Genomic DNA, 144,179 nt, shown 5'->3' with positions numbered 1-144,179 from the left:
TGTTGACTTTGCACTGGGAAATAAATTGTCCATCATAAACAGTCGGTGCTGCTCTTAGCCCACCCACATTAATTAAAATTTCATTGCGCTGAAACTCCCTCATGTCCCCCTCCTCTGCCCAACAACCAATGAGGTGCCGGGTTATTCCCTCATCTGTTTATAGAATTAGTCGCTTGATAAGTCTGCCCACCCAGGTTGAATCAAGCTGTGTTTATTTGGAAAAATTTCCGGGCACCCAATACATAAACGCACTGATGTGCTGTTTGAAATATCACGTCCACCCCTGACGCTCAGAGTTGCTCACACAGAGAGAACAAGCAAACATTGCCGAGTCCTTTCTGGGAGTTGCTGTGAGTTCACTCGAATGAAAACAAAGTGTATAAAAGGGAAAATAACTTAAACAATTTCTCTTCACTCGTGTCAGACTCTCGTTTTGCTTCCAGTCCAACACAAATGACGCAGAGGGAACATTTCTGCAGCAAACTTCATTTCAAAGAATATCTGAGCGCATAAATCAGGCATGGCTGACAATATAATAATAATGATCAGCTTAACAGGAATATAAGTACTTCAGGCTGACAGCTGCTCTAAAACGATTGACTGGGTTTTGTAGGTGGTGGCGTTAAAAAAAAACAATTATATGATTAGCTCAAAATTTGCAACTTATTGCGATCAGCTAATGTTGAGATTATTTTTATTAAAACATTTCTTGATACCAAGCAGTAAGGTACAAAGACAATATTATTTTTATTTTTTTATTGATTGAAAGATGACACAAGAACATGCGGGCATGCTTACACAAACAATGCATAAACCTAGGGACCTTAATATATTACAAGATTAACTTATTACACAAATATACAAATCGCATTTCCCAAAAAGAAAAGGAACAAATTATTTTAATTTGCCTTTGTAATGTGTTCAGTTTTCAGTCCACTGTCGATTCTTCCAGTTCATGTCTGTCTTGTATAAAACCAGGGGCGATTCTAGAACCAAACTTTTAGGGGGCTCAGCCCCGGTCATATTGTCATGCATGCAGTGCCTCGCAGTTAATATAAACAGCACATGATGATTGCAAATGTAGTCAGCTTTTTTCACATTTGCAAGCTTCATTTCAACGAATCGTGACAATGTTACCATCAAAACAAGCATAATTACTTAGATCTGGGTCTAAAACTAATTCAGTATGAATAATCGCACATTTCAAAATTATACACCAGTTTTATCTCGTACCCTTTATTTACCAAACCTGAGGCAAAGACTCAATCATGCTGACCAGAGCTTTCTAAAGTAAGTTAAAGCTGCTGTTGAACATTGACAGATCACATCCTCTGACTTACTCTCACCTGCACTTGGAGCTGTAAACGAACACTGAAGCTCAATTCGACCAAAATAGGAATAAAAATCGTTAACAGACTAAAATTATGAAGTACACCAGCTCCTTGGGTGGTAACTAGTGATGTGTCAGCAAACTAATGGCCCTAAAGAAACATTATAAGAGTTTGTGAAATGACCTTTTCATTTTCTTTCTGCCACAGCAACAAAAACCTCCCCCCAAAAAGTCGTATTTATTCCTGACAAACCTGCTGTTGAAGCAGCAGCACCTGTGTGTGAGTGCACTGTAACATCATTACAGCAGCAACACCGGACATTTAAACCTGTTTTTATTGGATCCTGTCTCCAGTAGACCAGCTGCCAAAATATAATATCAGAAGACATATAAGATACATTGTTATTATTGCTACTCCTTCTATTCTATTTTAATGGGTGGTATGATCAAATGTAGGGGTGCCTGAGTGTCCCAAAAAACATCTAAACTCACCTAAGGTAAAACTAAATTTAAAGCTCCGTGTTTGGTGAAGCCGCAAAACTCCAACGCTCGATAAAGTGTTAATAGCTACAGAAGTTAGCAAAACACGATAAACATCTGGCAGGCTAAAAGATGGGCGTGGCTTCGGGATCTGACGTTATAGAATGACCAGCAGGGGGCGACCCCCACCACCACCTCCAGTGCCAACCTCCCCACGTCAAGACTTTGTTATGTTAAATAATAATTTTAAATAAATGTGATGTTGAAAGATGATTTTGTACCAATAAATAGAATAGAATTCAACTTTATTGTCATTGCACATGCACAGGTACAGGGCAACGAAATGCAGTTGGTTTTGAAACATGTTAACATATTATGAATATTTTTACAGGTATTTGATCCATGTCAGGTCGCAGAAAAGCCGGTGCCGACCCCTGGAAAGATCAATGGTGCATCTCAGGGGCAACACAGAGACAGGCATCACACTCTGACATGATCCGACACTTGTTTGTCTTTCCTGAACAACTTTGCTTTTAAACTGAACTCCTTCCTGGGAGAATGGATCTTAATTTGCTTCTGCTAACAATCGTCAACTTTAATAGCAGGAAATGAACTCGGCATATCATTCTTTTCCGTCTCTGTGTTTTTGCCACATTTTCCAAGTAACTCATGTATTTAAGAACAGCATAATAAAACTGGAAATTCTGCTTTTCGTGTGCCACTCCAATATTTTTAGTGGCCCTCATATGGCCACCCCAATGAAAAAATTCCGGAGGCGCCCCCGATTCTGTTTCACATTTCTGATTATTTAAGTTCATCACTGTATTTTCAGCCTTATCATTAATATTCTTTTTTACATTCAGGTACATGTATTTCCTTTAAAATTCTAAATTTTGTAGCTAAGTGATAATTTTAACAAGTGAGTCTCTTTTTGACGTGAAGTAAAATGTAAATTTTGTAGTTCATCTTCTGGAAATTATCATTTCAACGTGTCAGACATCCGTCATCAGTTTAAGGAGGCCGGTGTAGGAGAACCACGGCTCGCTGTTCTCAGTCATTATGAGGTCTCCTTCACACCTTCCTCTGACCTCATAGGGTTTTCCATCAAGGAAACACTGATTAGGAAAAGGATGTGGGAAGATTTTTGTATCTTCTTTTCTTATTTCATTTCTTTCTTTCTTTTGTTTTGTTTTGTTTTTGAGTATCTGACTATGACCCAAGACCCACGTGAAAGTCAGCCTTCAAAGTAAAACAGGAAGTAACCAAACGCTCACACTAAACATGAAGATAAGGGGAGGTGAACACAACGCTCAATGAAAATTTCTAATTATATAATAATGGATAAAGAGTGTATTAATTTAAAAAAATCTGAAGGGCTCAGAGAATTAAAATAGCAACGTATAATCATATAAAACAATTGTGTAAGTACTGAAATGTCTCCTACAGATGTGACCAAATCAACTCTCTGCTCTGTGGAAAAGTTCTGAATGAATATTTGTTTTCACATCGACTGCAGCTTCTTCAGGTTCTTTTCTGACCGTGTCCGTATGAAAGTGGAACAAAATGAAACCCGACTTTAATTGTCCTTGGAGAAGCTTCGTGGAGCCACTCGGGACTGTATTGCCTTACAAGGACAACATGGACAGTGTATTATTTGTAGATGTGAGCATGATGCTTTATATTATGTATTTTCCTGTTTATAGGTCAGAGGAGGATTATAACAACTTTACAAGTGCGCACAGCTGGCTCCTGCTTACATTAAGGCCTTGGAGCTTTCAGTGGATAAACTCAGAAGTTGGTCTTTTCTCTGTTTCTCTCTGAGCAGACGGTGATTCATTAGCAAATTAAACTAAACTAACATGAAAGTATGAGACGAGTGCGGGCCACGGCGAGCGGGATTCAGGATCTGACATTTTAGTGGAAATTCTGCAGGACGCATTTTGATATCTACAACTTTATGTTCGAGCAGCAGCTGCACGAGCATGATGTTTTATTGACAGTGATGTCACCCAGTCGCCCAGCTGTTACAACCTTTATTTGAGAGTTCACAAAAACAGCACTGTGTGTCCAAAGATCAGGAGCATTGACTCCCCAAACTCAGTGTTGTAGGGTCGCTTTATTAGAAACAGATTATTAGACGTGAGGTGCCAGAGCGCTGACTTGTTTTTCCTTTCTGATTGCTTTCTGCTTTCTTTACGATCTTTTCCATGTCAGGATTGTCCATGACACAGTTTCAGCCAGTCTCCCAGACCTGGATTAAGCCTAGTCCCAGACCAAAAAGAGATTCCAGTGATGATCTCAGACTGAGATTAGCTTTAATCTGTATTTATTTGGGTTTTTGTAAAGATTTATTCTAGTGCATTTTATCCTTCATTGCTGGAGAGAACAAGGGGAACAACATGCAGGAAATGGCTTGTGTTGCTATGTAGTTGCATGTTCATCTTTGCTATAATATTGGGTGTCTTTGCAGACTGTTGTTTTTACACATAAAAAAAAATCGAAAGCTTTTAAAACTTCAAAATGAGAAAATGAAGCAAAGCTAATACAGGAAGCACCCAGAGAGGAGGCGCTGTCTCTTGCAGTATTTGCTTTGAAGGCTAGCACGGTGGCACGGTGGTCAGCACTGCTGCACAGCAAGAAGGTCCTGAGTTCAATTCCACCATCAGGCCGGGGCTTTCTGTGTGGAGTTTGCATGTTCTCCCCGTGTTTGCATGGGTTCCTCCCACTGTCCACAGACATGCAGTTTGTGGGGGTAGGTTAATTGATTAATCCAGATTGCCCATAGGTGGGAATGTGAATGGTTGTCTGTCTCTATATGTTAGCCCTGCAACAGACTGTCCAGGATGTAACCTGCCTCTCGCCCTATGACAGCTGGGATAGGCTCCAGCAACCCTGAAAAGGACAAGTGGATGGAAAAGTAAGTTTACATTTTTCTTTTTAAACGTACTTTAAGAAGTTGTACTTTGTAGAGAGGGGGAGGAGAGGTCAGAGTTCAGATGTTACATAATATTTGGGCTTTTTGCCCATTGTTGACCAATAAATCATTAAGTTGACCTTGAAGACCTCAGTGGAGTTAAGCCACATTTTAAAGCACAGGTAGTGAACTCCAGTCCCCAAGAGCCGAAACTTTTAAATGTCTCCCTGCAACAACACACCTGGATAAAATTAGTAGGTCATTAGTAAGACCTGACTGCATGCTGAGGTGGCAGTTCAGCCATTTGATTCATGTTACAGCAGCTCATGAATGAATGAATATGATGCAATAAAAGTACTTTTAGAAGTGCATTTTTCCAAAAACTTACATTTATGTAAATTTACTTGAGCAAGGTTAGGGGTTGCCACCTCAGCATGCAGCCCAGTCTTGCTAATGACCTCCTAATTTTATTCAGGTGTGTTGCTGCAGGGAGACATTTAAAAGTGTCAGGACATCGGCCCTCGACGACTGGAGTTTGACATCTGTGTTTTAAAGGATTGTTAACACGCCCCCATTCTAAAAGGTCATTCGTTCAAAACACAATGACGCAAACACAAATGCTACCAAATACATAACCTCCTCGGTGGAGCTAATAAATACCAGGATGTGTTGTGTGTCTTTTCTAGTTACTTTGCATCTATTTGCAGTGTTGCATTTGTGTCATTTTCCTCACTTTAGACATTTTTGTGTTTTTGAAAAGAAAACGTGACCATTCTTTACACAGTGGTTATACAGAAACTGCTGTTAATCTTCCTTTTGTTCTTTCTTTCTTTCACAAATTGCTGTAAACCAAAATAAATTGTTTCTTTTCTCACCTCTTATTTGCTTATACGAGCAAAATGAGCTTTTTATGTCGTCTTCAGATAATTAAAAACAATCTAGAACACTCAGTAAAGTTTAAAAAAAGGTGTTGATAAAATGCAGTTTACTGAATGGTTGTGTGCATAGCCCTCTCACAGTTACAGCCTCTGGTTGTTTGTAGACACCAGGGGGAGACAGTTATCTCTTTTTCATCATTTCAGTCTCTTGGGGGTCACATTGCACCTTTTTCTGATCATTTTTACTCTGTTTACACTCATTGGTGCATCAGCTTCTGTTAATATTTCTCCTCACTTTGGTCATTTTGAGGCTTTTTGTGCACATCTCTTTTCAGTTTTCTCTGTACCAGGGCTCCTTGACTTCTTGTGCCTCTGGGTCTGTATCCTGTTCAGTCATCCTTTCCTCTGTTGAAACATCCCATCATCTGATTTATTTGGCACCTGTTAAAATGAACAAAAACTAACCTCTACTGTTTCCTGCCAAGTTGGTCCTCATGCACAGTGCGATGTTTGGAGAAAGTCAAACACAGCTTATCAGCACAAACATATACCGACTGTCAGCACGGTGGTGGCGAGCTGATGATTTGGGCACCTTGATGTCACTGAGTCGACCACAAACTCCTCTGTATGCCAAAGTATTCTAGAGGCTGATGTGAGCCCGTCTGTCCCACAGCTAAAGCTTAGACCAGAAGAATCGACCTGCTGTAAGGGCCCAGAGTCCAGACCTCAGCCTGACTGAGATGCTGTGGTGGGCCTTCAGATGGCTGAAGCCACGATGTAAAGAACAGTGGACCAAAATTCCTCCACGATGATGTGAGCTGTGGTCGTGCAAAAAATGATTGCTTCAGATTATTACTGTCAAAGGTGGTTCTACAAGCTGCTGAATTGTGGTGCTTACTTACTTAGTTGTGTATGTTATTTATTTATTGGTTGTTCTCATTTCCTTATTATCATAAACTGTTCAGTTCCTAAAACTTCCATACAATGGCAACATTGTTTTCTTCTTTGCCTTTTCTTTTAGTGACAGTAAATACTCACGTATAGGAGGCACAGCTCTGCAAAAACTCAGGTTTAGTCTCGACTGAGAGAAATGTGAACTCCCTCCTCTGCCTACCAGCATCACTTTGTGAGGTTTTGATTAGTTCACTTCACATTTTTTGCTTTGACGTGCGCATTACTGAACCGCTGCATCAGCTCGACTTTAACAAGCACGGTCTTCAGCGACACCTCCTGGACAAATAAAGAACAACTCTTTTACCTTTAACCAGGAAATCAGAATATTTGATCAGAAATAAACACGGAGTCTGATTTTCAGGATTATGAGCCTTCATACTGATGAAGAACATGAAATATGGCTGCATGAGAGCCTGGATCGATACTGAAAAGCTGCCAAGTTTAAAAGAAAGAAAAATATCTACTAATGCAGCTTTACTAGTTTTTTGTTTTCTACAAATATGATGACTTTGACTGAGGTTTGGGTCCAAGAATTCTACTGCAGGTGAGATAATAAAGCTGCTAACTGAGCTTCTACTGTTAATACTGCTCCAATCATCTCCACACTGAACAATGAAAAAACACAAAAGCACAGCTCCAACGATGCTCTGAGACATGAGGCGGTTCTATGGAGAAAACTACAAACATCCTTTTCATTCATCTGCCAAGTTTTATTTTTCTTTTATCAATTTTGTCTGAAAAACAGAAAACTGGGGGGGGGGGGGAGAGTTTAAAACGCAGATTTTTACTCAACTGTCACAAATATTCATTTATCAAAATGTGGAACAATCAAATATTTTACATTTTTGCTTTCATGGATAATCAAACAGCTGCTGATGACTTCTGACATCAAACTAATGTCAGCTGAATATTGCAGCGTGTGACATTTCCATTAATCACAGACAGGAAAGGTCTGAAATCACAAAAGAGAGCAAAGCCACAACCTCTGCACTTACAGAACATTTAACAGCAAATGATTGAAACGAGACTCCAAACGTGTTTTATTTGGACATTTTAGCATCTAGAGGCTGAGAAAATATTCATTTTTAACCCGTGACAGCGTCACACAGCATGAAACACAAGCATGGTTTCACAGTGTGTGACGAGTTTGTGCATCGGTGTAAGCACGGCGTTCCTGCTCAGGTGTAAAGAAAACTGCCGTTTGGCTTTATTTCGGTCAGTAATTGTATTTATTGATGATTTAACATTGTTATTTGTGTAGAGCTCACCAAAAATTGTTAAACAAACATCGACCGTGTGTGCAAAACATTTTCGGTGCGGTGTCTTTGGCATTGCTGTCATGTGCTTTTGTGAAATGCAAACCTCTTCTGTTTGCAAATTTTTATACAAAATATCAGGAAAAAAATAAATCAAATTAAGTTTTAACTTCCTACAAGCCAAGGTGATGTCTTATATGCTCAATAAACCAAAATCAGATCAGTTTCTCATTAAATTAGGAAGCTCTGACTGAAACGCCAGCACTTTGTTTTTATTTTGTTCTTGGAAAATGAGGAAATCTTCATAAAAGCTAAATAAATAACAGCTGTAAATTCCCTCATCAGCTGATGTGGACCTTCGTTTGATAAACCAAACCATCCCAAACAGAAATGGCCATCAGAGCGGCCTGAGGACACCATCATAACCGACAAACTGAAGCAATACCAGAACAGAACTAAAGACAGACGAGAGGTAAACTAGGCCCGCTCACGCTACGTTTGCAGGATTGTCTGTCTGCTTTGGAGTCACGAGATACTTCACAGCCCAGTGCAGCAGAGATTCAGTCATTCTGAAGCGACTGAAGTCCTGCAGATTCTGTCCACACACGCGGTACGAGTAAGAGAACGGCCTGCCGTCGCGATGAACCTTTGGAATTTTTCTCGGGACACTCCCTGAAGCCCGTTTAGGACTGCTGCCGTCTTCGGCACTGGAGCCTCCTACCGAAGTGTCAAAGAGCCACGATGGAGGACTGCTGCTCAGCTCCGCCTCCTTGTCCTCCGCCAAGGTGGAGGTGTCGAGGGCTTCTGGTGTGGACTCGCTTTGCTTTCTCTTAACTTTTCCGTGTCTTGTCAAAGTTGTCTCCTCCCTTTCTCGGTCCACAGGTGGGAGGCTCTGCTGTGCTGTCCAGGTGCGATGATTTTCCATTTCTGGAGCAATCATGGAGCCTGAAGCTGAACAAGAGGAAGTGGCAGTGGTGGGGAGGGCAGTCAGCTGTTTCTGGTAGGGTGGGAAGTAGCTGGACTCCACCAGGTGGGCAGGAAGCTGCGTGCTGGTGGCGGGATCAGGCTTGGATTCTGCAGCAGAGGCGGGGTGGGGCGAGATGCTTGGTGTAGCTTCTGGAGATGCATCCGAAGAAGATGAGGAGATACAAGGAGGAGAAAATATGTTCCACGGGTTGGACAAAGGCTCGTCAGTCCCACCTGTGATCACATCCTCGTGGAGCAGGCTGTCCTCCATTGGAAGAGATGAGCTGTCACTGGATGCACAAACTCCTTGTACAGCTGCTGGTTGAACTATCTGCCAGTGTGTATCATCAACAGAGGGCTGCGTGGTCTCTGGAGGGTTGCAGACTTGCAGTATATTCTCCTCCTCCATCCTCTCTGTGCTGCTTTCAGCATTTTTTAGAGTCTGGACCTGCTGAGAGTCTTCTTCTGGGATAAGGAGATATTTCACAGGGACACTGAAACACTTCTCTCCCTTATATCTGATCCTGTCCACATCCCAGCGTGTGCTAGAGCAGGTCTGCGTGGAGTGACAGGTGGAGGTGGAGGGCTGCAGGCTCGCGGCGCGTCCCCTTGTCAGCTTCTCCCTGACGTCCTCCAGCACAGCCTGCAGACAGTCGTGCTGCCACTCTCCCAGCAGCTGGGATAGGTCAAATTCACACTGGCTCTTCTGAGAGTCCTCCTGACCCAGCAGAGCTCTCCACGTTTTACAGATCTTCATCCTGACAGAGGACAGGGTGGTGCAGCAGGGAGTGTTGTCTTTAACTGGACCTGCTGCGGTTGTAGCTAGTTCTCCGACTGATAGGAAGAACCTGCATTTAGTCTGTTCTGAGGCCATGTGGAACTGCAGCCGGTAGTCCTGGATGCAAACCGTGCTGTTGAGTAGGCTGCTGAAGCACTCACGGTCCTCCTGCTCCTGCAGATGCTCCCAGGCTGACGCCGTGAGGACGGCTGGGATCTGGAGTACCCCATCAGACAGGAAGAGCAACCCGGTGGGGCCCTCGGTGTTCCCCGCCTGGGACTGGGACATCTGACCCACACCGATGACATGAGCCTTCAACCTGCTGCCCACCTCCTCCTGCTGCTCTTCCTGGCTGCCGTAGCTCAAGATGAGCCGCTCTATCCATGGAGACAGTCTGTTCCGCGGAAGCCGAGGCATGTCCGGAGTTTTAAACCGTACCGCAGAACAGTTACGAGACTCAGTCAGAAGAACACTCCCACCACATCCTCACTGTAGTGACAACTTTAGCAGGGACTCGGTGAAGTCCACACACTCGTCTCTCGCAATGTCGCCATTTATATTTTAGCCACGTTAGCTGGACACTCGCTTAGCTTAAATATTTGATCAGCGTTGTAACCTCTGTGCACTTCCGCTCTGCGCGTGTCTGCAGTCATGGCGGCGACAGTCAAGTTACCGACAGAGAACAACAGCTCCTTCAACATAAAAGCGCAAAAGTTAATCGTTTTATTTTTATTTCGAACGATAACAAGAAGATGAATTATATATATTAATCATTAGTCATATTAGTTATATTAAATTATATTAAACCGTCGAAGCCAAATACTCGGGTAAAATAGTGAGTTTATGCCTTTAATAATATGTATAGAAACTTTGACTGACATCATTCTGTCGGGGATAGTTTTTTTTTTTTTCGACCATGAGCCACGTTTTACGACATCCGCCATTATGCTTTCAGGCATGAATCCAATAGCTGCAAAGAATTTCCAGCATTACCCTCCTGGTTTCGGGTCGCCTTCGAGCATTAAAACTAGCCGGCCGTTTTACACAAACTGAAGTTTTTTGTGCTTCAAACTCGTAGTTATTGTGTGGAAACACGTGACAATAAGGGAATGGGTGTGGTCGTAAATTCTAAACCGACCAATCAGCGTCCATTACGAAAGTCAGAAAAAATAAAAGACATTGCGAAAACTAAAATAAAATACATAATGAAATGTAACATGTTTTTTGTCTTTAGAAACCAAATGTACATATTTATATCGGTTGTTTGATTCACAGCTGTTCTGTTGCTGCACACATTTTAAACTGCACGCGTTCCGCCCTGATGCTCCGTTCAGGTGGTGTCGCCAAAATACATTGCAAGCGGCTGTGTTAACTTTTTTTTTATCTGTTTAAAGCAACCGAGGTGGTTTCTTCTTTATTATGAAAGCTTTCAAAACATAGTGGCTTGAAATATAAATAGATATGTTCTCCGTTGTACGTTCTCCATTATCGTCACATATATTCGAGATGGATGTCATATTTACCACATTTTCCCAAGATTTGAATGTAGCACAACACATGCCTTGACGTCTACTTCCAAAATTTTCGTCCTGAGTGATCAGAGAGGGTGGATGAGTAATTCATGTAGTGTAGGTACGCCCTGTGCCCAGAAGAGAAAGGTGCATTTTTCAGTCTTAAGGTGAGATACTTAAATTTGTAATCAGTAAAAGGAAAGGATGACACCTCAGGTTTTGCATGCACTGTAAACAGTCCATGTCGGAACCCCATGTAAACATAGCTCCACAGTTTTCATTTACAAAAACATTTTGCTAAAATCATGTAACGATGTTACTTAAAAAAAACGTTAATGGCGGCGTTGTCCTTCCTTTATCACGGGAAATCTTTATCGACATGTCGGTTGTTTTGGTGCTATGCTAGCATTTACTGGCCAAACCTCATTTAGGAATATCAGTTCAAGTTTAGACTCGATACAGTCAAGATCGCTAACATATATAAATGTAAATCATTGGGTCCCATGGGTCCTCGGGTGTTTCCGTAATATTCGGCATTAAATTGATTCACTGAAAGCATGATATGTTTGCTACGTTTGGGTTTTGCTAACGCGGCCCGTTTACACTCGCTGTACTGGCAGAGGACTAGCCACTCCAGAGAAGTCCTTTATTTAAAAAAAAAAAAAGGTTTCGCAATGAAGAGTTTATGTTGAGACTTTTAAAACTCGATTTTAAGAATGGACCACTTTTCTTTTACTTAGTGCCGTAAACTGTGCATTACTGTCATCGTATGTTCGACAACATTAGGTGGTACTGTTTGAAGAAGCTCAGTTTGACACTATGTTGGCAGGAGTGTGCTGTGCGTCCTCGGGCTGTCGCAAGCCTAGACATGCCCGATACTGCCTCCAATGAGCCCGGTTCGAAGGTTTCGGATCCACAACATTCCCAGAGACTCCTGAGAGTCCTTCGCACCTTTTGGCAGGAGCAAAGTTTCCACGATGCGCTGCTGGTGGTGGACGGAGAGGAGCTTCCTGTCCAGAAAAATATCCTGGCTGCTGCCAGCCCCTACATCAGGTCAGTCAGTCACAGCACATATCGAACTGTTTGTAAACACCAGCTAGGGACAACAAGGGCGTGTCCAGTTTTATTTAGTGGCAGTGCTATAACTCAGATGATTCTTGCTTTACTTCCTGTTAGGACCAAGCTGAACTACAACCCTCCAAAGGAAGATGGGTCTACTTACAGAATCGAGCTGCAGGGGGTCTCTATGGCCATCATGAAACAAATCCTGGACTATATCTTCAGCGGTGAAGTGAGTGGGGATGCTTTAAAAAGCAGAGTGACCTGCTGATATCCTAATAGCGTGTGGCTTTCATTGACTGTTCATATGTACCTCACACACAGATCACCTTGAGAGAAGAGACCATCCAGGACATGGTGCAGGCATCCGACCTTCTCCTCATGACCGACCTCAAGTCAATGTGCTGCAAGTTCTTGGAGAGCTGCATCACTGCAGAGAACTGCATCGGTATCCGCCTCTTCTCTCTGCACTATTGCCTCTACCACGTGCACTACGTCGCCACAGAGTTCCTGCAAACGCACTTCCGTGACGTGGCGCTGACTGAGGAGTTCAGGGAGCTACCACCGGACCGGCTCTGCGAGGTGCTGTCCATGGAGAAGCTGAATGTGGGCAACGAGAAGCATGTGCTGGAGGCCGTGGTGCGGTGGTTCGCACACGACCCGGATGATCGCAGGGTGGGTAGCACTGGAAAATGTTCTCTTTTTTTGCAGAGATACCTGCAGCATTCAGAGGCGAGTCTCATTGTCCAGCTTTAGTTTCATATCAACAAAATACTGATGAGTGGTTTTTCTTATTAAATTCTAAACTACCTAACTATAAACACTTTTCTTTTTTATGCATATAAAACTGTGAAGGGCTGGCTCAAACTGAATAAAAAAAAAACTGTTATCCCATATGAATTTGCAGGTACACATGAAGGAAGTGATGTCTGCCGTGTGGCTGCAGGGTTTGGATCTCAGCTACCTGAGAGAGCAGGTAAACAGTCTAAATACTTCTTACCAGCTGCTACTGGCAGGCACAGGGAGACCGTGTTTGGATGTGAATGTTACACTGAAAACTGTTGTGTCAATTAGAGCAGGGCGATATGGCCAAAAATATTTATCACGATATATATTTGAAAATTTGCGATAACGATATAACTGACGATATAATTGATGCGAGACAAAATACAACTCCACAACATTACTAGCGCAAAAAGACAACCTTCCATTTATTTTCACTTAAACAAGAAGCTGGTTTTTATGTACATTAAAGCTTTATAAAAATGTAACAGTGCAAATGCAAATTCCTTGCTGAAAGTTTAACCAAAAGGCATTTCCAGTAGAAATGGGCTGACATATCCTGAGCATAACCATGTATAATATCCACTGAAGTTAAAAAGAGGTGCTTTGCAACATTAAACTGCAGTGTGCAGTACGCATTTTTCGGACCATAAGGTGCACAGGATTATAAGGCACATTAAGCGAAACAAAGCAGTCAGATAAATCAAACTTTATTAAACTCATTCTTCTTGCTTCCTCCACTTTTGTACCATTGATTCATTAATGTTGAATTCTCTGGCAGCTGCTCTATTCCCATGTTGTTGCAGTATATTAATGACTAACCTCATATTGTGGATGGATTATCTCAGTTGTTCTTCTGACTGAAGTTTGGTCCGTTTACAGCATCCTGCCATGCGATTGCATTTGTCTCTAACTATCAGAAACCTTAACGTTAACTTTTTTAAGTGGAAAAGTGTTAGTGTTCGTCCTCCAGCTTCACTATGTTATGCTAACATAGCTGTGTCGCTAGCGATCACGTAGCACATCATTAAATACCAGCTAGCCCAACTTCAGTAACCCTACAAACGTCACTGCTGTTTAGTTTTCTGTCTTCATTTATGTTGGAAGTGATAGCAGAGCTGTACGTTTGATTTTTTTCAGAAATCTCTCAGTCAGAACATGCTAGCGAAACTAGCGAGCTAACTTCCGCTAGCTTCCTGCTAACTTCTAACTCCGTTAAATGTAATAAATTTTGTTTTCATGGATGCCTGGAAGTTAAACTTCATAGTTACACCTGGTAAAGCAGCAATGCTGATCGTTTTATTAAAGATGAAAGAATTTAGACAGTTTTTAACTCTCAGTGATGCTGCAGTGTTCGTTTGACCTGAAGCATACGGAGTTTAGGACCCAGATTACTCCCAGATTTAAGAGCATCTTAGTCCGACAAATACGACAATAACAACGGCCGCTTGCATGTTCTGCAAAAAAAGGTGCTTTGTCATGTATCTGACGGACAAACACCAAACCAGTTCCACATCACGGAAGTTGCACCATTTTTACAAACCAATTCTGGTTCATTTGTTTCACTCAACAATCGGCCATGTGCGTATGAAAACAAAGCCACTGCGCATGCGCGTTTTACTCATATTCTATCGCGATATTTCATTTTCCTATCGTTGCCTAACATTATACCGGTATTACCGTGAACGGTATAATATGGCCCAGCCCTAGTGTCAATGTAAATGTATGTCATGAAAACTTTAACAAGAATCAGGAAGTATATTCGATTTTATGAGCTAGGATTCTGATCCCAGCTTATCGTTTGGCTATAATGACAGCGTCACAGCTCAGGTTAAAGGCTGTAACAGCTGAAATGCAGGCTGAGGCTGCCTTTCTTCAACATTAAGTGTGAATACAATGAGTCTCTTTCTCCCCGTGTTAGCAAGGCTAACTGACAAATGAACCATGGTTTTAAATCTGAGAAAACATCAAATGGCAGCAGAGAATTTCAGAACAAAGTGGCTCCTGTTTTCAACATCTAACAACACTGAGCATTGATAACTGAGTATACTGATGAGTGCTGTGTGTGTAGTGGCTAAAACACACACACTTTGTCTCCTTCAGCCTCACCTGGTACATCTCCTCCACCTGCAGACATGGACAGTTTAGCTGTGTGTGAGCCAGTGATCCTCACACGCAGTCATTCACCATGAAAACTCTCCTGAAAAGCTTTTAGTGACATCCCAGTGCGGGAGGAACTGCTGATTACCACCTTTATGTGGGAAAGCTGTGGCTTACTCAGTCTGCTGTAAACATACAAATGCAATATAAGTTTTGAGCTAACCTCGCTGTGTGCTACCGTTGTATCCCATCAGGCCATGGGGGAGCCTCTGATGAGGGAGGTGATCAGAGAGTACTGTCAGCCGGTGCTGACGCAGGGTCAGCTGCAGGGGGAGGCTATGCTCGCTGCCTTCAAACCCAGAGGGTATTCTGAGTGTATCGTCATCGCTGGAGGTGAGGATCGCAAGTAAGTCGCACTCGCCAACTTTGTTTTGTTCTGTTTGGGCTTCATGCAAAGAAACAGAAGTTTATTTCATACATTTATTTTGGCTGCAAATACATTACCATTTATATGCTTTATTTATTGTACTGTATTCTTCAGTGTCGGCTGATGACATCAAAACTGAAGTAACCTTAACTAACCGGCCTGAACTCGAGTGTAAATTGTGTAATTTTGTGCCATTCTGGAAGAATGACTCACGTGAAATAACCATGACGGTATTTTTGCCTGTGACTATGAAATGTTGGTTCCATGTGTCACAGTGTTCAACAAAGATAGCCTGGGACAAAATTCCGACACAGTCAGAATGAATGGATGACCATTTCACAGCTACAACCTGCGTCTACTGAGCGAAGAAAGGAAAGGTGGGGGTGGGAGGTATATCAGCACTTGTTGGAAGGAAATAAAAAACAGCTGACGGAGGGAAAAAAAGATTGAAGCAGTAAAACTGAGCTGAGCGCTGCAGCAGAAGCTTGTTTGTGTGCTGTGTCCTTCAGATGCTATCATGACTGACGCAGCATGGAAACAAAGCAGATAGCGTAGACTTTGAGATTCAGTTATCACCTTTGAACTTTGAATGCCTCTGAAATCTCACAGTGTGCTTCACTCTGTCCTGTAACCAAACCATCTCAGCTGAGATTAGTTCAGGTCATGGTGGAGGTGCGGTGGGTTGATGCAGTGTTTTTGTTTAATTACGTAAAAGCTCAGATACTTAAGGAAGCTAATAAATCTGATAAGACAATTTTATTGTGACTTTTTTTCTTTTTTCCTAAAAAACCCTGATCTGTACGACATCAGTGCTACTGCAGTGATTGATATGATGGCTGTATGAGTACAGACTCTGCGTGAGCGTTGATCAGAGTGAATGTGGGAATAAAAACTGTACAGATGTCTGCTTGATTTTGCATGCAGCGCTCTGCAGCGCCTACTAGAGGGAAGGAGTTGGAACAGGTTGTGTCTGGGGTGTGATGAGTGCGATGGCGTTGAAGGTGAAATAAACACTCCAGCTTCAAAAAGACTTTTCTGGCAGTTATTTCATGGTTCAGGCTTTGCAGGGTTAACCCCTCCTTAATATTTTGTGTGTGGCTCTATAGTGTACTGCAGGGGTGCCCAATCCCGGTCCTCGAGAGCTACCGTCCTGCAGCTTTTAGATGCATCTAGGGCTGCTCGATTATGGCAAAAATGATAATCACGATTATTTTCACTGAAATTGAGATCACGATTATTTGACGATATTTATTTCGTCCGCCAGAGCTTATATATTTTTTTTTTACATGCTGTAGTGCCATTTGTGGGAGCATTTCAAGTTGCTATACATCAATACAACTGTTATAGCCCATATTTTAAAAATGTGTATGCATTAAGTCCATAGTAACTACATTAATTGCAAAAAAGTGCAATAAACTACAAAAAAATTGAAAATCGTTTTTGTTTTTACATATATTTCTACTTGGAGAAATTTAAGAGGTTTATCCCTCAAAACTTTAAATACAAAAAAGTTGCAAAAAATAGTTTACAACAACAGGAAATTTATTTTGAGTGTCTTCATAGTTTTATTTTTGGAGATACAGCAATTTTTATATACTGCAGGAAAAACAAAAAAACAATCCTATGATGCAAATTTGCAAAGAATGTGCATCAAAATAAACTATTTCCAGCAGTGCAATATGAGTTCTAAGGCCTACAAGTAAAAAACTACATTTTCTGCAAAAATGACGTCACTTGCGATAGTTTGCGTTGACGTCTTTTTCAATGTGGGAAGTGTTAAGAACAGCTGATCGGATCGGCAAAGCGTGTTTCTGGAATATTATGTTTTTGTTCCTGCAAGCTCTTTTTATGCAATTTTTGCAAAGCTATATGTGGAAGGAAACCGTGACCGAGGACAAGCTGATGGCATAAGATGTAAGTACAACTCCTCTGGTTTCATATGGAGAAAAATTTATTGTGCTAGCTTAGCGTTCAGGTTCTACAGGGATTTAAAAATAGTTACACAAAACGAGCATGCTGCTCTGACCGGCTTTAAAGGTTTAACAATAACAATGTATTGAATAATGACTTTAAAAAATAATATAAAATAGTGTGCAAATACTGATAACAGTGCAAATGTTTGCAATATAAGAAATAAATGAAAAATGTGAACTTTGCAGTGTTGCTCTGTGGTGCAGCTACGACACCATAGCAAAGTTTACACACTGTGTCTACTTGATCCACGTCTGACTCCGCGAAGCCATAATGTTTCCACACCACTTAAGTTTTTTTTTTTTTACCTCTCTTTTCAACCAACGGCAGTCCACTCCTCTCCAAATAACTTCTGCTTAGCTTTCCGAGCTTCCCTCGGGTCCTCTTAATTGTTGTGACGCGTGTTCGAAATGCAGAGCAGTGCGCTTGATTTGCCACATGGAGCAGCGCGAGAGTAAAGCATGAGGGAGGGGCTAATAATCGGCTCAGTCATTTTTAATGATCGTTGAAAGCCCAGATCGTAATCGTGATTAAAATTCGATTAATTGAGCAGCCCTAGATGCATCCCTACTCCAACACAGCTGAATCAAATGGTTTGATCTCTTCAGCATGCCATCATGTTTGGCAAGGGCCTGATAACAAGCCATTCATTTGATTCAGGTGTGTGGGAACAAGGATGCATCTAAAAGCTGCAGGACGGTAGCTCTCGAGGACCAGGATTGGGCACCCCTGGTGTACTGGTTAGCACATTCAAATGGTTGATGGTTCGATTCCATCTGCATCTGACACACGGCCCTTTGGGGTTGTGTCCGGAAGGGGATCTGATGTAAAACCTTCCCAAATCCAGCGTGAGGTTTAGGGAGATTTATATCTACTTGTATTTATATAAGTAGATATAAATACTTACTTTTTGTCTGGTTTCCTGAAAACTGTCAGAGATTTAATGAAAGTAAATACAGATTACTGTAACTTGTACAGGGAGAAGGAAATGATTTTCAGGCAATTCTTTTTTTCTAGTACTGGAGCTACAATTACTCTGCAACAGATCTTTCTGGCTTCAAACAAGAAGATCTAGTGTGTTCTTGTTAGTTGATTTCTAAAGGCTTTGTCCTAAGCACCCATTTAAAAGCTATATTGTTTTGTAGTTTTCACTTTGTTGGCCTACTTTTAAGATTAGGCTTCAAACTTTCCTTTTTGCTAAAGCATATAGTTAGGGCTGGACCAGGTGACCCTGAATCCTCCCTTAGTTATGCTGCAATAGACGTAGGCTGCTGGGGATTCCCATGATGCATTGAGTTTTTCCTTTCCAGTCACCTTTCTCACTCACTATGTATTAATAGACCTCTCTGCATTGAATCATATCTGTTACTAACCTCTGTCTCTCTTCCACAGCATGTCTTTATCCTGTCTTCCTTCTCTCACCCCAACCAATCACAGCAGATGGCCCCGCCCCTCCCTGAGCCTGGTTCTGCCGGAGGTTTCTTCCTGTTAAAAGGGAGTTTTTCCTTCCCACTGTCGCCAAAGTGCTTGCTCATAGGGGGTCATATGATTGTTGGGTTTTTCTCTGTATCTATGAAGCGCCTTGAGGCGACTTTTGTTGTGATTTGGCGCTATATAAATAAAATTGAATTGAATTGAACTTATGCAACACAATCAATTGTTTGCAGAGAAATCATACTTTGACTGTAGCTCAGGAGGTAGAGCAGGTCATCTACTGATCGGAAGGTTGGTGGTTCGATCCCTGGCTCCTCCAGTCTGCAAGATACTAAAGTTGCCAAGTTGCTCTCCAATGCATCCATCGGGGTATGAATGTGTGTGAATGTACTTAGAAAGCACTAAGTATAGAGAGAGTGCTTGTGAGAATGGGTGTGATTGGGTGAATGTGGCATGTTGTATAGAGCGCTTTGAGTACTCCAGTAGAGTAGAAAAGCGCTCTACAAGTATCAGTTCATTTACCATTTAAAAATATGCAGTCTGAACAGGTCTGAACAGGCAGCCTGTTCTCGGTCTCCTGTGTGCACTTGGTCTTCAGTAAAAGTACCGGGAAGGCCGACTCACATCCTGTCTGAACAGAGTGAGGGGAAAACCTTTTGTCTGATCTGATGCGTTCACTCTGTGCAGAACCAGGAAGCCGACAGCTGCGTCGCGCTGCATGTGTCCTCTGTATGACGCCAACAGGCAGGCTTGGATAGAGTTGGAGCCAATGAGCGTCGCCCGCCTCGGCCATGGGTTGGTTGCTGCCGGTCAGTGCAGTCCACCGCACCTACATGTCTGTAATAAAACGCTTTGTGTTCAGTAAAAGACATTAGCAGGTGTGTCATTAGCAAGGCTGTCTCTGTTGGTCAGGGGGGTTTCTGTTCGTGGTGGGTGGAACAGATGAACACAACGCAGTCCTGGCCAGTGGAGAGAAATATGACCCCGACTCCAACACCTGGAGCCCGATTCCCCCAATGCTACAGGTAGGATCACGTTTCTGAAACAGTTACTCATGGAAACCCATAAACAGATAAACGGCAGAAGTAAACTCCTGTGTGAGTGTGCAGAAAAAGTGCAAAATAGGGATGCTGTATTAAAAACAGCAGAATGCAGTGTTTTGCAAATGTCATATGATACACTCTCTCCTTCTGCTCAGTGCTTTTCTGTCAGATAGACACTAAACAGGTATGAAAACCATCATTCGTGCTGCTTGGCTACATAAATATTCAGTATATACCAGACGTAGAGCAGATATGTTTCTGCCATATTGTTTTATATTTGACTTCATGGCCATCAGGTGTCAGCAGTGCTGCAAAAATTCCCTGACAGCTGAAGGGTTAAAGGCAGATGATACACAAAGCGCACGATCGTTCTCCAGAAAAGTGATGTCATTCACTAATAAAAGTTTGCTGTCATTAGTAAGTTCCTGATATGAAGTAGCTGGCGGAAACATGCTGGAAGGTGAAGTTAGGGGAAGGGCCCCGACAGCTCCACCAGCAGATCATCAGCTTATTAAAGCTGCTGCACCGAGATGAATTTGGCACAGGAGCACTGCACACAGTCTGAAAACAATATAATAAATAATACACTTCAAGCCAGTCATGGGGTCTGATCCCACTGCTGCGTTTGTGTTGACACAGACAAACAGCTGTGTGAAAAACTGACGTCACCAGCGGTACTCTTCGTGGCTTTGGTATGCTCTAATAGCGTATCTGATTTAAGCTCAAGTCCCCCTTTGCAAACAAACCGGGCCACAGATCGCCCAGCTGTGCCCAGTTGTGCTTTGCACTTATGAAACATCTGAACTTAGAACTCAGACGTGGGAACACCCAGAGACCCCAGGAGGGTGTTTGTTTGTGGCTGAGCGCACAGCTGAGCTTGGGGGATGTTGTTGGCGGTGGTGGTTGATTATATTAACATCCGCTGACGTTCTCAGGCTCGTCAGAACTTCGGTGTGGTGGAGCTGGATGGTCTGATCTATGTTCTTGGTGGAGAGAGTGAAGAGCTGGGGCTGATCACCGTCGAGGTGTTCGACCCCTACTTCAATACCTGGAAAATGCAGACCAGTATGACCATGATCCGCAAGGTAACCCCCTCACCTATGCGCGCGCGCACACACGCACGCACGCACACACACACACACACCTCTACCTCGGGTATTCATATCATCTAATTGACATAATGCTTTCCCTAGCCCCTTACCCTAACCATATAAAACAAATGCCTAAACCTAACCACAACCTAACTATAACCCTGAAAAATGCCTTTAGATATATAAAATATCTAAATGGTATCAAATAAAATAAAAACAGACATTAAAATAAATAAATGTTGACGTAAGTGTTGAACAATTAATTAAACATAAAATTAACATGACAGAAATGCCCAAAAAGAAAATGTTAAAAGTGCAGAAATTGCATAAATAGAAGCAGGACAAATACTAAATGTTGTGCAAGCAAAGGAATAAAGTAAATACAGAAACAAATAAGGGTCTAAGGTGCTGCCCATGTAACTGCCAGGCTCAGGTTCTACTGTGGATTTTTGCTGCGTGTCATCCCGCCATTAAAACGATCAAAATAACACCATGAAATAATTGTAGACCACTTGGTGGAAAAAATGTCTAAATGTGGGTTTGCTGAAGTGGTGCGACAGATCGAATCGATGCTTTTAGTGAGTTGGGTGTGGGTCTGGGTTATCAGTAGTTAGTTTTTTAGCATTTCTACAGCTTTTCCGTCTGAGCTCATCTGTTCTGCAGAACCGGAAGCTAACTGGCTGCTGAGTGTTAATGATGGGTGACAACGTCAGCAATTTGTCATCTTACACGAGAGTCTGAAACCACCAATCAGAGAGCTGCATGAGGTCAGCTTCTTGTTAAATTTGAAGGAAGGACCAGAAAAAGAGAACAGATGATGACAGTCTCACATTTAGCTTGGATGGGTTGTGAATGTTTCCAGTAACGTCAGCACTAGAATTCCCAGTACAATGCCCCTATCTATGTGTATTGGACTCGGTGTTTAGCTATTTTTGGAATAGGCTGGAATTTGACCCGTATTCCAGTTGGGAATGCTGTACCACCCGGAGCGCTTGGAACTACGGTTGTCGTCACTTGTGTACGCCAACGATTTATTGCTCAAGCTGGAATTCAACTCAAACTGATGGATGTCACTTTGATGACTGAATGTAAAACTCTGAGTAACAGGATTTGTCTATAAACTGTATATAAAAGATGACCTGCAGTTATGTCACGCAGCGATTCTGGACAAATTTATTTATATTTTTAAAGTGTGTGTTTGGGATTTGGTTTGGCAGCTGTATCCATACATGGGTTCAACACAAAGATCTCCTTCGATTCTCCTTAGATTAATGACTGGATGTTGGTGGTCTGTTATGACCCCGTCTTCAGCAGTAACTTCAGCAGAACAGCTCTCATTGTTCTGAAATGTTAAAAACAACAACAACATAAAATCAGTGACAGAAATATTTGGTTAGCTCGACGGCTGGACGACGCTTTGACCTCGTCTGATTTGAACGATCGTCTCCGTCTTCTCCTTCAGGTCGGCTGCTATGCCTCCATGAATAAGAAGGTCTACGCCATCGGTGGGGGCTCCTACGGGAAGCTGTTTGACTCTGTTGAATGCTTTGACCCCAAAACCCAGCAGTGGACGGGGCTGTGTCCTCTGAAAGAGAGAAGGTAAGCACAGCCTCTGCTGTCTGTGATCTTAAAACGTTAAAGTCGGTGTTTTCTCACAGTCCTGACGTTTTTGTTTTCTTTGCAGTCAGCTTGTTTTTTTTGGGGGGGGGGTTCTCTCACTGCATGCACACTTGCTGTGCAACACTTAACATTTAACTTCAGTGTTGTTGCTTTAATTTGGACTAGTTTATGTTGCACAACAGGAAATGAAACATAGCTCTATAAGTCACTGTCATTCTTCCCAATCTGGAAGTTTTATTTTCAGTTTGACTAACTTTATCTAACATCACAGCTTCACTGACTTGCTCAGCAAGTGTAGCTGTTGAGTCAGAACATTCAACACTGTGGTTTTTATTGTGCGTATTGCTGAATCCACACCAAGCATGCTAGACCCGTCTGTGCTACTCATGTGGATTTCATCCATCCACAGGTTTTGGTTTCATTATGCGCTGTTATGAGGGGTTTTTTTCTTCTCTGTGGGCGTCTGCAGAATTTCCTTATTGGTTTTTCTGTACTTTTTAAGCACCGCTGCTGCAACTGCGCTTTTGCCCACAGTATGTTCAGAATCTGCTGAGGATCCAACCCTCTCACAGCCGTGGCATTGTACTGAAATTCAACTAAAAAATGCTAAAAGGCAAAGGAATAAATTAAATAAATGTATTTCAAGAGCTGGACCAGGCCTCTGCAATGTGACCCATGAGTTTACGGATTTTGGATCCTCAAACTTTTACCTGCCACCCTTTGGTTCCAGAAATGATTCTATGTAAGACAAAATGACATAAATATTTATTCATCCCAAAGTTGAGTGAGGGTCGAGTAATAAGCTGTCACTTAATGATAGCAAGCTGCTCGAGGCAAGCCAGGTTATTTGTCTCATTAAAAATGCTCCAAAAGGCAGCGATGGCACGAACCCAGTGTCACTGCGCTGAAACCACATTGGTCTCCCACCTTCCTCAGAACGTCAGTAAAGTTAACCACTGAATAAGTTCTGTAGTTAAAAACAGACGACCATAAATCCTCGAGTTGTGGAGAGAAGCAGTGTTTCTGTATTCTTGAACAGAGGTCCTCGAGGCTTCACGGGGTGTACGTGGTCACATGCATCCTTTTTATAGCGTTAATTATTCAATTCAGATCAATTCAGTTTTATTTATATAGTGAAATATCAGCGCTTTACGTTTGTAAAGTAAAGACCAGCAATAAGATGACGCTCTGAGCCGGCACTTGGCGAGAGTGGGAAGGAAAAACTCCCATTTAAGGGAAGAGATCTCTCCCGTATGACCCTAATTTACTCGTTACTTATTATCTTTAAATGAATTGTTAAACTCATTGCATAGCGAGGAGCCCGCTTTACTGTCAACCCTCAAAATGTCTGTGCTGCTCAGGTTTGGCTCGGTGGCGTGCGGCATCGGTCAGGAGCTTTACGTGTTCGGTGGAGTCAGAAGCCAAGAGAACGACAACCCCGAGCAAAGACAAATGACGACCTGCAAGTCTGAGTTCTACCATGACGAGATGAGGAGGTGAGTCGTTAAACGTTAAAACCACAGACGCAGCCACAGTGACGTAAACTGTGCTGGCGCAATAAAGTGCTGTCATATTTCAGCGCTTTCCCAAGTGCTGTTAAACAGGGCAAGGAATTGTTAACCGTTTTATTTTGAATGCTTCCATTATTTAATTTGCACACAGAACTGAAAAGATTTCACAGAATTCTGGTTCATGGTTTCATTCAACGATCCGCTTTCGCCCTTCTCATTCTCCGCCATGTGCGTATGAAAACAAAGGCACTTGCGCGTTTCACCCATATTCTGTCGCCATATTTCATTTTCTAATCGTTGCCCAACATTATAGCGGTGTTACCGTGAACGGTATGATATGGCCCAGCCCTAGTTCTGTTGACCCCACAGATTTCTGATCGGGTCTTTGTGTGAGTCAATAACGTTCCCTTGTTGAGTCAGAATGACCCAGACCCAGTTTTCCTTCAAAATCTTCACGTCTTTCCTTCCGTCATGAGTCCACCTTGAGGAAATCCCCACTTCCACTGAAGCATCCCCACAGCATAATACTCCCATGACTACTACCGTGTTTCACTATGGGGACAGTGTTCTTTTTTTTCTTTGGCCTCTCCCTTTGGCTCTAGGTTCATCTCATAATCGTGCTTAATCGTTCTCCAGGTTGTCTTCAGCGCACTTCGTTCTGGTTTGAAGGCGTCTCTTCTGTTTTTCTTGCAGTCTATTCCTGTCCAGGAAACGCTGTGATAACTTTATATATCCATTTCCTGCTTTGTGAGCATCAACAATTATTTTCCTCAAGTCTAAATTGATTTCTTTTATTTTTGGCATCATGCTTTCTCCAGTGACAGCTGAAAGTCTTGTTGAAGCTTTTATTTTGTGTGTATTTGGACGATAGCGCTCCATTTGAACCTCACTTTTTAAACTTGCAGCACATCGTTGCACAGATGAGCAGAGCTGACCTTACAGTTTGCACGTGTGGCTAATCTTACGATTGCATTATTAAAAGAAAAGAAACATGTTCTGCTGCAGGTGGATGTTCCTGGATGACCAGAACCTGTGCATCCAGACCAGCTCCTCCTTCGTCTACGGCGCCGTGCCCATTGGAGCCAGTATCTACGTGGTGGGGGACCTGGACACAGGTCGGTGAAAACATTAAATACAGCTCTGCTGGGCTTTCAGGATGTTCAGTGTTTGATCCTGTTACCCTCTCGCTTCCTTTGGTTGCAGGCACAAACTTTGACTACATCCGGGAGTTCCGGCGCACCACCGGGACGTGGCATCGCACCAAGCAGATGTTACCCAGCGACCTTTCCAAAACGGCCTGTGCCAACTTGCGCATCGCCAATTGTCGACTGTTCCGCCTTCAGCTGAGTCAGGGCATGTTCCGGATCAGAATCTGAGCCGAGACGGCAGCCGGCAGCTCTGTCCCGGCTCCATGTGTCTCCACTTTTGCACACTGGTACGCTCTATCTGCTGTAGGTCTGAGTTTATATACAAACACTAAAGCGCTGTAGTCGCTACGCTTTGAAGATCTCGACTCCAGTCATTGGTTTATACTCACGACCCTTTTGATGTATATTTATTGTTGACCAAATGGGATGGACACATTTTTAGCTTTATGGGTTTTATGACATTTTTCTTATCTAAATCTATTTTCTTTGAAGTGTGGGATCCTTTTTTTACAACTTTCTTTTAAAGGACATTGCTCATTTTGAATGCTTTCTGGTTCTCGGTTACTTGGCGAGGGATTCATTATACACCAGTCACTACCCCTTTGTTACACTAGAAATCACGCGGCACAGTTTTTGCAGAGGCAGCGAGGCCCGCTGTGGTGCCGCTTTATTAAAGGATCACTCTAGATCATTTCAAGGCTGCAAATATCCCATTATTATCTCCGTTATGACGTTCCAGTTCATGATAACTTTGCACACGTCACCTTGTGGTAGAGATACGAGGGAAGGATGAGTCACACATGAAAGCAAAGTGAAAAGTTGCAGCAGGAATCAGCTGCCTTTTTGGTAAACGCATTAGACACTTGCCAGCTGACTCAGTCACATGCATATTAAGCCTCACACGCTGGTTTGTTTTACGTGTGTGTGGATGGATAATGTTCTGTTTGGCATGTGCTGGTCACAGCAAAAACTGTGACCAGCACAGTTTGACAGTTTAGAAGAAGGAAGTAAAATGATTTTGTACAGGAAGCTGTAGGAGCACAGTTCTGAATCCACAACCAAAGATTTCACAAATGTCTCTTAAACTCCAGGAAACTGTCGACGTTACTGGAGGCCCTCGCAGTGCAGTTGTGTCCTTTAAAAACTATGGCGTGCAGCTCAGACGGTGTAGAAAAGCCACGTGGAATTCTCCAAACTATGCACGAACACGGGTGACTTGCTTTTGGCGACGGCACCTGATTTCCGTATATTCACAGAAACGTTCCCACGTGCTGATTTCAGCGTTTGCCTCTTGGAGCACAAACTCTTTAATGGATTATCACTTTTTATCTGAGCTGGTCCGGGCCGGTCCATTCTAAAACAGAGCACGTTACACTGGTGATTTACTGGAAGTGCTGCAGCTTTGCTGACCTCTGACCTGGCTTTACAGTCAGGACAGTTTTGGCATCTCTTGACCCCGTTTGTTCTGTGCGAGTTACAGCTGCTGGTGTCTGTCCTGCACTCAGCGGCTGCGCTTACAAAATGCCCCGTTCATGCAGCGCAGTGTGCGTTAGGGCCGATCGCCCCGGGCCAAAACACAACTCTTTCAATTTGAAGCGACGCGAGAATGTCAGGTTTTAAAGACTTGTGCAAAAACTTGCATTAGACTGCAGTTGGAATCACGTCTGTTTTATTTTGTAAGCTTATTATTTATCATAACATAAATATTTAATACTTCAACACCATAAATATAGCAACAGCATCAGTTCAAGCGGTAATTTGGTATAAACTGATATGTTGCAGCTGGTCGCCTTTATTTGCTGCACTGTTACTGGTTGGTTTGCTACACAAGCATTTGTAGCTCACCTAACAAAAACACTCCTGTTTTTTTTATTGTTATTTATTCCAAAATATATGCAAAATGTCATCTCATTTTTATTTTTGTTTGTTTTTTTGCTCTCTATTATTACCAAGCAGCAACCTCCAGGGCTGGAAAATGAAGCCAGTCCATCAGTATTACGAGCTGTGGTCTGAGGAGCTTGGAAGACTGAAGAAGCTTCTTGGAGGTGAAACATCTTCAGGAAACTTAAAGAAGTCCAAGCTCCTCAGACTACCGTGACCTGGATGACTGAGAACCTACACAGACATTAAGATCTGTGGTTCCTCGGATCAGTTCCTGTCAGTATCCAGACTCGCAGGTTAAACTGTCCCCATGCACAGCAGAAATAAATACGTTTACAGCCTCCTACACAAAGACAGTGTCTGTTTTCTATACAGGCGCGACTTCTCTGGCCCCCACACAGACCGACCTACCTGCTAGCTGTCTGCAAGGCTCCCCTCACCTGGAGCGGTCATGTTCCATGAATTGAAGCCGGACCTCTCGATGGAGGTTGCGGTGCCCATATCTAGACGTTCAGTTACCATTTATTTGCTCTCCATGTTACAAAAGTCTTCAGAGTCTGGGGGGAACGCTCTAGTCGCCTTCGTTAACACCTCTACACGTTTTTCTAATAATAAATTGTCAAACACAAGAGTTGATTGTTTCAATATGACAGTGATTCCAAGGGCCTAAATATTACATTTCGATAATGATCAACTATATGTAACAGTTGGCTAAAAATAGTTATTGGCTCAACAATAACGGATTAAATATCGAAATAATTTGCTACAAACTAATAAATAATGCATAAATATTCTGTCAATTCAAAGGGTTTACGTGTGAGGACGTCATAAAAATCACATTAAAAGGATTTAAACAGCCACAGATGAACAACCACACAGGGCACATTACATCGTGACATTATTTAACTAAATCTAAGCCAAAAAGCAGAAGCAGTGTGTGAAATCCTAAAGACGCCGTGATTCAGCAGCTTCTAGAACCACCTTTATGTCCCACCGCAACACCTCCGTCCGGTTGAGGTCTGGACTTTGATTGAATCTGCTTTCTGTGGCTGTAAAACAAGACCAAATCTTTATATGTAGAATTTTTGGACTTCAAATTGTGAAAAGTGAGAATGAAAATTTCCAAGAGAGACCTGCACAAAGGTTACAACAACTACAACACATAAGAAGTAAAAAACAAATACAATATTCCACACAGACAAGTGAGCAACAGCAGATCATTAAGAGCTACATTTCTGACAATGTCAGCTCTTTCTGTAGATTATTCCAGATTAAACGGGAATAATGCCTTTTTTCTCCGCTCTGTCCTGATTCTCAGGACGATCCTTTGTATGACGCTGTGAGAGCGAACGCTCTATTGGTTGTGGCTTTTGCACATATAAACACACAAATAAGAGGAAACCAGCACAGGCAGAGTCTGACCTCACAACCCAGGTCACTGCTGATGTCTTTCCTCCTTGGTATTGCGTTAACAGACCAGCAAACTGCCAAAGTTTGCACACTTGCAGATGATCAGTTAATCGAGTGCATCTGACTCTCAGTACCAGGCTGCTCAACCGCTTATTTCCCATGGAAGCAGTGAGGGTGCATCTAGTGTTTCACACGCTGCTTCTGCCTCAGGGTTTATTTTCGGTGAAAGAAACAACGACTCATTGTCACAACGTCGTGTATTGTAGTTTATCAGAGTTGGATTCATCAAATTTTAGGACCCGATAAGGAGCAAATGACTTTTATCTCCTGATATTTAAAACTTAAGAAGTGATAGAGGGTGTGCTTTCTCGTTACCATGACTAATTGCAAAATCGCTAAAAGAAATGGCAGGAAATGTGCAAACCTAAACACAGCTGGTGCAACAGGCTGTGAGGCACACAGACGAATATGAAGCAACAACTACAATGAAACGGTTTGTGTTTTGTGCTGTAAACGGATTGTTGACATCAGTGGTGTTAAAGAAAGAACGCGGGTTTATTTCGACCCGGACGTAAATGGGTCTGTTGTGGCCGCGTTTCTGCCCGTATAGACGTGAGGAAAGACGGAGCTGACAGAGGTTTTTAAACCGTCTGATTTTCATCATCTGACACATTTGTTTTGTTTTTTCACACTATCTGAAATTCATAAAAAGGCCATAATTGGACAGAAAGCTCTGATATGACAGCCCAGCTGTAACATTCCAGGGTGTCTTAACATTTAAAGTAAGTCATATGGTTTCCAAGCTGCTCCGTGTACGAAACAGCACTTGCTCTCGTGTGTTCGCACCTCATGACTGTCTTTGTTGTGATGTGCTGGAAAACATAAGGGAAAATAATGGCCGTCTAACCTGAAAATAACCAAAGCTGTGTTGTGAAAGAAAGAGGGAGTCTTGTTTCACTTTGTACTTTTGTAACTGGTGCATGAGGAAGTTTTGTAAGATGTTTCCCATGAGTGTCGTTCATTTACGTCAGAGGAATTAAAACTGTTGGTGGTCAAGCTGTATGTTTTTGTCTCATTTGCTTCTCTATTTCATTTCAGCCTCCAGAGAGAGCGACATGCTTAGTCACTTTCCTGCTGCTCATTTTGTATCGTGCAAAGAGATGCTGAAAGCTCCTTAATAACACCTTTTATTGCTTAGGTTGACTGCATTGCTCAATAGCACATTCGGAGTATTTGCATTGGTATTATAAGGCTGGTGTTTTTTCCTGTTCTGCATCCGATCTGTGCCTGACCAGGTTTTCTTACTCGAGATGTACGCGATGCACTAAAGTTCATTTCTAAAACACAGACGTGTGCGACGTGCTCGAATTTGCACAAAGTTGTCCGCATTCCGTTCGTGAGAGTTCTCAGTACAAACAAGCACCAAGGAGGACGGGAGGGTGAATTATGCCTGTAAATGTGCTGATTCAGCTGAGAAATGCTGGGAAATATTATTTGAAAGCAGCACAGAGAATCTGCAGAGCCTCGCTGCTTTGCTTACCAGCATTCTGTTCAGTTGCTACTCGGGGAAGCTCTCTGTCGGCAGCTTCGCTCAGAATCGCAGCCAAAGAGCGGAAGGTCTCATAATGTGGATGCTGCACCAAGAGCTGAGCATGAAAGCGAAGCTGTTGATTTACTGCTTGACCGATGGCCACGAGCTGTGATTAATGACCGAAGAAGATCGTGGGTAAAAGTGTTGGAAATGAGCTCAAAGTAGGCCCGCTACATCTGACCGCGATGCCTTCACGGGCACCTACAAGGTGAGCTGTTTCAGGCATGTCCACCTGGGAGGAGACCCCTGGGTAGACCAGGACACACTGGGGGGCTCGTGCCTCTTGGGGATGGCCTGATGTCCCCCAAGAAGAGCTGGAGGAAGTGGCTGAGGAGAGGCAGGTTTGGTATCTCTGCTTAGACTGCTGCCTCCACAACTTACACCTGGATGCTAATGAAGGTAGAAGTTGATGCACAAAAATATGCAGGAAATGACATGTATGAGCTCAGAGCCTCTGTTTAATGTGCTTCAGCAAAACCTACACGCAACTGCATTTTATAGTAAACTCCCCAACTTTACATTGTTATTTATCTTCAGGCCACTGAATCTCAACTATTGGTACCTGCAGGGCTAGTTTAATTTAGGAGGGTAAAAATTACGTTTTCATTGTTTTGTTTTTACTTTTTCACAATCTGTAATAACTGTGAATTTCCAGAGAAATGGGATAGTCTTACACGGCCAAGCGAGTAACCTGATCTCAGCCCAGTAAGAACATCTTTGTCAGGCATTGGGGAAAAAACGATCCTGAATGCAGTGAGAGCACAGAATGGCTGTAATTCCTGAAACAGTTCATGCGATATCAGTGGAAACGGTCGTCAGATATTATTTCAAGATTATTTTCATTATTGCCGAGACAAACTCCATCCTTGATGGAACTTGCATCATTTCCTTTGTATTTTGTTTGAATTGATTTGATATACCTTTATTAGTCCCACAAGGGGAAATTATTTCCAATAAGACTACAGTAGACTCTGCCTGTTATAACTCGTCTCCTGAACAACACTCACCGGAGGGCCCGAGGTGTTGCAACAGGATGAGCTTTCCTTTTGAGGCACTGTTGGCAGTATGGTAGGGGTGGGGTCTCTACAAGAAAGGTGAGATGACCCAGGGGAAGCATGTGTAAACCTCAGAGGTGATACTGAGGTAGGCGTTGTGGTTTGGGACCTTTGGGAAGAGATTTTAAGCTCCTGCTCTCTCTTTTAACAGCCTTTCTCCTTCATAAGGACTCACTCGCTGCTTTGTTAGGTACACCATGCAATTATCTAATCAGCCAATCACATGGCAACAACTCGTATTTCAAGATTAAACCTCCTATCAGAATAGAGAAGTAATCTCAGTGACTCTTAACCTGACATGATTGTTGGTGCTAGATGGGCTGAGTGGTTCAGAAACTGCTGATCTAATTAATCATGTGTAGAGTTACCTGAGAATAATCTGAGAAATATACAGTAAGCGATAATTCTGGGTGAAAACCCTGCAAAATGCCCACTCGGGGTATGAACAGACCCCACTATGGCCCAGTACAGGTGTGAAATCTGTTTAGTGTGGACAGCCCACACTAAACAGAGAGAGGCTCACAGTGAGGGCCCGTGGCGTACCCACAGTATGCCCACATTATAGATGTGAGCTGCCCTACATTTTACACAGGTACGGAGGCCCAGACAAGATAACCCACACACAGCACAACTGTGGTTCAGATTAGTGGGGATATTTTTTTGGCATGCTTTGGGCCCCTCAGAAATAAATGAGCATAATTTAAATGCAGCAGCATGCCTGAGTATTATTGCTCACCGTGTCAGTCCCTTTATGACCACACTGTACCCATCTTCTGATGGGTGCGTCCAGCACACAGCGTCTCAAAGCATCTCAAAACTGGTTTCTTGAACCAGTTCTCTGCACTCCAATGGCCTCCACAGTCACCAGATCTCAAACTAGCGCAGCGCCTTTGGGATGTGGTGGAACGTGAGATTCCTGTCGTGGATGTGCAGCCGACAAATCTACAGCAACTGTGTGATGTCAACACGGACCAGAATCTCTGAGGATTCACCACCTTGAATCTGTGCTGTGAAGAAGGGCGTCCAGCCCGGCACTAGCAATGTGTTCATAATAAAGTATCTGTGGAGTGCATGTTCCAATCCTAATAAGGTTTTCTCATGCCCAAACCTTTTTTTTGTTCCCTGTGTATATATGAAGATGTGATCCCCCTTTGAAGTGTTTGAGGGATGAAAAAATGGTTATTTCCCACATTTTTAGGACATCTAACATCTTTTTTTTCCAGGTACAGGCTTGCACAGCCTATAGCTTGTTCAGTAAAATCAAACTTATGTCGGCAGAGTTTAAACGCTCTCTGAACCTTTGCTCTCACTGACACTTACATGTTTGTAAAAACACAGAAGCGACTGGTGTCGCTTTGTCTGTAATAACTTTCTGTCTCTTTGTGGTTTTTTGTAGCTCCTTTTAGTATCTTTGTGTCTCTTTGTGGTCACATTGCATCTCTGTGGGGTCGTTTTCTCTTTTGTCTTTGTTGTTATTTTAACTTTATGTTTTTTACGTGTCTGTTTGCATCATATTGCATCTCGATAGGCTGATGTTTTCTCTTTAAATTCCATCTATTTGTATTTCTCAATGCTGAAACTGAGTTCTGTCACTGTCCAGTAACAAATGCGTAGTTACTCTTACTTTGGAGCCTCATGATGTCATTAAGTACACAGAACACAATCGGGCTTGGCACTCTCTATTTTTTATGCCTTTTTTCTCATCATTTTCATCAGTGATATGTTCAGGATGTTGAATGTAATACTTAAGAAAAACCACAGAGATCACACTTAATCAAAGGGAGATTACCCATGATGGATAAATATCGCCACCCCCTCATCACCTGTGCATTTGTCATTCAAATACATGTTTGTATTTCTGCTGATTTGTATGATGCACAGATAAACGGCCTCTGTGGGTAGAAGTTCTGCCATGAATGTGACTAAACAGGTAACAGAGCTGAAATGCACAGAGGGTTAGGAAAATCAGCCATTGCCTTAATGTAAAGCATCTACCTGGGAAGCATTTTTTATGACCCACCTGTGTATGTGAGTAAGTGGAAACATGAGTCACGGTGACTGTCAGCAGTGGCTGGGAAGGCATGACTCCGGGGCTCGTATTGTTCAACATCCGCTTGGATGAGACATCTATGACGGACATTAGCAAGTTGTGGCAAGTTGATCTTTGCGATCCAAAATAAACCTGTCGGGGTCCAAAGCTGCTCTGGTGGCTTTTTTGATGGACGAGAGTAAAACCAAAGATATACAATATCCTCTGACGGCTGCAGCATTCATTACATTCCTTCGGATGTGGACATAATCCTGTTGGTTAGTCATTCTGCTGGGGCAAAAATATATTTAGTATTTTCATGACTAAATACATTTTTGAATGATAAAAATCATTATTTACTAATTTTCAAATATTAATATATTAATGTAAACACAGTAAAATAGCAATAAAATGTTTGGGTTTTGTTCTTAAAAAATTATGTGGAAATTCCGAACACAAAGCTTCCGGGAAAGAAAATGCAGCTTTGGGAAGCTGAAATAGGCACAATGCTACTTAAACCCTATTGGCTGGCATTTGCAAAGTGTTTTTAGGATGATACCTTAAGGTATATCTTCTGTTTGACCTGTTAAAACAGGCAGTTTCTAGCATTTTTAGACAGGTCTCACGTGTTCACGGTTTTAGTCCCTAACCCCTGCGAATACCAGGGGTCAACTTTAATTTGAGAAAGTCTATTTATTCTAGGCTTCTCAAAAAAACTAAGGGAAAACTTGATAAACAACAATAACTGGAAGCTGTCTTTTTGCAAACAATCAAGATGGATGATTGGATGACTGAGAACCGACACAGACACATGTGTGCACTGAAGAAGCAACAATAAAACAACATCCAACGAGTGATAGTTTTGCAAGTGCTCTCCACGTACCATTGCTCTCATCTTGTCCCACCTCACTCATGTTTCTCTAGTTTTACCTTTTTGTCTGTGTCTTTGTCATATCGTAGCCAGTAGACTTTTATAAGATCATGCAAAGTTTGCTATGTCTTGCAGAACAGCCTCATATGGAAATTTCAAGTTATTTTCCGCCATGTGATTCAGCTAATAACAGAAGGATTTCATCATTTGTGAAGCCATGCTGAAAATACTCAGCAATTTGTGCATTCATGACCTGGTAGGTTAGTTGTAACATTTGTAGCTGAGGGCTTTAGCTTCCAGGTAACAAGGAAATGACATAATTCACGTAGATTACTGATTGGCAGCGCTAAGTCAAAATTTCGAGTTATGGATACTTTTTTTTTAGTGGAGGCAACAGGCTTCCAAAGCCTCAAGAGTCTGGGAGAGATAATGGGAGATGGGCCGTAGAAGGCCATCAACCCAGCAGCAGGACTGGTATCTGCTCCTTTGGGAGAGGAGGAGCAGCGAGACCGCTGCCACAGCCCTATAAAATGACCTTGAGTGGGCTACTTGGATGCAGGTTTCTGACCAAATTGTCAGAATAAGACTCCACGAGCACAGGATGACGTCCAAACGTCCAAATGCCAGTCACACAGCACATGTGACAGATGTTATGGCACCTATGTAAATGTACATGCTTTTTGTAGCAGTTGGGTTTTTCAGTTCTCCTTTGTGGTGGCTTGTCACATTCTTGCTGATGAGACTCTTCGTCTGTCTTCGTCTGTCTTGCATGCTTTTGAGGCTATGCACAGATTTTAGATGAGGTTTCAGTTCAGGGACTCTTAGGGCCACAGGAAAGCCTTCAGCTTGCACCTGCTGACATATATAAATTCCCCTCTTGCCCCTGCAGGCAGTCTTTTATCCGTCAAGCTCGGGTCCTACCGGAGGCCTGGGAGCTTGAGGGTCCTGCGCAGTATCTTAGCTGTTCCTAGAACAGAGATCTCGGATGTTGTTCCCGCGCTCCGATTACCACTGGGACCACTGTTACTTTCACCCTCCACATCTTCTCCAGCTTCTCGTTTCCCTTCTTTCTGATGTTGCTGTCATCTGGTATCGCTACATCTATCACTACGGCCATCTTTCTCTGCTTGTCTACCACCACTATGTACGGTTGGTTAGCCATCACCAGTTTCTCCGCTCGATCACTCGAGAATGACTTCCATGTCATGGCGTTCCATGTATGCCCTGCCTGCTAGCATCTTGCACCCTGCTGTTATGTATACTTATTTTATGTTATGGAGCTTGTGCTCAGAGCTTGTTCCTGTGCTGCCATGATTAGTCCCTCTGTGCTGTCTTTCAGTTCAACTTTGTTCAGCCACTGGTAGGTTTTCTCAATTATTAGCCACTTTAGTCACTTCTTCTATCAGATATGCTGTGCTCCCCTTTCTCAGGTTGCTGCTGCCTGAGGTATTCACTAAGCACACTATCAGTTGTGGCCATCTTCCAGATGTAGGCTACTCATGGATCTGTTGTTTCCTCCTGGACAGCGGCTCTGACACTCACTAGTCCTCAGCCACCTTTCTTCCACGTAGCACACAGTTTCAGGGTGCTGGATCTGGGGAGAAAGCCCCCATGTCAGTCAGAGTCAGTGGCTCCTATCTCCTCCTTTGGTCAGCTTATTATCCCAGCGGGGTACCTGATCACCGGCAGGGCTTAGGTGTTCATTGCCCAGATCTTGTTCTTCCCATGCAGCTGACTCTTCAGGACTTATCTGACCCTCTGCAGGTGTTTGGTGGTTGCAGCTTTCATAGCAGCCTCTTCATGATACTGATTCATTTTTGCAAAAGATTCAGGTTCAACACATACTGGAATATAATGCAGTGAAGCTCTCAGGCTTTATGTTCTGCTTTCAAATAATCATTCCCAGCTGCTGTCATATTATCATAACTGCTGAGTCTATACACTTAAAGGGATCATTTACTTTTCTGTCCGATCTGGTTTCAGAATTTATAACAAATGATATCCAACATATAGGCCTGTAAATACAAATTTCTTCATTTTATGTACATAATGTATATTACTTTAAAAAAAATCAATCCCTTTCCTTTCTGTTCCCCATTTCTGTTCACAAAGTTGTCTCTGAGAGCCACAGAAAACGAACCTCTGCCTTTGCAAATGGCAGATGCATCTAATCTGGCTGTGGGGGCAGATTTCGATCAGCAGCTCGGAGCTGTGTAAACTGCCCGTCGCCTGCACGCATCAGCCCGCCAGCGATCGTCTTTTCCTTCCCTGGAAAGTGACGACGCTGCATCATTTCCTCAGAACTGGGAAAAGAAAATGAGGATTCGCCTGAAGTCGCTGCGCCCTCCTCCATTTTTCTGCGCGCACGGGGGAGGAGGGTGAGCGAAGCTCGAGCGTGCGCCCTCGGCAGACACTCAAGCGCAAAAGACACACGGCTCATCCGCTCACCTCCCCATTGACGTCAGTCCGGTGTCACATGAACGAGCGAGGACCAATCGGCTCGGCGCTGCCGGAGAGTGCTGGCTGCTTTACACCAAGATAGGGGGAAAAGACTGAATAAAAGGAAACCGTGCCAGTTAGCTTGTAATGACCACAAAATCCCACGGAGGAGCCCACGGTCGCCGCCATTGGATACTCGTCCCGTTTCCTCGTGAATCCCGCACGTTTCTCGCTGTGGATTATTGCGTTTGGAGCCAGGGCGGACGGAATGGATAAGGCCATGGCCCTAACATATTGAGTAGCTCGTTGGTGGCGGTGGTGGAGGGGGAGGCGAGACGCGCACCGTGGAGACAATTTATGGGGCATTGTGCGGGGAGGAAAATGGTGGATTATTTGCAGTGTTTCACGAAAATCTCCCCACATCTGGATCTCCTGCCTTGAGACACTGATCGGTGGCGTTTCTGCGCCTGTCTACAGTAACCGAGGTCGTGTTGTAGCAGTTGGTTGGTAGGTAGGTACCCCCCTCACCCCCCACCCCCAAGCTCGATCTGAACGACCTCATTTTTAAAAAAAAATTATTATTATTAATATTGGTTTTTTACATATTCATGTCGGATTGTCGTGTCGTGGCGACGCGCTCACTCTCCCCTCCTTGAGAGCAGAAACTGTTGGATTACAGACAACTATGGATTTCACCAGCGGCGGCGGCGTTGAAGGCAGCGAGCCGCACAACAATCAGTTCTACCAGTGCGAGGAGAACAAGCCTCTGCTGGCGGACATGTCGGAGAGCAATAACAACACGAAGCTGGGCGCGGGGCCGTGCAAGAGGTCCCTGCATCACTGCAGCAGCAGCGGGATGCGATACAAGCTGCTCCATGAGGGGGACATCCAGGTGTGCGTGGTCAAACACCCCCGCACCTTCCTCAGCAAGATCCTCACCTCCAAGTTCCTGCGGAGATGGGAGCCGCATCACCTCACGCTCGCGGACAGCAGCCTGACTTCGGCCACGGTAAGGAACCTTCCGGCTCTCACACACACACACACACACACACACACACACACACACACACACACACACACACACACACACACACACACACACACACACACACACACACACACACACACTTTCCTCATAATATGCTGCGTTTCACATTCCAGTTTTGCTGTTTGCCTTTTCGTGTCTGAACGCGCACCCAGATTAAGCACAGTCTGCTGTTGACGCAGTTGGAAGAAGGCAGCCTGTCACTGCTTTCCCTCCTGCTCCTAATCTGGAACCCCTCCCCGCCACGCCTCCATCACTTCTCCTCACCTTCCCGGGACCCTGCCGGCTTCCCAGGTGCCTCTCTCTCGCTTTGAGCTCGTCCTTTGACTCCGGGAGGGGTTGTTGCGTTTGGGTTTTAAATATTAACAGCTAAGATCTTCTTCCTTTAATGTGTTGGAATAAAAGCCATCTGTGGGGGAGGGGGGTTTAGGCTTTAGGTGTGTAACATGAAACCAGCTGAAGGTCTACTCCAGCAACCTGACCAAACAAAGCGCTGCTGCTTCCTGCCTGTCAGAGGGAGGCCAAGAGAAAGAGGATGCTCTGACGGGGTGACGTCTCTTTGGTCATGTGATCACATGGAGGCTCTTTCCTCTGCGGATGTGCAGGCCTATAGGTCCTGGTAATCAGCTGATTGAGCCAATGAAAACAGACCTGGATGGGATCTAATGGGATTGTTTAACCAGTAGACATAAAGGAGGAAATCCAGCAGCTTCCCCCTTTCAAAAGAAACAACATGGCCATTATTTTAGGAGCTGAAGAGCCTGGAGGAATCACACACTCTGTAATTACAGCATTAACTGCAACAGGACCCGCGTCAGTAGGGATCAGTTGTAATTGTTAGCAGAACAATTAAACCCTGTGATTTCCCCCTTCTGTTGTTATCATCTCGTGACATTTTCCTCAAAGCGTGTTTTATCAGCACACCTTGTTAAAGGCCCTTTGGACGTCTGCCTATCACACCCACGCTGGAGGAGTTTGCAGAACTGCTTGCTGCAGTGTGCAACACCTTGGCAGCTGTTATTATTTCAGAAAAGACTTTCCGATATAGTTGATGACTTTCTGAATTCATGCAAAATATCACATTCGAGAAATCGTAGAGCTTTCAGGGAAAATGGATATATATATATACGTCACGGCTCAACTTTTGCCTTACACTGATTGTTGGTCGCCTTTTTGCATTATCTCATGGGCGTAACACAGCAAGTCCGTGACACCCTGAGATATGTGCGAGGAATCAGGGGTTATATGCAAGTGTTTTCATTTACAGGATGAGGTATCATGAAACTAGCTGATTAATAGAAAAATAACGTGCAGCTCTTTTGATAACGACTCCGTAGTTATTTGTGTAACCAGCCTCTGCAAAAGCAATTATTGCGGTTAATTCAAAGTTACCACGTTACTGTTAACATCAGAGTTGCCCCTTTCCAGGGCACCAATATGAATATGTCCTTAACGGTGTGCCAGGTTAAATACCCAGTGCCATCTTGTGGTTCAAAGTGGGATTACACAAAAATACAGCCCATATTTTTTTTGTAATTATCATTATTTATTCATTGTAGCCTCAAATACAAGATTTGTAAGAACGGTACTGATGTATGATGATGAAATGATACGTTGTCCTTTTCTTTTCTTTGCAAGACACAAATCGCGAACACATTTTCCCAACGTTTGTTATGTGCAGATATTTACCAGTAATTAAGATATTTTGATCAATGCAGTTAAAAAAATAATTTTACTGTCACATAAACTTCCCTCTGTTCCTGACAGGGAAGTTGCAGAGTGCCCCCTGGTGGGCAAAAGATGTAACATCAACACTTACAACATGGCTGAAGGGTGTTTCTTTCATCTCTTCTTTACTTTTTACATTTTCATTTATCAGCTGTTATAAATGCAGATACTGATAGAGCGCTGCTATATTGGCCCCACTTGAATTATTTTAATTTAAATTGATATTTTGTTGGTATTTTGGATGTAAAGCCATAGCAGATGTTTCTTTAAAATCTGCTGATAACTTCAGAAAATGTTTGCAGTTTGAAGTAATTGTATAAACTATAATTTAGTAGCTGGGAGGTGTGTGGGGGGGATTTCTTCGGTTTTTGACTTTGCAAATTGTAAAGTTCCAACAACCCTGGGGTGCCTCTGTCAGTGCGCCCCAGGCTGGCTGTGGCTACAACGTAGCTGCCATCACCAGTGTGTGAATGTGTGTGTGGATGGGTGGATGACTGGATGTGTAAAGCGCTTTGGGGTGCTTAGGGACCAGTAAAGCGCTATATAAATACAGGCCATTTACCATATTATCCAATATCTTGTATATATTAATTTAAAGATAACAAAGACATTTAAACAACACTTGAAATCAAAAAATATTTGAAAATGAAAAACTAACGGTTTTTATAAATGTGTAGTACACTCTGTACTGGGCTCAGCCTTAGAGATGGGGTGAGGAGCTCGGCCTTTCAGGTGCTCCATAATGGGCTGGCTGTGGCTCAGCAGGTAGAGCAGGCCATCTACTAATCGCAGGATTGGTGAGCCAATTCCTTGGTTGCTCTAGTGTACGTGGCAAAGTATCCCTGGGCAAGAAACTGAACCCCGAGTTGCCCTTGATGCATTGATTGGAGTCTGAATGTTAGACAGTAAGCAGCTAGATGGAGAAAAGAAGTGCCTATATGAATGTGCGTAAATGGGTTCAGTCCATGTATCGTTATCATATCGAAGGGATCAAGCAGAGGCATCAGACTAAGATGCCTCCTGGAGGCCTCGTAGGTGAGGTGTTGTGGGCACCTGTAGCTGGGAGGAGACCCGGGACACGCTGGACAGGTGTCCCTCAGCTGGCTTGGGAACACCTCAGTGTCCACCCCAGAGGAGCTGGAGGAGGTCTGGGCATCTCTGCTTGGGTGGGTCTGGATATGCGTCAGAATACTGATTAAAAATAACCACACTGAGGGGTCATTGTCATTGTCTGTGACCCTCGTGCTTTGTGAACACTAGTCGTGAAACTATTGCAGCTGAGAATGCAAAAACAACCTGCAGGTATCAGTTAAGCCTCCACCTTTTCATGCAATCTTTTTAGTTTTATTTTCAAAAGCATTAAAAAACAATAATTTTCTGATTGAATCTTTTAAAACTGCAAACTAGAAGTCAGTTCATTTTGGACATTTCTGTCCTGCTCTGACAAACCTCCTGACTGCATGCTGTGTCGTCTGTTTTAATATGACATATTAGAAGCTTATTGGCTGATGTCTCATATGTTATCCTGTAAATCGCTCAGCAACAAACAGCCCTTCACTCAGCACCGCATATTTTCTTACCATACTGCAAATACCAAGTGGTGTCATTTATCACAAAATGTCTGTTAGCCTGCTTCGTTTCAGGAAATCTACCGTGTGACGTTAATGCTGCTTTGAATTATGTCACATGTGGCGTTTATTCAGAAATCCTCATGCAGCAGCGGTGCGCCTGCGAGCCGTCTCCTATTCTTTGCCCCCGTAGAGGCTGAAATCTGAGCAAACAGGGTTTTATTCAGGCCGGGAGCGTGAATGTGCACGTCCTCAGTGGAGTTTTTGTGCCCAGCGTCAAGCGGAGCCGGTATGTGGGCCGACGAACAATGCTGACCCATTTGCTCTGCGCTCTTCCAGCAGGGCTGCTTCCACAGAGCGTCGACTCTGCGTCTCCAACAACATCCCCACGCTCTGCAAATAACCGAGATGATTGTGAGGACAAAAAGCTCTGTGAAACTGAGCGCCGCTGCCAAGAGGGTTTCACCTGAATTAAATTAAAGTGGTTGCCATTTTTCTAAAATCCTTCTCATGCGTACACAAGTGTAGACAGTTGCAGTCGCTTAGGCTTTCACTCATCTGTTAAATGCTTTTTCTGTCTCTCGCTGAGTAGCAGGAGGGAGGGTTGTGACTCACTTTTCATTCCTTGCTTCGACAGACCTTCCTGCCACGGCTGTGCTCAGAAGCATAACCTACATCACATTTATGTAAGAAGGCTGCAAAGTGCAGGAAAGCACTTCCTATATCACGTCTCGCTCACAAAAGGCGAGAGATGAAAGGAACCTGATTATTTTGGGTTCATTTTAGATGGTGAGGTTGAACTTGGCATTTAAGAATCGCTATCTCGCATGTCCTTATAGGTGAAATATTTAGCAAGAAGCAACATCGCTGATCTATCTTGGTGTGCGTTGGTGTGACCCATGATGTCACTTTTAGAACAGATAAACTGGTTACATGGAACTTTATTTTTTCCACAGCATTGTGCTGGACTGATTGAGTCGGAGCGTTGGAGACCATGTTTCCTTGATGGAACGAGAAAAAACAACAACAAAAGATGGAAAATGAACACAAATGCGCTCAAAATGACTGCACGAACACGCGACAAAAGAGCAAAAAGGACCGTCAAAGATGAAAAATGACCACAGCCTCAAAAAGACTGCAAAAGATGACCAAAAATGTTGTAAATGACATTTTTAGTCATTTTTAAGTGTCTGAAGAACAAACAAAAGGACAGAGGCAGACCTGAGGGACGTCCTGTTTCTCTAAGAGAAAACTAGTCTTGTAGGTGGTTTCAGGTGATTTGCTGTGTGGCGAATCCTAAAGTGTGAGCGGCTGAAGTCGCACAAACAGGTTTCACATTAATGAAAACACGTGCCTGTTATTCTCAGTCACTGTGTGGATGAGCCCGTGTGTTATTGTCACCTTGCTGAACGTGTTACACTTCGGATTAACTTTGAGTTGTAACACCTAACTCCTTCACGCCGAGGTGTCCAGCAGTGTCACGTGTGGGACGAGTGGGAGGCGTGGAAGTTTCACACTTGAGGGAGCACAGAAGAAACGGCGCAGAGCTGCATCTTTAAAGAAGACGTAGATCAAACTGATCCTCGACGACACAACTGCACTGCACGGAGCTGTGGGTGTGCAGCTCAGCAGCTGTTAGTGAGATGCTAACAGAGCTCTTAACACAGAGTCAGGCTCACAGTAAAGAAGTATTAGGACCTGCTGTAGCTTTACACTGACAATATAAATGATTCACTTCCATGAGTGAAGCAAGCCCAATTCCAAAACTCCTAAAGAGGACCTATTCTGCTGCACTCAGATCCATTTTACAGTGTAAAAGTTTAAAGGTAAACATGATTACATTTCACTAATTAGAAAACAGCAATTAGCTGCTGATTATACATTGAGAAAATATGCGTTCATAGTATTCTAGTTTTCATTTTCAGGACAGAAATTGTTTTTAAAAGTGTCACATCACTGATGCTTTTAGTTTCAGCCCAGCTGTTAGAACTCCCCTAGTTTCTTTAAAAAAAGGAAAGAAAAGTCAGCTAGACTTCCTGATGTGGTTGCTTAATGCGTCATTCAACTTCATAGAGCAGGCCTCAACGCCAAGCCACCTATCTCCACCATCTCTAAAGTAGGTCTAAGCAGCAGCTGATTGGTTATGATTTGTACAAAGACAGGAAACTCTGCTCTAGCCTCAAAAGTGATATCTTGAACCATTTTAAATGTGCCCCTGTTTTCAGAGATGCTTCTGCAGCGATAGATTTGATTACATCCAGACGCAGTCTTGAACTGCAGGACTGAAAATCCTGAACTTTTAATTGGATTTTTCCTTAAAAGTTTAAAAGTTTTGCACTCCTTTTCACGCAGCAACATATCGTACCGTCTTTAAGCTCTACACCTGGCTTGCATCCACAGCTGTGTCCAATTTAGAATCGGCGATTAACCTAAGAAGTCCGTGTTTGGTCTGTGGCAGGAAGCTGGAGTACTTTTAGAGAAGCCACCGAGGCACTGGGACATGCTAACTCCACACAGCAAGGCCTCCAGCTGGCTGGCAGTTTTGGGCCCAGATCCTTTTTGCTGTGCGGTGACGCTGCTAACCACGTGACCGCTGCCAATCCTGAAGCTTTTACTCTGAAGGTGGTGAAGAAAGCTTGTGCAGGAGAGTAGAGGATAAAAGTATACATCCAGATCAGCTGGTCACATGTTTTGCTCCCAAAAGCAGAAGGATCTTGTTTTTGCAGTTCTGATAATACAAAATGGCAAGAGAGTCCCAAACAGGTCTGAGCAGACCTCCCTGACAGGCCACCATACGTGTTCATACTTTAAAAAACGGATCCTCCCAGTCTGTGTTTGAACAATGCAGCCATTAGGCAAAGATCTGACTTGGAGTCAGGAATGATGGTGCTCCCTGCCATATTGATTTATAATATTTAGAATGGATTGGAATTGGACTCGTTCCCCTTATTCTGCCTTGTTATGTGTGTCAGCGAGTGATGGATAAAGTGAAGGAAAACAGAGAAAACCAAACGACAGAGTTTGTCAGGAGGGAGAAAAAAGAATGTAGACTGCAGCCAAGCAGCAGTTATTCTCTATTGTTTTTAGTCGTGTCTTTCAGGAAAACTGTGGGCTGTTTTTAAGGCAGCTGGGGAAGAAAAAAAAGAAGAAGCTGTAGTCAGTTCGGGCAGTGGGAAGTTGCACACAGTGCTTTTCTGTAGCCAAACGCTGTGAAACTTGTTTTCCACCTCAACTGAAATTTACATCCCCCCCCCCGCCCGTTTGCATTTTAAGCTTTCTCTGATGTCACACAGCAGCGCATTGTCTAATCGTTTGCATGATTTAGTGGCTGATGCACAAATGTGTCACAAGATAACAAGCAAGAGCTAATGGATTGTTCATGTTATACTGTTATTCTTTCCGTACTAGCATAGCTTTGTGTAGCAGCTGTCTTTAAGTTAACTCACTGAGCTGTCAACATTTTAGTCAAGTTTTCCTCAGCCTAAGTTTGTCATTAACACGTTTCCATCACACTTTTCACCGTAGCGCTGTTTGAGTAGTTTACCCAAGTTTACAACCAGACCATGAGTGCTGCTGGTGGCCAAAACCATTGTGAGGAGGTTCTCAGTGCAGCATCAGTTGCTAGCAATAAGGAAAATCACTATTGGCTGTCCTAAAAGTCGCTAGAAGTTGCTAAATGACCTCATCGCCTAATTTGCATAATTGGTGACCCGAAATAGGCACTGGCGGAGTTTCTTTTTTGAGTGCCACCTCACTGGCGCTCCTTACCATTGCCACTGGATGTGCGGAAGCAACGCAGGAGAATTATTCCTCTATGAATAAAACATCAAGAATTGCTCCTGGTGCTAGCTTCAGCTAGCTGTTTATTATTCCCTCTACCACGATCACTTCTTCTTCTATTCTGTATATCTTATTGATTCCAGAGCGCCCCCTGTGGGTAGCTTCAACAATAGCAACTATCATTATAGCCTTGTCAAACTGAGACTCAGGATCTCTTGTTTTCCTCATGAGCTTTGCTCAATTTGTCGATCCTGCCCGCTACTCTTGGTGCCGTTGCGTGCTTTGGACCCGGTGGACTCCTGCTTGGTTCCTGTTGTGGGATCTCTCGAGAAGGGTTCTGCAAAACCCTCTCCTCTCCGACATCTGCGTTGGCGTGGAGTGGACCAAACAAACCTCCGACCTGTGGATCTGGTTGTTGCTGCCTCGGAAGCTCCCGAGCCAATTCCTCTCAGGTTGGGATTAATTAACGCCAGATCGGTGGCAAATAAGACATTCATTTTGAAGGAATTTTTCGCTTCCCATGCACTGGATTTTCTTTGCTTGACTGAAACTTGGATTCCACCCGGTGAGTTAAGTGCCTTTTCTGAATTACTGCCGGCTGGTTGTGCCTTTTTTAGTGTTCCGAGAGTTTCTGGTCGCGGAGGAGGGCTAGCTGTTGTTTTTAAGGCACATCTTGACTTTAAGCAGCTATCCCCATCAACACGCCACACCAGTTTTGAACTCTGTTTGTGTGAACTGGTCCACTCGTCTTCGCTGTTGTGTGCGATTGTTTATCGGCCCCCAAAATATAACAAGAAGTTTTTATCCGAGTTCTCAGAGTTTCTTGCTGACTGTGCATCACGGTATGACCAGATCCTTTTACTTGGTGATTTTAATATACACGTCTGCTGCCCGGGGAAGCCCCTGGCTAAGGACTTTCTGGACTTAGTGAACTCTTTTAACTTTATTCAGTCTGTTAAAGGTGCCACTCAAGAACGTGGTCACACACTGGACTTGGTTTTATCACATGGTTTATCTGTCCAAAACGTACTTGTCGAGGATGCGGTGTTCTCTGACCATATGCCTATTTTATGTGATATTGTTCTTTTTAATCCTGTTCTTAAGCGTGCTGTACCTGCTCGATGTTATCGTGCTTTTGGCTCAGATACTGCCGAGCGGTTTTCCATATTGTTTGACCAATTTATTTCTTATCCTCCTGAGTTGTCCATCTCAGATGGATTAGTTTCTTGTTTGGATTCTGCTTGTAAATCTGTCCTCGACGCTGTCGCTCCTTTTATATTCAGACAATGCAAGCCAAAGGCTAGTCCTTGGCTAACTGATTTTACCAGAGCCGCTAGAAAAGAATGTAGAAGATGTGAAAGACGGTGGAAAAAAGATAGGCTGTGCGTCTCTATGGAAGCTCTTAAGACTAGCTGGAAAGTCTATCAGAGAGCAGTAAAGGCTGCCAAGCACTCCTATTTTTCTCAACTTATTGCTGCCAGCTCGCAATACCCTCGTGTTCTATATAACACCATAAATTCTGTACTTAATCCGGAAGGCTATATTCTTTTGCACTCTTCTGCGGTTATGTGCAATAAGTTTCTTAATTATTTTGTGGAAAAGGTTGCTAGTTTGAGACCTCCGACTCTACCTATTGCTGACCCAGCCATGCATGGTTCTTGCTCAAGTCTGTTCTCTGCTTTTCTACCAATTGTTTTATCTGATTTAGAGAAACTTGTGTTGAATGCTAAACCGTGTGGCTCTCCAAATGACGTTGTTCCTCCCCGTTTTCTTAAAAAGGTATTTCCTATCATCGGACCACATATTCTGAACATTATTAATACTAGTCTTTTGTCTGGTCAAGTACCTAGGGAATTTAAGCAGTCATACATCCTTTACTTAAGAAACCAGGCTTAGATAGTTCAGTCATATCAAATTTTAGACCGATCTCTAAGCTTCCCTTTCTTAGTAAGATTCTGGAAAGGATTGTTTATACTCAGTTGATGGACTACTTGAATGACTCTAAATTGTCAGAAATCTTTCAGTCCGGCTTTAAGCCATTCCACAGCACGGAGACAGCCCTCGTAAAAGTTATGAATGACATCCTGATAACGACAGACCGTGGTAAATATGCAGTGCTGGTCTTGTTGGACATGACAGCTGCATTTGACACTGTGGATCACGATTTGCTGATCTCCCGCTTACAGCACGGTGTGGGAATTACTGGTTCGGCACTTTTGTGGTTAAAGTCCTATCTTTTAAATAGGACATTTTGTGTTAAGTTGGGGTCGGCTTCATCCTCTGTGGCCCCTCTGCTTTGGGGTGTTCCACAGGGATCTATTCTTGGGCCGTTATTGTTTTCATTGTACCTCTTGCCCCTTGGCGCGATTTTCCGAAAGCATAAAGTGCCATTCCATCTATATGCAGATGACTGCCAGCTCTACTTACCTCTTAGTCATTCTGATAGTCTCCCAACTGGACCTCTGCTTGACTGCCTTACTGATGTCAAAGCATGGATGGCAAACAACTTTTTAAATTTTAATGATCGGAAGACAGAAGCAATTTTATTTGGCCCAAATCGTTCTTCTCATACTCTGGATGTTGATCTTGCAGCTTTGACTTCCCAACTAAAGAGTTCGATCACAAATCTCGGAGTTAAAATTGATTCTGCACTCACCTTTGATGACCATGTAAACGGGGTGGTAAAATCAGCATTTTATCACCTCAGACGTTTATCAAAGGTTAAGCCCTTTCTTTCCAAGCGTGACTTGGAAAGTGTTATTCATGCCTTTATTACCTCACGTTTAGATTATTGTAATTCTCTTTTAACAGGGGTTGGGCAGGGCACTTTGTCACGCTTGCAATTAGTGCAAAATTCTGCGGCACGATTTTTAACTGGTAGAAGAAAATTTGATCACATCACTCCGATTTTGACCTCTTTACACTGGCTTCCAATTGAATTCAGGATCCGTTTTAAAGTCCTTTTATTGGCTTTTAAATCTCTAAATGGTCTGGCACCTGTTTATTTGTCTGATTTGTTGAAGCCCCACGTCCCCACTCGTTCCCTTCGGTCAGCTGAGCAGTTGCTGCTTTCGGTCCCAAAGTCACGGCTGAAACTTAGAGGAGACCGAGCGTTCTCTGTTGCCGCGCCGATGCTTTGGAATAACCTTCCTCTCCATATTAGACAGGCTGCATCAGTGCCAGTTAAGTCTTTATTAAAAACCTATTTTTATTCCCTGGCTTTTAACTCTGTGGGTAACTGACATTTTTATTTAATTTTATTTATTTTTTTATTTATTTTTTTATTTTTTTATTGTTTTTTAACTTTATTGCTATGTCTATTACTATGTGCATATTAGTATTGTACAGCACTTTGGTCTACCAGGTGTGTTTTTAAAGTGCTATATAAATAAATAAATGATGATGATGATGATGAAGTAGTTTTAAAACTTTTGATCCACAAAAAGTAACAGTGAAAGAAGACTATTTTTAACCATAGCGTTGTTAACAAACTACATTAACAATCAAAATGGTCATAGCAAACCTCACCAGAACAGCGTTAGTCGAAATCGGATGTACAAGATGGAGTTGATTTATTTTAGACAAAGAAAACTGTACATTTACTGCTGCTCCCACCCTGCATTACAATCAGCGCGGGAGCAGCGGCTTCGCTAATGCACCGTTCATTAGCGGTTTGAACGTGTAGGGGTGAACTCTGATGGCAGCTGGGGGGGGACTGCTGCCTGAGGACTATCTGCTGCCTTTGGTAAGGGCGAGGTGCCCACGGCAGCACCCGTGCTTGTTGAGTGTGAGAGCGATACTTGCTTTCACGTCAGAAAGTCGTTATAAGTCTCCAGTAACACCAGCAAAAGTCGCCAGATTTGTCGCTAGTCGCTTTTTAGAAAATTTTTGCTAAGGGGGTCTGAAAACTCACTAAATGTAGTCGCTAAGTTGGCAACACTGGTTGCTAGCGACCTCTAGCAACCACTCCCCAACCGGATAGGGAATGTGCATTTTTCCAACAGGGGGCAGATCCCTGCGTGACTGAGGACTAATGTAACACTGAAGAGGCTAACACCAAAGAGTCAGCAGGTTGGAGCTGTTTCTGCTACCCCGGCAGTGTTTTTTCTTTTCATTTGCGGCAGTTTTTGACTGAACTGCCCAAAGTTTGAAAAAGAAAAGTTCAGATGACATTTTCATCGACTTCATCCTCTCTTAAACGGTCGTGTGATTTAATGCACGTGTTGTTTTTTAACTTTATTCGTCCGTCTCCAGCTTCACGTGTGTGTGGAACATAGTAACAGCAGGGAAAAGTGGATTCAATGTGACGGTAAATGACAGGAGCATGCAGTAAAGACTCCCACACTGAGATGAAAGGAAACGAGTGCAAATAAATCAGCCAACGTATCCGTGCATCGTGTGAAGGTGCTGATGCAGAGTTTGTGCTTTGTAGCCTGGATTCCTTGTGCTGTATCTAATAAAACAAGACAGTAAAACGGCTAAATGTAGGCAGATTGATAGACTAACCAGAGACAAGCCAGTCATTTCTTTGATTAATAAACTGCCTCTGAGTTTACTCTCTGCATCTCTTTACCTCGCTCGTACAGTGTTCTCTGGCTAAATTAAAAAAAAAAAAAGAATAATGTAAAAATAAGCATGTGTTTTTAATGAGGGGGAAAAAAAACTCTGGAGGTGCATTAAGATTGCAGTATTTTACCGTCAGCAGTGACCCTAGCTATTTGGAGCCAACATCAGATGAAATGACTGGTGAGAAGTCTGGTTAAAAGCCCAGGAAAAGGAAAAAAATCAGTTTTTCCATTCTAAACAGCTGTTGCTTCTTTGTGTTGTTTTTGGCTGCAGAAACCAGAACAGTAAGAAAAGCACGCATGCATACAGAATGACGACCAAACAAGCATTTGTTCGTCGAGTTGTAGGTCACGTGACCTCATGAACAAGTTTGTGTCAAACTCATAGAAGCGATGAGTGTCGTCTGCAGATGTGGAGGACGAGCTGGCAAAGAGGAGGCTGACGAAAACAATACTGGGGCTACGGTGCCGTGTGGGAAGCAGGAGTCACACGTGACGCCTTTAAAATGAACACACTGCCCTCCTCTCATTGGTGCCTTTTGACCTCATCTGCCATTACTTTACATTATGCTCCGCTGTGGACGTGAACAGCTGGAGTGACAAAAAGCTGCCCATCCAGAGCCTCACGCTCGCCGTCTAATGACAAAATTTGCAGACCTCGGTTCAAAGTTTCAACCGAGACGTGGAAACGTGACGCACATTTAGAAAACATTTAAAGTAGCGTTCAAGATTTATTTAACCTCCTTTTTATTTGTGAATGGCAGGAGGCAAGAAATCCCATTATTGTGCTGTCAACGCCAAATGCTTAGAATACGCAGGATCAAGTAGTTCACGTGGTGGTCTTGGAGCATCTTCAGCAGAAATAAATGAGTGACTAAGCAAAAGAAAACCTCGGTAGTGTTTGTTGCATTGATGGTGCTGTGTACTGTACGTATTTCTGAATTAATAATACATTAATTACAAAGCTTCAACCAAGCATGTTCCTGTTGTTGAATCATCTGCACTGATATGAAAGATTTTTATTCATATAAGAAAAAAATCAGCCCTGAAACCTGATGAGTCAGAAAAACAAATCACAGGCTACACTTTCACAATATATGGCAACTTGATTTGAAAAAGCATATATTTAAACAAAAAAGTGGAGGGACGAATGCGTTTCAACACTGCTTTTATTCAGGAAGTGACTGCAGCAGTTTGGTTTAGTGTTTGGGGGGGTCAGAACCGGTGCCCGATGCCCCTGATGTATTGTCTGGCCTTCTTGCTGGTGACGTCTTGAGCTCATTCATCACCAGACCACAATGAGCAGTGAAGCCATGGCCTCAACGTCAGGGGCAGTATCGCAATCTAATCTTAAAACACAAAAACACCACCAAGGGAACAAAACCTTGAAGGCTAAAGTGAATTTGAGTGTTGGTTCAGAACAGACTGTCAGGCAGTTAAATCGCTGCGTATTTATATACGAAATGACGTTACTCCTCAGTTTGTCTGCACGTCTTCAGATGCCATTAAAAGGTCATAAAAGAAGCTTCGAATCCTGTGTGTTAGGATATTTACAGATAAGTGTTAGGCTGGAATTCTAATGTGTTTGATCAGTGTTTAAGTTGTTGTCGTCATTAATGATATTACATTACTTGCCATGTTAGATTAGAGCCATAAAAAGGGATTCGGTTACACTGCTGCTTTACCTGCAGAGACGGAGAAGTCATCAGAGCACTTCTGCGCTGCCAAAGATAAACAGCCCTCTGAGTTCGGCATCCACATGCTGGTTTTGTTCATAGGGTGTGTAGCCTGCTGCACATTTACCTCAGTGTATTGACTTTACAGAGATCACTGTAGCATCTCCTCCACAACGTAACCAGCAACAAACTCATTAGTCTCTCTGGGTGACGGTTGAAGCTGCTGCAGTTTCGGAGCTTTAGCACTGACATTCAGCCAGAAATCAAAGTCGCTACAGGACAGTTTCAGTGCCACGTGAAGCCCTGTGCATTCATACAGATGGCATTATGTGAAAAGCGGCCCTGTACAAGAGTGCACCCTGCCTCCTGCGCCACAGCGGCTGGGATAGGCTCCAGCTGACCATGACTTGAGTAGGCGGAAGAAAGTGGATGAAAAGTATTTAGACTCTTTAGTGTGAGGAATAGCTGCTACATCCAGCAGGTAACGAGGTGCAATGATAGAAAGTTTGCAGTTTGTCGCAGGGATGCTGTGTGTGCAGTTAAGCAGGTCTTACATGTTACCTGCTAAACAACTTGTCAGTGAACCGTGCTGCGATCATATCTGCATTCTGACGTATCGCTCGCTCTGCTGCTCCAGTATTTCCATTAAATACCTGAACAGGAGAAGGATATTCAGCCACGCTTTTCACACTGTCTGATGTAACTGCGTGTCTGCGCTCAGGTCTGTTGTGTGTCACAACACCGAGCGTCGACCTGCTGCGGCGGGGAATAACGACAGCTCACGGCAGGCCTGTTTTCCACAGCAACCTTCCTCCACAGTCACAGCAACGTGTGCGTGTGCATGTGAGCTTCTCGAGTGTGATTTACAGTTTTGTTTGGGTTAACGTTCCGTTTGGAGCCGGAGTCGAGCCGCTCACGGAACCGCTGCCAGGAACCGCTACACCCATTATTATTGTGCTGTTTGTTTAGTTGTTGCTGCTTTTTGGTCAGTATATCCTGATGTCTCGCTGGTGTTAAACACACTCCCTAATACCGCTTTAGTTTTCAAATTAAAGGCTAATCATATCATTTGTGTGCTGAGCACATTCCACATACTGTTAGCGCAGGAATGAGGGTGAGGAATAAATCAGAAACAGCTTTCCAGGATCTATTTTTATCTGCTTGTATTTGAAAATGTGGCAACAGATGATGTTCTGGTCGCTGTCCCGTCCTAAAATGAACGGCTTGTAAAACTTCTAAACATATGCTCCAAACTTAAAGTGACACTAACCCGTTCCTGTTCTTGTAAACTTAAATATTACTGAAGAAAAAGAAGAGAATGTGCTCGTTTTTCTCTCTTTTTCTAAGAAAACTTGTGGTTTGTGGAGAATGTTTACACCCATTTTGTGCTTTTAGCCGAGCCTCAGGGGCACAAATGTGACAGTAAAAACCGGTGTAGTTGTTTTGGAAAACTGACATTCCTCCTTTGACTTTTTGGTCTTCGAAATTATTTAAACTAGCAATTTATTATTTTTGTATATTGTATACTGAGAGGATATCAAAGACCTGTAAGACTGCAAATATATATCTAATGTAATACCAGGATTTGTTGCTATATAAATAAAACAATTAACATAAATGATGAAGATTTATGACGACTTGAATCAGTCATGTTTGTTAAATGCGATTCATCTTGATGCTGGAAGCAGGAAGTGGACGTCCCTCTGTCTCCGTCCTCAGTCCTGCACATGCAAAGCTCTGCTCTTCTTTCTGCTGCAACACTGCGAGTTGCATTAATCAAGTGCAGCGTTAAGCTACACGTGTAAATATTAACACCTTCAGTGAGTTTGGTGCTGCTGTGTGCACACACTGTTCCCCCACATGCACCGTCCCGCGTTAAGTCTTTGCTGGAGGGGTTCCTCATTTCCTGCTGTAGCGAGGCCGAAGCGCTCCTTGACTCTAAACGTTTCTTGGAACCGTGTCAAGCCGCAGCGCACCAAACGCTGGGGCGGCCCGGCCGGCCGGCTTGTTGACAGTGCGCCGCGGGTGTGTTTACGAGCTGCGGTTTGCTCGTTCCTTCGCAAATGGAGAAGTGCAGCGGCTTATCGTTGAGGGAAGTGACTCTAATGCTTTGAGTCGAGCAGCTTTGCACGAGTTCTGCTGTGTGACTAAGCCCTTAAACAGAACACGTGACATGTTTATGTTAGCGTGTGATCAACCTGCTGGTCACGCTGAGCGGGGGTCTCTCCGTTACCGTAGCCGCCCCTCAAATCTGGGTCGCCGCTGAACGTCCATCTGCTCGGGAAAGGCTGTTATTGGTAAATAAGAGCACGCAGGAACACAGGATGTGAAAGGGTAATGTTTGCACGATGACAGGAACAGGAAGAAATGTGCAGCCCTCCAAAGCCTGCTTTTCCTCTTGCTATCTGTCTCCAGCAGGAGGGCTGCGGTTGTCAGTGTGTGTAGTGCACCAAATGGTGTTGACTGCAAGACGCCAATAAAGTTTCTCCAACCAGACTTCTCTCAGTTTCCTCAGTGTTTCTAGATACGGTGACATATCTGACATCCTGCGTCATTATATCCTCTGTTTGTCCTCATCTGTTGTCAGTACGCTCAGTGATATGACTTACGTGGAACAGCAGAAACATGAAGTGAAAAGAGGAAGGTGTGAGGGAGAGGGAGGAGAAGGTAAAGGAGTCAAAAGGAGGTGGTGAAAGTAGGTGAAATGGTTCCAATCCAGTGAAGAGAAAAAGTAAGAGGAAGCAGAGGAAGGAAAAGGAAGAAGGATTAGAAAGTAAATGAATAACCGATGAGAATGAAATCTGGAAAAAATGTATTGTGTCGTAAATGAAGGCAGAGAGAAAGGAGCAGTGGAGGATGTTGAAGGAGAGTTGTAAAAGAAAAAGGTGGTCGAGGTAAAAGGAAGTGGACAAAAGTATTCAGTCCGGGAGGAGAAATTAAAGATGGATGAAGTTGGAAAGAAAAGAAAGCAAAGAGAAAGTAAAGAATGAGATGTTAAGTGAAGGAAGTGTAGGAAGAGGGCTTTGTGAAGGAACTAAGAGACGGGGAAGGCTTTAGGAAATGAAAACAAGGAAAGGGGAAACAAGTTGGGAAACAAGACACAAGAGAAGGAAGTAAATTGGGGAAATGGTGAGAGGATGGGGGCATGAATAGGAAATATGTCAAATGAAAAACATGAGGATTTGTGGACTAAAAGGGGAGGAAAATACCAAAAGGTGAGGAGAACTGAAAAAAGAGTTGAAGGACGGAAGCGAGAAATAAGCTTAAGGAAGTAGGAGAAGCATGAGAAGGAAGGGGGGAAAGGAAGGAAGGAAGTATCGCTGGATGAGGAAGTAAAAGGAGTAAAACAGGAAGTAGATGTGTGGAAAAATAATGTTAGTCGACGTTAAATTTGCATCTGAGGTTTTTATCTAGAATTTTTCCTTTGAGAAGAGCAAATAATTTCCATTTTTAAAATAAATGGTTACATATAAAGTTACGTATTAATATCCTGTTGAGTTGTGGATTTAATTTGCTCAGGCTGACGACTCACATTAGCTTTCATAGTTCTTCCAGGGGTGAATGTGCTACAGTGCTCTGGCCTTTGTCATTGGCCTGTGAAACACCTGCCAGGTGACTCCTCACACCCGTTCAGTCAGCTGTTTGAGTCGCCCGCAACTTCCTCTGTCACCCTCCTCCGGTTTCTCTTTCTTTGTCTTTCTCTCTGGCTGCTGATGCGCTTCCTGCTTTGACTCATCATTCACGCCGTTTAAAAAAAACAGAAAACTCCTCCTTCATGCGGCGCTTTGCAAACTCTACTCAGTGTATCGACGAGCTGTCAGGGCTGTAGAGGACTGAGTCAGGGTTTACAAATGCTGACACAAGGTCACACCACACCTGAAAGGTAAAGGAGGAGGCACGCCCCACACCCTGTGCTTATGTATACTGTTGCATGCACAGAAAAGCCAACGCTTCCATGCTAACTCGAGCCTTTACTTGAGCTGGCACGGATACTTGCAGAGGAGAAACTGAGATCATGTGTTATTTAATGACGTCGTCATATAAGAGAGCAAAGCACCTCCTTACCTGGTACTCGCATGCATGTACCCACGCCTCGCTACCGAAATGTGGGAAAGAGATGTGGTTCTTCACATGAGCGAGCATCATTTCATATCCACAGTGTTACATTTTTACGGATGTAAAAATGTGGCCGATAGCCAGCTGTTACAGCAGAGCTTGTACCTGACGTTGCCGCACTCCTGAACAGTGCCACATGGCAAAAGTGACGCCACATCCGCCGTCACAAGCCACACTGTGGTCTCCTTTGAGCCACGCAGTCGTGCACCGCCTTGGTTTTGTAACCTCGAGCGGGTGCCGTGGATTGAAATGCAAAAGTATGATCGTTCTGGTTTTCGATGATACATCGAATGCACAGAAGACTTTCTGGAAAAATCTTTGGAGAGAAAAACGATCTTTGTTCCCGGTTTTAACTTCTCCTCCACCTCCTTTCCCAGTGCTGATGGGGAGGTTTCGACTGTTGTCTTTTTGTCTTGTTTGGAGCGACACTTCAAACATCCCTTTCTGCTCGTTCTCGGCCCCAAACACCCGTTTGCTCCAGTTCCCGTTCAAATTGTTTTTCGTGATCAGGAGTCTTTTTAAATGAGGACAGATTCAACATCGCCAACTCAAGGAACTGGATGCCAAAACCGATGGGAGACAACAGATCAACATCGACCGCTGCCACGGTGATGTCATCTTGTTTACTTATTTGTTGATGGCTGTAAACAAGACAAAAGCAGATACCAATGGTCAGCCAATAAACGGGCGCATCGCTACAAATGGTGTTTAAAGTCTACTGATTTACATTTTGGTGGTTTTGAATGGAAATCTGTCCATAATCCTGCCAGTGATGCAGAGGTGATCAGCACAGATGAGCCGAACGTTTTACTGTAAAATATAGTTCATGCGTCACGCTCTCTTTCTTTGTGTCTTATTTCCTCCGTTCTCCTTCCATCACTGCTCGCTGTCTGCTTCTCCCTGGAAACAAAAAAACATAACATACATCTCCATCCTCTTGTTTCTATAGCAACGCAGCAGAGAGGAGAGGAGATGAGGAGCCGTAGCCTCCTCCAGCCCTTCTCCGTGATGAGAAGCACAACAGAAAGAGACAGAATAAGCCAAAAAAAAGAAAAGGAGAGGTTTGGGAATAAGATGTAAAAAAGAAAGAGGAGGACTGAAAGAGGAGGAGAGGGAGAGGAAAGGGTAGAGAGAGGCAATCAGTGCTCGCTCTTGTGCAGGAAGGAGTATCTATGGTAACCTCGGCCGGTTATCAGAAAATTGAAGTCTCCTCTGTTTGTCTCCGTTCTGCTCTCCCTCTGCCTATTCAGAAATGCATTTATCGTCTCCTTTAGCTCCCGGCTTCATATTCTCCTCTTAATGTTGCAGTTCATCTTGTTAGTGTGTCATGTGCGTGCAAAAAACCACCGCAAACACTATTTGGCAGCTTTGAGACATGCAGACGGAGAGGCGGAGGGATGGACAGAGGCAGGGGCTGAGGTTTACTCTTCCGAGGAAATGAGACATCTTGCCCAGAACCAATATTTGCCGTGGACGTCGTCTGTAATGAAAATCCCGCACGGGTGCAGGCGCACAACAGGTATCCTGTGTGCGGGGAGGCGGGGTTACACCGAGAAGCCAGCTCACCCATCGGTCGTGGAGGGAGGTGTAAATAAAGGAATAGCATGTACGTTCTTCACCGAGGGTGGGGTTGGCGGAGCTGTTTGTTTGCTCTATAGAGAGAGATGGACGAGAACCACCTGTCTGCCCGAGCGGGCTGCAGAGGGACGCCAGGCGTCTGCTGCTGCTGCTCTCGTGTAGCTGCTCAGATGTGTTTGTGTTTACTGGAGCTGCAGACGTGCTGTTTATCTGTGTGGAAGCACACGCAGGGAAGAAGATGCAGTGGAGTCATGGAAGGATGGGCCTTGTATACTTTTAAAGTCACTGTTAACAAATGTCTCTGGAACACTAAAAAAAGAGAGCGAGAGGCCCCACGTACAGAAAGAGTGAAAACACAGCTGCAAAGGCAAACGCCACAAAGCTACACATGTTCAGCTCATTCAGTCCGTTTTATTTAGACTGTGCCTGTTCACTGCAGCGCTCGTCCTTAGGTGCTTTAAAGACTTCAACTGGAGACAGAACCCAAATGAACAGGCGGGAAGATCCTGTACTGGAACCAAAGCAGGAAAGAGAACAGAGGAGCCAGACGACGGCACGCAGTAGTGCTTTGTAAAAGAACGAGGGGCGGATTGAAAGCGCTCAGAGCATCATGGGAGGTCTCACAGTGGCCTGGGCGTATGGTTCAAATTCACCTGAAAATCAAAGGACGACAAAAAAAGGCCTAAAGATGACTACAGGGAGGTTGATGACATCCGGAAAAGGCTTCTTTGTCACAAGTTGTTACGAGCACACTGATACCAAAGCATGTGTTATTGTAATCAGATAAGAGCAGATTTTCCTGGGATTTCATCAGAAACATTATCTGAGGGGCAGATGTGGCGCTCGCAGAGGCCTGAACTGAAACGTGTAGATTTACTCTTCCAGTGAGCGCTGAAATGAAATGAATATAAATAATGCTTCTGCTGCCCACCAACGATGTCTGTTTATGTGGCGTTTCTCAGTTATGGTTGAATAGTTTAACTGCTGCATTATTTGTGCTTTAAAAGAAGAAAAGGTGGCTCGAGTTAAGCTTCCTGTATCTGCCCGCCTGCACTTTTATGTTATTAATACAATAAACAGGAAAAAAAGGAGGGGGTGTCCTTAACTTTAGCCCGTCTCAGTCAGGTGGGCAGCTACATGTGTGCTACTATATTTACATTGTTACTACTGATACATAGACCTGGTTACTGCATTATTAAACCTACGTCTGACGGAGCAGATCAGCTGTGGTTCTTTCCCAGTTTCATTCTCAGTCAGCAACACGCCAAATAAAGCAGGTCAGCTACCACACTTTAGTCACTTCTCTCTTTAGATGCCAAACTTCATGACGTTTTTGCAAACCCGGTGTTTTGCAATCAAGTCACCGCGAGAAAGCCAAAATGGAAGTTGTAATGTGTTATCTGTGTTTAACCACTGGCATAAAAACTCAATCTGTACAGTTTCACAGATTACAGAAATGGCTTTCAGAGCGGGACGTCCTGTATGTGTGACGAAGTTGCTCCCAGTGAAACTTTTCACACTCGCTCTGCCGCCCTGAGAGAAAATGTTGCCTCTCCACTCTGTGTTTTCCAAAGTTTCTGAAGGGAAATGGCCTCAGAAAAATGAAAAGCAAAATAAGGACGATAATTCCAGCAGAGCTATGCAGAGAAAGCCACTACAGATGACGTCCACTCGGGCCATTTGTGTGGATATACAGTTAATCTTGCCATCGACAATAATTGGTCGAAAATCACGCAGTGAGGCCGGCGTCTGGGAAATCAGCTGATGATTCATTTGCTGCTGTTTCTGCAGTGCTGGCCGACACTCGTCTTATTTTAGAGTGGCATTAAACATTTCTCTTCAAGCTCCTCCTGCGGGTTAGAAGATATACAGGCTCGGTTTCCTTGTGGCTTTCTCTCAGCCTCGTTATTTTTATCTGCTTGGCTCCCCCCGCCTCCCTTTCTCTGAAGACTCTTCTGTTCCTGAGTCCGGAAACTTGTGGTCATTTGTCAGCGTTTCTGTAATCATTTTGAGACTAGCAAACGGGTTGTGGCGTGTTACTCGTGTGCACTGCGATGAGACTGCGATCAGAGCTCTGCCATCGCACCAAAGGGCCTTTTCCTGCATGCGCGTTGAGTTAAAGCTCCGCCGTCATGTCTTTCTGGCTGATGTTTGTGTATTTGCGTGATTAATGGCTTTTGCTAAATTGATTTTCCACTTTGCTCTTGCATTCGGTGAATGTTTACTTGGAACTAAATCAAATGTCACCACAGCTGATAAAGATTACTCTGTGTACTGTTTTCACAGCATTTACCACTCGGCTGTATTTGGAGGTTTTGTTTGGCCTCGTGTTTACCCAGGGCAGGTTAGCCTGGGATATGTTTCTTTTTGTCTTTCCAGCTGACTGCCAGTAAAAAATAAATGCCTTTTTCTCCTCCTGCTTTGTTTAAATATACAATATGTACTGTAAATGTTAGACAGTGGCAGACTAATATCCTCTTGCTCTTTCCCTCTCTCCTCCCCAGCCCACCGGTTACATGGAGACATCATTGCCCTACAGCTCCATAGAGGACCTGCAGCTCCTCTCTTGGGACAATGCCCCAAAGTACTGCGTGCAGCTCAGCTTCCCTGGTGGCACCGTCCTGCTGCAGGTAATTCATTATCATTATTACGACTATTTTCGCCTCCGCCAGGGAGGTTATGTTTTTGGTAGCATGTGTGAGCTGTGAGCAGGGTCGTGTTAACAATCCGTCACACCGAGGGCTTCGAGGTCGGCCGAACGATTTGTTGGTCAAAAAGTGAGAAAAAGACTTAACATTTGGAAACAAGGTTGATGTTGTCAGCATGTAGATATACACTTCATATTTCTAACTAAACATTTAACCAGACTTAACAACAAGTTACCGACCTGACATGTCTTAAAAACGTACAGAGTGTATATTTAAATAGGTTTCAAACAGCAAAAGCGCTGCAAACTTTATAAATACTTTAAAAACAAAGACAACAGAATGAAAATGTAGAAAACTGTTCTCACAAATGTTAATGCTGTCCAGAGAGGTTAGTGGATGTTTTCAGTGTTGCACTGATTGTTGCTCTAATAATTTTAACCTCTTGTGTTCAGCACAATTAGTAAATTACTAAGAGCAAAGTCCTCCGTGCAGCTGAAGTCTCATGAAAACGTAACTCTTTGTCTCCTTCGGAGCGTATCTGTAACTAGGCAGTTTCTGAAACTAGATCAAAACATTGTGGTTGATTTGCACATTCCAGGAACTCACGGTCAAAACACACTTTCCACATCTGGTTGCGTCAGCTTGTCAAATCTGATCTGCCCTATCCTACTACAGATCCTTATTTAAAGGTTAAGTTTAAACTTGATCACAGTTGTACATCAATACAACGCTTACTTCACTAAATGACTACAAAGCGACACCGGTGACTCCAGACCAGCTACAGTGGAACAAACCTGGGAGCCGACACCTCTGTGGGCAGCAGCCACATTTAGAGGTGGCTTATGTGGCGTCCAGTGGATAATTGGATCAAGACTCTCTGCTCTGTGCTCTGGTCACTGTTGTTGTTACACAACAGAACGGTAAAAATTATCATCAGGTCATTGATCCTTCTTCTTATTAGGCGGCCATGTTTAAAGCTGGAATAGCATCACTCTGTTTGCGCCCGTCACATTGATTTTCATTTATTTAGTTTCATTATTAGCAAGTATTTCTATGAACAGCTGGAATGTGACAAAAGGTTAAATAATTGCAGATAATTGTGTAAATGCTGTTTTGTTTGTAGCATTGTTAAATGAGTATTTTTACGGTTTTACGCAGTCTGAATTTACCTCGATCTTTAACTTATTAAAGCTTGTCTGTCTGCTTTGGCTTGGGACAACACAAGGTCCTGTCTTTGGCCTGTCGCTCCATGTACCTGCTGAACTCTGAGAAAATTTCATTTCAGCATTAACCAGAGCCGCTCAGGGGGCACATTTAGTACCGTTACCCATTAGCCCAATTACCTTGGATACACAGCTCGGCCTATGATTGGTGCTGGGGGTCAACAGTGAATGTCAGCCTCTTCAGCTGTGTTTGCTTGTGCCTGCTGGCCTTCTTTGGACCACCGCCCGATGCTCCCACTTTGAAGCTTTGCTGGTCGTGGAACGCTGGCAAACCTGGAATAAATCTTCAGCTATGTAAAGAACACTGACGTGCATTTAGTGTTTAGTGGATGGATGGTAGATTTGAAGGTCAAGTTGATGACTAGAAACCCCAACCTGACGCTATATTGTAGGTTAAGCTGAAGCAGGCAGGTACTCATGAGCACCAAAGGCTGTAATTGTACTGTACTTTACTATATTTAAGTACTCTAGTACTTGACTTGCCCCAACATCTGCTTTTAATACAAAATCAACAAACTGAAAGCCTAGCTGTTTCACTGCACAGAAACTGTTCCTTTAACTGTTGTTTAGCATCTCTTTGTGGTCATGTTGCGCTGCATGCAGTGTTTCTGTGCGTGATCTTTTTGATTTCTGGTTGTGTGTGCGGTTGTATGTTTGTCTAAACATACAACCGCACACACGGTTGTATGTGGTTGTGGTTGTTCCTGGTACGTACTGTACCAGGAACAACCACAAAGGCAGTTTGTGTAGCACACAGCATGATAGCGCTGCGCAAATTAACAAAGTAGTTTGAAGTAATAATGTCGTAACAGTCGCTCATGGGTTGGGTCGGCACATTGTGTAAGTCGAATACCTAAAAAAGGTTTGAACTCTTTCTAAACGCGTAGAGATGAATCCAACGCCGGAGCTCATCCGCGTTCACGTTAAGCTGCTGCAAGCACGGCGGCGTTTCAACGTTTCGTGATATCCTGAGTATTTATCACCTTTTTTTCCTTTGACTTTTTTGTCAATATCTATTTTATCCAATAAGATAAAGTTATCTCACTGCAGTTATGTATTTCCTGTTAAATGAGATTGTCAGGCTGTCAACACTGTTGCTAAAACCTGCCATAAGTGTTGCCATAAGACAGAGTCAATATATCAATCTGTGATATCAGACTGCGATGGAATGGGGTTGGAAATAACATGCAATCAGTTTCTGATAATACAGCAATTAATGACCATCAGGGATGACAGCTTAGGCGACGATTCTTTGTGTCGTATTTGTTGGAGGTTTGTCAGTTGAGCTGGTTTAATGTGAGTTTGTGCGATGTGTCACGATGGGGGTGCAGGAGATGAGAGTATTTTAATTTATTTAATAAAACATCCATATTTGGTGTCCTTCCACTGAGACGATATCACCAAGCAAAATATTTGCGATTTGAAGCCACGGCTCTGTTTCTAAAGACACGAGTGGAACGGTCTCACTGTGGACGCCATCAACTTTATCAGGAAGTCCGACATGTCCAGTTATTACATTTTTATTCTAGTTAAAAGACTTTAAATTAGACTAGATTACTAAGATTACAATTACTTTGATTACTTAGAGATTTCTTGGCAGATGCACAGAGTGGTTGTTATTATTAACTGTGCATCTGACAGTTGCAGCACTGCAAGTTTTTGATATTGTTTTAGCAGCTCTCTGACCATCAGGTTTGCTTTCATGGGTGCATTAAATCTGTTTCTCTTCTTCACAGCGCAGGAGTCTTTAATAAAACTGTAGATCTGGTCATTTAATGCTGGCTAAAAGGTGAACTTGTGACTTTTTGCACAGCAGCAAAAGTTTGTCTCAGGATATACTCGAAATCATTTGACATTTTGCGTGTGTGTGTGTGTGTGTGTGTGTGTGTGTGTGTGTGTGTGTGTGTGTGTGTGTGTGTTGCTGCAGGCTGCAAACAGCTACTTGAGGGACCAGTGGTTTCACTCCCTGCAGTGGAAGGTAAGGTCACTGTTTTTTCTTTCTTTAACTATGAATTCAATCATTTCTTCAGCCTCATTAAAGCTGCAGCCTTCACCCTGTCCTCCACTTTGTAAAGATTACCACACACGGTGACATTTACTGCAGAATTATCATCTCAAAACATCAGAAATGGATGTTTATTATTGCACACCTTTCCCCAACCCCACACAGCATTTTATAGCACTTCATGGACCTTTATGAGGACCAGACCTCTAAACCTGTCAGGTCTGAATCCATGCTGTGCTCACAGAGCTAAATAAAGCTGTACAAGGAAGTATGCCTTAGTACTTGCAATGACTTCTGCACTGTACAAATGTTTCAGGTTAGTGTGTGACACACACGTTTCCTGGGACACCTTTAAAATAAAAGTCCAACACAAACACGGAGGAAACTGTGACAAAGGAGGACCAACGAGACAAAAACCACTTTTATATTATTTCCTAATGATTTGTGTCTGCTTTGCTTATCATTGTCATACGTTTATTTGGCTTTTTTTTAGGTGTTTTGTACATTTTTTCCTTTTTTTCTTGGCTCCATCCAACTATGAGGAACTTTTTGTCTCTTTGTAGCTGTTCTGTCTCTCTTTGCGGTCTGTGTCTTTCCACAGTTGTTTTCTTTCTGTGTATTTTTTGTGTGTGAGCTTAGTTTTTTTCTTTCTTTGCATATCTTTGCAGTTCCTTTTGTCTAAAGGTGGATTTACGGTCTTGGATTTGTATCCATTTGCATAAGTATTTGCCTGCGGACAGCCTCGCGCACCTTCGCCAACATGTAGTAGCTGTTTGTTGTCACCAACAGTGGCACAAACAACCATCTGTGGGTTGGTGTTGCTTGTGCTTTAGTGGGTCAATAAGTTGCAGAAGAGCGAAGTTCAAATGTAGAAAAAGCTGAAGTTAAACTGAACATTAAAAACGATAAAAAGCATTCGCTGCTCTGTTGTCTGTGCTAAACTCAGCTGTCACTCAGCTACATCATCGAGCTATGTGGCTGTTTTTTCTTTGTTGGAGCATTGTACACAAGCAGTTTTCCTGGGCCCTCCAAAGGCAAATACCTGTGCAAACAGACACAAACGCAGCACCCTGATGTGTCATGTGCAGTCCTGCGGCCTTTGGGCCGGTGCTCAGCTGTTCATCGCATCGTTTCTCCTGCAGAAAAAGATCTACAAGTATCGCAAGGTCCTAAACAACCCGAGTCGCTGGGACGTGGCGCTAAAGGAGATCAGAGCGCTGGTGGACATGGCTCTGACCTCACCGCTGCAGGATGAATCCATCCACCAAGCTCCACTGCACATCATCTCCACCCTGCTGGCTGAGGTAGCACACTCACTCGTGTTGCGTGACATTGCTGTGATGATGTCGTTTCCTTTAAGGTGGAGAGCTTCCATCGTTAGACGTATTGTTAACTCCGTACTCATAATTAGTTCTTCCTTATTTTTGATTTTTTCCTTTGCAGAACTCAAACCTCAGTCCTCAGGATCATGAAAACATCATCGTGGTAAGTTTGCTGTCACTGTGCACTAAACTGATATTTAACAAGTTTATTAATCGTTAACAAGCTTCAGTTGCTTTGCTCGTTAGACTGAAGAATATAGATTGTCCCCGTGTCTCTCTTTATGCTAGATTTTTTTTATTTGTGTGTTTTCGACCGTGGCGGTCGATACCCACGCGGTGGTAACTGGGCAGAGCAGGGGGAGCTTGATGCTTAGGGAAATTGCAATGTTTGTGTAGCTCACCTGTGGCCTGTTTTCACACAGCTCCTTCACCTGACAGCATGCTGGCTCTGGGCCTGTGTAAATAAGAGATATGATATGGAAATAGTCACCTGTATGTGTGCGTTTGTGTGTGTACATGTGTGTTTGTGCAGGCCATCGCTCCTCTTCTGGAAAACAACCACCCTCCACCTGATCTGTGCGAGTTCTTCTGTAAGGTGAGCTCTTGTGCATCGGATGCTGAACACGTTTCTTCTGTCGTAAATATTGCAAATAATTAAAAGCGCTTCCTTGTTGACGCCCGTCGATCTCGTGTGTTGCAGCACTGTCGGGAGCGACCGCGGTCGAGCGTTGTGATCGAAGTGTTCACTCCTGTGGTTCAGAGAATCCTCAAACACAACATGGTGAGATCGGCTGAGTCCAGTACCGCTTTTCTGCACAGCGCCGTTTTTATCTTCTTCTTATTTTAGAATTCTTAAAGTAATTTTTTAGGAAGCAGAAGATTTTGCAAGACCAGTGATTCCCAGCAACGATAGATCTGCTGTAAAAATCTTTACTGGTTCCACGTAGCCCACCTCCCCTTTTGATGACTGTTTATTGCAGGCAGTTTTGTGTTTTTGGCTGCAAATGCCACATTCCTGTGGCGTCTTAACCCTGGGAGCTTTCTGTTAGCTGTTTGGTGCTGTGTTGTAATTTAACGTCGTATCACCCACCAGATCATCTGTGACCCATCTAAGGTTAGGGTTGGACTGTGTTTTGACGTCATGCTAAATTGGTAAATATTGAGAAATCCCTCAGAGACCGTTAGCTTTCAAATTAAGGGTTTCTGCAGAAGCATTTCCATGCAGGCAGAAATATATTTCAGACTTTGTAAATGTTAAAAGGTTAAAGTACTTTGTTCTCTGTGGTTTTCTCTGTTTACACTGGAAAAATCTGATCTCAGTGGATGACGACGCGCATTTTGCTCAATGAGAGAGTTTAAATCCGTCTGCTGTCTTCAGTTCTGTGAGAATTTAAAAAGCATGAATGAATGAATTGCCATGTAAAGTTCCCACAAGTGTCCATAAAGTCCTGTACAAGCCCTTGGTTCATGAGCAGCAACTTAATAGTAGCTAATGAGAATAAGAAAAGTTTTTATTTCTGCATATCCTTTATTCATCATTCAATTTTGTATTTTGGATGATATATTCCTAACTCTGCTTTTGGCTGTTGCTGACAGGATTTCGGGAAGTGTCCTCGTCTGCGTCTCTTCACTCAGGAGTACATCCTGGCTCTTAATGAGCTCAACGGTGGAATGGAGGTGGTCAAGAAGTTTATTCACAGGTGAGCATGTGCTGCTATAAATCTGTAATCCGTGACTCAATAACTTCAGACTACAGCCTCTATTTAAAGATGCAGTGAGGTGGGATTTAATTGCTCTGGAGGCCACAGCTGTAGCTCGCGGTTAGGATGGCAGGATGTTTAAAAAGGGGGAAAAACGTTTTTGGGGCATTGCCTTCAATACTGGGTAAACATGCTGCGCAGACCAAAGCCAGACCAGTCTACTGGAAACCAGAAATAAGGCTACGGCGAGCCTGAGAGAGGCCGTGTGTTCAGCTGAGCTTTATTGAGATGAAAGTTTTAAGAAAAAGAGAAAAATGTTGCCAAACCATCAGATTGTAATTTGCCTGAACACTTGGACAGTTATTTATTTATTATTATTTATTTTATCAATAATATAACATCGAGTTTGATGACACTGAGTGTGTGTGAGGTGTGTGTTTCTTGTCCACTTGTCCTCGTGGTAGGAACTGGGCACCAACTCTACAAGCTCTTTGAAATCTCATAATAGACAATATAATAACACATAAGTAGCACATTAGTTTTTTATTTGAATGATTCACAATCCAAGAGGAAGTGAATATAATTTGAAGCCAAAGGCTGTTGGATAAAATGCAGCACACTGCAGATATTTCCCGTACGCAAGGAGGAACTGAATCTGTGTGAAAACCAAAGAGCGGTAGGCCAGCAGTTCAAAGTAACAGGCCAGCATGACCTTTCTCCTCACTGCGTGAGACAAGCCACTCACTTTTACCAACCTCTACACTTCCTGGAACTGCCGACTAGTATTTTGAGCCAAATCGGTAGCATTTCTGAGCTAACACCGTCATTGTCTTGTCCTTATCATCTCCAGCGTGACAGGTGTAGCCCGCTACACTCATAGTAGAATCACTAGCATTCCTAGCTATCCTTTACAGGTCACTAGTGACTGGCATTCCTAAAGAATTCAAGTATACAGTGTTTTGTTTAAGTGCAGGTGAGGCTGTACCCCCAGAAAGCTCGTACACAGTTACCATGTACAGGGAGTGCAGAATTATTAGGCAAATGAGTATTTTGTCCACATCATCCTCTTCATGCATGTTGTCTTACTCCAAGCTGTATAGGCTCGAAAGCCTACTACCAATTAAGCATATTAGGTGATGTGCATCTCTGTAATGAGAAGGGGTGTGGTCTAATGACATCAACACCCTATATCAGGTGTGCATAATTATTAGGCAACGTCCTTTCCTTTGGCAAAATGGGTCAAAAGAAGGACTTGACAGGCTCAGAAAAGTCAAAAATAGTGAGATATCTTGCAGAGGGATGCAGCAGTCTCAAAATTGCAAAGCTTCTGAAGCGTGATCATCGAACAATCAAGCGTTTCATTCAAAATAGTCAACAGGGTCGCAAGAAGCGTGTGGAAAAACCAAGGCGCAAAATAACTGCCCATGAACTGAGAAAAGTCAAGCGTGCAGCTGCCAAGATGCCACTTGCCACCAGTTTGGCCATATTTCAGAGCTGCAACATCACTGGAGTGCCCAAAAGCACAAGGTGTGCAATACTCAGAGACATGGCCAAGGTAAGAAAGGCTGAAAGACGACCACCACTGAACAAGACACACAAGCTGAAACGTCAAGACTGGGCCAAGAAATATGTCAAGACTGGTTTTTCTAAGGTTTTATGGACTGATGAAATGAGAGTGAGTCTTGATGGGCCAGATGGATGGGCCCGTGGCTGGATTGGTAAAGGGCAGAGAGCTCCAGTCCCACTCAGACGCCAGCAAGGTGGAGGTGGAGTACTGGTTTGGGCTGGTATCATCAAAGATGAGCTTGTGGGGCCTTTTCGGGTTGAGGATGGAGTCAAGCTCAACTCCCAGTCCTACTGCCAGTTTCTGGAAGACACCTTCTTCAAGCAGTGGTACAGGAAGAAGTCTGCATCCTTCAAGAAAAACATGATTTCCATGCAGGACAATGCTCCATCACACGCGTCCAAGTACTCCACAGCGTGGCTGGCAAGAAAGGGTATAAAAGAAGAAAAACTAATGACATGGCCTCCTTGTTCACCTGATCTGAACCCCATTGAGAACCTGTGGTCCATCATCAAATGTGAGATTTACAAGGAGGGAAAACAGTACACCTCTCTGAACAGTGTCTGGGAGGCTGTGGTTGCTGCTGCACGCAATGTTGATGGTGAACAGATCAAAACACTGACAGAATCCATGGATGGCAGGCTTTTGAGTGTCCTTGCAAAGAAAGGTGGCTATATTGGTCGCTGATTTGTTTTTGTTTTGTTTTTGAATGTCAGAAATGTATATTTGTGAATGTGGAGATGTTATATTGGTTTCACTGGTAAAAATAAATAATTGAAATGGGTATATATTTGTTTTTTGTTAAGTTGCCTAATAATTCTGCACAGTAATAGTCACCTGCACACACAGATATCCCCCTAAAATAGCTCAAACTACAAACAAACTAAAAACTACTTCCAAAAACATTCAGCTTTGATATTAATGAGTTTTTTGGGTTCATTGAGAACATGGTTGTTGTTCAATAATAAAATTATTCCTCAAAAATACAACTTGCCTAATAATTCTGCACTCCCTGTAGTCCTCTAGCATCAGCTTAGAGGACGAGTATCGTTAGACTCACACTGGATTTAGATAAGTTGCAAGTCGTCCTCTGACCTGCACGTTTGCTTTGCAGCATGCACGGGCCCACAGGCCAGTGCCCTCACCCACGTGTCCTGCCAAACCTGGTGGCAGTGTGTCTGGCTGCCATTTATTCCTGTTATGAGGAGTTCATCAACAGGTCAGTCACGCCCATATCCACACGCAAACAGTATCTGCTTCTTCTTCTGCTTCTTGTCTTTTCCCTGAACTCATTTAATAAACGCTTACTCGTCTTACCACCTTCACATTCGTCCTTCTCTTCTTTCCAACTCTCACTCAGCCTGTACGCTTGTTGTTGCATCATCTCAGAGTTTTCATTTTGCACTTTTTATACTAGAGAAAGCTCACTGCACAGCATTCATCGAGAGTATTTACACCATTGCTTCTAAGGCTCCTTTTTGCTGCTGTTCCGGCAGAAGGGTTATTCTGTTGTTTGCCTTCACGTTGTCATTGATTAGACAAACACATGACTGGTAATTTCCCACATCTTGTAGGACTAATATGAAGGAAACGATACAAACACCAATTTGCAGATGTTACCAGGAAAGCAGACGGTAACTGTTTCGATCATCAGACCACATTATGCCATTTATAGCCCTAAACTAATCTGCAATGTTCCAGAGTGCCACAGAAATACATGAGCAATTATATACAAAAGAATAAATGGAAAGTAATTAAATACATAAGCTGATTATGTTTATTAAGAAGAATAACCTGAGGTTTGTTGGGTTCTTGCAGGACTATTCACAGTTTCCAGTTTTGCTTCTTATTAAATGCAGCTCAGTGCTTGTGGATGCTGTGGCATCAGCCATTGGTGTGTGGATTTAACATTCAACATCAGCATTTTGGACTTGGTTTTTATTTATTTTAGAACTATTTTTTTGAAATGTGTCTTTCTGGTGTTTCCCATCTGGACTCTTTGGTGGTTTGACGGGCCCTCTCAGCTCATTATCACCATCCCTTTAGCGCTGTTCACCCCAGAGAGGAGCCACTTTTTCCAAAGCACTAACCCACGAAGGAGCTGTCACTCCAGGAAACATCGCTTCTGCCTCCAGCTGCACCTCACCTGCGTCTCTCATCTGCGCTTACGCTTTTTCATGCACGCTCTCCAGCATGACCGATGTTTTCCTCTCTTGCTCGTTGCAGTCGGGACAACTCCCCCAGCCTGAAGGAAATCCGAAACGGCTGTCAACAGCAGAACGACCGCAAACCCCCGATGCCGCTACGCCTGCTGCGGCCCGAACCCCCAACGCCACCTCCTGCCACCATCCTACCGCTCTCTACCACCCCCAGTCCTCCTCAGCCACCTCCCCCAGCCCCCACTAACCCCGTGGCTCCAACCATCCCCATCTCCTCTCCGACGTCCTCCCTGCCGCTCTCTCCTCCTCCCTCCGTCGTCAACTCCAGCGAGATCCTGGTGGAGCTAGAGCGGAACAACAATTCGGCAAACACCAAGCGGAAGGGCGGGCCGACGAGGGGCGACAGCGAACCCAACCTTATCGACTGTCTGCTGGTCAGCCCGGCCGTCAACACGCTCTCCATCCAGCTGCCGGCGCAGGCTGACCGAGTGCTGGGCTGCTTCGCTCTCATCCTCAAGATGCTGTGAGTTAATGCGTCAGTGCTGTAGCACGCCAAAACCATTTTTCTCCGGGTTGACAGGGTGACACTGACTCTGTGTTCTTGCTTTGTGACTGTAGGTCAGACTATGACGACTGGAGACCTGCTCTGGCCAGCCTGCTGCAGCCCATCCCCTTCCCTAAAGAGTGAGTGTTCATCATAGATAATGTAGCATATGTTGCACGCTGCAAATATAATAGGATATGCAAATTTAAAAAAACCAGATAAATCCACCATGATGTCACCCAATGGCTTGAGCAGGCTCCATTCATAAACACACAGACACATATTAGCTGAGTGGGGCTAAATGACAGACTAATAAAAAGCGATGGTAAGACAGCGTAGACAGTGAAGACTACACTTCCACATTTCAGCAGATTAAAGCAACTTTAGTATCCAGTTTGATGAAAACACCCACCATCACTTTGCCTTCAGACACCAAACCTTTTCGTACCAGAGCATTCATTTTTCCTCTGTTTTCACATATTCACATTTACTCACTCATCCAGTCATTCATCTTAATCTGAATGACCAAGAAAAAAAGGACAGAACTCGGATTTGGAGAAAAATCTCCAAAAAACGTCTTTTTCTTATTAAAAATGTGTCGAACTATCAAAAAGTATTGTATGAGTTAGAATGCTGGATAATATCATTTATGTTATTAATGATGAAAGACCAAAAAGCACCTTGTGTTCATTGAGGCCACTGAACCTGCGGTCCCCAACCTTATTTGTGCCACGGATAAATACAACAAAATAAAACGATACGACCGAGACAAACTGTGGGATTTTGTAAATATAATAATAAAAGTGAATTCACTGTGTAATTGTGTAACTTTATTAGCAGCGTCCTCCTGAAAATGCGCCAACGACATTCAGAGTAACATCCTCCTCTCTGGTCGCTATGGTAACGCGTAAATATTTCTTTCAAAATAAGACGCGCAGCTACAACAGGGGAAAGAGCCAGGCAAAGCGAGTTAACGATAAAAACGCTGAAAACCATAAATTTCACACCGGAGCCTCAACTCTCGCGGCCCGGTACCAAACGACTCATAGACCGGCCCGGGCAGTGGCCCGGGGGTTGGGGACCGCTGCACTACACAGAGCACTGGGGACTGCTCCAAACAGCAGAGAATTTGGGGTTCCTGCTGTGGGAACGTCAATTAAAACCAAACGTGTGCCTCTGGGGCTGAACAGTGAAGCTGTGCGGAAGCCCAACAAAAACTGCAGTTCCTGTTGTGGCCACTTGAGCCTGGTTCCAAAAACAAGCCAGTCCCCACAGACGCGCTGTCGCTGTCTCTCAGGGTGTGCACATATTTCTGATGAGGACCCGTGGGGGTGTCACTGCTGACGTGGTGAGGTACATTACCGTGCTTCCCAAAGGATCGCAGACTAGGGTGGGGGGCGGATTCCTACCCCCAGCGAGCCCGCTGTTGTTAGGCATAAGTAGCCCAGAGCTGTCTTTGTAATTGGCTGCCTGATCCCGAGCTTCATTAATGGCAACTAGACAACAACTTGTTGTTTCGTTAACTGGGGAACCCACCTGCGCCACTGTTACCTGGCTGATGTCTTCAGGCGTCATTAGGAAAAGCAACAATATTCCCCAGAACCCTTTAGCTTTGGACAGAGTGAGTCATCTCGTACAAAGTGAGAAGCATATGCATGCAGAGGACTAATTAACACATGACAAGTTGTTATTCACACGTTAATGATTCCATAATTATCATCCCATACTACATGAATAATGCCACGAACAAAGAGGGTTTTTTAATAGCTATATGAAGTCTTTTTAAATAATACTTTTAAATGATATTTGAACTGCTTCACTGTGGGATCTTCTTGCTGTGTTTTCAGTCGTGCTCCCACCGTTTCAAAACGTCTGGAAACACCGCGGTCTGCCAGCCAAAGCTTCTGTGATAGACAAACGAAGCAACGGAAGCTGTTTGGTTAACCGGTGACGCTTCTTTCCACTCGACACTTTTCAGTGACCAGCATCGAAATTCTTTACTGCTAGCCAAAACATGTTTTGTGAGGTCACAGCAACCTTTATCTTTGACCGCCAAGATCTAATCGTTCATCCTTGAGCCAAGTGAATGTTTGTGGCAGTCTGGCAGTCACAGACATGACTTAGATGAGAACGAAACATTCTCTGTGAAATCTGTTGAATAAGGTGGAAACGGGATGTTTTATGCTGTAAAAACTAACAAATATGTAAACACGAGCTTTCGGTGCATTCCATGTTATTGTGCACCAGCTAATTATAGTCATGGCTATAAGAAAAGACTGTCAGTTGTAAGGATTTATGTATCAGGACATCAGATGCACTTGATTAAGGCTCCATTAAAGCAGAGGCATCGGCAGTTTGCAGTTCTGGAGCAGTCAGGTGTGTGTTAACGTAACACCAAGGAAGAAAGACATCATCTTAGAGGAGCAACAGTTGCTGTGCATCAATCTCAGAAAGGTTATAAGGCCGTTTCCAAACAATCTGTAATCCATTGTTGTACAGTGAGAAAGATTCATGACAAAAAATCCAAGGCAATCTTCAAAGGCTTAGATAAAAGGTTAAAATACAGTTAATTGAATAAGTCGGGCTTCTTTGGAAGGCCTGCAGGAGAACGCCTCTTCTCTCTGAAGAACATGGCAGCATAGCTCAGGCTTGCAAAGCTACATTGCAGAAAATGATTACATTACTACATTACTAAAGCATTTGAATTAGATTTTGTTTAATACATGCTGGCACAGTGTAACATGTCAGGTTTTCTTGGATGTACTTTCCTAATTTTAAGACCCGTTAAGGATTAGATCATTTATTAAGTGTCGATATGTAAAAATCTTCCAATAGAAAGTTTGTGCTTTCTTTTTACTGTGCTTGTATATTTACAGTGACGCACTGATGAGCACCAACATGGTTTTTCCTAGAAAAATGGCCCTCCGTGTTATGACAACAGTGGGGGGGACGTTCAGTAGCATTGCTCCATCTTTTAGAGATGGTCTCTGGTTGTCATTGGCTCCTCACAAGAATCTGATCCACTCTGCAGATCAGAACCTGTGGCATATTTTTATAGAGGAAACGAGTGCGAAGTACACACAGAGTCAAGTAATTCATTCATGACTTTCTGTGCAGTTGTGCATTGTAACAAAAATGCACAGTTGTCCCAGAATCCCTGGATTCATCTCCCAGCTCACCAGGGTGTCTCGGCACGCCATTTGGGAATCGCTGATAACAAACAGTTCATAGAAGTCATGCGTACAAGTGCAGGGAAAGTCCTAATGAGCTCTGCACTCCCTCTGCATGTGGACCGTATCCACCAACACAAAGTAACACCATGCCTCTGTGTCAGCAGCTTTACATCACCGTTAGAGAAAGCGCAGACGTGATGTCAGCTTCCAGAAAGGCACGGATGTGCCATAAAGATCAGCTCTGAGTCACGCTGCATGTAAAAATGCGTTCCTGTATTTAAGGCTGTAACACCTCACATATCTCTGTCTTCTCTGCAGGGCTCTTGCACATGCCAAATTCACAAAGTAAGTAACCGAGACGTGCTCCTGATAAATGAGGTGAACTCGAGCTTTCAAACAAACTGACCTTTGTGTCTTGATATTTCTGTCTCTAAACAGGGAGCTGAAATATGTCATTCAGAGGTTTGCAGAGGACCCTCGGCAGGAGGTGTGTGTGTGTGTGTGTTCAGGTTGATCTCTGCTTTAAGCCTAAGAAAGGAGAGTCACCCTGTATGTGTGCTTTCCAGGTCCACTCCTGCCTGCTCAGCGTGCGTTCAGGGAAAGATGGCTGGTTCCAGCTCTACAGTCCAGGAGGCGTGGCCTGTGATGACGACGGAGAGCTCTTTGCCAGTATGGTGAGTGTATGAACACACATGCACACACGTAAGCATCGACACAGTCATGCTGAACTGTAACGTGACCCACCTCCTGCTCTTCCTTCTATCCTCCAGGTTCATATCCTGATGGGCTCCTGCTATAAGACCAAGAAGTTCCTCCTCTCTCTGGCTGAAAATAAGCTGGGCCCCTGCATGCTGCTGGCCCTCCGTGGAAACCAAACCATGGTGGAGGTGGATGATCTTTCTACCTTATAACCATGAATTATGTCCTGCTCTCCTAAATATATACACATTTTGCAGTTGTGTGTCTTTTTGTGGATTCTTTGGGTCACTGTGGGGTGTTTCTACACTGCTCCGTGGTTGTTTTTATTCTAACCTTTTTGGTCTTATCGCATCACATCTCTGTAATTTATCACTTTCTGGTTGTACGTTTTCACATTTTGGTCATCCTGCTCATGTGGTGGACACTTTTGACCACATTTCTGAGGCCATTTTTTATCTCTTTGTTTTTGTTTGTGGTCATTTAGTGTCACCGCAGTAGTTTGTGTACAGATTTTATTTTAGTCTTTATCACTTTATAGATTTTCTGCATCACATTTGGTTTGTTGCTCCTCAGCCTCACTTTCCGGTCGTTTCCTCACTCTAGTAACTTTTTTTTTGGCCACACTGTGGCCATATCTGTCTCACTTTTAAGTCACTTTACCTCTTTATGTGGATGTTTCCAGTCTCGTTTTAATCATTTCTTCTTTTAAAATTAGTATTTATTGCTATATTGTCTTGTTTTTGTTCATTTCTCCACATCTCGCTTTCTGATCATTTCATTATTTTGGACATTTTGACTCTTTGCGGTTGTTTTGCATGGCATTTTGGTCATTTTATTCTCACCTTAGTCTCTGTTTAGTCCACCCATGTGCAGTTTGGGAGTTTATTATTACTATCTGGCATGGCTGTAGCTCAGGAGGTAGTTTAGGTCATTGACTAATTGGTGGTTCGATCACTGGCTGCTCCAGTCCGCATGCCAAAGTATCCTTGGACAACATGCTGGATGCCAAGCTGCTCTAAAAGGATTAATTGGAGGGTGAATGTGAGTCTTAGACATAGAAAAAAGTACTTGTGTGAATTTGTGAATGAGTCAGGTTGAGGTGATTAAGAGTAGAAAATCCATTTACCAACACTGGGCTGCACTACGTGTTGGTTTCATCGCATGTTCTGGTGTTTCAGTATATCAGCAGCTTTAACTTGTGCATGACATGTTTCCAGATCCTGTGTCTGATGCTGGAGTACAACATCATTGAAAATAAAGACACCCAGCTGCAGATCATCTCCACCCTGGAGAGCACCCAGGTGGGGCTCCGCATGTACGAGCAGCTCTGCGACCGACAGAGAGAGCTCAAAGAGCTGGTGAGTTCCAACTCCACCTCTCACTCCCATTATTTAGTAGGAGCGCCGAGGCCTGCAGCCGCTGCTGCCGGCGCACTGCTGCGGCGCACGGAAAAATAAAGTCACCAGCTTCTCATTACTGCAAATTCATGTGTCGTCAGTAACGCATGTGACCTGGCTGTAGATAATTGTCAGTCTGCAATTCTAACACACTGGTGATGGTTGTTGACAGTCTGAGAGGTCATGCACACATTAGGGACAAAAGGAAGACATAAGGTGCATTTACACGCATTCACATGTTAAATATTATGTGTATGAACACGTTTGGATATAAAATCCTGCCGTTTACTCTAAAAATCTTTGGAGGTTGTAGTTTTTTCCTTCCTTCAGAGCAGCAGCAGAGACGGGTGATGGAGAACCTGATGATAATAATAATGATAGCTAGAATCTGCAGAAAATACATGCATGTGAAACTGCCAGTGTGCTTACAATGTATGGTTGTCACACACTTTTCAAATTCACAGTAAAGTTTAGACTCTTGTACTCTTCTCCAATTATAAAAGTTTGTGTTTTTTAGTATATATTTGATATGAATGTCACTACATTTCCTGAGACGATTTACACAACGCACATTTTATATTTAAAAATCTGAAAAAGACGGCATGTTATGGAAGCAAAGCAGTCTAAATCTGTAAAATTAACAACTTTATATTAAAAAAAGCGTCTGCTTGTTACTGCTGCCATAGTTGTTAAAATAAGCGATAAAACAACACATTTATCTAATATTTGCTTAACATACGTCATTTACGCCGATATGTAGACTCCATTTATTTGCAATTCAAATAAACATGTCTATATTCCATAACTTATCTCGCCTCCTATTTAAAAGGCCTTCCCAGTAACCAGCTGTTTTCTTTATCACACCAATACAGCGGTACACCGTTATCTCTCAATAAACTCGAAATGCAGTGTTACATAATTGAATAAAATGGATGTAAGGAGAGTTTGTGAGTGAAGGAGAGAGAATAGAGCTAAAACAAAATGCCGTTTAAGATTAAATCGTAATAATCTGTCTCCCAATTGATGACGCAGAACTGAATTTCATCAGCAGGTCATTACTGTGCAGGCCAAAATCTTGCCCCAGAAACACCACGTTTATGTTTTGTAGGAGAATAAGTTTTTATCAGTGGTTCTAACTGAAGCAGGATGGGAAGCATTTTTAAAGCATCTTATTACTGAAATTAAACACGAGGTGATCATAGACGTGCCTCAGTGGGAAACGCCTGCAGCTGCTCACACGTGCCATCTACTGTTAGCAACGATTCCTGCAAGGCCTCAAGCTCAGACGCCATCTTTCTTTCTATTTTCTCCTCAGCAAAGAAAAGGAGGCCCTACCCGGCTGACTCTGCCCTCCAAGTCCACGGTGAGATCACACCGCTGACACAGACACCGTCTTAGAAAAGAAGCAAAACTCTTGATTTGACTCTTACAATAACCTGTCATCACCTCTCTAGGATGCGGACCTGGCCCGCCTGCTCAGTTCAGGTTCTTTTGGGAACTTGGAGAACCTGAGCCTGGCTTTCACCAATGTCACCAGTGCCTGTGCTGAGCAGCTCATCAAGCTGCCTTCACTCAAACAGCTCAACCTCTGGTCCACACAGGTAAACGGACCCAACACAAACAGCTGCACAAGGAAATCATGACTGTCTATGAGTCTACAGATGCCTAACAGCTGCCCTTTCCTTGCTTTGTTCCATGCTTCAGTTTGGGGATGCAGGACTGAGGTTGTTATCCGAGCATCTGGCCTGCCTTCAGGTTCTGAACCTGTGTGAGACTCCCGTCACTGATGCTGGTCTCCTGGCGCTCAGTTGTAAGACATCTTGCATAGGAAGCATTTTTATGACACGGTGAATGTCCTTGATAGTGTGTGTGTCAACTCTAAGTGCAAATGTCTGTTTCAGCCATGAAGAGTCTGTGCAGTCTGAACATGAACAGCACCAAGCTCACAGCAGACACATACGAGGACCTCAAGGTAATTCAGTCAGTGTTAAAGGTTCTTTAAAGGTTCCTGCTGTTCTGTTTCTGTGTGGCACCTAATGCTAAATGAATGGAAAAAAGCACGCCTCGGGACCTTTATCGCTTTGAAGAGAGGTCTTATATCTGATGTCTACACAGATAAATTTTGAATGGACTGATAGATGCATATATATATTTTTTGTATTAATACAGTGAAAATAAATGGTTTTGACAAAGCCACCAACACCTGACCCCATGATGGCTAAACTGTGCTTAACTGACAGCTAAAGTCAATTTGATCATTTAACATTAAGCTGCACAATCCCTCGAGGCGGTCGAGGCAGTATCGTCACATAATAAAACTGAATCTGAGGAATATTTTGATTTTGATTCTTGGCTGAGCTTTTTAACCAGCTGCTTAAAGCTCTGCTTTTCCACTATGTAACTGCACCAGAAATTTCCATCCACTGTTTATTCTTCCTCTCACATGGAGTGCAGCTAGCGAGCAATAACAATGCTCGGAGGGGTCATTTGTTTACTTTTGGGCAGCACATCAGCAGCTGCTAGCATCTCCTCCTTGTGTGCCTTCATATCCTGGCTGTACTCAGCAGTGTGTTTTTGTCACCAGTGGTGAAACGAGTTGTTTTCACCTTTTAGTAGGAACAGTTTTCTTGCCAGTGATTGTGATGCCGTGAAGGGTGTTTAGGTAGCTTAGTGTTTACGTGGCTCTCGCTCTTAGACATGTCTGGGCTTGCGTTGTTGTTGTGCATGCTAAGGAGCTTAAACACAGCTTTGTCGATGTTGCTGGCTCACCTTTATCACTGGGACTAATGCTAAAATATTGACAAACAGTAGTTGTTAAAATAGTTGGTGTACTACTTCCTGTTTCCGTGTTTCACAGCTCTCCGAGCTCAGCTGCACTTATCGCCATTAAAGACTGCTCTCTGCTGGTGTTTTTCATGCAACACATCAGTGCATCTGCATCAGTTGTTTGGTGCTTTAGTTAGTTATTGTATGCCCTCCACTGAATCTTTAAGCACAGTTATGAATGAAATCCCTCCCTGAGCCTGGTTCTGCTGGAGGTTTCTTCCTGTTAAAAGGGAGTTTTTCCTTCCCACTGTTGTCAAGTGCTTGCTCATAGGAGGGTTGTTTGATTGTTGGGATTTTTTCTTTATTATTGGGCCTTTATCTTATAATTTAAAGCGCCTGTTTGAATTTGTTGCTGTTTAAATAAAACTGATCTCAACTGAAGTGTATATTGTTTGTGTTCCTCTCCAGGCCAAACTGCCTAACCTGAAGGATGTTGATGTTCGGTACACTGAAGCATGGTGATCGGCCAAGCTTTCAGCAGCCCCTTTACATGCCGAGACACACACAAGCACGATCACACACAAACTCACACATTACATCGACGCCATCATTACACCAGGAACCCTAACATCACCCGGCCTGAGGATCACCCCGTCTGATTAGACGCTTGCTATGAGGAGGAGCCGTCACCAGTTTCATCACCGATCCCACAAAGTGACACCGTCACCGGGAAGGAACTTTGTGAAACTCATCGCTCCTCTTACCTCGAAGGCCCTTGTTGTTTTTTTGTTTTTTTACAAACGACATCAGAGAACGAGAGGACCCGATGTACTGAAATACTGGAACCCTGCTCTCTCTGTCCTTACCCTTTGCCTCGTCCTTTCATACGTAGTCTCTCAGTTTTCATAATCACTCTTGTTTTTTTCCCTCTCTGCGTGTGCACCTCATAATGAAATCCAGAATCGAGGAAGGCTCCACCTCCCCGGAGCCTCTCGCTGGCGTTTGCCCCTCATGGAACGAAGGCCGGACGCAGCAGCTCGCCTTCCAGTTCGTCTTTGATCCGATCCACGATGTAGCTCTCCCGACGGACGCGGTCAACTGTTATCGAGTCCTCGCTCTCTCTTTGCTGTCAGTTTTCGGGATCAAATTCCGGCCTTTTCCAATCTTTCACTGGGAAAATGAGGTGCTACCTCAGAGAAAAGAAGACTGTGCCTACTCCTCATGTACAACTCGCGAAAAGGAGAAAAAGAAAACAAAAACGGTTTTTATCAACTTGAATTAACATATTTTTCCAGACATCTGTGCTTTCATATATTGTGTCTTTCTATAGAAAACATAAGGAGATGCCCACCTCCCTCCCCATCACCTCCCCAACGATGACATTTTGGGAGCTTTGCAGGAATGTCAAGGGTGATGGCAATATTTGGTCCTTTTTAAATTGCCTTCAGTGTGCGTGCTGAAGCTCTCCTGTTTCTATTTAATAGGACAGTTGTGTAGCAGTAGCTGGGTGGTCTGGGACTGACTGATATTTATAAGTTGTCTTTAAAACCTCTGACACATTGTCTTTCCTGGATTTCGTTGGGAGGTATCAAAGTACACAGCTTTTTGGGGTTTTTTGCATCGCATTATCCAAGAAGCCCTCGCAGGTCGCCGCCGCACATGGACGTCCATGTACCAAAGCCGCGGTGGCAAACTTCAGAGTGGACTTCTGAAATCGGACCTGTTTGAACCAGACCCATCACCAGCTGAGAGTTGTATATTTTCATATCCCCCTCTCGTTTTTGGTCCCCGCCGTGCAGGTGCTTTGGGATGCTTTTGAAGCAAAGAACTCGCCAAACGTCTTTCCTCTGCTTTGTTTTTTTTGAGGCAAACCTGAGCGTGGTGTCGCCCCCCTGATGCCGTTTGCCTCTCCGACCCCCTGTCCTGAGCGGAGGAGTCGCAGTGCCTCTAGCGGATGAGTCACTTGTCTTTTTACCTGTCCCACGACCTGTTTTGAATCACTCTGCTGTATTTATATTACGCCATATCACGTGGATGACATTTTTAGGCTAATTCTTATCAGAGGATGGGACAAAATTCTTGTACATATTCGATCACAATAAGGGACGAGTAATCGGGGAGGGTGGGGCACCTTCTATTTGCCTGTGTACATTCCCTCAAAGTGTTGCCTGTTTGTTGTGGCAGCGTTTCATACGATGTGGTAACTGCCCTGACACACTGCAAGTCTGTCAGGATCTATTCTCCCCGTGTGCGCGTGGTTTGGGCGGATTTGTCTTGGAAACTCAAGGCAAGCGCAACTGCATCCATCCATTTTATTTATTCGTGTCGACCTGGGCAACGCTCCAGATGCTTGTTGAATCAGAGGACAGGACGCCGTCCGCTACGAAGCGCTTTGTTTCCTATTTATTGGGTGCCACGACAGGTTTCTGTTTGGCCTGTAGGTGCGGTTTGTGTACGGCCATCTTCGGGTCTAGCTTTAGGACATCGTGCTCTTTTTCATATCCTGTATGATGTACATATGAGTGTATATAGTCGTCTCCTTCCTTTCTCTCTTTGAACCATTTTTGAATCCTCGCCCTTCTTCATCTCCTCTCTGTTTTTCTCTCAGCCTCCTTTTCTTCGGCAGGCTGTTGTTGCCTTCATCTTAATGTGTGTGGTTGTTTTTGTTTTGTTTTTCTTCTTTTCACACAAAGTGCTCTGTAATCTAAAAAAACTGTTTTCAATGTGTGTTATATTTTATGTTTCTCTCATTCGATCACTTTAATCAAACATTTGTTTCCGGTGTTTTTGTTGTTTAAGGTTTTTTGCACGTAAATGTTGCCGCGTCATCGAATATGTTTTTTCGTTATTTTGTAATTTTTGTTTTGTAAAAATACCATAAAGGGTTTGATCACTATCTCACCAGGCTGAGGACTGAAATGGAGAGATCCCATCCGGCTGTTTTGTGATTGGTCGTAGCCAGGATCTACCCACGAGCCTGCTGTTTGAGGCAGTTAAAGTTGATTTTCTAAAACAGCCAATGACACTTGGCGCCTTTGGACTGAAGCCGAGATTTAATCATTTAAACGATGGCCATTTTTTATATCACGAGTCGTATCGTATGAGGATCACGCTGACTGTGGTCATATTAAATAAAGTTGGTGATTCCACACATCAGCGACCCGATGATTCAGTCTGATTTTACTGCAGTTGTTTTTATCCCCGATGGTTTTGAAGGATGAACGGTTTGACTCTATTTTAAGAGTGACATGAAGAATCCTGATACCAATATCACGTTTATCTGGTTGACGTGAAGCCACAGCCATCGGCTGCTTAGCTCAGCGTATCAGGAGAAATGGTTACCTTGACTTTATCGAAAGGTAAAATAGTCCTTCCAGTACAGAGTTTCAGATAATGAGGTATGTGCGAGTAATCCACGAGTTTCTTTTTTCTGGTCTAGGGTCTTTATGATGTCATGCTGGAGGAGGGAGGAGCTAAAACAGACTAGAAGGGTTTTCTCGCACTGCTTCCAAGGCACACAAAGGACGGGGGAAGAAGTCTAAATGGATCAGATCCAGATCCAGCTACGCTATTATTTTAAACATCCTTGTTGCTAGACCAGTGTGCTTGTGGCCTTTATGGGGGTTTTTACAGGGTGTATGACTAATGCCATTAAAATAAGAAAGCAGAAAAACAAACATCACCTGGTGGTCTCCAGGTTGTGATGCAGCTTTTAGGCTACAAGCAACCTGCAACACAACACTGAGCTTCAGTGCAGCGTAGCATCGTTTTCCTCCAGAGACTGTACTAGTAGGGAAACTGGCTGAGGTAACGAGCTTGGCTGTAGCTTCACCCTTAATCCCAGAGGTAATTCATCAAACTTGGCATGAAAGCAGATGAGCCCATTTCCCACAGTGGGCTGTTTTGGGCCACGCTGACTTGTCCAAACTGTGAGCCTGGGGTCCAGCATGTTGAGATGATTATGTTTCTCTCTCTTTTTTTTTTTTTTTAAGTGTTACTATAGAACGTGCTGGTTGAAAAGTACCGTCTCTCCTGTTCGGCCATGTCTCCTGTTTCCTGTGGAGCTCACTGAGCTTTCCTCCCCGTTCATCTGTCACCTTTTTTAAATAAGAAAAACATTTTTTTGTAAAGTTTCTACCACACCTGCGTCATGTACAGCTGTGCTCGAGTCTTAACCATTGTTATGGAAGGAACAGGGTCAGACAAACCTGACAGACTGAAAAAATGCAACTACTTCAACTTTATTTCCCATTCCTTGTAGTAAAATCATTTTGTTGGCAGCTGGAAAAGGGGCGCCCATCATGTTTCTCTCTCTTTTTCAGTCTTTCGGTCGCATTGATCTGCTTCTCCTGCCGAGTTATTATTATTATTGCTGCTGCTGCTGCTCTGTGGCTGTTGTAATAAAAATACAAAAGATCTTCAACAGGAAAATAACAACTATGATGTGAAATAATTTCAATCAAAAATAAATTGTCTGTGAATATGTTATCAACCGGGTGTGTTTTTTCTTTTCTTCATGTTATTATATCAGTGTAATGGGGGGAAAACATGAAGCTTTAGCTGTTAGTGAGAAAACAGAAGAAACACAAATGGTTTTGCAGGTGGACACGTTTCCCTCATCTTTTTGGACAGTTTCTTCTCATTTAGCTGGAGTCAGAGTCACTGCTGCTTGCATGAGATGATACCTGGACGCCACAGGTTTGCCAGAAGGCCATTTATTCTTCTCTGGTATATCTCTTCAGCCTTTTTCTCAGCGCTTGCAGCCTTTGTTTGGTAGCATCTAGAGCCTGTGTTATGGACAGCTTGCTGTACCTCATTTTGACACCCTTCTGCAACTCGCATCAACATCTTTCCAGCCTTTGTCTTCCTCTGCTTGCATCCTTGATCTTATACCCAAGTGGTTGTAGAGCAGTAGTGGTTTCAGTGATGCTGGTAGTGGAGATGGAGCACAGGGCAGTGTTGCAAACATCTCCTGTATTGAGACGAGCTGGGGACTCGTTCTCTGTCTCGAGTCCAGCCACACGCTTCATGCTCAGTAGATGCATCTGTCATTGGTTTAGCTGCACTGCTCTTGTCTACCAGGGTTACAGGCTCATTACTTCCATATTTCTCCATGCTGTACTTCAGCCTATGAGTCTTCAGAGAAGCTGGAGATCCACAGGCTGAAGTATATTCCTTTATGGAATATGTTTTGTTAAAAATTGTAAGTGAGCAAACTTACAGGTAATTATTTCCCCAGTGTTTGATGGAGGACTTGCTCTTTTGTTCGAGGCCTCTCTACGCTCCTCACTTCAAGCGTTTGGCCTACTGCTGTCCCTGCAGCCTACTTTAAAATGTGGTGGAGCAGAAAACAATGCAATAAATACAGATAAAGAATGTCGTTCACCAAGCATACTTTATTGACTCGATTCATGAGGAAGTCAGAGGAATTCTGGGACAGCTATAACCACAATCTGCCTTCATATTAAATAGAGGAAACACTCACTGCATGAGATTACAGATCGGATTTCCATATCAAACAAACATTGAAGAAAAACGTCACACTGGTGAAACTGCACAGCAAAAAAACCACATTCAAAATGACTAAAATGAATTAAACACAAGCTCCCTGGCAGCAGAACAGCCACTGCAGTGAAATCGTCATTATTTCAGACTCCGCTCTTTAATGAAAAATAAATACCATCAGTGTAACACGATGCAGTTTGATAACAGACTGAATGCAAACATATCAAGCACAACGCTGGCTACTTGGACCGTTGTAACGGCCTCTTACATTTCCTCCAGCAATTCCATATTTCAAAAACTCCAAAACGTTAGGAACAATTTTTTTTCAATCTTAAATAAATAGAAAACCATTCGGGATACTGGAATGTTGCCATCTTCGGTGGAAAGATGGCAAAAAAAAAAGCTCTTCCAGATCACAGCTCCCATAGCAAACATTGATACTAGATTTGAAGCCTGCTGCTCACACAGGTTAGACAAATGAGTCCTCAGGAGTAAAATTTACTGTTGTTTATCTTCTTTTCTTTTGACCTGGAGAGAAAGACGGACAGATTGAGAGCAGAGAGTAACAAGTATCACAAATTAGTTGTCATATATTACAGTATATGTACATATTGCAGTATGCATCATGAAATGCAAATTAGATAATCCACCAAAAAGCTGTTTTATGGATGGAATTTCCTAATCAGTTTATTCTGAGCTCGCCACTGAAATTTGGAAGCTGTGGCAGCCTAAGGACCTCAACTGAAGTGAAGCAGGCCATCCGCTGACGGCAATGAAATTAGTCTGATAGATAGGCGGGATGTTAGCGGCAGCAAAATCAACCAAAATATCACTAAGCTTGGCAAAAGACCCGAAGACGACAGCAGCGGACGAACGGGGTCCTTTCCGTGAATAGACTGTCGCTGCTAGAGTATTCCTGCACTTTTCAGACTTACCTTGGATTTTCACCAGTGCTGCCCTTCCTCATGAGGTTGTTGGTGGGCTGAGCCAGGGAGGATCGCTGAAGGTTGCTGTGTGTGTCGTACAGGAAGGGTTCGCCCAGCTCTGCCTGCTTCTTCTTCAGCTGGCTGGAAGACGAGTACAGCTCCTCCTCCGCTTTCTGAACGATACGTGCCGAGTCAGCAGATCACAGAAATCCCGCCACAGTGACATAAACGTCGATGCGCTCCTGGTGCGTTACTCACCCCGGCCTGCTGCACACTGATGTAGACCAGAAGAGAAGCTAGCTCCAAGTCTTCACTGTAGCCGTTCTTCAGAGGGACAGAGCGGTAACCTGTGGAAGCAAACCCAAAACAGTTCATTTCCTTCATTTATTCACATCACCTTGATTTGTGTTATAACCTGATTCATTCGTGTTCATTTCGACTTTTAAAATCACTTTTAAAAATTACATTTTTTTTAATCTTAAGCAGTAACGATGGACCTAGTTTAGTTTTTACAGAAATACAAAAAAACCGTTGTTTTCAACGTGACTGTGTGAGTTGTGTTCCCTCTAAACTTAAAAAGTCTTAAAATGAGTCACAACCTAATTTCACTTCCAAATGAGGTCACTTCAGTGTGTGGTGTCAGTCTTTTGTGGAATTTCAAAATACTAAAGCCCGCTAAAATTAGATATTAAAGCTGCGTCACACTCAGAGTGGAAACTCCCCGATTACCAAGAATCTAAAAGTTTACATTAAAGTTTGGCCAGGATACAAGAGACATGAGCTAGCCACTGTCTAACATTACTTAAATATCAAATGATTCAGGATTGTTTCACCTCTTTCATTATTTATAATTTGAGACGTGGAGTGTCTCTTCTTATTAAAATATGAGCCCCATACAAAAAGTTAATACAGCAAAAGCGAGCACACCTGTGAGAAAACTGGTGAACGAGGAAATTAACTTGAGCTCCACATGATATAGTTCTCAGGTGAAAGTATTCTCAGTGTGCATTAAATCTTGCTTCTAAGTAACATTCAGTTCATGCAATAATGATAACGAGCACTACCTGAGAGTGACGGTAACAGAAGCTGCGTGTATGAATTCCCACCTGAGCGAAGGCCTTTCACAGGAAACGTGGCCTGAGCTAGAAAGTTGGGGTCTGAGAACATGTCCTCCTCGTTGACGATGAAGCGCAGGAAGGTGAGTTCAGGCTCATACACACTCAAGATTATGCGCTCTGAGCCTTTCCACACTGGGTTCAGACCATTGTCACCTGCAGGGGGCAGAAACGTGCAAAGCTTTAACCTGTGAAGCCTCAAGTCCCCATTAAATTAAAAGTCCCCAGAACCTCAAGCTGAAAAGAATAAAAGTTCCCGCAGTATTGCAGCTAAGGCCGAAGCTGCTCGAGCTCTGACTATTTTAAGGTTTTTCATTATTATTATTATTACATTTTGTGATGGACGACTTCTCCCGGGTCGTCCCGCCTTTTGCCCTGTGAGAGGTGGGACAGGCTCCAGCCCCCCACGTCCCACAATTTTTCCACTGTGAGATCGAAAGCCCCACAAAGACGAGGCAAATCTCAGTGTTGATATAGATACACAACAAACACAACCTTATTACAATTTTACCATCGATCTTCTTTCAAATCTCTAATTCCTGCAGAAAGCGTTGAAACAACGAACACAAGCTACATTTTTAATAGTTAGAGAAAAACTAGATGAAACAGAGGAAAATAGAAAGGTTGCTGGAGAATCTCCTTACGATAGACGATGGTCTTGTACTTCTCCTCTGTGTGCCCGCACAGCTCGATCTCCACAAATGGACTGGCGATGCTGCGGCCTGGCTTCGGAAGGTGCCTGGCACCAATCACCTGCAAGGGACGAACACAACTGCTCTTATTCTCTGCACACAATCAGGCCCAAAGTGCATTTTTGTACATAAGTGGACCCTGAACGTGACTCATAATCATGACAGAGGCACAGAGAGTGTGTGTGTGTGTGGCGGCACACCTTGACCACAATTTTGTATTTGACTTCCTTCTTGTCCTGATGAGGGTCGTAGCTATCCATACGCATGAACTCCGGCTGCAGCACGTAGCCCGTTTGTCCGTTCAGACTGAAGAGGGCGTTGTTCAGCTGCATGTATTTATCTGGGTGGACACAAGAACCTGAATAACTTCACAGTGTCACTTCTCCTTCAGGCAAATCCTGATAATTTTCTAACAGGTAGACTCGATAGTGTAACCTGTGTTATTTTTTCAGCTGGAGTAGACAGATATCCCCCAAAGACATGACAGACAACATAAAGAGGGCAGTTTGAGTTTAGCTTTAGTGCAGAGTGATGCACTGGCAACCCATCAGCATATCTTTAAATATCAAATCAAAATCAAATCAAATCACTTTTTATTGTCACATCACATGTGCAGGCACACTGGCACAGCACATGCGAGTGAAATTCTTGTGTGCGAGCCCCACAAGCAACAGAGATGTGCAAACACAACAACACAAACGAGCAAAATACAAGAATGGCCAACCTGAAACTAATAAATATATGTACAATATATAATAGTGTATGCATTTCTGGATGTGTATACTAAATATTTTCCTACGTGTGTGTGTGTGTGTGTGTGTGTGTGTGTGTGTGTGTGTGTGTGTGTGTGTGTGTGTGTGTGTATACACATTTTTACAAATTAAATAGTAAAAAAAATAAATAAATAAAAAAAATAAATAAATAAAAATAATAATAATAATAATAATAAAATATATAAAATATACAGAGTTGAATATGTGCAAAACAAGTGGCATTTATATACAGTGTGGAGTGCATAATGTTGAAGTTCCAGTAGTGAAGCTGAGGTGTCTATGACGTGTTCAGCAGTCTGATGGCCTGATGGAAAAAGCTGTCTCTCAGTCTGCTGGTACGGGACCGGATGCTGCAGAACCTCCTTCCTGATGGAAGCAGTCTGAACAGTTTATGGCTGGGGTGACTGGAGTCCTTGATGATCCTCCCCGCTTTCCTCAGGCACCGCTTCCTGTAGATGTCTTGGAGGGAGGGAAGCTCACCTCCAATTATCCGTTCAGAGCACCGCACTACTCGCTGGAGAGCTTTGCAGTTGTAGGCGGTGCTGTTGCCATACCAGGTGGTGATGCATCCAGTGAGGATGCTCTCAATGGCACAGTGATAGAAGGTCCTGAGGATGCGGGGGCTCATGCCGAATCTTTTCAGTCTCCTGAGAAAGAAGAGGCGCTGCTGCGCCTTCTTCACTGTTTTGTTTGTGTGTACTGACCACGTAAGATCCTCAGCCAGATGTACACCAAGGAACCGGAAGCTGCTCACTCTCTCCACAGCAGCGCCGTTGATGGTGATGGGGGTGTGTACTTCTCTGCACCTCCGGAAGTCCACTATCAACTCCTTTGTCTTTGCGACGTTGAGGGTGAGATGGTTGTCTTGACACCAGTGGGTCAGGGCGCTGACCTCCTCCCTGTAAGCTGTCTCATCACCGTTGGTGATAAGACCCACCACTGTAGTGTCGTCCGCAAACTTCACAATGATGTTGGAGCTGTTAGTGGCTGTGCAGTCGTAGGTGTAGAGTGAGTACAGGAGAGGGCTCAGTACACACCCCTGTGGAGCACCAGTGTTCAGTGTGACGGGGGATGAGGTGATGCTGCCCAGTCTGACCACCTGGCGTCTGTCAGACAGGAAGCTAAGGATCCAGCTGCAGAGGGAGCTGCTCAGTCGTAGATCCTGCAGTTTCCTGTCCAGCTTCGAGGGAACGATGGTATTGAATGCTGAGCTGTAATCTACAAACAGCATCCTCACATACGTGTCTCTCTTCTCCAGGTGTGACAGGGCAGTGTGTAGTGTCAGGGCTATGGCATCATCAGTGGACCTGTTGTGGCGGTATGCAAACTGTAGAGGGTCCAGTGAGTCGGGTAGTGCAGAGCAGATGAAGTCCCTGACCAGCTTCTCGAAGCATTTGCTTACGATGGGGGTCAGGGCTACAGGTCGCCAGTCGTTCAATGAGGAGATGGTGGAGGATTTGGGTACAGGGACGATGGTGGCCATTTTGAAGCAGGCTGGGACTACAGACAGAGAGAGGGAAAGGTTGAAGATGTGCGTGAACACTCCAGCCAGCTGAGCCGCGCATGACCTGAGGACGCGGCCGGGAATCCCGTCCGGACCAGTAGCTTTGCGTGCGTTCACCTTCCTGAAGCACTTCCGCACATCCTCCTCAGACACAGTGTGCGCACTGACGTCATCCGCGGTGCGCACACTGTCCGGTCTCATGGTGTTCGCTGTGTCGAATCTAGCGTAGAATACGTTTAGATCCTCACACAGAGAGGCCGTGGTCTGCGGTGTGCTGGTTTTCCCTCTAAAGTCTGTGATCGTGTTTAGTCCCTGCCACATACTCCGAGGGTTGTCAAACTGTTGCTCCACCCTGTCCCTGTACTCACGTTTGGCTGCTTTGATCGTCTTCCGGAGTTGGTAATGTGCGTGTTTGTAGTCCGATGTGTTCGCGGAGGCAAAGGCGGTGTTCCGTGCCGCCAGTGCCGCGCGAACATCTCCGTTAATCCAGGGTTTTTGATTTGGGAAGGATTTGACTGTTCTGGATGGGACGACATCTTCCACGCATTTCCTGATAAATCCACAGACTGAGTCTGTGTACTCATCAATGTCTCTGGCGGCCACGTGAAACATTTCCCAGTCCGCGTGATCAAAACAGTCCTGCAGCGCAGACTCCGATTGGTCCGTCCAACAGTGCACCGCCCTCCGGGTTGGAGCTTCCTGTTTCAGCTTCTGCCTGTAGGCGGGCAGGAGCAGGATGGAGCGGTGATCTGATTGGCCGAATGGGGCGCGGGGGAGGGCTTTGTACGCATCCCGGAAAGAGGTGTAACAGTGGTCGAGTTGCCGGTTTCCACGTGTGTTGAAAAGGATGTGTTGATGGAGTTTTGGTGAGACTTTCTTCAGGTTTCCCTTATTAAAGTCTCCGGCTGTGATAAACGCTGCCTCTGGGTGTGCGGTTTCCTCGCTGCTGATCGCGCTGTACAGTTCCCTGAGTGCACGGTCAGTGTCGGCTTGTGGGGGAATGTAAACAGCCGTAATAATCACTGCTGTAAATTCCCTCGGTAGCCAGAATGGCCGGCACTTAATCATCAGGTACTCCAGGTCCGGTGAGCAGAAGGATTTGACCGGGTGCACGTTCGCATAATCACACCAGCTGTTGTTGATCATGAAACACACACCACCGCCTCTGCTTTTCCCAGTAAGATCCTGTGACCTGTCCGCGCGGTGCACAGAGAACCCCGGCAGTTGTATTGCGGAGTCCGGTACTTTGTCCGATAGCCAGGTTTCTGTGAGGCAGATCACGCAGCAGTCCCGCATCTCTCGCTGGAATGAGATCCGTGCCCGAAGCTCGCACAGCTTGTTCTCCAGAGACTGCATATTAGCCAGTAATAAACTGGGTAACGGTGGTCTGTAAGTGCGCCGTCTCAGTCGAACCAGAACGCCAGATCTTCTCCCTCTGCGTCGGCGTTTGCGGCCTCCAGGGCCAGAGAACAAAGGCGTCTCAGGTGAGATGAATGGGGGGTCTGCAAACGGAGCGTCCGTGTTGCAAAACTTGAACTCCGGAAAGTTATAAGAAAGACCGTCTTTTATGTCCAGTAAGGTTTGTCGGTCGTACACAAGGAGACAAGTGCTGCTCGTGAAAAAATAAAGGAAAAGTAAAATTAAACACAGAAGAAAGCCGTTGCTTGGGGGAGCTCGCGACGAGGCTGCCATACTCGGCGCCATCTTGATCAAGCTTTATCAGGACATAATAAAATGACCTGGTCCTCAGTAGGCCTTAAAATGAGGTAAATGTAACTTTAAATGAATCCCAACACGTGACACGTTGCACTGTGCCATTATTTATTGAACAAAAACTAAGACAAGGTGCTGACGTAACGTGTGAAAAACGTTGAACTCCTTGAACGCCTTTCATGTATTCTGGAGTCAGATGTGAGCCCATCAGTCCCACAGCCCGACTGAGATGCTGTGGACAAACGAACTGAAGCAACACTGTAATGAAGAGCAGGCCAACATGTTTGTTAACCTCACACAGAGAACAGGTATTTGAAAGACTGCACAGGCTACAGAACCATGGGGTGGACGCACTGCTTCTGCATGTTGGTTTAGCCCTAGTTAACTAAATAATGACACAGCGTCAGGTGTTGTTGTTCATCTCAGCTCATACGAACCCAAATGTACGACCTGCTAAAGACTAGATTTTTTTTAAACTTTGTCCTGACACTTAAATTCTTAGTAATGTACAGATAGTGTATTTTCTCTTTACCGTGACTGTAACTAAGCTCAAAAGACAAAGACATAGTGTCTCTAAACACATAATATATGGGTTTATAAAGCTATTCATAGCCAAAATACTACATATAAGTGGAGTAATATACTGAAATAAGCTTTCAGATACTACAAATAGAAGATTTCTTGTATTAATGGGATGTTAAAACCCGGGAGAGCAGCCAAATGGCTTTTAGCTAGGCTTTAGCTTCAGCCAAGTGGAAGCTAAATTGGCTAGTCATTCATATGTAAATTGGGTTGTTACCTGGGAATTCTGGAGGGAGGGGAGTGGGGGTGTGTGATTGAGGGGGTGGGGGAGCTGCTAAAAGCTGTGCACTTCCTTTTGTGTTTCATCTTGATGCATTCTCAATCATCCAGGGAAATAAATCTCCAAAAGTCACCAACTTGGAGTGTTTCAGTTTGCCATCTTAGGGAGAAATCAACACACATGGGTGTATGTCCTTTGTTGCTGAGATTTATTGATAAAAACAGTACAAAAAAAACCAACCATTTGTACACATATTTACAAATAATAATAAAAAGTGAGTGAGTACATTTCAACATTATACCAGTGGTCTGATTGATGCCACAATGGAGCAAATCGAGCAAAGACTGATAAGTTTGCTGCAATTTCCAGTGTGTGGGGATCATTGGTCACCAACTGCATCACGTGCTACAACCCTGGTCTACATATCACCGTTGATGAACAGCTTTTCCCATCAAAGACTCGGTGCAGTTTCCTGCAGTATATTGCAAGTAAACCTGACAAGTTTGGGATCAAGTTTTGGGTGGCTTGCGACCTAAAATCCAAGTACATTTGCAATGTCTTCCCATATCTTGGCAAGGACCCCAATCGTCCCACTGGGGAGAGACTTTCTGAAAATGTAGTAATGATGCTGATGGAACCATTCCTAGACAAGGGCAGAAATGTTACCACGGACAATTTCTTCACATCGCTTTCACTTGCGCAAAAACTTCTTGGACGGAAAACCACCATCCTCGGCACAGTCAACAAGATTCGCAGGGAAATTCCTCAATCCACTAGACAGACAGATCGCAATGAATTCACCACTCAGGTATGTTGCAGGTCTTTTGTGGTTCTATGTTTATGTGTTTCATTGTGTGTAAAAGGGCTATGGAAATAACAATTTATCTTATTTCTTAGGTGTTTTCAACCTCTGCTGCCACGCTGACGGCGTATGTGGCCAAACGGAAGAAGACAGTCTATATTCTTAGCAGCATGCACGGCGTGGTTCAGACTGATAACACCACCAAAAGGAAGCCAAACACTGTCTCCCTTTACAACAAAACAAAGTGTGGCGTGGATGTGATGGACCAGATGGTTCGGGAGTACACTGTCCGCAAAGGAACACGGCGCTGGCCAGTCGCCGTGTTTTATAACATGATTGACATGGCAGCACTGAATGCACATGTGCTGTATCAAGCATGCACCGGGACGAAGGAAAGACGGGTGGACTTCCTGGTGGAGCTTGCAAGAGAGTTGGCTCACTCTCATGTAGCTGCGAAGAAGGCAAGAAAAGAACAGTTGCTTCACACCTAACCCTGGAAAAAGAGCCATGTGTCAGGTCAAACACAACTGCAAGAACAATCATGCCACTGTGCGATGTGTTCACTGCAACAGATACACATGTGGTAAATGCAGACGACAGATACCGTGGCAGTGCCAGGATTGTGAGTGATTGCTGACAATGTTGAATTGTACTCACTCACTTTTTATTATTATTTGTAAATATGTGTGCAAATGGTTGATTTTTTGTACTGTTTTTATCAATAAATGTCAGCAACAAAGGACATACACCCATGTGTGTTGATTTCTCCCTAAGATGGCAAACTGAAACACTCCAAGTTGGTGACTTTTGGAGATTTATTTCCCTGGATGATTGAGAATGCATCAAGATGAAACACAAAAGGAAGTGCACAGCTTTTAGCAGCTCCCCCACGCCCTCAATCACACACCCCCACTCCCCTCCCTCCAGAATTCCCAGATAACGACCTAATTTACATATGAATGACTAGCCAATTTAGCTTCCACTTGGCTGAAGCTAAAGCCTAGCTAAAAGCCTACCAGCCATTTGGCTGCTCTCGGGTTTTATAGGTAGAAAGGTAGAAGCCTGGGGGATGCTAGTGTTAAATCCTCTATTATTTCCCATTTTCACACTTTTATTTCCTCAGACTTATTTATTTCTGCATTTTCATGTCCTTTCAATGTGCCGATCCTCGTGTTGCTCAACCTACAGGCGGAGGTTTATTCTAAATTTATAATTATATTCTGTCACAAATATTTTAGCGTGTTTTTGTACTTTGCTTCACTTGAATGTTTTCTTGTCATAAGAAGATAAATATAAAGCCCTCAAAACTGTCTCCTTTGTCCTCCGCTGTGTGATAAATGAGCACTGCTGTACCTGCTGTTTGGAAGTTGAGAGCCACCATGTGACAGCCGAGGGCCCACATCGGGTAAGGGTCGTAGTTTGAGGACTCGACGCGCTGGCCTTTCGGGTAGATACGACTCAGAGCTTTGCGGTTGTACTGCAGGAAGTCTTTGGTGCGGCTCTTCCCTGGAAGCTTGTTCTCCACGAAGGAGCGGACCTCCTTGTAGCTGTAACTGTCTGCAGAGCAGGAGAGAGGGGAGGAGTTCAGTGGTTCAGCCACCTCACCTTCGCTGCTTGCTAAGAGAGGGAGCTGACATTTAGTTAAAGTGAGCTAAACAAATTAACTGGATTTATTTCAGAGGGATGGTTGTTTGGGGACTAGACTGTGAAAGGATGCATGTCTAAACTGCATCTAAACCCCACCCTCTCACACATTTTCACTCAGACAGTCAGAAATATTATAATTCTGATCATTTATCAGCACAAATCCATATTTTTAGATCTTTGTATAAAAACAAAGCTGACAGTTGTGAGACTTTATCAGAGGTGGAAGCATCACAGCAGACGCTTTTCTGTGGAAGTAACTGAGAATAAAACAAAAACATGAAGCAGATTTTCCTGTTCTGGCTTTTTATAGCAGATAACCTTAAATATTCTGCAGTAGATCAAAAACAGAAGAAAACCATGAATCAACATATGAACATTACCTGATGCTGCTGAAGTGAAGCAGAGCAAAGTTACAGAGGTTTTATTAGAGACACGGCTGAGAGCAGTTTGGCATCATTTGTAAAAGTTTACATTTCTGGTCTTGAAGTACACAGAGACAGAAAGAGCTGCACAGGAAGTGTGATTTTATCGTGGTGGAAGCAAAAGTGCCAAAGTAAGAAGGACTAAATGATGTTGTTTATCAAACGAGAAGCATAGTTTTGATCTTCTTTTGCTGCTGGTTCAGTCAATTTTGATCAGAGAGTGACAAAAACCGCAACTGCACACTTTGTGTTTGCACAGTCTCAAGAACATCGGGCGAGTTAGTCCGCTGCCATATAAAAACTGTAATGGCCCTCGATTACTTGTCGATGTGCAATGCTGCTGAATAAGAGGAGCCAGAGAGCTGTCTCAGGCTGCTGTGTTATAATTCACTGTTCGGTGACTTTATTGATCCATTAAAGGTTTTAACTTAACCCAAAACACAGCAGCAAACATTTTCTCTCACTATTGATGTTGATCGGCTCCATAGGAATAAAATTTAACTGAATTTATCTGAACTGGATGTCATGCTCAACAAAAATGAGCAACAAGCACAGAACATTGAAGCTGGTCCATCAGATACAAATCCTGCTCACAGCAGCACATCTTACTGTTTTCCTTTCAGTAACCACACTCCACATGATAAGTGGTGGTCATCAAACGATGATTGTGGGTTTTGGGGCTCTAACCATGAGTGGCCGTGGCGTTGTTTCATGTGACTGTGCCCACTTCAAATTGGTCTTTTCCTGTTTTTGAAAGTAACACATTTAAAAATGAACCTAAATAGTATCAAATAAATGCTACACACAAGCTTCTTGTAAAACGAGTTTCAGGTACAACGCGATTAAATAAAGGTTTATAGACGCTTTCAGATTTAACCGCGTTTTTTCCCTTCAGATGCTTATTTGGTTTAGAAGCTGATATTGCAGATCTGTTATTTGGAAATGTCACCGAGTCATTCTGAACCTACAGAAATCAATTGTGGTGCGAATGTAGTTTTAGCATCTATTTCCAGATTGAGACAGTGCATCACAGGAAACCGTCTGTCTTTAGATCTTTCCTCTTGGTCACATCCTGTTTGTACAACTTAAACCCCCGCGAGCCATCATTTTAGGGATTCCTACCTATAAAACCCAGAGAGCAGTCAAATGGTGGAAGTGGAAGCTAAATTGGCTAGTCATTCATATGTATATTAGGCTGTTAAGTAGGAATTCTGGAGGGAGGGGAGTGGGGGTGGGGGAGTGGAGTGTTTCAGTTTGCCATCTTGGGGAGAAATCAACACATGGGTGTATGTCCTTTGTTGCTGACATTTATTGATAAAAACAGTACAAAAAACCAACCATTTGTACACATATTTACAAATAATTCAACATTTTCAGCAATCACTCACAATCCTGGCACTGCCATGGTATCTGTAGTCTGCATTTACCACATGTGTATCTTTTGCAGCGAACACATCGCACAGTGGCCTGATTTTTCTTGCAGTTGTGTTTGACCTGACACGTGGCTCTTTTTCCAGGGTTAGGTGTGGAGGGTTCTGCCCGAAGCAACTGTTCTTTTCTTGCCTTCTTCGCAGCTACATGAGAGTGAGCCAACTCTGTTGCAAGCGCCACCAGGAAGTCCACCCGTCTTTCCTTCGTCCCGGTGCATGCTTGATACAGCACATGTGCATTCAGTGCTGCCATGTCAATCATGTTATAAAACACGGCGACTGGCCAGCGCCGTGTTCCTTTGCGGACAGTGTACTCCCGAACCATCTGGTCCATCACATCCACGCCACACTTTGTTTTGTTGTAAAGGGTGACAGTGTTTGGCTTCCTTTTGGTGGTGTTATCAGTCTGAACCACGCTGTGCATGCTGCTAAGAATATAGACTGTCTTCTTCCGTTTGGCTGCATACGCCGTCAGCGTGGAAGCAGAGGTTGAAAACACCTAAGAAATAAGATAAATTGTTATTTTCATAGCCCTTTTACACACAATGAAACACATAAACATAGAACCACAAAAGACCTGCAACATACCTGAGTGGTGAATACATTGCGATCTGTCTGTCTAGTGGATTGAGGAATTTCCCTGCGAATCCTGTTGACTGTGCCGAGGATGGTGGTTTTCCGTCCAAGAAGTTTTTGCGCAAGTGAAAGCGATGTGAAGAAATTGTCCGTGGTAACATTTCTGCCCTTGTCTAGGAATGGTTCCATCAGCCTCATTACTACATTTTCAGAAAGTCTCTCCCCAGTGGGACGACTGGGGTCCTTGCCAAGATATGGGAAGACATTGCAAATGTACTTGGATTTTAGGTCGCAGGCCACCCAAAACTTGATCCCAAACTTGTCAGGTTTACTTGCAATATACTGCAGGAAACTGCACCGAGTCTTTGATGGACCTAAAATCCAAGTACATTTGCAATGTCTTCCCATATCTTGGCAAGGACCCCAATCGTCCCACTGGGGAGAGACTTTCTGAAAATGTAGTAATGAGGCTGATGGAACCATTCCTAGACAAGGGCAGAAATGTTACCACGGACAATTTCTTCACATCGCTTTCACTTGCGCAAAAACTTCTTGGACGGAAAACCACCATCCTCGGCACAGTCAACAGGATTCGCAGGGAAATTCCTCAATCCACTAGACACACAGATCGCAATGAATTCACCACTCAGGTATGTTGCAGGTCTTTTGTGGTTCTATGTTTATGTGTTTCATTGTGTGTAAAAGGGCTATGGAAATAACAATTTATCTTATTTCTTAGGTGTTTTCAACCTCTGCTGCCACGCTGACGGCGTATGTGGCCAAACGGAAGAAGACAGTCTATATTCTTAGCAGCATGCACGGCGTGGTTCAGACTGATAACACCACCAAAAGGAAGCCAAACACTGTCACCCTTTACAACAAAACAAAGTGTGGCGTGGATGTGATGGACCAGATGGTTCGGGAGTACACTGTCCGCAAAGGAACACGGCGCTGGCCAGTCGCCGTGTTTTATAACATGATTGACATGGCAGCACTGAATGCACATGTGCTGTATCAAGCATGCACCGGGACGAAGGAAAGACGGGTGGACTTCCTGGTGGCGCTTGCAAGAGAGTTGGCTCACTCTCATGTAGCTGCGAAGAAGGCAAGAAAAGATCAGTTGCTTCGGGCAGAACCCTCCATACCTAACCCTGGAAAAAGAGCCACGTGTCAGGTCAAATACAGATGCAAGAACAATCATGCCACTGTGCGATGTGTTCGCTGCAAAAGATACACATGTGGTAAATGCAGACTACAGATACCATGGCAGTGCCAGGATTGTGAGTGATTGCTGAAAATGTTGAATTATTTGTAAATATGTGTACAAATGGTTGGTTTTTTGTACTGTTTTTATCAATAAATGTCAGCAACAAAGGACATACACCCATGTGTGTTGATTTCTCCCCAAGATGGCAAACTGAAACACTCCACTCCCCCACCCCCACTCCCCTCCCTCCAGAATTCCTACTTAACAGCCTAATATACATATGAATGACTAGCCAATTTAGCTTCCACTTCCACCATTTGACTGCTCTCCGGGTTTTATAGGTAGAAAGGTAGAAGCCTGGGGATGCTAGTGATAAAGGTTTATAGACGCTTTCAGATTTAACCGCGTTTTTTCCCTTCAGATGCTTATTTGGTTTAGAAGCTGATATTGCAGATCTGTTATTTGGAAATGTCACCGAGTCATTCTGAACCTACAGAAATCAATTGTGGTGCGAATGTAGTTTTAGCATCTATTTCCAGATTGAGACAGTGCATCACAGGAAACCGTCTGTCTTTAGATCTTTCCTCTTGGTCACATCCTGTTTGTACAACAACCTGTGGCTGAACACGACGAGTTTCCTCAGCTCAAATAATTCCTCGGCTAGAAGGACTCATTTAAATCAATGTTAGAAACTGTGTAGTTACAGGAGTCACGGACGTGCATTTCAGGATGGGACCAGCTCTTGAGTAAAAGCATCTAAACGCTTTTGTGACTGCAATTATATTTTTAAAATTGTGTCATTGAAAGGAAGTTTAGACGCCAACTAACATAAAAAATAACATCTAAAAGTCAGAAATGAAGAAGAAGGTATCTGCTTATTCATTGAGACACCACAGAGACTGCACCTATAAAAGGTAAAAATGATACCTGATTGAAATTTGGCAGCTGGCCCCGTAAAGGTCACCTCCCTCTGTTTGCCGTGTGTGGCCTACATAACAGGCCCAGCACACCAAACACAGTAACCCCGATTAGCAGCGGTCAGGCACTTTTACAGTTATGAGCACCCTGTGGCACACCAAAGTCAATCAGTGACATTTACTAAACAGATGAGTTATCAATAAATCCACCGATCAGGACAATGTTGTTGCAAGCTAGACAGTTTGTCATTGCCGGCTTTAAACATGCTTTTTTAATCCTGCAAGGCTGGGTGTGAGTATTTGTGGTTTTATTTTACACTTTGTACAATAACTACGTTGCTTTTATAACTGGAGGTCTGGAGAAAAGCGATTCAAACACAAAGCTTGAATTCATCTTACTGTGACATGGAGTTACAAAGGTAACACCGCATTCACCAATGATTTCGATTCTTAACCTCAGATTAAATAAGTGAGGCAAGGTTTCATTTTAAAGCAGCGTGCAAAAGCTTCAAGCGCAGCCTGTCTGCATTAGACATGTGAGTTGACACGTATTTACCAAAGCGGTCCTTCTCTTTGCTGCGTGGCTGACAGTAGACCACCACCTCCGACATCTCCGTGGCGACCACTGCCTTCTTCTCCACTTCCACCTGTTGTTTCATCTGATATCGAACAGAAAAACAAGTCACTTCCTGTTTGCACTGTAATGTGGACAGACCACCTATGAATATAGACGCCGATGTGGTTTTGCATCTTGCACTTTGCTTCGGTCAATACACAACCTTCCCGTAAGCTCACACAGATGATGCTCTTTTACATCATTTCTTTGCAGTTATAGTTTCTTCAGTTATTAGTTTTTACATTAATTTTGTATATTTTTAAATGATTTCAAATTACAACAACATTTGTCTTAAATTGCCCTACATCGTATCTGTGGTATCAGATAAGATACCACATGATCCTCTGTGAGCAAGCACTTTGTGACGGTGGGAAAGAAGAACTCTCTTTTAACAGGAAGAGAGCACCAGTAGAACCAGCCCCACTGACTGAACGGAGCATTTTGTGTCTCACTGTAGCAGTTTTTGTCGTTGTAGTTGTTAGTAAGTAACTTTGTATTCACTTGTAGTCACTTTGTATCTCGTTTAAAGTCACATTCACACAAGCCTAGAGAACATTGGTTGACACCCCAGTTGCTAGGGACGGGTTGGTTGCAAAGATGCATACACTGCTGCACCAAAGACCTGCTTGTGATTGCTTTGGTCGCGGGCAGATTCCTCCCATCACCAGTGAGATTTGCATTGGTTGGTTTCAGCATTAAAGGCAGAACTTTGGATGCAAACGTTCTGTTTTGTGCTGCAGTTTTTCCAGTTTCACTAACGCTTGGTGGTTAGTTTCCAACTGTTTGCATACAAGTTGATGTCTTCCATGCAATCTACAGGCAACCATGGCAATCAGCAGGTGACCAAAGTCTGTGGTTGCTGCTGGTTTTGCTGCAACCTCCAGCAATCGCATCCCAACAGGTTTTATGATGCGGGCTCTGCTTCCACAGAAGCATATCGCACTCACCTGTTGATCCTTGCTGTACTGCTGGTTCGCCGTTCTCTGAATAATGTCCCATGCCACCTTGTACCATTCAAACAGCTCTTCCAGAGAACCAGCAGTCAAGTCAAACTGCAGACTGTCTTCATCCTGGTCCTGCAAGGTCACTGCGTGGGGCTTCCCGTATTTACCATTCTTCACTACAAAAAGGAAGACAGAGAGGCCCAGTGATGTTTGACTCCCAAACTTTGTGCAAACTTTGAGGAATCAGGATTTAGTCGACGTGTATACAAACCCTAACGCAGTAATGACACATTTAGTCCAAACTGAGTTAAAGCCACAGAAAAATGCTCAGGACTGAACTAAACTGGACGACGCTGCTGTGTAATGTATATTAACTGTGCTTTTCCATTGTGACTGTGTGACACACCAAGATAACGAGTACTCACAGTTTTGAATGTTGCATTTGGAGATGTCCACGACGCCCTGACATAGTTCACCTAGTGGGTTATCTTCCATTTCCTGTTTTAGCAGACATCACAAATAGAGGTCGTTTTCAGTCACTTTCCACACAGATACAGTACAGTTGAACTCTGACCTGACTTCTAATCTTTACCTGCACTCTGATGACAGGTTCGGTGTTGCTGGACACTGGCTCCACGTAGTTAGCAGGAAAGAATAACTGTAACTTGCCACCGTGGTCTCCTCTGCACCTGTAATGAGCAGAATGAGTCACTTCAGTTCAATTTAGTTTGATTTATATTGCACCAACTCACAACAACAGTCGCCTCAAGGTGCTTTATACTGTGAGGCAAAGAGCTTACAAAACCAGACGACCCCCCTATGAGCAGCACTTTGGTGACCGTGGGAAGGGGAAAAAATCCCTTTTAACAGGAAGAAACCTCCAGCAGACTGAACAAGAAACACTCAGTGCATCACTCAGTGCTGTGCAGCGCAGAAAAGGGAGGATTGAGGGTCACCAGAGCCACAAGTAAGCCCGCAGTGTGAGAGGGAAGTGCTCTAATGGAGTGATACGGTACGACGAAGTCTTTAAGATAAGACGGGGCCTGAATATTCAAGACCTTGTATGTGATGAGAAGGATCTTACGTCACTCTGAGACAGGATGGTTCTAATTTTAGAGATACTGTGCAAGTGGAAGAAAGCAGTCCTACATATTTGTTTAATATGTGCAGTCTTAGAACATTGTGCTCTGTTAAGACAATAAGGTGCTAAGATCTTTAAAATATGATGGGCCCTGATCTTTCAAGCCTTTGTTTGTCAGGAGAAGAATTTTAAGTTCTGCATTCAACAGGGAACCAGTGAAGAAAAGCCAATATAGAAAATATATGGGCTCTATTTTTAGTCCCTGTCAGTATTTTGGAGCAACTAAAGGCTTTTCTGACAACCTTCAAAACAACATGAGAATAAAGGAATTACAGCAGTCCATGTAGCTCATGTCTGACACATAACTTCTGCGAGTGAGGAAGACTCATGAACGCATTGGAATCTGTCAGCTAAACACTATTCAAGCCAGCACAATACATTTTGATGATGTCTTCTACACTGTGTAATAATCAGTCAGCAGCATCAAATGCTGCACCGAGGACTCAGATCTAACAATAGAAGCACACAGACAAGTCCACTGTCAGAGGCCAGCAGAAGGAGATCGTTACTTAAAGATTGGTCTCTAATTACGAGACAGCTGCACCAAGAAATGGCTTTCTAATTATTTTATTACATCCACCCTGAAAGTCCGTTTGTATGTAGTCTGTTAATAAAGTCAAACTAATCAAATTTAAAAGCACTAACGGTAAGACGTGGAGTCTAACAGACTCAGAGTTCATTATTAAAGTTAGTTTAGAGCTCAGTAGGAGAGAAAGAGTCTAAATAATAAAGTTGCTGTCCTTAATGATACTTCTGTGTAAGTTGATGTGAAAAGTCCCGTGTTTGCAATTAGCCATGTTTATGTAAGGGTTACTGAGGGTTTGAAGTAACTGTTAGAATCATTTCATTGGTAAATTCAATCAAAAAAAACAACCCCCCACCCCCCCACACACACACACACTATGAGATAAAGGAGAACAACAGCCTGATACCTGCAGGCCTGACAACAGGAGATGTGTCACTGCTGTAACACCTGTAACATTCAGCAGTTTCCTCATTGCTCTGACACACACAACAAAACTATTGACCACACTACACACTAACTACACACTAACTACACAAGATTTGCGCTAAACGTCGCAAATCTCTCACGTCTCAAACACGCCGTCACTCCCCAACTTCCCCCTCCCTAAACATCTAAATGCCATGTTGCCATATCATTTTTTGATTGGTCGACATGGTACATTTTTCCACCAATAGGAAAGGGCAGGGGGAGGGGTTTGGTGTTGTTTTTGCTCTCACGCTTTCGAGCGTTTTCCTTATAAAACGCCGTTTTTACCGTTTCTTCACGCAGTAAATATAACCAACGACAGTATTCAGGAAGAAAACCAAACATATACGAATGTGAATCGCATCATTGGCTGTGGGATAAGGCGGCATCGTTCTAATCCCATACGGGAGCAGCCAGTCACTCACTGACTAACACTGCAAAACAGAATTGTTAAAGTTTTAATTTTAATTTCAATTCAGGTCAGATTATTTTTGTGCGCAACACAGATTTTGTGCGCAGAGACCGTGCCAGCAGTGCACAATTGTGCACGCGCGCAGCTTAGGGGGAACATTGGTAAATACCACAAATAGACCAAATGCGCTACAATGAGACACAAAACATCTAAAACAGACACAACAAGAAAAAAAGCACAAAAAGACAGAAATAAGAAGACACCAAGATGCCCAAAGAAATACACAAACTAGCTAAAAATCAACACAAAGTTGTTACATTAAGATACATCAGCAAAGACAAAAAGCCACTTCATGTCACTTCTAATTGGAGTCCGATCTCTACTGTTGAGGGCGGAGGGCCTTCTCCACATCTGTGTCACTAAATCAGTCCGTGGCCATGCCAACCACGTACATGCAAAGACACAAACTTGCGTGTGGACTCACCATCCATCAGCCTCTTTGGACACGTTGTGTATCAAAGCTCCTTGTTGAAAGCTCAGCTCATCTGGCCTCCTCGCCTGGTAGCTGTATAATGCCTTGACAGTATTTTTAGGCTAAAGGAGACAAACACATAGAATTGAGAACGTTAAAGGAACGATAATCAAAGAATACTCGACAACACACCACATGACCAAATCTGACTGCATACACACCAGCGAGGGCTCGATCTCATTGGGCTCCACATACGTCTTCACATCATATAAAGAGGCACAGTTCTTCTCCTGTGAAACACAGCGCACTGTTAGGAGGATATCATGACCTGACACTGACCTGAAATGTTCTGTAGTAAACTGTACAGTAAATGTTCTGAGTTTAAAATGATAAACCTTCCTCAGACTGATCACCATGTATTTTGACACTGAGGAATTTACTGGCTTTGCCACAAACTTTCCTAATTTACAGTCAGAGACGAGCAGGAACTCTACAACTAACATGGCAGTAAATACAATAAGTGATCAAATACTGATTTTTGTTTCTCCTTTTATTTGTGTGTGTTTTGTTTTTTTTAGAAAATTCTATGGTAGCTCAGAGAGGACAAGCACAGTCTCCGGAGTCGCACGCAGTGAGGATGTAACACTGCAGACAAAGATGCAAGGTAATGAGTGTTTTAATCACACGATTCATAAAATACTGCAGAGACATGTTTGCTAACAGCCATTTACTCTTAGCTTGTCACGTCCGCAGCTGTTCCGTTGCATTATTGCAAAAACCAAAAACAGTGAGTTTCCTTGAGTTTTCTAGCTGTTAGTGTGTTTGAACTCTTGGGGCTACCATAATTACCTGTTTCTCAAGCGCAAATGATTCACTAGTTTCCACAAACTTATTGCAACAGTGGCAGAATCTCTTGAAACTCACTGTGCTGAAGCGGTCGACCAGCTCGGGCGTGACCGGGTAACGTAGCTTAATCTTGCGATACAGCGGTTTCTTCCTAAAGTAGTTGACCAGCTCCACGAGGCTCTCGAACTCCGTAGTGGTGCCCAGCAGATACATGTTGCCCTCCTTCTGGATGCGGCAGTGTTTCACCTTACCGTCACCTCTGAATGACAGAAGTTGATAACAAATAGTTATGTTTGCAGTACTAAACCCGTTATGCAGATGCTCACGGTGGCAGTGTGTTCTGGCTCTGTCACCCCGATCATCAGATTTAGGTTGGAAAACACACATTTTAGCCCAACTTTGTCACTAATGGATCAGTGTCTGAATTAATGGAAAGTTTTTATGGAGATTACAGTTACATAATGAGGGGTCATCAACTTTATTTCACCCTTTATGAAATGACACATTTCAGTGGAGACACATTTGTTGAATTTCCTTTGGCACGGTACCTGAATGTGATGGCAAAGGAGTCTGGTTCTCCTTCTCTCTGCCGAATGAGAAAGGCTCCATCTCTGGGAATCCTCATTAGGTAATCCTCTGCCTGACCTCTGCTCAGGTTACTGTAGAACCACCTGCTCCACACAAACACAAGGAGGGTTACACCCTTACACATTCACAACCACTAGCACTTTATATAGCCTCTGTAGAAATTATCCACATATCTCACTTACAGCGGGGAAAATAAGTATTTGACACATCAGCATTTTTATCAGTAAGGGGATTTCCAAGTGGACCATTGACACAACATTTCCACCAGATGTTGCCATCAAGCCAAATATTGACGTCATACAAACAAATCAGAACATATAAGTATACAAGTTAAACCACAATAAATAAAGTGAAATGACACAGGGAATAAGTATTGAATACATGGAGATAACAAGGGGCAAAATGACATAGAAAGCCAGGAGATCACCTGAAATCTGTCAGTATTGATAGAGAAATCCTGTCCCCTATCAGTACTAATTGATATCAGCTGCTTTAGTCCTAATTGATGGCCTATAAAGGCTCCTCATTACCCAGAAGGCACACAGGAAAGACTTCATGATGGGTAAAAGCAAAGAACTCTCTCAAGATCTTCGTAATCTTATCGTTGAAAAGCATTTTGATGGGAATGGTTATAGGTGCATTTCCAGAATGCTGAATGTTCCTGTGAGCACTGTGGGGGCCATTATCCGGAAATGGAAAGTGCATCAGTTCACCATAAACCTGCCACGATCAGGTGCTCCACGCAAGATCCCTGTCCGAGGAGTCCAAAGAATAATCAGGAGGGTTCTCCAAGAGCCAAGAACCACTCGGACAGAACTTCAGGAAGACCTTGCATCAGCAGGTACTGTTGTTTCAAAGAAAACTATAAGCAATGCACTGAACCGCCATGGCATCCATGCACGCTCACCACGCAAGACTCCATTGCTGAACAAAAAGCATGTCAAGGCTCGGTTAAAATTTGCGCAACAGCATTTGGAGAAGCCTGTGGATTATTGGACGACTATAGTATGGTCAGATGAAAGCAAAATTGAACTTTTTGGCAGTCATTCTACACACCATGTTTGGAGAAGAAATGGCACTGCTCACCACCCCAAGAACACCATACCAACAGTCAAGTTTGGGGGTGGAAGCATCATGGTTTGGGGCTGCTTTTCAGCAAGGGGTACTGGCAGACTTCATATTATTGAAGGCAGGATGAATGGAGAGATGTACCGGGACATTCTGGATAAAAATCTGCTGCCATCTACCAGGAAGCTAAAAATGAAAAGAGGGTGGACATTTCAGCAAGACAATGATCCCAAACACAAGGCCAAGGAAACAATGAAGTGGTTTCAAAGAAAGAAAATCAAGTTGCTTGAATGGCCCAGTCAATCACCTGACCTAAATCCCATAGAAAATCTATGGAGAGAACTGAAGATTAAAGTTCATAAAAGAGGCCCAAGGAACCTTCAAGATTTAAAGACCGTTTGTGTGGAAGAATGGGCCAGAATCACTCCTGAGCAATGCAGACGACTGGTCTATCCATACAAGAGGCGTCTAGAAGCTGTAATCACCAACAAAGGCTTTTCTACAAAGTATTGAATAAAGTGTGTTCAATACTTATTCCCTGTGTCATTTCACTTTATTTATTATGGTTTAACTTGTATACTTATATGTTCTGATTTGATTGTATGACTTCAATATTTGGCTTGATGGCAACATCTGGTGGAAATGTTGTGTCAATAGTCCACTTGGAAATCCCCTTACTGATAAAAATGCTGATGTGTCAAATACTTATTTTCCCCGCTGTATCTTAACTGCACTACTGTAAATGCTGTATAAATAATCATTCTGTACAATACGATCATTTTAATTCTACAACTGTTTATAAATTGCATAGTTCATATTTCTGTATAGTTTCATATTTAGATCCTGTTCATAGCCTGTACATACTTATAGTGATAGGAAATTGTTAATGTATCTATCTCATGGCTAAAGCACTTCTGGATGGATGCAAACTGCATTTCGTTGCCTGGACTTGTGACATGTGCAATGACAATAAAGTTGAATTCTATTCTATTTATGCGGCATGTCTGTTTATCAGATGATGGCTTGGCTTTGACAGAAACAGGAGTTTTCTTTCTTCCATGCTCTTAAAAAAAAGGCTGAAAGAAGTGAGAGGGCAGTGACTACCCGTCCGTGGGTGTGCATGTGTGAAAGTGTGAAAGTGAGAAACAGAAGCTATGCATATGTGTGTGGGACTGAATGTGAGATGTAAGCTTAGCTACAGTAACACAACTAAAACTGGACATCGATGTGGAGCCCTGCATCAAACAAGGGTTTGGTTTTTTATTATAAGCTGAGAAGTTGTGAATGATTAACTCGTTATTTCTCATCACACTGCAAAATGATTCAGCACCCTGTGATGTCTGTGATGCATTTTAGCACTGTGGAACAAACCCTTCTTGCAGATGTGAGTCGGGTTTTGGTACGGCATCGGTGAGGCGCAGCTCAAAGTCCTGGCAGCGCAGTGGGTTGTCTCTGTAGTGCTGGATCAGGGCGTACACGCTGGGAAAGTGCAGGTTTGCCGTCATGTAGAAGGAGGTGTGTCCGCCCTCTGTGACGGAGCGAATGCGACAGTGCTGCACCCTCCCGCTTCGCCTGAAACACGTGCAAACAAATGACCGAAATGATGACATCGACATCAAGCTTTCTTCTCCAGTGTAGCAGAAACATGAAGCTACCAAAGTGTTTACAGCTGACCTATTCAGCTTCTAACCCTAACTGAATTCAAATTGAATATATTCTAGTCCGAGTTTCCATTTGAGTTTAAACGTGTTTTCGGCCTTATTTTGATAGATGCAGTGAAGCCTGACAGGAGAGACATCCAACAAAGGGCTGAGGGTCGTATTGGAGCCCAGACCGGCTGCTTATCCCACCGAGCTGAACCGGCGCCCTCAGTTTGTATTTTCTGTTCAAAAGTGTAACGTTTGGATTACAGTTTTTATTTCGTTATTGTTCTACTGACCTTATTTCCTTATTAAATTACTGAGTCTGGTTTGTGTCTGGTTTCTGTTTACGTCGTGATTTTCTAGGAATGACTTCAGTCCGTTGTGTTTTTTGGTTCTTGTATTTGTAGTTATTTGTAGTTATCTCCTACGCGTTTCCCTTTTCCATGTTCCTCCTCTAGAAGTTCATTCATGTTTCAGCGTTTCCTTGTTTCAGTTATGGCTATTGTTGGTTTCCTGTTGTCTCGTTGTCCTTAACAGTTTCATTTGTGTCTCCAAACTCCTGTGTTCAATCCCCACTACAGAGTGTGTGTGGGACGATCGTGGCTCAAGAGTTGGCAGTTCGTCTTGTAACCGGAAGGTTGCCGGTTCGAGCCCTGGCTCGGACAGTCTCAGTCGTTGTGTCCTTGGGCAAGACACTTCACCTAACGCCTACTGGTGATGGCGCGATATGGCAGCCTCGCTTCTGTCAGGGCAGCTGTGGCTACAACTGTAGCTGCCTTCACCAGTGTGTGAATGAATAGTGGAATTGTACAGCGCTTTGAGGGTCTCGAAAAGCGCTATATAAATGCAATCCATTATTATTGTGTGTTTCCAGTCTTCCCCGTGGTCTCTGTTGGATGGTCTGTTTTCACTGCTGTGAGTTTTCCCTCATTATCCTCAAGCTGAGGAATTTTGTTGGAATTTCATTCCCTGGATGTTTCACCCTTTTGTTGGGTTTTTATAGACATTACCACCAGCTTTTCAACTACGCTCTCATTTTGTTCTTTCCTTTCCTCTCTGGTTTAAATTTAGGTGCAGCTTTAATGCAAACTGTGACACACCAGGAAGTAGACACTTTATTTTTACTCTTGGTTATGTATGATAGAGAGGATCTCTCCTGCATCATCTATCTAAGGCACACAGCTCTGGCTGTGAGCACAGAAGCCCCGCCCATTTGCTGTTCAAACCTTCCATTTGTGAAGCGCAGCCAATCAGCTAAAACTGCTTCTTTCACACAGAGGATGATTTCAGTGCCTTACATTAATGTCACATTACATTAAACTTTAAATTGAGGAAAGGTAGATTAAGTACAAGAATAAAAATAATAATAGATCCTTGTTGAACCACACAAATTGAACACAGCGTGAAGCTAAGCTCAGTTAGCTATCCTGGCAGCTGATATAGAGTGTGCCAGTTAAACTGCTTTAGCCTGCTAACAACTGCTGTTGCCTCTGCAAGCCGCTTTGAAACCCACCTCTGTGAAAGCGCATGGAAGGACAGGGATGTGTGATCTCACTGCTGGCAAACAAATTACTGCAGATAATCAACAATCCTATTTTAACTAAAGTGGGAAAATTTGAATTTTCTGTTTTTCATATTCCTTCATGTAAATGATGATTTTATTAGTGGAAATCATTTAGTGGGTAAGGTCATTAGTTATGTTGTATAAAGTCAATATTCCTATTCATCATTAATGAGCACAGAAACCTCGAGGAAGGTTGTTTAAGTGCAAAAACTACTGAACACAGATGCCTCCTATGAGCCCTAAACAGGAAGAAATTCTTCAGGCTTATCTTTATTGTGTATTTCAGTGTTTAGTTATTGTTGATTTACTGACTGTTTTATATAGTGCACATTTTTATATAATTTCTTAATATTTCTTAAAAATCCCACACAGCATCTGTGCTTTCCACCATGGAGTAGGAGATGTGATGGTCAGATAGTAGTATAGCACACACTACAAGACACATTCTCACAGCAGAGCAAACTTTACATTTTTCTGAGCCCCATTCTCAAATCTCTCGCCCTTCTCGTTTCCTATACTACATGACGCCAAGGTCCCACCCTTAGAAAGCGAACACAGAGGGGGAAGGACAAACAGAAATTAGTGCTGGTGTGTAAATCTGATGAAAAAAAACATGGGACACTGTACCAGAAGGAGAGCGTATAGTCTGTAACGAAGGTATCGCTCTGTCGGACCAAGAAGGTGCCGTCTCGTCCGCTGGTCTCTTTGCAGTAATCTTGGATCAGCCGCTCGGCCATCTGCCTGCCTTCCTTCATGCGACCGTGGAACCACGGCTCCGAGCAGTGAAGGTCCTGATACTGAAACGTCACAAAAACAAAAGTTCTATCAACACTTTTCTAAATTATTGTAAAAGTTCTGTTAATAACTTGGAGCTGAAGGAGTCAGGGTTAGGGCTCCAGCATTTCTCACTAATGACGAGTGAAATTATCACAAGATGAATATTACAATAAACTCGAGCTTAGTCATCTATAATCATAAAATGCTATTTTTTATTACAAGAGTAACAAGAATCAAATGAATCAGGAGGAGCTATTTTTCTGTTTTAAAACCATATACTTAGTACTTTCACTTTAGTATCGTTGTACTTTGGAAATAATAACTAATCTAATATAATATAAGACATCATTCAACATCATTCAACATCCCCTTTTCGCTTCTTTACAGCTCATTGCACCACATGTCCAAAAAAGATGCATAAACCTGATATTTGAAGTTTGCTACTAAACTTTGGTTTTTACCTTCCTGGGATCCTCTTCCTCATCCTCGTACTCTTCTGCATAGTACAGCTTGTCGTCAGAGATCACACAGTAGTGCTTGTTCCAGCGCTGACAAAGAGAAATGAACATTTACATTTCCACCTTCCCATGCAAAACATGCCACTTGTTCAGGAAGCTTTTCAAAGAGCAACAGGGACACAAAGCGTCGGGCGCTGCTTTCGCTCAGTGAGGTCAATGAATTACAGAGAGATGACAAAAAATTGCAGACGCACATGAGCACCCAGCATAGCGCAGACACGAGTCCGTTTGTTACGCTACAGTACTAACGCAGCTGTTTAACACTATATTATCATAATAGAGGCAAAAAGTGGCAAGAACCGTCAGCCCTGAATCCAGAGAAATTCATTGGATTTGACTGGATTTAGCTACATTTAAATGACATAACTGAACACATTTAATCTCAGAACCTCAAACCTCTCTCATCAATGGCACACACTGATATGTGGGGTAATACCTGATCTACAGGGTCCCAGATCTCCAGGTCTCCTTCTTTCTGTCCCTTTCTAACATCCTTGACGGTGAATCCTCCCTCCATGTTGATCTTCTTGTGCTGCTCAAAGAAAACAAGGAGAGCACCGTTTTCAGGAATTATGACAAATCGTTTCCACTGACGCGCGGATGCGCTCAGACCACATTACCTTGAGTATGATCTTGCCCTTCAGCTGCGTGGGTGAAGGCAGCTGCTCGGCCAGGTGCTCCACGGGTTCGATCAGCAGTTTGTCTCCAAATACTTCTCTGAAAGTACGAGCCATCTGACGCTGCTGATCTACAGGGCAGTGCTCCTCTATGGACAGAATCACCGGGAACCTGAGACAACGAGACGTGGTTACCGAGATGTTCTGAATGGTCCAATGAAAAAACAGAATCCTTCCCAATGAATTAAGAGGCTGACAAAAAGTTCTTAAATCATCACATTGAATCGCTGCTTCTGCAGTTTAGCTCAGATCTTTGAATTCACAGAACTGCAATGTTGATTTATCTGGATCCATCATCAGCTTATATTCAGATCTAACAGCAGTCAAAGGCAGCATTTTTTGAGTAACACGTCTGGTTGTTTTGATTCTTACTCTGAGGTGACAAACGCGTGCTCGTTTATCGCTCTGACCACATCCTCAAACTTGATCTTCGTCGTCCTGCTCCAGCCATGGTAAATGATTGGCTCCCCGGGGCCCTCCCAGCAGTCCACTGTTTGCATTCAGTAACACACAAAGAGACACTGTGAACACACTGAGTGAGCAAAAAAACCTCTTATTAAAAACTCTTGTTTTACATGTAATGGTATGAGTCATGTCCAAAGTTAAAGCAATCAACTGTGGTTCTGTGACATTTACGTCAAACGTTACTAAGCATTAAATAAGAGTTTGGCCAAATTAAGCTGAAAAGCCCCAAAACATCGAGTGGACAGGGTGGTTAATTTATATGTTAGAAACCATATAAGACAGACAAGAGTTAAAATAAATCTTATTTCAGTCACTGATTTTTGTTCTGCCTACATTAACATGTGTCTTGAGGGAGCCAATCAAAAGTGGACAGCTCAAAATCAAAGTTCTGCTCTCACATCTCGACGAGGGCCTGCGATCACTTCTTGCTCACTTTGATACAAACTAGCATGCACAGAGTTTCCATTTTCAAAGATCAAATGTGTAATCAGCAGCCGTGCACTTAGAGAGAACCGACAACTTAGAGACTGTGACGTTAACCGCGAGTTTTTGGGCAAACACGTGGAGACCCCAGCAGTCGCTCTGACCTGCACCAGCCAACTTTCTTTCGTTTTTTTTTTTGGAAGCATATTTGATGAATGAGATATTGGGGCAGGAGCATTACTGAGTGTTAGAGCTGGCTCGCTGGTCTGTAAGGCGTACAAAAGACTTTATCGACTATTCAATACTTGTTAGTGTCTTTTACACTTGGACATTGTATTAAAATCGGCAGCCTTGCTCAGGACACATCTACACACGCTGGTAAAAGCATGCGGCCGTAGCCCAGTCAGCCCAGATTACGCTGAGACGTTGGTTTGAATGATCAGACGTCACTGCTTGCTTCCTTCCTTCGTCACCGTCTTTGAGCTGTCCACTTGCAACAGAATCACTCAGGATGCATGCTAATGCCGGGCCCGAACAGTGGCGTCATTCGGGTGCAGCACACGCCGGGAGTTTGATACTAACATTCGACGCAGCGGCATCCCAGACGCAGACAGCGGACATAAGCCTCTGTGGACGACTCGCTGCGAATCTGATCACCTGTCAGGTAGCTGTTGAAGAGCAACAGGAGACATTTTATCTTTCACACATAGAGACATTTAAACCAACAGTATGTGGAAATATTACTGAGCATCATTAGTATGTGTGACGGAGTCAAACTGACGTGTTGTGTGAGGAGTTGACCCAGTAATGCGACAAAGGGTTGTTCATGTCCACGTTGCTGATGTCTGAGAACTTCTCATCCCAAATACAATTCTCCTTGGAAAACAGGAAGCCGAGGAACTGGAAGAGGAGAAACGCTTCAGATTTCAGAGTAATCTAACCCGTTCCCCCAGCCCCGCCCCTGCAGACTCCACAACGCTGTAGAACTGCTACGGGATGATTGTGTATTCACTTAAACACTCCAAAAACTTAAAGACTGCTTTCTGTTGATCAGAATTTCGAGCAAGTTTTTTAACACAACTGCATTCCTGTCAAAACTCAGTTTTAGCATCGATTGTCAAACTTGGTGCAGAAGAAGGAAGATGGTGTCCACTCATGTTGGTGCTGAATACCTCGCTCACGGTGAACTCCGGGTCATTGGTTTTTCTCATGGTGTCATCAATAAAGGTTGTCATCAGCTCTCTGACTTGGTTCAGATCATTGGCCCAAGTTTCCTGATGGATGAAAGGGCCAAAATAAATAAATAAATAAATAACTAAAAATCACACATCAGACTGCGACGGTTCATTTCAAACACTTTTTTTCTAGTCCCAGAGCTGTGTGATGTCAGCGAAAGAGGAAATCCATAAACATGCTGCTCTCTGTATATGAGGAAATCAGATGAAAGCCTTAGCAGACTTTAGAGAGAGGAGGGGAACTACATGGCTTGCTTTAGATAGAGTGTAAATTAAGTAACCGCACCACAGTCAGTGGCGACTAACGGAATAAATGTACCGCCCTTACGTATTTAAAATGCAAAATATGAGTAACTGTATTCTGTTAGAGTTACTGTTTGAAAAGGTGGTATTCAGTTACTTTGTTGAAATAAATAATTTCCCCCAGGGATCAATAAAGTATTCTGATTCTGATAAATGGATTGCACGGCAGTCTTTTCCTGTTTCATATGTTCAGCTTTGCTCTCTCTAGTTTTGGTAATTCCATGCACAAAACACGCATTAAGAGGCTCTAATGTCTGTGTCTCAGTCTCGCGGCCCATGTCACCCCTAGTTGCACGCCGCATAATGACTTGAAGAAATATTTTTAAAAATTATTCACAAAATGATTTAATATGAAGGCAATAGGCAGAGTGTTACAGGCATCGGCCCAAAGAATGTAGCCTGATGGGCAGTGTAGTCCGTGCTGCAGGGAGAATGGACCCGTGATGTTTCTGTGAGCGAGGAGGGAGAAAAAGGAAAAGTAGGAGCTGTCACCGAGCAGAACCAGGAGCTGGAAGCATGTAAATATAATAATAACCACTGCAGCCAAGAAGAGTGCCTGACGAGCCCAGCTGTAAGTAAGCTGTTAAGACTCGACTGTACACTGTGTTCGTGTTTGTAAGCAGCCTTTCAACGCCTCTCTCTGTCTCTCGCTAGCAAACTTGACCCAGACAACAAAGTAAAGCTAGTTTTCAGCTACGAGCCCGACACGAACCGGACGTATTAGCCAGAGGTCCCTTTACTACAGTTCGGAGCCGCGGACCTGTTTTATATACGAGATCGCTGCAAAAAGTGCAGCCTTACCTAATGTCCACCTACTGTTACTCATTTATATTAAGATTTAAACATCTAGTTGGTGTTGGTATGGAGAGTAACCGTCAGCAATAGTAATAAATCACACAGCAATAGTTCATTCATGTAGTTGCAAAAAGCATGATAATATATTAAGTAATCCAAAGTATTCAGAATACATTGCTCTCATTGAGTAACGTAACAGAATATGTTACAAAATACATTTTGGGGCATGTAATCTGTAATCTGTAGTGGAATACATTTTAAAAGTAACCTTCACAACACTGGCCACAGTACAGTTAATTTAGGTCCTTTTAAGTGTGAAGGGGAGTGTTTTTAATCTGCATATCGGTCCAGCGAGCACACTGAACTCTTCTGCTGTAAGAGCACGATAAATGAAAAGGAAGAAAAGGAAAAACAGTAAATTCTATAACTGGTCCCAGCTGTTGATGACTGCACTGTGGTGAATCTGGGAACCACCTAGTCAGCAATCTACAAACTGTCTTTGGGCCAAAGCTGACCAGGGGGGCCAAGCAGGCTCCATCTGAGACATTCAGCCCTGTGCTGACATTCAAAGAGACCAGCGGCAGACAGCGAGACACTTCGGTCATCACTCTGTGGCCTTCAGGTGGCTGCTGTTACAGCCAGATTACAAAACAAATTGATGCACAGTTATAAAATCTACCAAATCAAACACACACCGATTCTGAACCATTTTAGTACAGCCCAAAATAGCTTCATCAGCCACATATATTTCTGTAATATACAACTGTCGACACAAGAGTTACATTTCAGTGTGCGTTCTGTTAGCAATAAGCTAATATTGCTAACATATAGATTTAAGTACTGCAGCTCATTTAAAAATCAAACCAGAGGCGAGTTCAGTGCACAGCTGCAGGGCTAAAACAGGGCAACAAAACCAAGATAAACTTCTCTGCACAGCGAGGAAGTCAATAATGAATGATATCATATCACTGTTCCCCTTCCTTATAAATAAGAACTGAACATAAGCTAACCTTCCATCATCCGCCAGCTCACTGGTGACTTGTTGGGGGTAAACTTTGCTAGTCTGCAAATCTTTTAATGAGAAAATCTGTAATGCCGAGATGAAAGTAAAAATGAAAGTAACATTTTCTAGTTTCTGAAAATGTGCCCGTTTAGAAACCCCAACCTTACCCCTACACCTGGACGAGTCGCTGGTGACCTGATATCATAGTCAGGGCTGCACATAAGTGGCCCGTAGGTGCGCATTCGCTGTCAAAATAAAAGATGCGCACCAGATAAGAAGTTGCAATGTGCGTTTGCGTCCATATAAAAGGCACTGTTTTCATCCGCTAGAGTGGGATTTTCACAGCATATTCCGCACCACATCTTTGTGCGTTCATCATTTGTTTGAAGCCAGCTCACCTCCTGCAACCACTTTTCCGAGAATACGTGCTTCTTTTGCGGTTCGGACTCCTGACATTTCTTTGGAGGTGGAGGAACACCACAGTAATTGCTTAAAGGAGCTTCTTCGACATCTTGAGGAGTTCTAAACAAATGTCTGTCCTCCTCCAGAAAATCTTATGTACGCAAACGTGCGTTGCAACTTCTTATCTGGCGCGCATCTTTTATTTTGACAGCGAATGTGCACCTGCAGACCACTTATGTGCACCCCTGATCATAGTACCACCCTATTAGAGCACTTCGCTCTCGCTCTGCAGGCCTACTTGTTGTTCCTAGAGTATTTAAAAGTAGAATGGGAGGCAGAGCCTTCAGTTTTCAGGCCCATCTTCTGTGGAACCACCTTCCAGTTTGGATTCAGGAGAAAGACACTATCTCTACTTTCAAGATTCAAACTTTCCTTTTTGCTAAAGCATATAGTTAGGGCTGGACCAGGTGACCCTGAGTCCTCCCTTAGTTATGCTGCAATAGGTCAAGGCTGAAATCAGGAAACAAAATCCAGGAGCAACAAGAGGTGATGAGACAAGTGGAAACAGGTGGGGAACACAGCAGGAAGTAATGAGAGGACAAGACAAGGGAAGCAAAACTGAAAGCAAAGCACAAGGAATGGCTAACTATCAAAATAAAACAGGAAGTGAGAGAACACAGACAAGAATGAACTTAATACAGGAGGACTGACACAAGAGGACAGAACAGCGGGGAGAACTCAAGTCTGAATGAACTCGGAAACTAGTATCCGGCATAAATAAAGGAGGAAATACATGAAACAATATTGAAAAAGAAAAATATTTCAATAATCCAAACTCTGGGTAAGATGACCCAGGACCATGACAAATGATGACATATATGTCCTTTAAGTGGGTGTAACTGTAAGCAAAGACCTCAGCAGGCATGTTAGGATGAATCCAGGCAATTATTTTACAGCCTCACGTGGAGTCATGAGTCTGATTCATAATATGACTTAAAGCTGCATGCATAGAATCACCAGAAAATTCTAAAAGCTTCAGAAGTTTTGTTGACTTTGCCTCCAAATAACGTTTAAACGTTTTTATCCCTGCAAACTGTCGTTCTCACACACATGTGCACTGCGTAAACACATTACAGCTTCACTTAAGTACCCATCAAGACATGTACAGTATCCCTGTTCATCACACCAGATGAACCAATGCCACACTAGTTACAATTATAATAAATAGAAGTACATTTACCCATATCTTTGCTATGACAGTGAAAAGAAAGATGAATTCCACCACTCAGCTGGTCCTGGACGTGTGCTGGCTGCAGTATGATTGGCAGTGTTGGGACTAACGCGTTATTAAGTAACGCGTTACAGTAACTACGTTATTATTGTGGTAACGAGCACGGTAACTAGTTATTATGCCAAAATCAGGAACGCGTTAGTCGTTACTGGGATTTAGATAGGGTCGTTACTCGTTACTTCGTGTGGTGGCATCGCAGAGCTTCCACAGATTCAGTAACATTAGCAAGTGGTGGAGGCCAGCAGGTGGATGAGGGAAAGGGACGCAGAAGGAAAAGAGACCCGAGGCGGCCGCCGGTCCGAGTGTGAACTGAACTTCAGGTAAGAAGTTATGACCTGCAGTCTCTCTGGGTCAGATATGAACCAGGTTTAGGTGGAGTTTATTTTCGTTATTCTGACTTTTTCCGTACTGCGTGCTAGCTAGCATGACAGGGTTTCTATACAGCTGGGTGGGTGCTATGAAGTTAATGATGTTGAACTTTATTTTGTTCATAAGTTATTAGAGTTGCCAACCGTCCCGTCTGGTATTCAGAGAAAATATTACGCGTTTCTTATTGAGGTGAAAAGGAACAGTTTGTCCCGTAATTCAGCTACAATGGAAAAGGCACAAAGCTGGAGTTATTCTGTGTTTACGCTGCACAGCTGCCTCTTCTTCTCTCATCCTCTCACCCTCTCTCTCTCCTGTTTCTACTTCAATCATGAAACTGATCAATGATCAGCTGATCGGCTCTCTTGTTTGTTTATTGCCCACTTTGCGCCGAAAGAGGAAACCAGTCGCGCTAAACAACAGCAGCACGTTCAAGCTTGATCAGCTATTGAGAAACAGGTTTACCTTTTAGGTCACATGGATGAGTTGAAGGAAAGTTATGAACTGTTTCTGAGAGACAAATAACACCAGGATCCTTTTTTAGGTAGCTGACAGCTGGTAACTGTGCAGGTGCGGATCTAGCAAAGTGTTGCCAGGGGTCCATGTAGGGCATTAACGGGGAAAGGGGGGCACAAAGAAATACTTTTCTTTCTTATTCTCATTTAAAATGTCTCGCTTTTAAAAAATAATTATCTGAATCTTACAACAAACGATTGATAGATTGATGCATATATACCATCAGAACAGTGAACATCACTGTCACAACAGGGTTTATTTTCATTCAAAGGCTTTATGATTTTTCCTATAATGGTGGGCCGGTCTCTAGTCAAATTCCCCGGGCCAATTTTCTGTCCCAGTCCAGCCCTGTAAGCAGCTCATCTGCAGTCTGGTGTTACCTACATCTTCCTATTCAGAAGGCAGAATTTCAGAGTTCTGAGTACAATCGACAGCACCACGACTGCAGTTTTTGTGTTGGATGTAAAAGGCGCACATGACTCTGTGACGTAGGCTAGAATCATGGCAGCAGTCAATGACGGTCCAGGCGTGGGATTTCTCTCGTGGAAATGTGCACATTATTTTTTCCTTTCTATTGGTAGGTGGCACAGTGCACTGTGGCAAGTAAGCAAGCTAGAAGACTGCAAAGTTATGGAAGCAACACATTAACAAGAGAATTCGGAGTAAAACCAAAGTTACTTTGCCTAGTAACTAGTTACTTTGAAAGTAACGAGTAACTTGAAGTAACTGAGTTACTTTTGAGAGAAGTAACTAGTAATGTAACTAAGTTACTATTTTAAAGTAACTTACCCAACACTGATGATTGGTTATATTTAATCTGTTTGGCTCTTTTCCACCTTCAAAGTTTCCAAATTCTACTCAGGATTCCTCGAGTGCCAGGTTTGCTCCGTGTCTGCTTCCTGCATAATCCTCACCCTAAATATAGTCACGGCTTGTCCGACATGCTCGTTATTCCTTGTAGCTTGTTTACCTGTTGCTGATAGATGAGAAATCGTTGGAAATCGTGCAGGAGAACGGCCGAAGCATCCGGTTTGTCTGTGTTACTGCAGGACGGAGAAGAGAGGGAACACACATTCACACGATGCCGTCAGAGCATCCTTCATCAGATCGCTATTATTTACACGAGAGGAAACGGGATCTCACCCCAGAATGAAGGCGCAGGATTCTTTCTTGAACTCGTCAAGAATCTGAGAAAAAACAAACCCAGCATGAATGAAAGGGCTACAAAAACAAGAACCTGTGTCTGGTGATATTATGTGATGTCATTCATTCATACAAACCTCATTCTGCTCAAACATGAGAAGGTTATAAAATTTATGAAACTGCTCAAAGTCCAGGCGATCCTTCTTCGAGCCCACTTCCTGCGAAAGCAGAGCATGAAAACTGTGATCAAGCTGACGGGAGCAGCTGCAGACGACTGTTTTGTGTTCTGAGGGGGTTTAACTATGTTTTTAAAAATGCATCCGCAAAGTGGAAATACCTGGAACTTTTCTTTCAAAGTGCGAGAGCTCGGCGCCTTGTAGTTCATCAAAGGAAGCAGTGCCTTCAGTTCCTTCAAGGAGATGCTGGATATGAGACAAAAAACCCAGTGTGATCAGACTGGAAACCATTTATTATTACTGGTTATAGCATGTTCAGACACTGTCCTGTGTGCAGAAAAAAGCCCACTTAACATCAGGTATAGAACAGATTTTTTTACAAGTGTATGCAATGTGAAATTATTCTGAGATCCAGATTACATCCACAAGAAATTTTAAAGTTTCCAGGGTTGAAAGGCGCAGCATCAGTAACACAGGGTAGTACTATCTGTGACGCATTGCAGAGTAACAGAAGCTTGCATCGCTAAGTGCATTATGGGTAAACTTTAAAGGGTCGGATCAGCATGAACAGGTTTACCAGACTTATGTCCTGCCGTGATTTCAACTTTGTTCCAATTAATTTCTCATCCTGTTACATGATGAACACAGTCAAGTGCTGTTTATGTGTTCCATACAACAGTTTGGACATTCAGTCATTTCACGCTCTGAGCATGCAGGAGGGCGTGGACCACAGAGTCGCAGCAACTGAGCATGCTCTCTCCACAGTTTGTTGCTTCACTAACTCTTCAGCTCGAGACATCTAGCTACATGTTAAATATAGCCAGCTGGAATATTTAGCTTCTGTTCATTTTTAAAGAATCCATATTAAACACAGCAGGTGGCTGAAGGCAAACAGGCGCTAGTGCTGGTGGGACCAGAGATCGGGGCTGCAGCACACTGGTAAAACCACTGGATTTATTTTGTAAAAAAAAAAGAAATATTAGTAAGTATCATAAACTAAACAGTTAGTAGGTAATCTTTATATTCAGCATACCTGTTTGTCTTGGTCTGATTAACAGAATACATCTGCTTCCTCAGCCAGCTGGAGGGGCAATAACACAGAGAGAGCAATGATCAGAGCAGCACAGCCACAAATAACTATGGAAGTGTGTGTGTGTGTGTGTGTGTGTGTGTGTGTGTCCTGTTAAGTCATGGAAACACAGCTGGGTGTCTGTGTGTGTCTGTAGGTGTTTGCATGACTCATATTGTTAGGTGCATCCTAACAGTATGTATAATGTAACATTTGAAAGCAAAGACTTGATAAAAGTGTAGTTTATGTTTAGATCATGGAAAAACAAAGACCTCAAACAGTTCACATTTTTACTTTTAAAGCCCGCTTTGTTAAGTTAAGTGGGCCGAACATGTGAAACTTCACATTCTGTCGCTCTAAAGATGCTTGACTGCACATTTAAACCCTGAAATATCTTAATATAAGATAAAGAAGTGGAGCACCTCTCAGTTTTTCTACGTGATAAGGTTTCTGGTAGCTCACTGCCACAATGTGCTGTATTTGCAAAAATTATTTTCTTTTTTTTTTAAAACCACAATTTATATAGTAGACAGTGAAAAACAGGAACTTTCCTGTCATTTAAATGTTTATCTGTCACTTAAATACTTCGGTGTCAGATGAAATGGCTCGGGGGAGGTGTTTATCAGCAGGAAAAGCTGCAAAACATATAAAAATACAGTTAAAAGTCCAAAACTTTCTGCCATCTTTTACATTTTCCAAAGCTGTCTGGCAGGCTGGTCTTTTCCAGGCCAGTTCTGGCCCCCAGGCCACATGTTTGACACCGCTACCTTAGGGTAATGTTTTGCTTTAAATTCGAGGCAGCTATGGTTGGAGGACATCTTCACAGAATGAATAAATGTCAGTGTCTGAGGTGATGTAAACACTGCAGCGTGCACGGCTACCTCTCTATGAGCACCGGGGTTGGTGATGCCCGAGTCTCCTCCCTCAGCATTTCAAGTCCCACCAGCCATTTCTGCGCCTCATCCACAGAATCAGCTGCACAGTGAGAAAAAAAGACTCATTACTCAAAGATGTGTTCGTGAAAACACCAGTGGATTTGGTTATATTACATAGGTAACACCAAAACTACCGTTTACCCCTAAAACAAATTAGCCTGCACTGGGCACTTCCTGGAGCAACAGGTGCACTTATGCACTGAAAAGCTTCAAAAGAACTTAACAGCAAGCGTGGGAAATGAAAAGAAGATGCAAATACATCACGCAAATCCACTTGGCAACTACGAGTTTGTTGTGCAGCAGATACATATTTCTGATGCTACTAAATTCTGTTATAAACACTGCATGGAACATCCATAAAGCTTCACCTCCCAGACTGAGGGTGCTGAGAACAAACTGGGAGCCGTAAAAGATGGTGAAGCAGGTGCTCTCATCGCGCTTGTCCTTCCCATCTTTGAAGCGTTCAAAGTCCTTGGAGTTCCTTCCCGGACGGATCTCCCGGATCTCAGACAGGTCCACTGAAACGCAGCACACGTGTTTCTTTAAAGCAGCTACAGTTTTTAAAGGATGTGATTTAACTATACAACCATCATCATTCCCGAAGGAGACCTTTAATGCATATTTCCAAACTTAGACTTTATTCATAGACTTTACTAAAGTAGAAATGTTTGATTTGGACTAACACTGGGCCCCTCAGTTCATCCTCCCCTTTATCAAACCTACTACAAACAGGGGGTGGAGCTTATGTGCACATAGTATCTTGCTCAAGGATATTTGGCATGCAGACTGGGTTCGAACCACTAACTTTGCACTTAGTAGCTGACCACCTCAGTTACAGCCACCCCATTTACCAATTATATCGCACAAACAGGATAATTAACTCATCTTTTCCCCAGAGCCATGTGATGAGATATCAGGCCTCTGTGCACAGATATGATAAACTCGTTTTTTATTTCCTTTTTAAAGTGGAGTCACCCTGTGTTCAGCAGGTGACCCATATGCCATAAGGATTCGAGGCTATGTTCTGTGTCTTTCTCCACTGTCCCATCAAATAAAGGTTAAAATACCTCAAATGCATATACAAGAATAAAGTGAAATCACACAATCAAGGAGAAATTTAGACAAAACATGCACATTGTTTTATAAACTGGAGTATATGATGTATGGTTAACTTCCTTTTTTAGCCACAGTCATCTCTGAAGCTTCATGAAGCTGATATTCAAAACTACACAATGAGCAGTGAAGTGCAGGAGATAACAGGTACTGTTCTATGTGCTGTGGTACCTCTTATACACTAATGTGCCTCCTGGCTTTTTGAGGTGTGGTTTGATATTTGTTTTTATAGGGATGTTGTGATTAGTCATAGGGTCACAGAAAAGAAACAGAAATGAGGCAGTGACCAAAATGGTAACACTGTGGCTTTAAAATGCCCAAAACACTGGCGGACGTTACCGTGGTTACATACATCCGCTATATAGATACTAGGAAACGGGAAATAAGGTCACAGAGAAAGGAGTGTGGATGGTGTGGTTTAAAACATGTCACATCCTGCTTCAGATGAACCCATTTTTGAAAGTTGTGAACCAAACCTGACAGATTCTGAGCTGGAGCATCACGGTGTATGACAACAAGCCTTACAGAGGAAACAACAGTGGGACCCTCAGGTCGTACAACTGAGACTCAAATACTTACAGACGCCATCGGTCTTGTCCGCGGTACGTGTCCACGCCACCTGACGGGTCTCCATGATGACCTGCACAGTGAGGCGCTCTGCCTTCTGCCGAAACACCGTCATGACCACGCCCATCTCCAGGTCCCGCTTGATCACGATCTTCCTGTACTCAGTCATCTCGCCCTGCTGCCCCAAACGAGCCATCTCTGCAGCTGACACAGGGTGGGAGAAAGCCGAAGCGTGACGTTTGAATAATTAGGAAAACGTGGAAACATGAGTTTTTGCTGGCTGAGACTATTTTAAACAACAACTAACCCATCAGTCATCACAGGCACCTTGCAGCTGGTGCATACTAGAGTAAAATCCTCCCTGTTGTGACACATTTATGAATCCTGCAATAGCCTTTAAAGCAGAGCGTATGTTTTTCCCACAAACTCACCGAGAAACAAACCTCTCCTCCTGCTCCATAAATCATCCTTTACTCCAGAAGGCATCACTCAATCAATCCTGCCTTTATTTAAGTTACGAAATACGATGATGAGTGGGTTCCCCCCGGGTACTCCGGCTTCCTCCCACCGTCCAATACCTCCACTTTTTAAAGTTAATTGCATAATACAGTAAGCACAAGCTAAACAGAGATATTCACTGAATTTCAGCATTTTCCTTTCTTTATAACTCTTTTTAAACTGCTTTATGTTTGGACGTTGCCTCAACTCCACACTCGGACTGGTCCACAGCTTCACTGCACGCACAGAAACACAAAGACTGTTCCCGGTATCACACAGTCACAGCTTGAAGTTACAAAAACACCTTAAGTTATAACTTCCTTCTCTCAAAAAGAACAGTGAGAAAGTAGTGAGTGTGTATATAACCTGTAACCTGCAGTGTGGATGATTTGAACTGTAAAAAGAGTAAACAGTGAATGCAATGTTGTTTTTTAGTTATTGCCCCAGACCTCTGCACAATAGCTTACGTAAGGTGAAACCAGTGAACAGTGGAAAATATGAAGTCCAGTCTAATACTAGCAGCATTGGACTGGATTAGTATTGCAATGCTAGTAATGCAACTAGCATTGCAATAGTATTACTAGTACTGCAATGCTTCTTGATACTTTGGAATGATTATATGTTATATATCATATCTTATTCTCTCCAGTTAAGTTTTTCATCTATTATTACCTCAAGAAATGTATTTTCACTCAGTATCAACTTCATTCATTTGAATGTTAACATTTGTACTTAAACTGCTATTACCAAATAACACAGTTTAGTTTTATTCAAATTTAATGACAATGTGTTTTTGTAAAGAACTTCATTTATTTGGTTAGTTGTCCCAGATCATCACCAGAGCAGGAAATGTTTGTATCATCAGCAAAGAGTGACATTTGTAATACTTTGAACACTTTAAAGGTGTCCTTGATGTATAAGTTAAAGAATTATGGGCCCAAAACTGAGCCCTGGGGTACACCACAAGCAATGCCCATACATAAAGAGCAATAACCCTTTCATTTCACAAACTGCTTCCTGTCTCTTATATAATTCAGAACACAGTTTAAAACGACGCCTCTGGCACCATAAAGTTCCAGTTTTCTTATTAATATATCCTAATCTATAGGGTCAAATGTTTTTCTCAAGATTATGAACAACCCGGCCACATATTGATTTTTGTCTGTGGAATTTGTGATGTATTCTGTTGGATCTAATAGTGCCGATGATGTTGATCTTCTTCATCTGAAGCCGTACCCACTCTCGGTGAGTAGTTTATCTATACATTTTCCAGTCGGTTGTTAAACAGTTTTTCAAGTATTTTTGAGAACTGAGGTAAAGAGGCAGGCCTGTAGTTTGTGAATCGGTGTTTGTTGCCCGAGCTATAACTTTTTATTTTCATTCGTTCTGAAAATCGACTAGTTTGAAATGTAAGTAAATGGTTTTAAAATACCCTCAAAGAATATCAGTATCATTACAATCCAAGGATTTCTGATTTTCACATTTTTTGACAATTTAAAAAACTTTATTTTCATCGGCAGCTGTGAGAAATATTGAATAAGGATTTCTGTCTATCCTCTGCTGTCCCAGGATCAGTGATCGTTCTTGCTAAATTTGCTTCAGCAGTTACAAAGAAATGATTAAAGCTGTTTGCTACAACATCCATATTATATTCTTCATATTCATTGAAACACTGAAATACGTGGGATGGTTGTTTAGTCCAGCCCCATGTTTTATAACACTGTTCAGTATTTCCCATGATCTTTTAATATTATTTCTATTATTACCCAATTCCTTCTTACTATATTTAAGTATATTCATTAACTTATTTTTATATCTTTCATATCTAATTTCAGTATCTTTGGTTCTCTTTCTTAAGAAATCTCTGTATAGTGCATTTTTCCTTCTTTTGCAGACCTTTTGTTATCCGTGGACAGTCCGTATATTCATGTTTTCTACTATATTGCTTTATTGGACAGTTTGTATTATACAATAATGTAAATATTCTAAGCAATTCATCATAAGCACCATTCGCATCCTGTTTCTGAACACTTCATCCCAGTTCTGTTTCATTAAATCGTTTTTAAAGACATTTATTGTTTCCTTTGTTTTTACTCTTCTGTATTCCTTTAACAGGTTCATACAGTACAATTTTCTGTGAGCCATTTCTGTAAATGAACTTATTGTAAGTAAGTGTTTTTCAAAGTGATAATAAATGCAATTAAAAGATTAGTCTTTAGCAGGTATCATTTAATGTAAAGACAATAATAATGGACCCAGGATTGAACTCTGTGGAACCCCTCGGTTTAGGAGTGGCATGAAGGGGGTGCAAGGAAAACACAGCAGATCTGCAGGTAATGAGAATACTTGATAGGAAATAAAGACCCTCAATGACACAACACAAGAGCCTAAAAATAGTTTTGAACTACACAACGGTTTCACAAGGAGGCGAAACAGATATTTAGAGTCTATTCAGAATCCCTACTGATGTGTCCCTTCTTCAGACAAGAAATGTATGATGCTTTTTACTAACACATACGATTAAGAAAAAATAATAAATGCACATACTTGATCTGAAAACAGTGAATAAATGCACGTGTGGATTACTGCCCAGGACAACGAGCCATATAGTGTGAACTTTTACTTCTTATTCAGGTTGGGAGATGCAAAATGACCACAAAGATAGGAAGAGATGCAAATTGGCCATAAACAGATATAACACAACCAGTGAGAGTCACAAAACAACTACTAGGAGATGCAAAATATCTGCATGATACATAGCCGGTGAAGCAAAACGACTATAGCAACATGACCGTGTGGTTTGTGGTAGTTCTGCGTGTCTTACAGTCATCTGGCTGCTTTGGGAGACTTGCGATAGCCACATGTCGCTTCAGACCCTTCTGGCTGACACGGTGCTGACGACAAACAACAGAAATCACTCATTTACATCTCATCCCAGTTTTCAGACTTTATGGTTTCACTTGAATCCAGGTCACTGCACAGGAATGTCCATGTTCTGAGCCGTGTGACGACACGTTAATTCTTTCACTATATCTGGATTCTACTTTAGCCTGAAATGGGAAGCTGACCTCACCCACGTCTTTTCTGACGAGTGGGTCCACGTCCAAACTCCACATCTGGCACCATTTCTATTTTTGCTTTTTCATATCTTCATCTCATTTGCGGGGTGTGCTAACAGAAAGGCAGCAGAATACAAAAGGAAGTGGAAGTTGAGATCACACATGCTGCAACTCCGGTCAGTGTGTTGACATTTCAACCCATGTACATTATTACATAAGCACTCATGTCGCAAAGTGCAAAAAGCTGCAGTTTCTCTAGCTGCCTCTTGAGGCTGACTCCAAAGTGAGTCGGCCACAGATCCCCACAGTTAAATGCTTGGACTTGCAGCACAAATATGCATGTTTGCAGACTAGTATAAAAAACTGACCTCTGCCGAACATTTCCCCCTTCCTAACAACTGTGTTAAGTTAGGGAGAAGCTGCTTTGAGTGGCATGTGTGCTGGTCCAGGCAGCTGTAGCAGCTAGCGCGCCGCTAATTCCACTCCTGAAACTCGACTAGCAGGCATATGTGTACCTGTGTGTTGCACCTGTACGCCATTACACTCATCTAGTGTCTACTTCTAACTCAAAAAAAAGAAGGTCAAAGTGTAAACCCCAAGCCTCCAGAAATCACTGTGTGAAGATGCTGTGCCATCTTAAAAATACAGTCTATAAACTGTCCAAAATCTGTTCGCTTTCAATTTGATTCGATTTTCAATCACAATTATCTCAGTCCTGCATACCAAGGTTACGTCTTTCAGTTTTAACTCAAGACGCCTGCAGACGGACAGACAACATCTACATACCATTACCCTCAAAAGCTTTAAAATGACATTTCCATTTAAGAAGCAAACTACAATTAGAGTTTGCATGCCTGGGCTGCAGGCAGCATCACTGACACATCAGAGAAATCACCAAACTGGGAGGGTGTGGTCAGTATGAGAAGCATGAGGTTTGTTGGTGTGCATGACACAGTGCAAACTTAGACAAGCTTGAAAGCTTTTGTTTGTTATTCTTTTTTGTTGTTGTTATTGTCAGGCCAAACAATGTCTCCAAGCAACCTAATTTCACGGGAAAGCACGTAACAGACACGCCGGTCCAAGCAGCCCACCTGCAGGGGGAGATGATACATTTAAAGCCAAGAAATCGCTAGTGAACAAGGAAGGTATGAAATACATGCCAGGAACGATTAAGCTAGGTGGCTAATATGCATTTACATGTGTTAGTAAAGTCTGTTTAAACTCATTATTTTCATATCGGCTTAAAATAAAATATCTCCCTCTGCTGGTACTGCAGCTAACTGCAACCTACTGTAACGTCGACAGGCTTCGCTGTTACCAGTGTTGGGACTAACGCATTATTAAGTAACACGTTACAGTAACTACATTATTATTGTGGTAACGAGCACGGTAACTAGTTATTATGCCAAAACCAGGAACGCGTTAGTCGTTACTAGGATTTAGATGGGGTCGTTACTCGTTACTTCGTGTGGTGGCATCGCGGAGCTTCCACAGATTCAGTAACATTAGCAAGTGGTGGAGGCAGCAGGTGGATGAAGGAAAAGGGACGCAGAAGGAAAAGAGACCCGAGGCGGCCGCCGGTCCAAGTGTGAACTGAACTTCAGGTAAGAAGTTATGACCTGCAGTCTCTCTGGGTCAGATATGAACCAGGTTTAGGTGGAGTTTATTTTCGTTATTCTGACTTTTTCCGTACTGCGTGCTAGCTAGCATGACGGAGTTTCTATACAGCTGGGTGGGTGCTATGATGTTAATGATGTTGAACTTTATTTTGTTCATAAGTTATTAGAGTTGCCAACCGTCCCGTCTGGTATTCAGAGAAAATATTACGCGTTTCTTATTGAGGTGAAAAGGAACAGTTTGTCCCGTAATTCAGCTACAATGGAAAAGGCACAAAGCTGGAGTTATTCTGTGTCTTTGCTGCACAGCTGCCTCTTCTTCTCTCATCCTCTCACCCTCTCTCTCTCCTGTTTCTACTTCAATCATGAAACTGATCAATGATCAGCTGATCGGCTCTCTTGTTTGTTTATTGCCCACTTTGCGCCGAAAGAGGAAACCAGTCGCGCTAAACAACAGCAGCACGTTTAAGCTTGATCAGCTGTTGTTAGAATTTATTTAATATTAATTTCTAGTATCAGCTGATGTTTGCTGGAGCCACAGCTGTAAAGCTGCTGGTCATGATATGGTTTGGTTATCTGGTGAGAGGGAAACATGAAGATGAAACCAGGAGATGTCCTTACTGAATCATCAGAGCTGTGATGGAGAAACAGGTTTACCTTTTAGGTCACATGAATGAGTTGAAGGGAAGTTATGAACTGTTTCTGAGAGATAAATAACACCAGGATCCTTTTTTAGGTAGCTGACAGCTGGTAACTGTGCAGGTGCGGATCTAGTAAAGTGTTGCCAGGGGGCATGTAGGGCATTAACGGGGAGAGGGGGGCACAAAGAAATACTTTTCTTTCTTATTCTCATTTAAAATGTCTAGCTTTTAAAAAATAATTATCTGAATCTTACAACAAACGATTGATAGATTGATGCATATATACCATCAGAACAGTGTACATCACTGTCACAACAGTGTTTATTTTCATTCAAAGGCTTTATGATTTTTCCTATAATGGTGGGCCAGTCTCTAGTAAAAATGCCCGGGACGATTTTCTGTCCCAGTCCAGCCCTGTAAGCAGCTCATCTGCAGTCTGGTGTTACCTACATCTTCCTATTCAGAAGGCAGAATTTCCGAGTTCTGAGTACAATCGAAAGCACCACGACTGCAGTTTTTGTGTTGGATGTAAAAGGCGCACATGACTCTGTGACGTAGGCTAGAATCATGGCAGCAGTCAATGACGGTCCAGGCGTGGGATTTCTCTCGTGGAAATGTGCACATTATTTTTTCCTTTCTATTGGTAGGTGGCACAGTGCACTGTGGCAAGTAAGCAAGCTAGAAGACTGCAAAGTTATGGAAGCAACACATTAACAAGAGAATTCTGAGTAAAACCAAAGTTACTTTGCCTAGTAACGAGTTACTTTGAAAGTAACGAGTAACTTGAAGTAACTGAGTTACTTTTGAGAGAAGTAACTAGTAATGTAACTAAGTTACTATTTTAAAGTAACTTACCCAACACTGGCTGTTACACAGATGTTACAAAGATCCAGCAAACACCTACCAGGATGGTGCAGTAACATCTCCACTGTTGCCACAACTTTCACTGATGATGCTGACAAATGCCAAGTGAATGATGTTAGTTAATGATGTTAATCACCTAAAAGAAATAATTCCTCTAAAAATATCACAAAGTTTTTCTCTTATTTTTGTTTTCACGAAGGAAATAAAGCAAATTTATGACACGGGGGGATTTTCTGTCTTACTCTCACTGCAGAGGATGGGACATGCAGCTGTACGCTACTGAAACGGTTGGAGACACACAGGTGGAGACAGTTATGGTGGTGAGGCCTTTCGAGGATATTGTTGCTGGTGTAACAAAACTCAAAGTTGCAACAGCTAACTCTGAGCTAAAGAAGTCACTCTGAGGGAACGTAACAAGCTTGTTATTATGTAGCGGAGAAGCTATCAACTCACTATGCAATGAGGTGAAGTCAGTACACTGTGAGGTAAATGTGCTGTGAGGTAAATGTGCACTAGGACCAAGTACCCAAATGAAGGTGATGCAACAGTGCTCTAACAAGTTTCTCTCGGGAGCTAAAACTGCACCGTAAAAGAAAGGTTTTTAAGGCAGCAACCTTGTAATATGCAGCCCTGTGAAAAACTAATTACACCTCATGATTCAGCAAGAAGTAATTGTTTTCTGTATGACTTCATCAGTCTCACAGCTCTCTGGAGCTTTCAGTCAGGCTGAGGTCAGGACTCCACCACTGCAGCATTGCTGCATCCTGCTTTATTTGTCCAAAAGGACATATTTCCAGAAGTCTTCTGGTTTGTCCAGATGCAGCTTTGCAAACCTGACTGTCGTTTTTTCTTTAGAGTGTAGAGGCTTCCTCCTCCTGGCAACCCTTCTGAGAAAGCCGTACTTCAGTCCTTTTCTAATGGTCCTTTCATGAACTTTAACACTTAGCCTGCCAGCTGAGGCCTGTAGAGTCTCAGATGATTCAGTTTTTCACAGCACTGCACAGAGACTGTGAAAACCTTTCCACAAAAACGTAACACTTTGAAAGTTCCTTACACTGTGACTATCATGCACTTCAGCATAACATTGTTAATGTGTCTAATATTTTTGAGCTCTTTGAGTAGAAGTAGTTGTAACAATTGTTTGTCAGGGGTTGGGTGAAGAGAAGGAGAAAAAAAACAGAACAAATAAACCGCTTGGAGACTGAACATGCCTCCAACATGAAAGATTTCACTTTGAGCTGCGTAAACTTTGAGTTACCTCTTGTGAAGTGTGTCACAACACTGAATACAGTACATTAAGAAATGTTAGTGAAGAGTTACAGTCAAAACAGAGCATAGATTAAGAAGAAATGCCATTTTTATCTTTACATATGATTAAAAGTACGTCTGTATGTGTAAAAATCCAGGATGTGCTTTCCTGTGAATACGGCTGAAACATTAAACACTGAGCATTCTTCAGTGTTCTGAGGAAAGGTGAATAATTAACTGACATAATTACAGCACTATGCCCCTGCTTTTCCTACTGAAGTCCAGTGAGGGACAGTCCCTATTAAGGATCTTATTTACATTAACAAATTTCCTCATACTTATTAAGCACAAACTGAGGCCTTAGTCAGGTGAACATCCTGCACGACTGTATGGAAAACATTTCAGGAAGATTTGTGTTTATGTGAAATGAGGATGTGATGTTTCTTTCAGCCAAACCACCTTTGGTGCCAAAGGAATGCATTCATAGAAACACAAAGCTGCTATTTACACGGATACTTTGCATGTTTTTATATTTGGGTTGTATGACATGCTTCCATAGCCAGTGTATTGGCTAAAGAGGATGGTAGGCAGCTAAGCATTGTACTGCTGTGAATGGGGTCAGCAGGTCATGGGTGGGGTTTGGGATTGGTTAACCCAGCGGTCCCCAACCTTTTTTGTGCCACAGACCAGTTTATGTCCGACAATATTTTCAAAGAGAAATAAAACCAGTACTGGTACCAAAAAAAACCAAGATTTATTAATAACACACGGGAAAAGACTCAGGGAAACCAGGTTAATGATAAAAATGGTAAAATAAAGAAATAAATGAATAAATAAATGAATAAATAAATGAATAAATAACGCTAAAAAAACCCTGAAAACCATTCATTTCACACCCGAGCCTCAACTCTCGCGGCCCGGTACCGGTCCATGGCCTGGGGGTTGGGAACCGCTGGGTTAAGGTCCCCACCTTTTTATAGAATTTATACCTGTTTCAGAAATCTCTATAGAAAAGATTTAAATTTAAAAAAGCTATAATGCAACAATAGAGTCAGACTTTCTCTTCTTTATCACATTTAACTGTAATTTTGAGCTGAAAACAATATAAGTACATGTGAGGGAGGCCATCAGGCTGAAATACCAAAAATAAACCGGTTAGAAAGATATCAGAAACTGACCATATAAACAATCGGATTCATTCATAAACAGAAGGAATGCACCGACAGACTGAAAGACCAAAGACTAAACTAAAGTGGATGACAGGATTATTTCCATGGTTAAGGAAAAACTATTTCACAACATCTAACCAAGTCAGGAACACTCATGAGGAGGAAGGAGTATCGCTGTCATCAAGAGATGCCCAGGCTTTAAAAGAAGCAGATTAAACATCCAAACAAGCCTCTTTGAACTAACTAAACCGAGGTTAACCTGTTTTTACCGACATAACGACATGACAAAAGTATGAAGTAGGTAACGAACAGGTCATGGAGGCCGTGTTACTGGTGTTTACTGATGATGTGACTGCTCATGATGAACTGTGGACAGGACTGCACTCTGCTCAGATTCACACAAATGCTGCAAAACCGTGTGGACAGACTTCAAAGTTCAGATGGACAATGAGCCGAAAGCAACCTGTGCAACAGATGAAGCAAGAGAAGTCAGCCACAGCAAAAGCCTGGCAGAGCATCTCGGGGGGGAAACGGCATGTAGGGATGTCCACGGGCTCAGTTATGAACTGCTAATGATTTTCATCCATTTTTAAATTGAAAATGATGTTAGTAATTTACTTTTAAGCCTCTGAAAATGAGTGGCCAGTTAATGAGCCCTTGTATTTAAGACTTAAAGCTGAGCGTCTACACTTTCATCACATATCGATTGTTTGATTTAAAATCCACTGCGGTGGCGCGAAGAGGCAAAACTACAAAAACAACAAATCATGTATGTGTCCTTCGTGCAGTTTACGAGTGCAGCTTCTGGCTCCAAAAAGTAACAGAGCAGCAGCCAGAACAGCAACCGCCATGTCCCAAAACCTATATGTGGCTTTGTGTCGCTGTGCCCATCTTTTATATACAGTCTGTGGTTGTCTGTAAACTAGGCCACTGTGGCCTCAGCAACTCAGCAAGTTGCTGAGTTCAGCACGTGCACTGAAGAGGCTGAAGGATCCAGCTCATCCTCAGCAAAGACGTGTTGGTTAATATCAATATTTGCAGTGAGGTACCAGCTAAAGTCTAAAGCAACTTGTTTAAGATGCTGTGGAACAAAAGAATCATTTACGGGTGATTAACAGCAGATATACAGAGATGCATGTTACAGAAAGAGCATGAAGATTTGCACCTTGAAGATGACACATCAGCCTGAGGTGCTGGGTGAGGTGCAACACGCGCTACAGCTCTTTAAATCATACAGACGTCAAACTTCCTTTATGCTTTTTTCTTGTACTCCACAAAAGGATTGTTGTCTCTGTAACAGTTTCATTTTTGCCTGTGCAACGTTTCGCTTCAGAAGTGTCATTTAGAATCTAAAAAAGCTTCAGTCTATTTTCTTATTTGGTGTTTTTCTGCTCGTAGTTAGAGTGCAGTTTTGTTCTGACCGAGCTAACGCTGAGCCGTATGTATGTATGTATATAGAACAGCTGGTTGCTTAATGTGCCACACTCTCAAATCTAGCAGTTTTTTTTAACTTGGCTGCAGGCTGAGAAATGCCTCCTCTCACTTTCTAGCAGCAACACCTGCAGGCAGTGAATGCGCCGCAGCAGCAGAGGAAGGAGGACAGATGTCCGTGTCCGTCGGTCTTTCTAAGCTCTACACTCGGCGTTTTTACTGGATTGAATTATCCCCAACATGAACTGTATGGCTATTGTCTTAATATTTGGGTATTTATCACAAGTCAAATCATTTCTGCAGTATAGGACAACGTTATCTCACATCTTCCTCAAAACCCCACAGGCCTACGCAGAGGTGATGCATTCATAATTTGGCTGCATTACTGAGTCTGTGGCTCACTTTAATCCACTCACTTGTGCCATAAAAGAAAGTTAGAATAATGAGTCTGTTTACATGCAACCCAAATATGAATGAAAAGCACCAGAGAAACAAAAACCCCATTTAAACAGTAATGAAAACAACTTTAGCTACGCATCTTTTTAAGAAAAGAGTAGAACAAACTGACATCTTCAGCTTGTTTAGTCTGAGGACTAACAGTGCAGATCTAATGGCATTCGCTTCACTGCAGCAATATATATGAAACCTGATTTTAAAGAGCTGAAGCGGCAAAAACAAAAAAACTTAATTTCGACTCATTTATTCAAATAAGTTTAACTGTTGAAGCTTTACGATAAACACATGAAAGAGATTTGATATTATTATTATTTATCTCCTCACACAGTTGCTAAATTGTTTAGGGCTGTCGAACTCCAGGCCTCGAGGGCCGGTGTCCTGCAGGCTTTAGATCTCACCCTGTTTCAACACACCTGAATCAAATGATCAGTTCATTAGCAGACTTCTGGAGAACTTCAGGACATGTTGAGGAGGCAATTTAACCATTTAAATCAGCTGTGATGGATCAAGGACACATCTAAAACCCTCGAGGCCTGGAGTTGGACACCTGTGGTTTAGCCTCTTTTAGCTCATTGCTTCTTTAACAATTACACATATATGAACTTTGGATCAAACAGTTTTAAAATGCATTTAAAAAAGAAAAGAAAAAAACCCCACCAAATATGCAGAATGTTACTTTGCTCTTTTCTTTTTGCAAACATCTGCATAAATGATAATAAATATGTGACATCACGCTACCAGCTGATACGAGATTTAACAAATTATTTACAGTTTGTTCATTTTGGGGGCTTTTTTCTACATTAACGTCCTTAACGAGTTTGTAGTGCAGTTTGAACAGTTATTTACCTTATTGAATTACATTTTAATATTAAAAATTAAAAAGTGTATTTTTCTTTTCTAAAACTAAAAAAAGGAACTTTTTCAGTAATATTTCACATGTATTTAAATTGTTATATATTTGAACAGTAATAACCTGTTACTGTAAGGTGGATAACAAAGTCACAATAATAAATTAATCAGCTGTACTCAGTAAGTATCCCATGCTAACACGATCTGAAAACGTATCTCCATATTAAAGAGCTCCAAACAGCATTATTATCACTTTTAGATCATTCTTTTAACCTTGAAGAAGAGGTCAAAGGTCAAATATGACATGCTATGTTAAATCTTTTTATGGTGCTTCCTACATGTTGCTCTGTCCACGCAGTTTTGATCTTGTAAGGATCATAGTTTCTAATTTAAAAGGCTTTTTGTAAATTTTCCACCAATAAATCGTTGAGCGGGCCGTGAAGATCTCCATGGATGGAAGCCAAATTTTATCAGAAGTCATTCAAAACATTTCATGGACTTGCACGCACACGTGCGAACACTTTCAAGGACAGGACGTCGTCGGCGTGGGTAATCGGGGCAGACCGGGGGACTGAAGCCTGGCCTCTCTGTTCACGCAGAGAACAAATGGTAAGCGTTAAAAATTCTATTTTTCTTGCAGAAATCTTTTGCAGAGCCATTTCCTACGGCTGCCACACAGATTTGAACTTTTCAAACAGCAAAAAGTTTACTTTTTGACAAATTTAGCTACAACACTGAGATTAGTCAGTCTGCTTAAACTTTCCAGTTAACCTGATGAAACACTTTACATTATGTTGTAAGTACTGACTCAAGGCGGCTGTTTTACTGCTCATCACATATTTGGGAAATTATTTGGAATATCAAAAAAACTAAATATTCCAGTTAATTACTTGCTGCAGTATTTACAAACCGATTGCACACACTTACACGCACACAGTTCACAGGACGGTGTCAGTGAATAATAAGGATCAATATTAACCATTTAAGCAAACACCGCCGTAGTGAAGTAAAATGATTATTAGCAGCTGGAGCAGCGTGTTTCTGTGAACATCAACAGTGAGTTTAGATCCACGAGGTGGACGCGAACATTACTGTTGGTGTTTGTTTGCATTTCGCCATCTCCCTCCTGCCAGCCAACAATGTATTCATTCAACTTCAACAGACATCTACGGCCAAAGGCTGTGAGAAAAAAGGAACAAGAGAACAGGCTAGACCCGTTAGCCCCATCAATACGATCAAGAGGACGTGCATGAAAATGTTCTCCGCATATCTGCCCTTAAAAGAAGCAGCGATACAGATACGGTGACTCTGGGGTCTGTCGTTTAGTTTTAACGTCTCTGCAGGTGCTTTACTTTCACAGACGGCTGTGTTAGCGCTCCACAGAGCTACAGCTACGTCGTTGCATTGGTTTTTCAGTGAAATGAAAAGGACAAGGAAGGTTATGAGACTACGAGCTGTAGGTCACACGTCTGCTGAATGAAGGCAACGTGCAGCTATTTATGGTCCATTTGAGTCTTTTTCTGGTAATTTGGTGTCTCATTGTTTCTCATGGCAACCCAAACAGAAATCTTATTTTCAGTCCTTGAATTTCTTTAGAATTTGTTCATGTCTTGTTGAAGTCATTTGCCTCTCATAGAAGATGATTTGTGTCTCCATCTGGATATTTATACTATATTTATACAAAAATAGGCGCGCTATGAGCAAGAAGAATGAAAGACAAAAGACTCAAAAATGACCACAACGCATGCACAATGAACAAATAGCATAAAATACATAGCAACTCTGCACATAAGGACCCAAAAGAGAGACACGAAATGAGGAAAATATGACAAAAAAGACAAAAGAAGCAAAACTGCAGAGACACAGGACAGACAAAATCATTAGGAGGCAAAAAGACCCAAACGAAATACAAAAAGGGCAAAAGGTGACACAGTGTGGCAAAAAGGACTTCAAACCACAAAAGCAAGAGACACAAAATGACAAATGATACACAAAAAGAAACAGATGCAAAATGACCCTCAAAGAGCCAAAGAATGACCGTAGATGGACACAATAATTAAAGCAATACACAACAACCAAAAACAAAACAGACACAGTGTGAACTCAAACTGATCAAAAGCAATGCAAAGAGGAAGAAAAGGAACCAGGAAATTGAGAAACAATTTGAGACACAAGATGATGATCAAGATGCAAACTGAAGAGAAAATTATGTTTAGAGATTCCTGAATAAATGTGACAAATTTGTCTGTGATATACTTCACCTCTGCAGTCAACAGAATGGAAGAAAACTTCAGTTGCTCAGAAAATCCTTAAATTACAACTCCTCATACAAACGTTGGTGATCATAAAGGGGAATCTAGATGTCGCTGCTCATCTGGCTCACGATCCGTGTGTGAAGCACAAACAGAGAGTGATGCGTTCTTTAGGTTTGGTGAGAGAGAATGACAGAGACAAACCGGTGACCTCGTGTTAGACCCATTACATGAACACTGAATGCAAACTTGATTCAATTCTGACCCATATTGTAGGACAAATAACGATTCTTGTGAGTTTTGGACAGGTGGACGGCATCTGTGATGAGCTGAAAATGTGCAGTAGAACTCACATTCTGGGGTTTATTGTGTTTGTTTTTTATCTTTTCCCATGCAGGAAAGCCTTTATTCACATAACTCTGGACAAGATGGACATTTGAGTGCAACACCATCAGGGGTAAAATGGTCCCAGCACAACTGGGATTTACAGAAATACGTCTACATCTTGTCGCTGTGGACAAAGGGGCAGAGATACAGATCTGAGGGACAGCTACTAACGTGAGAAACTCGTGTTCGTGCTGTGCACTTGTTGGTCCTTCAGCTTCATCCCTGCCACAGAGAAGATAAATGTCACGACATACAGAGACCTTGGTGGTGTTGTGAAACTGAAAACAGTGGAAACTGTCCACCGTCTCTGCTTCTAACCATGCCTCTTTGATCTTTGTTGTTTTTTGTGCTTTTTTATCATTGTGGTAAAGTCTTCTATGGTCGTTCCCTTTCCTGTTTAACCTTTACAGCCAATCAGCGTTTAACGAAGGCAATGCTGCGCTGGCTTTTTGGAAGAGTGTGTGCAAGTATTTCCCGCAGCTTGCGTGCTGGTTGAATTCCTGTAATCCTTCACTCCACGTAGCCAAAGATCTCCAAAACAGTCTTTGTAAGGAGCTCCCTCTGCATCTACAGACCCCACAGGTTTGCCAGTAAAAGTCTGAGCACTGATTCTGAACAGTTCTCTGGTTTGAATTTGCACCGCCTCAGTGATGCTCTTAGCAAGTTCAGTCGCCCATGCCTGTGATCAGCCAACCACACCAAGCAGGGGCCATGTTGTCTGACACGAGTGCCTTGCACAGCTGGAAATTCAACATTTTTTTTTTCCATTTAAAATCAGAAATCGGCCCTAAATAGAATAAAACTTGTTTAGCAGCAGTGAACGTGCTGCTGAGGAAACATCTAATGCAGAAAACACAATCCTGTGCCAAAGACCTTTTCAGAAAAGAAAAAGCACACTGCTCCTGGTGTGGTGATGCCAGTATTGCCACACAGGCATGAAAAGACCTGAATTGTGAATTAGTTGTTTGAATGGTGAAGATGTAAAGCTTTGTGCCTTTCCACTGAGATCCAAAGACAGCAGAGTCACTGAATGTGGGAAACATAGACGCTATTACTCCAGTTTTAAAGATGGATTGCTAACTTGAGGAGGAAAAAAAACCAAAAGAATATTTTAGTTATTTGACAGTTTTTTAAGGACGTATTGTTCTCATAATGTGCTTTACTTAAAGATACTGACATTACGGGTTATGGTGCTGTGATTTTAATGGTCTGGCACACTTGAGAAAGAGGCATGAACTAAAATAACGTGCACACCCTGATTTAAATCAGGTCTTCTGCACAGATCACTTAAAATTGCCTAAAAATACAACCACATTATGAGATCATCTCATTACAGTTATTCATGCAAGACATTTTTAGCAGAGCAACTAATCTGCGACCTCTTAATATTCAATAACTAACCTTCCAGCAGTGAAACTGACGTAAAACGACCAGCAAAGACAAAAAGCACACAAATAACCCCAAACAAGGCAGGAGAAGAAGCAACAACAAGGAAATGCAATATCACACAAAAACGACTTTTATGGAATAGAACAAGTCTCACAAAAGTGGCGCAAAACTACAATAAAATGGCACAACAGCTACACAAAGCCCCACACTAAAGCCGCAGAGGGCCCCGTGTCTATTATCCTGACCAACACAGTGAAGTTTGAAGTATTGGAATTAAATATGGGTGAAACTCTTCCACGTGGACCCAACGGTTCACCTCAAAACTAGTTCCCCATAGAAGAAATGTAAAGTGCGCCGTGCGTGAAGGCTTTCGGAGGTACCGGTCCCGCTCTGACACGGAGTTGCCTCCACGCTGAGCCGCCTGGTCAGACACATCCTCTGCAGCCCCGCACACACTGCTGCAGCTGCCGCCAGCAAAAAGCGGATTTCCCCTCAGCCAGCTGAACTGTGTCACACCGCGGTCGCTAGAAAACTGACACCAAAAACAGAAAAGAAGGAAAAAAAATAAAGAAAAGTAAAGTGTCCGGCTTACCTTGTGAGTGAAATCGATTCCTTACAGCTCCCAAAGTCGCCGCTCGTTTGTTTTCTATCTAATCATGATTTGAGAGTTTTGAAGTGAAACAGGAGAGGATGTAGAGCGCTGACAAAAAGGCCACCCGCAAAACGGCCAGTTCCTCTATCCGCGTGTGTGTACAAGGAAGTAAAAGTTAACTTGCATTATAGCCCGCAAGTTATAAAAAAGTCCGGAAGCAAGGACGGTATCTATGCAAAGTACGAGAGGGCAGTGAGCTGCAGGATGAGCGCTTCTGATGCTCAGGCTTGTGTTTTCACATAAAAGTCGTAAAAGGTCGTTTATAACACGTTTCTCTGTGTGTTGGAGTCTTCTCACAGTCTCACGCGCTCATGTAAACACGCACACAGCTGTTTGACCTACGAGTGTCAACTAACAGGGGCGTTTCCAGGTTTTTTATTAACGGGTGGCACAACAGGGGGATGCGGGGGGGGGGGGGGATTAATTATATCAGAATAAATACAAAAACAAACAAAGTGGAAACTGTTTAAAAATTCACAGATTTATGGGAATAATAATGGGAAGAAAATTACTGCGCTGGGATTACCAGGGCGTAACGGCAGGAAGGCACCTAGCAAGCCTTTGTTTTAAAAAAATTAGCATCAGATTTCAATTGTCTGGATACACTTATTGGGGATTGAACTTTAATTCCAGACAAAATGATTTTGTCTACTCTGTACTACGGGCAGTAGTGGTTTTTAGGCGACACGGGCGGTTGCCCAGGGTGGCATCGTGGTGGGGGGCGGCATCACGGGCATCGGCAAAAAAAAAAAATGCTCGTACTTGTGCTGCCCCGACGTCAGCCAGTGCATATTGGGAATGGCATTGGCACCGATCAGTTTTTGTCAGGTTAGGGCTGTGTGCAGACAGGAGTGGTGGTAAGGAGGACCCAAAGCGCAGACGCTCAGAGGCAAGAGTGTACTTCAAAACAGCTTTAATGCTAAACTCAAACAGTAACAAAACCGAGACGCCAAAAATAAACTTACACAGCAAGATGACAGTAGATCACCAACCAGACACAAAGAAACACAGGGCTTAAATACACAGAGGGAGCAATCAGGGAATGGGTAACAGGAGGGAAACACAGCTGGGGCAAATCAGGCCTAACGAGACCAGGGGAGCAAAACCAGACGCATTTACATGAGACACAGACTTTCAAAGTAAAACAGGAAACATAACACAGACTGAGCTAAAGACACAGACTCGCATGCAGGCACTGCAACAGAGGGAACAGAGGCATGGGACCAGGGCAGACAGACACTGACTGGACACGGGGTTATAGCAACTAAGGATACACAGAGACGCCAACTAGACAAGGGGATACAGCTGACAGGGGAGACAGAGCAACTAGAGAAGACAGAGACATAAACCATAAGACAGAACTCAAAGAAACCAAAGACTAGAAATGATAAATAATATAATAAACTCAAAAACCCTGGGTCAACGACCCAGGCATCCTAACAGTTTTCTATCGCCCTTTTGCTGGGAGTAAGGGCGCCCTCCCGTTTGCGAGGTGCGCCTGCTGCTTGCAGCGCAGAGAGGAGAGGGCGGGGCGGCGGGGGATTCTCTGACCGGCTGGAGCAGCATCTAATAACCAACTCGCAAAATAAAACAAAATAAAAACAAACCAACAAACACGAAAACACCAGACATCATGATACAGACTTATAATTTGCACCGATGTTTTTTTGAAACTCTATACACAAAAAGTGAGCGAGAGCCCTCGGTGCGCCTGCTCGCTGCTGAAGTCAAAGTAAACTTTATTGTCATCTCCGCTACAGTTCAGTATATAGAGAGACGAGATGACGAGGCTCCAGTTACAGCAGTGCAAGTAAACAAACAATAAATATAAAATGAGTAAGAAAATAAATATACACTTTAGGACTCGGGGTAAAGGGATCAATAACAATTTAAAATTCATAATTTACAGTTTGATGATTTAAAGTCTCACACACAACCTGTCGAAAGGGGAGGGGGGCCGGCTGCTTCCAAATAGAGCACATTTCATTCATAATGATGTACATCCAAGCCCATCATGTATTCATGATTTGAATCCTGGGTTGTGTGAAATCTCAGAAATGCACCCTAGACAAAGTGAATCTGTGAACTAAGGTGTAGGTGTGTTAGATCATGTTGTGGTGATGCTTGGGTTGGGGGATCTGTGTTCATACTGGAGTGCAAAATTAAAACCAATGGAAGATGGACAAGAAAAGTTCAAAGCCATCAGGTGCTCAGTTTAGAAAAAAGGCTGTGGACCATTAACCAATGTTCGCCCTTGATGGCAGAGTGCGGCACCTGGAGCCAGGAACAAGCTTGCAAAGAGCATGCACATTTTTTGCCGCCTGGGCACACACAAATTAATTGGGAGACGCAGACTGATGCAACAAAAACCAGTAAGCAGGGTGTACACTATAGTCTATATAACACAGGAGTGTTAGGCTATTATGTACACGTTGGCAAGTTGTCTGAAACAAATGAGTGTGCTGTGTGTGCAACAGTGCGGCAAACATTACTCGTCCTTTTATTTAATGCACAAGTAGTGCTGGTCATTATCTGGTAGCTAACTGGGTAAGGGTGCCATGGCTCTGTAGCTCTGTCTACTGTTATTGGGAACATATTTAGTTTCAAAGGAAGTTACGGGGCTTTCCCTCCTTTGTAGAGGGCTTATATTTCACCAAAACTATCTAATATGCATATTCACACACATTATTATAATTATCATATTCTTTTTTTTCTTTAAAAGAGTGTTTTAAAGAAAATACATTAAGAAACTGATTATTTTTGATATATATATAGATATATATATATATCTATATATATATATAAAACACCCAGCACGCCCCTGCGGGCGGTTTGTCCTTGAAGCTCGGGTCCTCTACCAGAGGCCTGGGAGCTTGAGGGTCCTGCAGTATCTTAGCTGTTCCCAGGACTGCGCTCTTCTGGACAGAGATCTCCGATGTTATTCCCGGGATCTGCTGGAGCCACTCGCCTATCTTGGGAGTCACCGCACCTAGTGCTCCGATTACCACGGGGACCACCGTTACCTTCACCCTCCACATCCTCTCGAGCTCTTCTCTGAGCCCTTGGTATTTCTCCAGCTTCTCGTGTTCCTTCTTCCTGATATTGCTGTCATTCGGAACCGCTACATCGATCACTACGGCCGTCTGCTTCTGTTTGTCTACCACCACTATGTCCGGTTGGTTAGCCACCACCATTTTGTCTGTATCTGGAAGTCCCACAGGATCTTAGCTCGGTCATTCTCCACCACCCTTGGGGGCATCTCCCATTTTGACCTCGGGACTTCCAGGTTATACTCGGCACAGATGTTCCTGTACACTATGCCGGCCACTTGGTTATGGCGTTCCATGTATGCCCTGCCTGCTAGCATCTTGCACCCTGCTGTTATGTGCTGGATTGTCTCTGGGGCATCTTTACACAGACTGCACCTGGGGTCTTGCCTGGTGTGATAGACCCCAGCCTCTATGGATCTTGTGCTCAGAGCTTGTTCTTGTGCTGCCATGATTAGTGCCTCTGTGCTGTCTTTCAGTCCAGCCACTGGTAGGATTTCTGGATATCAGCCACCTCCTCTATCTGCCGGTGGTACATACCGTGCAGGGGCCTGTCCTTCCATGATGGTTCCTCGTCTCCCTCCTCTTTCTTGGGTTTCTGCTGCCTGAGGTATTCACTGAGCACTCGGTCAGTTGGGGCCATCTTCCCAATGTATTCTTGGATGTTCGTTGTCTCATCCTGGACTGTGGTGCTGACACTCACCAGTCCCCGGCCCCCTTCCTTCCGCTTAGCGTACAGCCTCAGGGTGCTGGACTTGGGGTGAAACCCTCCATGCATGGTAAGGAGCTTTCTTGTCTTTATGTCAGTGGCTTCTATCTCCTCCTTTGGCCAGCCTATTACCCCAGCAGGGTACCTGATCACGGGTAGGGCGTACGTGTTGATGGCCCGGATCTTGTTCTTACCATTCAGCTGACTCCTCAGCACTTGCCTGACCCTCTGCAGGTACTTGGTGGTTGCAGCTTTTCTAGCGGCCTCTTCATGGTTCCCATTCGCCTGCGGGATCCCCATGTACTTGTAACTGTCCTCTATGTCTGCAATGTTGCCTTCTGGTAGTTCAATCCCCTCAGTTCTGACTACCTTCCCTCTCTTTGTTACCATCCGGCTACACTTCTCCAGTCCGAATGACATTCGGACTGGAGATATATATATATATATATATATATATATATATATATATATATATATATATATATATATATATATATATATATATATATATATATATACAAAATGCTGATTTTACAGCAGCAAAATTATTTAATCTCTGCAGTTTAAACATTAAATAAGCTTTCTGCCTGCATTGAGTGGCTAGTCATACAAGTGGAATCATTAAAAATGCTTCCACTTGTATGGTGAGTCTAAACTTTGTTTTTCAACTCGGTCCATCACAAAAGGTAATGCAGCAAATTTATTTTGAATTGAATGATTTATATAATTCAGAATTAACATTATATCAATATATCAAATAATACTGCTGAAATATAATAGTGCAAAAGTAACACGACAAAACTCTGCTCAGACTGTGAATCTTATATAGTGATTTCCTACTCTCCCAGAGCACTCTATAGAACATGCCCTAGTCACTTTCTCTAAACTGAGTGCTTCCTAACTCCATTCACACTCCAATGGATGCACCAGAGAGCAACTGGGGTTAGTATCTTGCAGGCATGCAGACTGGAGCAGCCAGGGATCGAACCACTAACCTTCCAATCAGTAGGTGACCTGCTCTACCTCCTGAGCTACAGCCACCAAGTGGTAAACATGAGTAAACCGTCACTAGGTTTTGGATAAAGTGTACACTCACAAACCTGTCAAAACTGCATTTGAAACGTTGGCTACCACAGCAGTATAGTATTGCAACATGGCATTTGGGTCTACTAACTAAAATAGGAACATAAATAGTGGAGCATTGCCAGACCTGGCCCACATCTGGTTGACATACACCCTGCCATGACACCAGTCAGTCAGAAGTGCCAGCTTGATGCCGGACCCGAACCAGACCTGTTTTCTATGAGCCTGGGCTACATAAACCAAACCACAATCAGGCCAGATGCAGCATACGATCACATAAACAGTGCCATCTACACCAGGCCTGGCCCATATCTGGATGACATATCACTTACCATGCCACCAGTCAGCCAGCAGTGCTGGCTTGACACCAGATCCGGGCCAGGCCTGTCTGCTATGTGGGATATAGTGCTGCAGAACTGTGCACCTCCTCATTCTTTTCCCACATGTTTGCACTGAGTAGGAGATGCTCTGTATCCCATTGTACACGTGTACAGTGACAATATTATTCTAGCATACATTTTTAAAATAAAAGTGGAATCTAGCCACAACAGTCTGATTGTGAAATGCAAAGCAGGCATTTTTTTTTATCATCATGAAAAATCGTTTTTGACTGTTTCTGCAGCTACAGACCACAAATCTTACTCTTTATCTAAACCCCTGTAACTCAGATCCTACTAAAGTGAAAGTACATTCGTTTTTTCATTTCTTGCTTTAAACATCTTATATACACGCTGGCCACACGTTGGGCTGGTGTTGGAAACACAGATTTGGGTCCATGTTGCCATGTTAGCATCACACAGTTGCTGCAGATTTGTCAGCTGGACACCCATAATGCAAATCTCCTATTTCAAAACATCCCAGGTTTTCTGCTGGACTGATCTGAGTTCAGTGAACCCAATGTTGTGTTTGAGGTAGCTGAGCGCTGTGACACGGTATGTCATCCTGCTGGAAGC

General features: G+C 43.1%; 5 protein-coding genes and 1 long non-coding RNA gene across 8 annotated transcripts in view; 3 read left to right on the top strand and 3 right to left on the bottom strand.

Moving 5' to 3' along the window:
• foxl1 (forkhead box L1) overlaps positions 1–112 on the bottom strand; it is a 1,943-nt gene extending 1,831 nt beyond the window's left edge. The window contains exon 1 of the mRNA XM_026172491.2: positions 1–112. This exon is cut by the window's left edge and continues 1,831 nt beyond it. The gene's annotated coding sequence lies outside the window, so the exon portion shown is untranslated.
• A 7,133-nt stretch (positions 113–7,245) lies between these two features.
• Positions 7,246–10,235, bottom strand: acd (ACD shelterin complex subunit and telomerase recruitment factor). Its single transcript, XM_026172490.2, has one exon. The coding sequence runs from the start codon at positions 9,971–9,973 to the stop codon at positions 8,300–8,302; it is 1,674 nt and encodes a 557-aa protein (XP_026028275.1). The 5' UTR covers positions 9,974–10,235; the 3' UTR covers positions 7,246–8,299.
• Positions 10,236–10,779: 544 nt separating this feature from the next.
• On the top strand, positions 10,780–29,607 carry gan (gigaxonin). Its single transcript, XM_026172489.2, has 13 exons — positions 10,780–11,234; positions 11,897–12,120; positions 12,244–12,358; positions 12,451–12,801; positions 13,034–13,102; positions 15,264–15,415; positions 19,529–19,650; positions 19,754–19,866; positions 20,820–20,969; positions 22,438–22,574; positions 23,957–24,091; positions 25,112–25,221; positions 25,310–29,607. Exons 2-13 carry the CDS (start codon positions 11,936–11,938, stop codon positions 25,480–25,482), a joined length of 1,812 nt encoding a protein of 603 aa, XP_026028274.2. The 5' UTR covers positions 10,780–11,234; positions 11,897–11,935; the 3' UTR covers positions 25,483–29,607.
• Positions 29,608–36,545: 6,938 nt separating this feature from the next.
• cmip (c-Maf inducing protein) lies at positions 36,546–82,278 on the top strand. 3 transcript variants are annotated; one of them, XM_026172487.2, is made up of 22 exons: positions 36,546–37,041; positions 37,193–37,539; positions 59,091–59,216; positions 62,385–62,435; positions 63,605–63,766; positions 63,906–63,947; positions 64,317–64,379; positions 64,485–64,565; positions 65,381–65,484; positions 68,163–68,267; positions 69,275–69,730; positions 69,826–69,891; positions 73,243–73,269; positions 73,363–73,411; positions 73,491–73,598; positions 73,695–73,811; positions 74,841–74,981; positions 76,336–76,383; positions 76,475–76,621; positions 76,725–76,830; positions 76,922–76,992; positions 78,255–82,278. In XM_026172487.2, exons 2-22 carry the CDS (start codon positions 37,216–37,218, stop codon positions 78,306–78,308), a joined length of 2,448 nt encoding a protein of 815 aa, XP_026028272.1. In that variant the 5' UTR covers positions 36,546–37,041; positions 37,193–37,215; the 3' UTR covers positions 78,309–82,278. The 3 variants fall into 3 exon arrangements, with proteins under 3 accessions (XP_026028272.1, XP_080159492.1, XP_080159493.1); XM_080303366.1 differs by having other exon boundaries at positions 36,546–37,539; XM_080303367.1 differs by lacking the exons at positions 36,546–37,041; positions 37,193–37,539 and adding an exon at positions 58,581–58,930.
• Positions 82,279–83,162: 884 nt separating this feature from the next.
• Positions 83,163–138,718, bottom strand: plcg2 (phospholipase C, gamma 2). The gene is made up of 33 exons (XM_026172483.2): positions 138,328–138,718; positions 121,889–122,080; positions 120,565–120,714; positions 120,143–120,236; positions 119,226–119,273; positions 118,354–118,438; positions 118,154–118,234; positions 118,017–118,060; positions 117,844–117,916; positions 112,135–112,236; positions 111,744–111,862; positions 111,545–111,630; positions 110,447–110,564; positions 110,018–110,186; positions 109,834–109,929; positions 109,341–109,427; positions 108,730–108,899; positions 106,267–106,467; positions 103,788–103,910; positions 103,318–103,498; positions 102,615–102,683; positions 102,406–102,515; positions 99,970–100,066; positions 99,803–99,875; positions 99,381–99,553; positions 98,374–98,476; positions 92,972–93,175; positions 86,225–86,364; positions 85,977–86,085; positions 85,324–85,488; positions 84,476–84,564; positions 84,227–84,390; positions 83,163–83,819 (listed from the first exon to the last, which is right to left on the bottom strand). The coding sequence occupies exons 2-33, from the start codon at positions 122,070–122,072 to the stop codon at positions 83,777–83,779; spliced, it is 3,750 nt and encodes a 1,249-aa protein (XP_026028268.1). The 5' UTR covers positions 122,073–122,080; positions 138,328–138,718; the 3' UTR covers positions 83,163–83,776.
• LOC145429653 (uncharacterized) lies at positions 102,722–106,869 on the top strand. The gene is made up of 2 exons (XR_013909918.1): positions 102,722–103,057; positions 106,666–106,869. It is a non-coding gene; the product is annotated as an uncharacterized LOC145429653 (long non-coding RNA).
• Positions 138,719–144,179: the final 5,461 nt, after the last annotated feature.

The sequence above is a fragment of the Astatotilapia calliptera genome, chromosome 7 (genome assembly GCF_964374335.1).
Source record: "Astatotilapia calliptera chromosome 7, fAstCal68.1, whole genome shotgun sequence".
In the NCBI taxonomy this organism is placed as follows: Eukaryota; Metazoa; Chordata; class Actinopteri; order Cichliformes; family Cichlidae; genus Astatotilapia; species Astatotilapia calliptera.
This window is presented reverse-complemented; position numbering and strand designations above follow the sequence as displayed.

Bases quoted from the DNA above. Each gene is read 5' to 3' on its own strand.
- plcg2 (XM_026172483.2), bottom strand. From the start codon at position 122,072: ATGGCTCGTTTGGGGCAGCAGGGCGAGATGACTGAGTACAGGAAGATC. The intron at 102,516-102,614 runs GTGTGTATGCAG...TGTCTCCTTTAG, and splicing joins ATGAGATCGAGCCCTCGCTG to CCTAAAAATACTGTCAAGGC. The intron at 98,477-99,380 runs GTGAGTGCGATA...GTTCGATATCAG, and splicing joins AGTACAGCAAGGATCAACAG to ATGAAACAACAGGTGGAAGT.
- cmip (XM_026172487.2), top strand. From the start codon at position 37,216: ATGGATTTCACCAGCGGCGGCGGCGTTGAAGGCAGCGAGCCGCACAAC. The intron at 74,982-76,335 runs GTGAGTTCCAAC...TTTTCTCCTCAG, and splicing joins AGAGAGAGCTCAAAGAGCTG to CAAAGAAAAGGAGGCCCTAC. The intron at 76,993-78,254 runs GTAATTCAGTCA...GTTCCTCTCCAG, and splicing joins ACACATACGAGGACCTCAAG to GCCAAACTGCCTAACCTGAA.
- gan (XM_026172489.2), top strand. From the start codon at position 11,936: ATGCCCGATACTGCCTCCAATGAGCCCGGTTCGAAGGTTTCGGATCCA. The intron at 12,802-13,033 runs GTGGGTAGCACT...ATGAATTTGCAG, and splicing joins ACGACCCGGATGATCGCAGG to GTACACATGAAGGAAGTGAT. The intron at 22,575-23,956 runs GTAAGCACAGCC...TGTGCTGCTCAG, and splicing joins TGTCCTCTGAAAGAGAGAAG to GTTTGGCTCGGTGGCGTGCG.
- acd (XM_026172490.2), bottom strand. From the start codon at position 9,973: ATGCCTCGGCTTCCGCGGAACAGACTGTCTCCATGGATAGAGCGGCTC.